At 41.6% G+C, this 119,001-nt stretch overlaps 1 protein-coding gene across 1 annotated transcript; it reads right to left on the reverse strand.

The window, feature by feature from the left end:
* Window positions 1-30,998: 30,998 nt before the first annotated feature.
* LOC124803309 (odorant receptor Or2-like) lies at window positions 30,999-88,186 on the reverse strand. The gene is made up of 6 exons (XM_047264493.1): window positions 87,836-88,186; window positions 68,878-69,359; window positions 67,819-67,918; window positions 44,529-44,633; window positions 42,478-42,639; window positions 30,999-31,201 (listed from the first exon to the last, which is right to left on the reverse strand). The coding sequence occupies exons 1-6, from the start codon at window positions 88,184-88,186 to the stop codon at window positions 31,145-31,147; spliced, it is 1,257 nt and encodes a 418-aa protein (XP_047120449.1). The 3' UTR covers window positions 30,999-31,144.
* Between the last annotated feature and the right edge of the window lie 30,815 nt (window positions 88,187-119,001).

Here is a 119,001-nt window from a genome sequence, read left to right on the forward strand (position 1 = left end):
GAGCCGTGTGTAAATGAAACGTTTCCTGTTCTGTCGCTCTAGAAGAGCTTTTTAATGAACCTGCAAGGGAATGAAGGTTTCTTGCATCCAACACGTGACCTCCATGATCCATTAACCAGTCTGCAGTGTCCTACACAGTGATTGTAATACAACAGAATTGTCATACCTTTGGATTAAAATTTCATCCTCATGGAAGTTTATTTTCAGTTCAGAAAAAATTGTTGCTACCGACAAGGAATGATGAGAAAACATGATGGGTGTTATATATATCTAACGAGATTGCAACATCTATGGTGGATATCACAACTCATTCTCAGAGGAGGTGCACACGCAACTTATTGCCACCTTAGGCATGGAGTATCCTACCGAATGTGTAGGGGCGAGAGGGACTCAGAAAGTGTGTCGTGAAGAGCAGTTACAGTTCCTTCACAGTGCAGTGTCAGGAGATCGTAGGATTGTTCGACTGTGTCTGACTACATCTAAATTTCGAGCAAAGAATGCTGGCAGCACGAACCATAGATAACAGATTGGTGGAAGCTTGATTGAAGTCGTGAGATTCTATGCGTAGCTTACCATCATACCACAGGCAACAGACACCTGTATCGTGTACAGCCACATCCAACAGGGACAATGAATGGCATTCTATGTTCAGAGACAAAGCTTGCATCTGTGTTTAGACGACCTGGTGAAAGGTCACTGGAAAATGCGATCCTCGAGTGCCTTAACGAACAGCACACTATAAGAATATTCCAGGTGAGTGACGCAAGATTCCCCTCTGCCATTCACACAGAAAACTGCCTGAGGAATGTACGCATCCTTGACAGCTCTGTCAGGTCCTCTGATCTGTCGTCTGCAGAAAACACTGGGTATGCTATGGGAAGACATACTGATTCATACAAGCCACCAGCCTGAAATCCTCATGATCTGATTCAGAACGTGTTTCAGGCTTGGAAATCAATTCTTCAGGATCATATTACGACTGGTACCGAGTGGTATAGCCGTATAATGCTTTCCATTATCTTCACTGTTGCGTATTGAACTGGGGACCTAGAAACGACAAAGGTACACAATCCCAAAACAGGCCACAGCGTTCCACCCATCCCACCGCCACCCCACACCTAACACAGGGTTATTGTGCAGTTCGGCCCCCAGTGGACCCTTCCTACCCTCCCCTCCCCCCCCCCCCCCCGTACCACAGTAACGTCCTATACCAGACGAGTGTAACCCCAAATGTTTGCGTGGTAGGGTAATTATTGTGTATGCATATGTGGAGACAGTGTTTCCACAGCAATTGCTGACATAGTGTAACTGAGGCAGAATAAAAGGGAACCAGCCTGCATTCGCCGAGTCAGATGGAAACCCGCCTTGTGAACCATCCGTAGGCTGGCTGGTACACTAGACCTCGACACTATTCTGCCATGTGAATTCGTACCGTAGACCAGCATGCCTTCCCACTTGGGAAGCAGAGCGTTAGACCACGCGGCTAGTTGGATGGGTATCTTCACTATATCATCACATACCTATGTTATTTTGCTGAAAGCGTATTTATGAGGAATGCTTAATAAGTAATGCAACACATTTTTCTGAAAGCAGGTTGGTTTTATTCAGGATATCCTACAACATATTATTCTCCACCATTTTGTTGCAATACCCTATTTTTCAACATAATTTCCGTTCAGTGCCACGGCCTTGCGCCACCTTACTGGGTGTGAAAGGGGAGGGGGGAGGGAGGGAGGTTATTTGTCCACATGCTACCACTCTACTGGTCGACATCGAAGCCAGCATCTTGCTCCATCACTAACCTCCCCACTATCTATGTAATACTTCTGGCAGAGTGCATCCTACCATGGGCCAAACAGATCGAAGTCGGAAGTTACGAGATCCGGGCTGTAGGGTGGATGATAAAAAACAGTCTCATTAAGTTTTTTAAGCTCCCCTCTGGTGCAGAGTGTTGTATGAGGTCTTTCGTTGTCATGGAGAAGGAGAATTTCTTCTGCATTTTTGTAGTGATGTAGAAGCTGAAGTCGCCCTTTCAATTTTCTAAAGGTAGCATGATATACTTCAGAGTTGATCGTTGCACCATGAGGGAGGACATCAACCAGAAGAAACTCTTCAGAGTCCCCTGACCTAGCCAGCTGAGTGTGCAGCTTTCAACTTTCTCTCCATAGGAGAAGTGGTATGGTGCCAGTCCATGGAATGTCGTTTTGCTTCCAGCTCAAAGTTGTGAACCCATGTTTCATCACCTGTGCGATGTTCGACAAAAACTATGACTATCAGTCTTGTAAGAGGCAAGCAATTCCGCACAGACGGTCCTTGTTACTCTTTATGGTCTGCTGACTCATGCGGTGAAGAGTCCTGTGGGCACACACATTTGATGATCCCAAATGGAGGAGGCAACATGAATAGAAACGTCCAGTAGTGCAGCAGTCCCACAGTAAACTCCCCCTTTTTTTCAACTGAAATTGGCTGAAAAACATGTCTTGCATTCTTTTTTTATTTTTGGACAGCTTGATGCCTTGTGTTGATTAAGTGTTCAGTTAAAATGAGAATTTAGTTAGACTTTTTACCCACTCACTTCAGAATACACGTAATTTTTAGTCACTTTGTAGGTGAGAAGAGGCACAGTTAATTGTGTATTTTGATTTGCATGACGCTCCTCTTATGTGACTGGAGCGAGCATCGGTAAAAGAAGACACATTTGGATTCCTCCAAATCATAGCAGCTGCGACAAAATATAAGTGGTACCGTTTATTTAACCTGTAATAGGTCCGAAATGCAGTATCGGTACGTTATACTTTCGCGAAATTTTCAAATTTTCACTAAAGATATATTTATTCGATAATGAAGACATGACAGAGGACAAGTTACTCTCTCACTTGTTTTTCATATACGGAAAATTATTAAAGATTTTACTACTGCTTGGCTCATCTTGAGCGAAACTCTAGAAAGATAATGGCCTGAGCAGATGTTGGTAGAGCCTGGTAGGGCGTTAAGAGCATGAGGTATTCTTGTGGTTCTTAACTCGTAGAGAAGCATGTTGTGAGTTGAAAGCAATTGGTGGTGAGCCCATCCCTCAGTAAATCTTGCCGGACAGGCCCACAGTTGTACAGGGCAGACACAGCAGCCCCTTCTAAAGACAGGTCTCCAGCAGGACAATTCCACTATACCTGCACTGCTGCCAGTGGAAGGTTGGGCTGGGGCCGCCAGACTGAAGGGACACATCTACACAGTGGAATCCTAAACTGAGCATTGTGTGTAGAGCCATGCATAACAGGAATACACAAGTTTACATGTCCTTGATACTGCAAATAGGACTGTGACCCACTTCCATCAGCCACCTCGGTTGTATAAGAAACTATGGCGTCTGAGAATCGTTTAGAGATTGAATCCTTATTACACCTCATAGGTAGGACTAACAAGCTCCAAGGCACAGGTGATTTAGGTAAAAATCTATAACATTGTATCTGATCGCTTCTTGCCATGGGAAGTGACACAACATCAGAGAAAAACATCTTCCCCCTCTGCAAAAACTTAAAAAAGCCAGTGATTGGCGGTTTGCTATTTTCCAGAGACACTGGTTTTGTAACTCTTTTCCTGGTGCAACATGAGTTTGTGCTGTCATGTGGGAGGGGAGAATCAGCGCCTCTAGAGCACTATGATTGGCTCAAGACGGCGTGCAGGCGGTATCGTCCGTGCAGTTTGTGGGAAAGTGAATTTTTTTTTTTTTTCGGAAGAGATGCAAATCAAACTCTGGTAAGATACGTCTGATCAATGCTCTGGCATGTGTGCCTGGTGCTTGGGACCTGTCCTGAGAGGCCGGCCGGAGTGGCCGAGCGGTTCTAGGTGCTACAGTCTGGAACCGCGCGACCGCCACGGTCGCAGGTTCGAATTCTGCCTCGGGCATGGATGTGTGTGATGTCCTTAGGTTAGTTAGGTTTAAGTAGTTCTAAGTTCTAGGGGACTGATGACCACAGCAGTTAAGTCCCATAGTGCTCAGAGCCGTTTGAACCAATTTGAACCTGTCCTGAGACTGACTTCACTTGCGAGTAGTTGGGACGCGGACCCTGTGGTGAAGTTCTTACTGTAGCAACAGTGTGATTTCAAACATCTCAGACTACTCATTTGCCAAGGGCACATTTATTTGTTTCTGGTTTACCAGTCTTGATATTTGGTACCCTTGTGCGCTCTGTCGGATAAGTGAGCCAAATTGTCCCCTGCTATGTTAAGTAAACAGGTGTGTCTACCCTGATTTCAGGGCTCTGGTAGAGAGTAAATAGCGATCCATCCGCCTGATTCCTGGACCGTGAGATTTTGGCATTCCTTTTGTGGCCGCGATCGGTTCACTTCCACCACACATATCTCTCCAGCTGCAAGTTACATCGCCGCATGAAGCAAAAGGGTAACGTACTGCGGCTCCGGTCTTGTCAGGGCGCACAGATCTCAATTGCCACTTGTTCTCAGCGGCACTTATATAGAGAAAATTCTGTAGGTTTGAACGACCAAAGTCTCCTCAGTGTCAGATCCATTCAGATTGCATTATCCACATTTTTAGGGCCAGAGTACTTGACGCACTTCTGGCACCCAGGATCCTTGCCCATTGTGGTCTTAAACCACCTGTGAGTTGTATACAGTATTCACCCATAGTTTCTTTAGCATAATTTATGTCTGTCTTTGTTTTGGGAAAATAAATGTTTTCAGTAAAGTAAATTTTGCTTCATTCTCAATCATTTTATATAGCCCCCAAACAGGATAACCTTTCAATGATAATTAATTGAAACCCTCATCTGCCGACAGGTGTTGTTCAAATGGTTCAAATGGCTCTGAGCACTATGGTACTTAACATCTATTGTCATCAGTCCCCTAGAACTAAGAACTACTTAAACCTAACTAACCTAAGGACAGCACACAACACCCAGTCATCACGAGGCAGAGAAAATCCCTGACCCCGCCGGGAATCGAACCCGGGAACCCGGGCGTGGGAAGCGAGAACGCTACCGCACGACCACGAGCTGCGGACAGGTGTTGTTGATATACCTCGATGGGGACACCTGAAAATATGTGCCCCGACTGGGACTCGAACCCGTGATCTCCTGCTTACATGCAGACGCTCTATCGATCTGAGCCACCGAGGACACAGATGAATAGCGGGACTGCAGGGACTTATCACTTGCACGCTTCCTGTGAGCCAACATTCCTAACCGTCCACAATCTACATACATAATGTACCTAATAGATATTTGCCCATACCCTCATTACTCACGCACACTAAGGTGACGATTCCCGTAAGAGTTCTGGAATCCTGTGTGCATTCGCACAGACGAAGGTCAATGGACGGGTAGCCTTTAACTATATATGAAGATAGTAACTGCCCTCGAAAGAACAGATACTATTGATGACCGTGCAGCTTCTCTAGAATAAATGACAATTAATTGAAACCCTCAGCTGCCGACAGGTGTTGTGCAGTCGTGCTATTTATCTGTGTCCTCGGTGGCTCAGCTGGATAGAGCGTCTGCCATGTAAGCAGGAGGTCCCGGCAGGGCATACACTTTCAGCTGTCCCCATCGAGATATATCAACAACACATGTCGACAGCTGAGTATTTCAATTAAATATCGTTTATTCTAGAGATGCTTCACGGTCATCAATAGTATCTGTTATTTTGAGAGCAGGTACTATTGTATATATATATATATATATATGGGTAACCTTACATTGTGGCAACCCTGCCGGGATCTCGGATTGATGGCACCTTCTGTGACCGTCAGATTATAGATAGAGTTGCCTAGTGAAGTTTCTGTTCCCCATGTTTAATGTGGTGCACTGGGTAGAGTAGATTCGCGTGGCTGGCGCCTAGACAAAGGAATAATACTTAATTATTGTGTGTGTGTATTTTCATGTTGTGGTTGTGATCTTCGTTTGTGAGTATAGACAAGCGTACTTTTATTTGAATTCGTTGTCAGGAACTAGGAATCAGCAGCTCATCGGAGCGTAATTTAGAGTAGAAGCTGTGTGGCACAGGAATGTGCAATTCGTTTGTGTCATAATTAGAGTGCATGCTTACAAGATGCAAGGCACGTTTGCTACAGAGTAGCAGAAGTAATTGTGTTTTGTTAACCATGGATCCACTTCAGATTATCAGCAGTGACCGGGCAGATATTACACGGGATTCTCTCGTAAACGCGGTTGTGGACAGGGCGGAAATGACAAACGTAGTACCTGCAATGTATGACGACATTCCTCAGTCAGGTGACGAAAGTGAACAGGAGACCGCAGCAGAACGAAATTTTGGCACTGCTGGTACAAGACGCACCATCAGTGAGACTGGCAGACCGAATCACGAACAAAACGTCACAGCATTATGGAAATCTCATTATCTAGTCTTGGAGCTTGGAGGTTTTAGTGGTGAATCTCAGTTTGAGGCTCTCATGCAATTCATGCAAGAGGCAGAAAGGAAGAGACGAGATGAAGAGGAGGAAAGACACAAATTAGTCAAAAGAACGGTCATAGACGGTATAGATGGAGTCAATAAAAAGATCGCGGGAATCCAAGAAAAGCTAGAGAACGTCACGATAACAACGGTATAGACGCGTGAGGTCTAGGACCAGGCGAAGTGCAATGCCAAAACAACGCGATATGTAGCGCAAGTGGTGCGAAAGGATGCATCAGTGGCCAAAGAACAAGTAAAATTGGAAAGAACTGAGGTGTGTAAGACAAAAAAGGCACTTGCAACTCTCCAGAAGCAAGGCAAAAAATACTTCATGAAGTGCAGGAAAAAATGAGTGATTCTGTGAAGCGAATTGAACAGACAGTAATCAAACAGATCGATATCTCTAAAGTGAAGTATCAGCAGACCCGAGTCGCCGCACAACAAAACGAGTTGGCTAAGGACGTTCGGCAGGCACATGAGCGGGTCGCGCAATTGTAAACGCAATCTCGTCCGGTAGAGCGCCATCGAGAGCATCACAAAAGTGAAGAAAATGTTTTGCGACTGTCTGAACCGCTATATCCCCTACACATGGACGAATGCAGCAGGAATATTCTCCTGCCGTGGCGGAACACGTAACAGAAAATGCTAATGCTCCGTCGGTAACACGCAGAATGTAAGAGACAGAGACAGAAAACAACTGTACACGTGTGCGGAGGTCAGAAACGTTATTACGTGAATCTGACAACACGTGGGGATACCATAAAACTGCACGAGGATCGTCTGGGCACGGATACATGGAATCACTCGCTGCAGACGAGAGGGAAAATTCGTACGGCGGGTACGTCGAAACTTTCGACCACAAACTTTTCTTGACCATCCAGAATTTTCAAGTCTACAAGGAGACAGACAACGCATTACATTCAAAGACCTGGGTGGCACAGTACGATCAAGTGCGAGCAGAAACTTGGCCACTGAAGTACGAGCTCCAGTTTATCTGTGGTTGCTTAGAAGGATCGATTGCTAAACATATGCGCGGAGCTGCGGAGAGTTGTCACTCCTACCAAGAATGTAAGGACGAATTCCTTAGCACATATTGGTAGCAAGACTCACAGGAGAGAAGAAAACAGGAGATAATGTTAGGAAAGGGCTTAGAAGCATCAGGATTCCGCAGTCCTGCCAAATTCTTTGAATCCCTGGTCAAAAAGAACCGATTCTTGAATCAACCGTACAGTCCCAAGGAAATTACAAGACACTGCTACGTTAAGCTACCTTTACGTTACCAGCAACTGCCTATCGGTAGATGCAGTGATTCAATCGAAGCCTTTAAGAGTGCGCTGTGCGATCTCGAGTCGTGAATGAAATTCACAATTAGCGGGAAAGAAGTAAAAATAATGACCGTAAATGGCCTGATTCATCAGAGTGGAATGACGGTGGACGAAATGGGGGAAAACATACATCTAATCAAAACCAAAATTCAAACTTCAATTGGAATAACCAGCCATCTTGGGAAAATAGAAGAAGACGAGGGAATTATAATCATAACAACAGCATCAATTACCGACGAAAAGGAAAGTGGAGAGTGTAACAGAATTGTAAGCAGGAACAATGGGTTTCTAGGGACCAACAGCAAAGCAATAGCAGGACACACAATGGTCAAGGTCAATGGAATGACCAACCTAGCGAATATATGCAATTGGAGCCACCTAACGCATCACAGAAAATTCAACCAGGAAATGATACACAGCAGCCGCGGACTCAGCTCAAAAAAGTGCTGAAGAAACTATCGGAACGACCGATATTAACCTGTTAGAGTACGAAAATACAAAAGAACTGCAACGGGAAGAGAAGATGCAGTATGTAAATAGCCTCCATGAATGAACTGTTTAACGTAATTTAATGTTGATATTGTGCTGCTTAGCGTAATTTTCCATTTCTTGTATTTCAGTGTTATTTTGTTTGTTTGTCATTCCCATTAGTTTTCAGCATGAGTCCTTATTGAACGTGGTCAAATGAGTTGCATATTTGTGACATCTTCACGCCGATATTTACTGGAAGGTGTCAGACTGAATTAAAACTCCGTTGCCAGTTACATGTAATCACCAGTTAGCACCTTTTGTGGCATACCAAACCAGGCACGTTGCAATACTGAGTACTCCAAACAACTGAGTACTGCTATTATTTCCTTCGACCTCACAATTGTTGTCCGATTTCCGCAATTGAGCATCGTACTCTTAATAGCACTCTTGTATAAGAGCCTTCAGAATTATCACCATGGTTGATGAAATTGTTTCTGTTTACTTTCCGTGGTTCCTTGTACACCGCCCAAGTGACGGATGTACGCCACTTTATGTTTCTCGTGGTTTCAAGAAGGTAAATCATGCCATAGAGTATGTGCCTCTCAATTTTCGGATGTGTTTCATATGGTGTTAGCGGTCCACGCTTTGGACGCGTGTCAACACTAAGACTCGGTGCGATATGAGCCATCTTCTGTCGTGCGATGTAGCCTGTTTCGTGGTGGAATTTCGTCGGCGCCACGTCAGCACTCTCGGCGAAATATTGTGCATGGGGAATTATCATGGACAAGTGCAAGTCACGGAAGAGTGGCGAAACCCAGACCCCGAAATAGGAAGCAGAACCGAAATGATGGGCCATGAAAGAGACTTAAATTATAAAAGTATTTATATATTTATATTTCAGTAAGCTTTTGTTTCATTTCAGCAGCAACGATCATGACAGAGGAAACAGGAGGCATCCTCGTAAGATGTAAAATTTAGTGCACATAATCATAAATGGCAATACAAAGGTTTCAGGTGAACCATCAGCAGAGTAGAAGCATGTCCTGACCACTTCAATGCCAGCTGACAACACCAGCGGACATCGAAAAATAAAAGAGGAGTGTACAAGGAATAAAATGTTTGAAAATTCGCTTCGGTAGTATTAGCAAAGGCATAGGGTAGAACAATTAGTTAGTATTTAGTATTGGGAGAAGTCCGCACATTTGGTGGAGGTATAAAGGTAGCTCCACTGTAAGATTAGAGTGCATGACAGGAATATAACTAACCAAAAACGATCAAGAACACGTGCAAACACTAACAAAGACACCACACACCACATAATTTACGTCCATACAACGCAAACAAGGCCTTGCAGTCGTTAAATTTATTTTTTTGATTTGCGTTCTTAGCAAAAAATAAATAAATCAGTAAACAAATATATTTGGTAAGGGAAAAAAATAGGGTTGTGCAGACTCTGGAACCCACATGGTAGACTGGATGTCACAGCCCACACCAGCCAGGGAGGGGCGAAGGGAGCAGGCAGACTTAATGAGTCACCTGTAGCAGCCCAGGTGGGCAGGGGACTGGACCACCTACTGTAACCGAACCAACCTGCCAGCTGACGTCACAAGCCGATTCAGACAGCAGCACGCTACCACAGGCTGGCAGCCACCCTAGCGGCCTACGACCCACCAGTTTCCTATTACAGGGACAAGAGAGTTGTATGGCACCATGGGTGAGTTGAGCCTAACCGACTCAGTGGGGCGCCGAGAGGGATGTGTCCCATCAACAACAGGTGAGCTAATCTGGTGTCCCACACCGCAGGCGCGTTCCAATGCAGAGGCAAATGGGAAGAGCCGGGCTACCCCACGTCCCACTAACGCTGAATGGATTTATTTACCAGAGGGCGGGTTGCACATCAAATGCAATGCTTTCACGCCAGTCGCTGACGGTTAACTGCTGCCTGACCAGGATGATGCCAAGGGTCCTACTGCAATCCGTAAGCTGCCCAAAGATGCCGGTTGCTGTCCAGCCGCCAAATGCTGCCTTGAGACGAGAGGGAACGCCAGAGACGTCTGCAGCCACTTCTGCCACTTCATGCACTAAGTGAGAGGCCATTCCACACTGGCGCAAACTGCTGTTCTTCAGTTCTACCGGTCACAGTTTGTGCGAGTGCATAAATGCCATGTTTTCAATTCGTATGACATTTTCAATTGTAAAAATTGTCTCCACAGGGTCCTTTGAGGACAGAGCTATTGGATACCTTTCTGTCATATCATTATGTAATATCAAGTGTTTTTTTGTATGTATTAATTGAACTGTCTTGATTTTGAGATGTATATTTGTGTGCTCATTTATTAATGTTCTGATTATGTGCATGTATTTCTTTTCGTGTCATAGAAAATAATACACGAATTTACACAACTTAGTAATAAGATAAACAGATTACAAATGTGATATCCTTCATGATTGAGATTTTGAGAATGTATGTGTTTGATGATTGAGACGAAAGGAGTGATAGAGCAGGGATAAATCTATGAGCAGAGAACAGTTCAGACTCCAGGACACTGTAAATGATTAGGGACATTAGTCATCTCTGACCTCAGTATATGGTGTGAATGGGTATATTTCTTTGCTGCAAGGCCTTTTAACCGCCAATCGAATGTTTATCAGATGTCTGTGATGTAACTATGACATAATTCATCCTACTATATGTACTCTTGCTGGGTTGCAGCTTCGTGTGAGTGAAGGACCCCTGAAGCGAATGAGGTCAAGCTAGGATGTGTTTTAACCATGGGCAATCCTGATTGGCAAAGTTACCTTTTTTCACATAAATATCGGTTATCAGGATGACATTCTCCTACTATTTTTAATGATTTCCTCTGGATCGTGTCACACTAAACAAAGTGAGACACTACCCATGCAGAAATCAACTGCAGGTAGAGGGCAGTGCGAGAGGACAAGTTACTCTCTCACCTATTTTTCGTATTTGGAAAATTATTAAAATTTCATTACAATCTGATGCACCTTGATCGAGATTTAAGAAAGTTAATGGCCTGAGCGGACGTTGATGGAGACTGGTAGGGCACTAAAAGCATGAGGCATTTTTATAGTTCTTAGCTCTTTATATGAATTCTTAGCTCTTTATATGAAGAAGATCCTGTCATCTGTATACTCTTTATTAAATGTCCCTCAGTGTATTTATTACTTGTGCTTCAGTTCCTTCTATATACAACTTTCCGATTCAAACCCCAACATTCAACAGCTCTACATAAGAAAGGGAAAAATAATGATGGCACAGATTTCTGTTGTTAAACATTGTATGCAACAAATGCATAACGAAGTAGTTACATACTTCTTTGTCAAAATTTACTGAGAGATTCATAATCACACTTTACGAATGTCACTGAAGGTGGCCTCCTTCCTGAAGTTAGAAGGTAATAATAATATCCTGTGTAAGGCGTGTACCTGATTTTTTATTTGGTAGCGGAACGTTGTAGGAAGTTCCCACATAGCTGAACTTTTGCGCGTATCAGCCTGCCGTAGTGTAATGTGAATTATCAATGTTTTATACTGACAGAAGATTTACCTCTACTGTTATAGATGTCTCTTTAGCTGTTTGTTTGAAAATGACGCAAGGTGCGGGAGAGGGAGGGGAGAACACGATGCAGAAAAAAATCAGCCCTTGGTTCACAGACTGATATGTTAGTGCAATAAAGCACAGTGGATCTCGTTTCACAAACACACAACTGAAAGCTGAGGAAGAAGGACAAAACTTTTATCTTCCTTGACGATGTGTACATTATTTTAAATTTTAAAATCGATTATGTATTACGAGTAATGAACATTTATTATTTATACTGATGAATAAGCGTTACTGAGTATAGAAATGAAACTATGTATCTGTTCGATTGTTATACGCAGGTTTTCAGTACAGAATGTAACAACTGCACATGAAGAACACAAAACTAGTTTTGTAACTGGATTTATTTTTCACATTTGGTATATCGTTTCTGTTAGTAATTTGGTTTGGAGTCTTGCCTTTCCTTCTGGTACCTGTCTTTATCTTAACAACAATTTGATCTTGTGTATACTGTCCTTGTTGTGGCACTATGACATAATAGCTGTACTGATTGGTGTAAAAGTGTGAAATTTAAGAATAGTTCTTCAGGATAACAAATGAGATTTTCCCTTATTAAAAAATCCATCTTAACAACTGAAAAAATCAAAATAGTGACTGGTTGCATATTTATTCACAAGTATATAACCAGTTCAAAGGCGGCTGAGGCAGATACCTGTCATTAAATTGCAAATTCTGTAACTATGTCGTAGGATACAGAAGGATGAAGTTCAAACGTTCCTCATCAGTCCACATACGTGACGACGTTTAAATTCTCGTATTCAGTACTATCATAATTTATTAATCTCATTGTCTTACTGTGAACATAGTACTCGTCCTTGAAAGGTGGTATTTTTAGTAAAGCTGAACAAACTACACTTCTGGGAATGAGGATAAAAATGTACCTTCTCACGGCGCGTATTCGTGGCCTCTTACAGAAGACCACTGCTTGTAAGTCTAATGTAATGCAAAGGCATAAGTGATGTTCTGAAATCTGTTCGTCTGCTCAAACGTCCAGTTCTCCATGCCATATTGTATAATGCAGTCAGATAAAGTTTTAACAGAAAGATGAGTTGTAGCCCATAAACGAGATATTTGTGATACAAATAGCGTCACTCCACGAAGCTCATGTATGTCTCCAATTGTAGAGTTAGTGCGTCTTACACTAACATTTCGGTATATCTGTTCACTTATGAAATTTACAAACTACAAGATGTAACACCATGGCTCTAATGCCCTACTGATTTATTTTGCTTTTGTTTCATTTAATGTTACATTGCTGTGCTTCAGTAAATTGTTTGGTTGAAAGATAACACAAAATTGTATACTCCTTTCTTTGTACAAGCTTTGATGTCATGATTTGATTGTATGCTGTGTAGCATATCTCTCGTTTAAATGCCTTGACCCATTTGGAGGGAACAAAACTTACTATATATGACTGTAATTTTGTGTGAATAATTTTTGGTAGAAAGGTCAATATGTGAAAATGTTCTGTTCTATTTACTGTGTTTGGTTACTGTTATGTAAATTGCTGATCCTCACTTAGGAACCTTGGTAATTTTGTGTATAAGAGGTAGTGTGGTTCCCCTCGGGAACGGAACTGTGTAGCGCGCGCAAATTGTGGTTGGCCTAGATGGAAAAGGTGGAACTGATAGTCAGTCGAGGACGAGCCAGCAATCGGGGACGAGCAGTCAGTCGGAGATGAGCTACGAGTCCATGCACTGCCATGTAACAGATGCATATTGTGATGATTCCGAGAGAGGCTTTTCCTGCCGCTTTCAAATGCCTCGGATGAATGGAGAAATAGCTGGAACTATTCTGGAGTTTGTATCTATCATCGCCACCAAGAAATGACAGAGTCCAGCAATTCTACCTACAATTCCACCTACCAACATGCAGTTGCCACCACATTGCGCAATCATTGCTACGTAATACTAAAATGATGTATAGTGAAGGATCAGCTTAATGGACGTGCTAATGTGCTGAAATATAAGGTAATTTGTACCTGAATTTATGTACCTACCTTGATTTTTCTCCTCATCATAACACCTCTCAGGTTCCTCTCCGTTTGAGCTGAAGTGATATCCGAGTGTCCTTACTAAAAGAAATTAAAGCCTAGAGTTTTGCTAATTAATGCCTCTTGAACTTGGTAAAAGGGAAGTTAAAGTTAATGTGGCAATAGAGTGAGTTAAAGTAAATGATATTTGCTCAAAATAATTTTCCTATTAAAACTGCTATTTAAAATGCTGTTGCCAAATTCAAATTAAAATTTCTCAAGACTGAGGCTTATAAAGTTTTGCTTAGTAAATGATCACATTACTACCTGTTGTTAATCGCAGAAAGCGAGTTAGTATCTTACATAAATGTTAATTTTATGTCTCATGGTAGTACAAGTGGAAAATTGCATAGTAGGAAATTATATGTTCATGATTACTAAGTGTTTGTCTCTCTTGTGTGCATATTAACAGTAGAAAGACCACTCACTTTGTGTAAGCCCTGAAAGTGATAGTGTGTTTCGGTAGCTGTTATAATTTTGCAAATAGTTTGTGCTGCTCCAGTTGTTACCTTTAATCTTAAAATATATGTGTGTCAGAGTTCATTGCACTCGCGTGTGGCCAAGTATAGGTTGTGTTTATCCGTTAAAATTACTAATAACTATTTTCTTCAACGAGAATGTTAATCATTCTTTTGCCTAATTAGGCTGGCGACCGTTTTCTTTATACGTTAAACAGTGCAGATAGACAAAATTTTGTTTATTACTATTCAAACATTTACGTAATTCTGACTATCATTTCCGATAAGCCACCTCTGTTAGGTACAACACGGTCAACATAACAAAATTCCTCTCAGAGGGTAACACTGCTCTGTTGCTTTATACCATAATTGCTATAACAAAATAATTTTGTTTTGCAAACTGCCTCCAGTTTTGAGGTTAAGGTATAGCAGTAGCAGACGGGAGTGTTATAAAGAGACAATAGCAAAAAAAGAACTTATCTTCAGAATTCGCTAAGTGAAAACGTTGGAGAATCTCTGTGTTGCGAACACATACTTAACTACTGTTTGACAAACGTTTGCAGTACTTTTTAACGCTTGTTATCTGTTTGTCGACAACGACCTCTTTTTAAAATTCCTTCAACTGGTATATTTTTTCCAGCCCAGGTGCAATAATGTAAATTCACTATGTGTGTCTCAGGTATGCAATTCAGTGCAGTGAATGGAACATAGTTCTGTTCATCCTATTGATAGTATCCGTCCTAAAGGTCTTCTTGAATTTCCTATTACATCTGCATACCACTAAATTCATTAACAAGTGTGGGAGCTGTAATATAAAGGGTATAGATTGTTTTTATATCAGAGAACATGTATAAGTTAGGCTTTCCTTGGTTTCCGCAAATAATTCCATGTGAGTGTCGAAACGTCTAGGACTTAGACGACAGATGCAGATATCTTCGCCATCTCATTTTTAAAGTAAATTATAAATTAATCGGTGCTTCTGGAATTTTATTATTGTTATTATTATTATTAGTAGTAGTAGTAATTAATATTAGTAAAACTACCAGTGTTATTTTCATTCGAAAATGCTTTTATAATTACGTTCTGTGTTTCTCTGTAACATCTTTGCATGTTGTGGTATTGTACAGAAATGGCGTTACCACACCAAAGTTGGCAACGCAAATCAATAGCACATACATTGGAGAGGACCCAGTGCAATCCTCAACAAGGTATGAGTGGCGCTACTGAGGACCAAGCCTCCCCTGTCAGCATAGCAGCGCCATTACGCTGTGGTCAATATAGTGTGGAGGTAGCAAAAGCTCTGTCCAGTTCGCGTCCTCATCTACAGCAGCCAACATCGTAGTCTAGGACCAAGGAGCAGTTAAAGTTTCAAGTAAACTTCTAGTGTTGTTAATGTCTAACATTGTACCTCAAGAGAACGTTTTGTTAATTAGTGCATCCAGTATGCTTTGCCAGTCCATGACAAATGTAAGTTATCCATTACTCCTGTGACAAAGACGAGTGTCAAAGTTAAGTTAATCCTTCATTTATTTTTGTAATGAAGAGAACTAATATTTCTGTGTCAAAGTTAAGTTAATCTTTTATTCACTTGTACAGGGTGGTCCATTGATAGTGATCGGATCAAATACCTCACGAAACAAGCGTCAAAAGAAAAAACTACAAAGAACGAAACTCGTCTAGGTTAAAGGGCGAAACCAGATGGCGATATGGTTGGCCCACTTGATGGCGCTGTCATAGGTCAAACTGATATCAACTGCGTTTTTTAAATAGGGACCCCCATTTTTATTACATATTCATGTAGTACGTAAAGAAATATGAATGTATTAGTTGGACCACATTTTTCGCTTTGTGATGGATGGCGCTATAGTAGTCACAAACATACGCCTCACTATTTTAGACGAACTGTTGGTAACACGTAGGCTTTTTAAATTAAAATACAAAACATAGGTACGTTTGAACATTTTATTTCTGTTGTTCCAATATGATACATGTACCTTTGCGAAATTATCATTTCTGAGAACGCATGCTGTTATCGTGTGATTACCTGTAAATACCACATTAATGCAATAAATGCTCAAAATGATAACATCAATGCATTTGGCAATACGTGTAACGACATTCCTCTCAACAGCGAGTAGCTCGCCTTCCGTAATGTTCGGACATGCATTGACAATGCGCTGACGCATGTTGTCAGGGGTTCTTGGTGGATCACGATAGGAAATATCCTTCAACGTTCCCCACAGAAAGAAATCCGGGGACGTCAGAACCGGTGAATGTGCGGGCTATGGTATGGTGCTTCAACGAGCAATCTACCCGTCATGAACTATGCTATTCAATACCGCTTAAACCGCACGCGAGCTACGTGCCGGACATCCATCATGTTGGAAGTACGTCGCCATTCTGTCATGCAGTGAAACATCTAGTAGTAACATCGTTAGAACATTACGTAGGAAATCAGTATACATTGCACCATTTAGATTGCCATTGATAAAATGGGGGCCAATTATCGCTCCTCCCATAGTGCCGCACCAAACATTAGCCCGCCAAGGTCACTGATTTCCACTTGTCGCAGCCATCGTGGATTTTCCGTTGCCCAATAGTGCATATTATGCCGGGTTACGTAACTGTTGTTGGTGACGCTTCGTCGCTAAATAGAACGCGTGCAAAAAATCTGTCATCGTCCCGTAAATACTCTTGCGCCCAGTGGCAGAACTGTACACGACGTTCAAAGTCGTCGCCATGCAATTCCTGGTGCATAGAAATATGGTACGGGCGCAATCGATGTTGATGTAGCATTCTCAACACCGACGTTTTTGAGATTCCCGTTTCTCGCGCAATTTGTCTGCTACTGATCTGCGGATTAGCCGCGACAGCAACTAAAACACCTACTTGGGCGTCATCATTTGTTGCTAGTCGTGGTTGACGTTTCACATGTGGCTGAACACTTCCTGTTTCCTTAAATAACGTAACTATCCGGCGAACGGTCCGGACACTTGAATGATGTCGTTCAAGATACCGAGCAGCATACATAGCACACGCCCGTTGGGCATTTTGATCACAATAGCCATATATCAACACGACATCGACCTTTTCCGCAATTGGTAATGGTCCATTTTAACACGGGTAATGTATCAAGAAGCAAATACCGTCCGCACTGGCGGAATGTTACGTGATACCACGTAGTTATACGTTTGTGACTATTATAGTGCCATCAATCACAAAGAGGAAAACGTATTTCTTTAAGTACTACACGAATATGTGTTAAAAATGGGGGTTCCTATTACAAAAAAAAAAAACCCAGTTGATATCCTTTTGACCTATTGCAGCAACATATAGCTGGCCAACATTAACGCCATCCGGTTTCTCACTTCTAGACGAGTTGCGTTCTTTATAGTTTTTTCGTTTGATGCTTATTTCGTAAGATATTTGGCCCGGCCACTGTCAATGGACCACCCTGTACAATAAAGTAACTTAATATTTCGTAATTTCTAGTTTGGTGATCTTTCTGGCAGAGCAATGAAAGAACCCAAAGCTGTGGCCAAAGTATTTTCTCCTGTGCAGGTACATATTCTGGACTATATATAACTGACACATAACCATGAGCCCACGACCTCGTCCCCATTCCCCAGCACACCCGTCCCGAATCCAACTCCACTCCTGATGTCATCCTCTCCTCCCCCAACCTCCTTGGCCACATAACGGTGGATGTCCTGGAGACCATTGGTAGAGACCATCTCCCTGTCCTCCTCACCGTTTCAGATGGTCGTCGCCCTCACCCCGACCCTTGTAATGACCCTCACCCGAAGTATGTCCATGATTATTCCTATGCCGACTGGAATGCCTACAGGGATACCCTCTCCACCCAGGTCGATAGCCACCCCTTCACCTACCACCACCCTGACGACGTTACCCATGCCGCCTCCTTTCTCCAGCAGACCTTGTCCGAGGCCGTACTACCTTACCCCCACAAGCCGTCCTCCTCCTCCGTGAATCCCGCCGTTCTACCGTGCCTTCCTGCACACGCGTCACCCGGACACACTACGATGCCACCGGCAACTCCAGCGACACATCCGAAACTTGCTCGCCCTAAGAAATGCTGGGACTGGCGACAGACATGCACCGGTTTAAATGCTACCCAACCTATAAACTCGTCTAAGTTCTGGTCAGCCTTCCGTCGCCTTACCGGAACTAAACCCTCCCCCTACTATCCTCTTCTCCATGATGATCACCACTTCCACTTAGTAAGGGGCCCTTAGTAAGGCCAATCACTTTGCCTTCTACCTCTCCGGTGTCTTTTCCATCCCCGACAATCACAGTTCGATTACTCCCTCTTCCCGGATGTCTGCGATCGAACTGACATCTCTGTCCCTCCCCTCGGACCTGGTTTCCAGGTTCGAATCCTGCCTCGGGCATGGATGTGTGTGATGTCCTTAGGTTAGTTAGGTTTAAGTAGTTCTAAGTTCTAGGGGACTGATGACCACAGCTGTTAAGTCCCATAGTGCTCAGAGCCATTTGAACCATTTGAACCTGGTTTCCAGTACTTGGACAACATTGCACACACGGAACTCAATGCCCCTATCACTACACAGGATCTCATTGCTACACTCCGCACAAAACGTAATACCACTCCTGGTCACTATCGTGTCACCTACCGCCACCTTCTTGAAGCTCCTGTCTCTTTCCTCTCCACTGTGGCCAGGCTCTACAATGTAGTCCTGTCCACTGGCTACTACCCGGACCTGCAGAAAACCTCCCGTATCCTGATGTTCCTTAAACCCAGTAAACCGCCATCTCCTCCTACCATCCCATCAGCCTTACCTCGGTCTTCAGCAAGGTCCTGGAATCCATCCTCACCCAAAGTATCCACTAGCATCTCCGCCAGCACCGCCTCCTTCCCATTATCCACTGTGGCTTTCGGCCGTCCTTCTCTTCTGATGACCTTCTCCTTCACCTCACTCATCTCCTATCTGAACAGCTTAACTCCCATCATTCCGCAATCTTCCTCTCCCTGGAACTTGAACATGCCTATGACTGCATACGGTATTCCGGTCTCCTCTTCAAGCTCCAAACCTTCGCCTTTCCCATTAACTACGTCCATCTGATCTGCTCCTTTGTCTCCCACCGTCCTTCCTATGTCACCATCCATAACACGGATTCCTACACCTTTTTTCCCTCTGCCGGTGTGCCCCAAGGCTCCGTCCTCTCCCCCCTTCTGTACCTTTTGTATACAGCGGACATGCCGCCGCCGTCACCCCCCGTCCACCTTCTCCAGTTTGCCGATGACACCACCTTCCTTGCCCTTGCCCCCACCCTGCAGTGTTCCCAACACCTTCTCCAATCCCATCTTGACCAGTTCACCGCTTGGTGCAACCAGTGGTTGCTCAAGATCAATCCCTCCAAAACCCAGGCGATCATTGTAGGCAAAACCACCCCTTCCTTCCACCTCCTCGATTTCTATTTAACCATCTATGGCCGTCTTATCGCCCTCTCCCCCACCCTTAAGTACCTTGGCGTCACCCTTGACTGTCGCCTCTCCTGGACCCTCCATCTCCGGACAATCTGAGCCAAGGCATGCTCCCGACTCCGTCTCCTCAAGCTCTCCTCCGGCTGTACGTGGGGTCTGGACCCCTCCACCATACTCCACACCTATAAATCTCTCATCCGCCTTATCCTCTGTTACGCCCATCCAGCCTGGATCTCCGCCCCCCCCCCCTACCTTTTATAAATCCCTTCAGATACTTGAACGTCATGCTCTCCACCTCGCATATCGCATCCTTTTCCCTGCCCACGTGGATCCTGTACAACTTAATTCCGTTCCCCCACCTCCTCCTTTTCCTCGAATGGATACGGATCCTCTACACTTCCCGTAAACTCGATCCTCCTCACCTGCTCATCTCACCCATCCTCTCCCACCCCTGCCCGCTGCTGCGCCTGTATTCCCACATCTCACCCAGTCTCCATCTCTCCACCCTCCATACCCTCTCCCAAGGTGGATTCCGCCAGCTCCCCCTCCCTGATGATGCCCTCCTCCCCTCCATCTACCCCTCCTATCAACTTTGATCCCTTCCTCCCACTTCCTGTGTTTTTTCCTTTGGGCACCCTCCCTCCCTTCTCTCTCCTTTCCCCACATCCCCCTTCCTCCACCCCTTTTCCCCCAGGCTTCCCCTCCTCCTTCCTCCCTCCCCCTCACCTGCCCTTGGTATCTCTGCTCTCCCCTCTCCCAACCCCCTCCTCCTCTCTTGGCAGGTCCCCGGACTTGTACACACTCAGTGGACATTCGCGCGCCGGAGATCATCGCCAACAGTGTCTCGTGTGTGTGCCTTCGTGTTTGTGTTTAGTGTTCTTCCGCCGTCACGCCACCACCCTTCACCTGTGCCGTCGCAGTTGTCCGTGTTTTGTGCGCCGTGTCAACTGGTTTTAGTGTTTTTTCTCGTCCAGCGTGAACGGCTTCGTGTATATTGTTTTCTGTGTCTACAGTTTTTTTTTTTTTTTTACCCGCCATTTGTATTGTATCATCTGTACCTCCATTATATTTTATATTGTATAACTCGCGGCTGAAGAGCAGCGTATTACGCTGCTGACATCCCACCTTTGTACAGGGTGTTCAAAGTAACAATAAAGAAAAAAACCGTGAGCCCAAAACTGTAAAACAAATAATTAAAATATCGATTAAGTTACGTGGCAAATCGTATCTTCAGAGTTATGTCTGTTCTCTGTTTCTCGTAGGATATATCAGCAAGCATGTGTTAAAATTCTGTAGCACGGACTGTCGTATATAAGTCAAAAAGTAACCCTACTGAACCCGTGAAATTTATGTACTGCTACATTAAAAGCAGAGCTACAATGAAGGTGAGAACCGAATGTCCCTTGTGGCTTACATATATGTTAAAAAACTTTCATATTTGTTCACTAATATACTCAATACAGCCGTTCCTGCTACTGTAGACATAGGTCTTTCAGTGTTTAGGAGCAAAATAAACAACTAGATGACCTGGGATAGGACGTCTCTAATATTTTCCACATTAGACAGATATGTGTTGTAAACTGCGCTGTTTTATATCTGCCAACAAGAGGAAGAGAGATGATGAGACTTATAAAATATGGAGGAAATTGAATTGATAAGATGGTCAGCGCAGGTCAGGGACGGCCAATCGAGCCAAATTTTCCAGTTAATCACAAAGCAGAAATGCTGTGATATCGAGGAACACACATAAAACAGCAGCGATCTATGCGCGGCGACTTTGCAGATACGATTTGCCACGTAACTGAATTGATATTTTAATTATTTATTTTACCTGGAAAGTTAAAATGTCGGCATGTGGTGTCTAGTCACGTGGTTTTGGTAGATTAAATTACTGCTATGTTAGGCTGACATTTTTCTGCTCCACACAGTAATCTGGAGCATTTGCTTTAAAAATACTGATTTGAGAGAATTTAGTTTAAAATTTAAATTCTGTTTTCTTTTTCACGATCGTTTTAGCTTACATTGTGGATGTACTGTACTTGTCAGAACAAAAGACCATTGATACTCTCTGTACGACTTCAAAAACCGAAAGATGCAACCCTTAGATTCCATTATTAGTAACACTACAACTTAGAGTCTTAGACTATCAAGACGGCTATCTTACTGCGGTACTGTTTTTGGAGTACAGCCTATTATTGGTCTTTATAAACTCCTCCTTCTGCTAAGCATAACGTAACCTTTTTTCTGTTGCCTATAGTGTTTTGCAGAAGGTTACATATAAAATCACGGATTTAATTCGTAAACACAGCATGGGTGCTGGTAACGACGTCGCATGGTGTTCAGCGATGAATCGCGGTTCCACACTACCATGGGCGACCATCGTTAGTCAGTGTGACTGTGACGTGGAAAGATGTTACATTCATCCAATGCTTTGTAGAGGCACAGCGGTGTTACACCTGGAATCATAGTGTTGGGAGGCATTGGGTATCAGTTCATGACACAGATGGCAGACATCGTGTGTTCTGTTACTTACCAACAGGACAGCACTCGTCCACACAAGGGACTTACCTCTGTGAACTATCTTCCTGATGTTGAGATACTCCAGTGGCCAGCAGGATTCCAAGAACTGTTCCCAATGGAAGATGTGTGGGACACGCTCAGACGTCGTCTCAGTCCCAGGATATCGAGGACCAGTTACAACAGTGGTGGGCCAGCTCGCCTCAGAAGAGGATACGATGGCTTTATGTCACCTACCCAACCGAATAAGTACATGCTTCTAGTTCAGGGCGGGTACAACGTTGTACTGGTAAGTGACCTCACACTGACAAGTTCGTCGTTAATTTGACTCCAGTCTGACTGAACTTACACCGTCTCAAACCTGAAATTTCATTTGGGTTCTTTCTCCTGTTCTGGATGCTTCCCGTGTCTTGATTTAACCCAAACACTTTAATTCACTGACAGTGTGTCGTTTTATGGCCATGGATGCATAACGATACAGTTATGACTACAAGCCATTCAGAAAATTTTGTTCGATTCGACATCCCCTAGCCTAATCTGAACATGTTGACAGATTGTTTCTCTCCAGCCTGTATATCGCACATACATTATTTTGCTACAGCACAGAAGGAAGTGTAAAACGATACGTTCCTCATAAATGGCACCGTGTGACATAACTTGCATATAGGTGTGTTCCTACTTGACTGTGTAGTGGAAAGGTATAATTAGTAATCAAAAGTAGGATGTGCAAAATTGTAAGGCAAAGTATTAAGTTATTTTGCTTAAATCAAATCAATTGTCAAGAAACTGATTTTATAAATGACGAAAATGTCAACAGTTTTATTATTCATAAGACAGGTGCTCACCCTTCTGTCCACTATTAAAATAGGAAAATATTCAGTGTCTGATTACTTTCAGAACTTTTCAGAGATGTAAAACCTCAGTTAAAACCCTGTCGATACTCATAATAGCTTCTGAAACATAGTTTTCATGACCGGGAATTTGTGCAGTCACATAGCTTCTGGAGGTAGGGAAGTGTGTCGCGTACGAAGCAGAAATTTTTCCATGCAAATTTGCGTCCCTCCTCTCTGCCTTTGCATGCGACCTATCCTGGTGGTTTTCCACTCCCTGCATGAAGATATGGGGTGCAGGTCGGAGGGGTAAAGAGGACATTCTAATCAAATCAGGGTGGAAGGAGCTGGTACGATCTCCCATGCCCATTAACAATATGAGCAATGAGATATCTTGAGAAAAAGTATTCTGTTACAATATCAGGTCATTTGCAAGCTGGACATAGAGCGTCAAGAGATGTTTTGTGCCCTATGCCATCTCAGTAGTACCATTATCTGATGCTCTACCGCCGGTCATTGTGTTGCTACATGGTGTCGCACAATGTGACGTTTCCGCAGCCAACTCCACGGTGGTAGCCTGCTTCCCGTCATAACAACCGTTCTGAAGGTAGTATCAATGCTCCCCTCTTAACTGGTAGCAGAATGACTCTGGTGTTCTGCGCACACTCCACTCAAGTCATCGGTCGAATCTAATCCAGTGTCAAAGACGAGACGTAGCCGCTGATCTACGATTTGTCGACTTCCGCTGACAGTTCCAGGCTACCATATGGATTCGCCAAGCTCAGGTCATACAGCGGCTGTCTTCGCCTGAAATGGTTCAAATGGCTCTTAGCACTATGGAACGTAACATTTGAATCTGAGGCCGGTGCGGCCGAGCGGTTCTAGGCGCTTCAGTCTGGAACCGCGAGACCGCTATGGTCGCAGGTTCGAATCCTGCCTCGGGCATGGATGTGTATGATGTCCTTAGGTTAGTTAGGTTTAAGTAGTTCTAAGTTCTAGGGGACTGATGACCTCAGATGTTAAGTCCCATAGTGCTCAGAGCCATTTGAACCTTTTTTTTTGGTCATCAGTCCCCTAGACTTAAACCTAACTAACCTAAGGACATCACACACATCCACATCCGAGGCAGGATTCGAACCTGCGACCCTAGCAGCAGCGCGGTTCTGGACTGAAGTTCCTATAACTGCTCGGTCATAGCGGTCGGCTCACCTGAAATCCTGCCGGAGGAACCTTGGCTTAACTTGGGACGTGCACGCTTACCGCCAGAGTCAGTCGATACCCCCTGCCCGGCATGGCCTCACGCCAACAAGGTCAGGAAACGGGTTTGTGCAGCTTTGTGATTTCTAACGAGAGGCAGCTTTCGTAAAAATGAGATACGAACGGTCGGGATGAAATTACATCGAAAGCAAACCTGATTCCAGGTTGAAGCCTCACAGACTAGTCATTCGAACCGGACTACTTGTTATAGTTTGCTGACTTGTTATAGTTCGCTGACTGTAGCGTCTTTAAAAAGATACTGTGTTATCAGTCCTGACACAAGATATAGAGAATGGTTGTGACAGCTGTACCCTGTGGGAGATACTTCACAGATCTCTTGTGGAACACGACCATGATACATGCAGCACCACGAAAGATGCTGATAAATTTTAGTTTTTTATTCGCCATTCTTATCGTTTCATGATAAATTTGCTTATTACTGCACATGGCGTTTCCTAGATGGATCTTCCATGTAGAAAGGGTGCCGTCCTGTTACATTTGTGTGAGAGAGACGTGATTACATTACCAAAATCTATAAAAGAAGAAAACTACAAATAATTATTTTGCGTTACTATGCGTATCAGCATGCATTAAAGGAAAAGCATGTAGTATTACCTACCATAAAATTAATGTACCATGGTGCGCAGTCAAAAATAATAAGCAAGTAGCAAACAAGATTTGTCAAACATGTAGTACATATGAGACTTTCTCTTACACATATCATGATATAATCGCTCATAATTACCGGTAGCACTTAACACTCTCGCAGACCTCTTCTTGCTGACCGACATCAAGTGCCAATCATTTACCAAAAATTGAACTATCTTGTTACAGGTACATGAGCGTCACTAGTACTATTGCTGCCATCGCGGAAACATCTGAGCGCGCATATACCAAGTCATAATAAAACCTACAAACAATCCTGCAATTGTGGTATAATGTTTGCAGCTACTGAGATTTGACAGATCATGATACTGCTATATTATCCCACATACACTACCATTAGTGACCCACGATCCAAAATGTGCCCACTGCTTACATTATAAATTATAAACTATAAGCGTTTGTGCTAAGGAGTTTAGGTTGGTGGCTGCTATTCACAGGTGGAGGCAGAAATTACTATTGCATAATTGTGTGTTTTCGTTCAACATTTTCATTCATCTCTATTTCATCTAAATTCGGTAGCAACCGGCACCATCAATAATTTTTCATGTTGTACCACGATATATAACGTAGTGTCTTTTGGTTTCAATAATCCGTGCTTGCTGCCTGCCTGTCAGTTTTAACTCTGCTTAATGCGCTATTAATTTTAAGGTACTTTATATAGTAATATAGACGTCATCCATTACATGTATGTTATTATGTTTAATAACACGAAGTAGTAGTATTATCCTTCGCCTCTTTCCAGAACCTGACAATAGGCTCATGTCGCCCGGAATCAAGATCTGTTAAATAAATCACACATTGAGACAACTGTTGCGCCATAATCTCTGTAGTGATTCGTGATACAGCTGTAGTATAGCTCAAGAGCTGCATTATTGTAATTTAAATAAGTCACTTGCAGATTATACAGGATGTTACATAAAGGTACGGCCAAACAATTTCAGGAAACATTCCTCACACACAAATAAAGGAAAGATGTATGTGGACATGTGTCCGGAAACGCTTAATTTACATGTTAGAGCTCATTTTAGTTTCGTCAGTATGTACTGTACTTCCTCGATTCACCGCCAGTTGGCCCAATTGAAGGAAGGTAATGTTGACTTCGGTGCTTGTGTTGACATGCGACTCATTGCTCTACAGTACTAGCATCAAGCACACCAGTACGTAGCATCATCAGGTTAGTGTTCATCACGAACGTGGTTTTGCAGTCAGTGCAATGTTTACAAATGCGGAGTTGACAGATGCCCACTTGATGTATGGATTAGCACGGGGCAATTGCCGTGGTTTGTATCGAGACAGATTTCCAGAACGAAGGTGACCCGACAGGAAGTCGTTCGAAGAAATCGATCGGCGTCTTAGAGAGCACGGAACATTCCAACCTATGACTCGCCACTGGGGAAGACCTAGAACGACGAGGACACCTACAATGGACGAGGCAATTCTTCGTGCAGTTGACGATAATCGTAATGCCAGCGTCAGAGAAGTTGCTGCTGTACAAGGTAACGTTGACCACGTCTCTGCACAGAGAGTGCTACGGGAGAACAAGTTGTTTCCGTACTATGTACAGCGTGTGCAGGCACTATCAGCAGATGATTGGCCTCCACGGGTACACTTCTGCGAATGGTTCATCTAACAATGTGTCAATCCTCATTTCAGTGCAAATGTTCTCTTTACGGATGAGGCTTCATTCCAACGGGATCAAATTGTAAATTTTCACAATCAACATGTGCGGGCTGACGAGAATCCGCACGCAATTGTGCAATCACGTCACCAACACAGATTTTCTGTGAACGTTTGGGCAGGCATTGGTGGTGATGTCTTGATTGGGCCCCATGTTCTTCCACCTACGCTCAATGGAGCATGTTATCATGATTTCATACGGGATACTCTACCTGTGCTGCTAGAACATGTGCCTTTACAAGTACGACACAACATGTGGTTCATGCACGATGGAGCTCCTGCACATTTCAGTCGAAGTGTTCGTACGCTTCTCAACAACAGATTCGGTGACCGATGGATTGGTAGAGGCGGACTAATTCCATGGCCTCCACGCTCTCCTGACCTTAACCCTCCTGACTTTCATTTATGGGGGTATTTGAAAGCTCTTGCCTACGCAACCCCGGTACCAAATGTAGAGACCCTTCGTGTTCGTATTGTGGACGGCTGTGATACGCCATTCTCCAGGGCTGCATCAGCGCATCAGGGATTCCATGCGACGGAGGGTGGATGCATGTATCCTCGCTAACGGAGGACATTTTGAACATTTCCTGTAACAAAGTGTTTGAAGTCACGCTTGTACGTTCTGTTGCTGTGTGTTTCCATTCCATGATTAATGCGATTTGAAGAGAAGTAATAAAATGAGCTCTAACATGGAAAGTTAGCGTTTTCTGACACATGTCCAAATAACATATTTTCTTTCTTTGTGTGTGAGGAATGTTTCCTGAAAGTTTGGCCGTACCTTTTTGTAACACCCTGTATAGAGTGCCGTCCACTTTAATCACTTACAAGGGGTCGTATAGTGCAGAAAACAGCAGGATGTCATGTGTTACCAATGCGCAGTTACTTAGGTGAATGTAATATTCTAAATGATATGTGTACAAGAAAAAGGTACTGTGACTCCTAGAAGATGTATTTATTTTTTATTTTAAGTAATACAATGTTCCTGCTACAGTGTACAACATCCAGTAATTTGATGTAAATTAAAAATAATTCCGCGGTAGGTTACACGCCATCATTACATACATTTAAGCTGACAGATAAGTACACATAAAACTACAGAAGAGAGAACGCAATTTATAACTGTTTTGTAAACTGTAAATTTCGAAAAACGAATATGAGATAGGGTAAATAGAAGGGAAATATTGTTTTAGGGTGGCATTTAAAGTTTCTTAACTGAAATAATGGTCACGTGACGTATCAGGATTAATTCTGAAGGCAAGGAAAACATACGTAAAACATCTATTGCATAGCAGCGTGCTGATCTGCAAGAATCTACGGAAGTGGTGAGCTACAAACTGAAATTAGATAGCAGATGCTGTTGGTGTAGCAAAACATCTTGTACGTTGAGCCAAATGAAATTTAAATTATTAAACATTTATCTGTGTAACTGCAATAATATTGAAATAATACTTTTTATAAGCATTTCCATAACAGTTTCAGTCGTTTTCAGAAAGTGAAACTTGAACGTCATAAAAAAATGTGATTTTAAATGGAATACATTGATAAATTCAATAATGTATCCAAAAGGGTTACAGTCATATTTCGATTTTTATTTGCCGGTTTACAGAGCACGGTGAAAGTGAACCAGAGATATTATTGTACCCTGTAGTATAACTCTTTCACATTATTAATTATTTATGCACATTATCCGTGAGTGTGCGACAAAACTGGAAACAATAAATCACGAATGTTGTCAGTGACGAAGCGGTGTGTCAAAAACCCAACATGAAACCTTATGAGTATATACCGGCTCCTTTCAGAATGTAGCCACATGTAATAGCTAATTTTAAACATATTCAAACATATTCTTCTTGTGAAGGGTAAACACCAAAAAACTAAATTCATATGAATGATATTTATACACGCAACGAGTACAAATTTACTAATTATGTATTCTGAACAACTTGGACGTTTACATTGGTACTGGGGTGAGGGGAGGCTGCTTATACCTACGTCTTGTATAACCATTGTTCCTATATCCATCTTTATTTGGTGTGATAACCACATATCAGTGATTATGTATAATCACCTTGTGTATAGTCGCACCACATATGAACGATTATAATATTTACATGACCCTAGGCTGCCAAGTGAAGGAGTGAATGTCGTATGCAGTGTACGAGATACCTGTGAACGCTAATTTCCTACTGTCCCTGTCGCTATGCACTATAGCGGATAAACTAAATTTGTTGTGAGTAAAAGGTACAGTAAATAAACATGTGTGGAACGCAACAGTTACTAGTGAAGAGGGTACATACTGTCTTATCCACTCATCTGGTATTTAATGTTAACTGGAGCCACTGAAGGAAACGTTATCATCTTATTTTGTCCGTGTTTTCAGTTTTACTATTTTATTCAAGCGTCTACCATCTCATGAATAGTTGCTCCTTTAGGTGTCATGAATGTTTTTATTGGACAGTTAAGTGTGCCATTAGTCTAATAGAGTTAGGTCTCTTTCAGTGGACCTACTGTGTATTATCATATGCAGGCCACTATTTTTTTTTTCAAATTAGTGCAGTGAAGTTATTTCTTTGGCTTCCCGTTTTAAGTGAGACTTTTACACAGATACCTTTCATAATAACAAAGAAATTTTTCAGAAAATGTGGAGGTATGAGAAAAGTGGGTACAATGATTGCAAACAATCGTTTTTCGTTGATTAGTTCGACTGTGTCGATTACTTCATTGGTATCGGTCACTTCATCTCAGTGTATCACTTGAATTAACCGAACAAAAGTGGATTGGTTGATAAGTGTCAGACTACTACCCCAGACATTCCACTTCAGAATTCATTCCTCAGTCACAACCAAGCAGTCAACGTTATATTATATGTCCCTCCATGATTGTTACCATCCGGGTTAAAGACAGTTGTACTCTTGTATCTTTTCATTTTTGTACCAATAAATGGGTTCATAGACTTGCGATGGAATATGTCTATGTTGCCTTTGAGTGTGGTACGTGTTTTTATGTTAGAAGACAGGTTAGTCGTGTTGAGAGAGACCTGGCAACAACTAGTGGATGACACATTTAGGAGATGGTCTCGCTGCTGTAATTGAACTTTGGGAATAATTGGGATATTTAGTTGCTGAAACTGAGTTTTACATTGTTACAAACGCATACTTATCTCACGCTCTGTAATACTTCGCAGATACATACTACTGATGAAACCTGATTATAAAATTATGACATAAAATATGTCAGAGAGTTTAAAAATGTAGTTGAATGCATGTGGCAAAAGGACATAGCAATCTGACGCCCTTAGGTTTACCGCGCTTGTATGTGGTGTTATAGAAACTCGTGACCTAATGTTTTTTAATAGAAACATTCATCACGAAATACGGAGCTCATTATAACGCTGTAAGCTATTTGTTCTTACAGTTGTAATATTTATTTCTATACGACGCTACGTGAGTTTGTTCGGCTGGAAAGCTTGTAGTAATAAAGTCATACGCCCGAAAATGGGCAGTTGTGTTATGATCCTTCACTAACACAACACATTTACCCATATTCACAGGTAAGTTACTTTATGCAGTACAATGGATATGCATACTGATGTAGTACTTGTTTTAATACGAAATTTTTTCTCGATATACACACACAACACACCTGAAGTTAGTACTGACTTGGTTCAAATCAAACAGAGCCATAAATGCTGCCCCCAGTTGCTTAGGACTCTGTGTTCAACTACAAGAGCTGAAACGGTCGTCTCACTCACTCACTCTCAGAATTCAATTGCATTACTCGTGATTTGTTCAGTAAGATATTATTTGTTCAAGAAATAGAGATGTTGCTGTCAATGGATTGTGTTTACTTAAAACCAGGTGTATATGTCACAGCAAATATCTTAGGTATCCCATCTGAAGCCAGTCTCATCAGTTTCAAATTAACCTAATACAAAGAAAACTACTGTACCATTCGGTTAATAATACACTTTTTTACTACGGTATCCCAGTATATAGGTAAGAAATACAACTGCAAAGGACATGGAGAATGAAGAAATTTAAATACATTTAATTAGAATCGAAAAAAGGTTTGAATGTAATTACGCGGTGCTTTAGGAGGGAAGCAAGAACATTTTTTTATGTTCATCACTTACAATACTCTGTCTGAACTGTGCCTTCATACAATGTGGTTAAATGATGTATTCATATGTGAAACTTCACACTATGTGTCATATACAGTTATGGTACAATTTTACTATCGCTTAAATGTGGGCTGCTTATGTGCTGATGCGTTGTCTTTCATGTTATGCTTCCAATTAACAGCGCTACGACATATCGTAACAAATATTGTAGAGTGTCAGTCAGAAAAGAGAAAGTGGATTCTTAGTGGCATGACCAGCTTTACAAACAGTGAATAGCTTCTAATCTTCTTTAAAATTACGAAGAATGGCGAAGAATGAATAGGAGACGTTGACAATCTGTGAAAAAAACAGGAGAAGAAGTTATAAACATCAGGTACAGTATCGTTTATTAATTACTATGACATTGTACTCATACTTTGCCTCTCCTTTTTATTAAAAAATAAGTGATTAACAATTAAATGATAATGAACTATAAAATATGAGAAAAGGTAGTCATCTAATAACAGATTCGTGGATATTTCACTGTTGATACACCTACACGCATTCGCCGTATTTAGAGCAATGGAGGTGGATTACACAAAAGTTCGTTACTTTTACGGACAGTGTTTCAGAAAGAAATGCCCTTCGTGAACTTGTACTACCATTTTTAATGTCACGCCGACGATAATGTTATGTGAAGAAAGGAAAGAATATCAGGATTCAGCGTCACACCGACGGTTGTGTCATTACAGACTGAGCACACAAACATGGAATGTGGAAGTAGGGCGAAGGAAGTAGGCCGTCCTTTTCAGAGGAACCATACCGGAATTCGCGTTAAGCGATTTCGGGAAAGCGTGGGAAACCTAAATCTGGATGGCCTGAAGAAGATTTTAATCGCCACCCTCCTGTCTAGTGTCTTCTGTCTGACCAGGAGCCCCTGCCACTTCGCTCGATACTATTAACATTCAAAACCTCGTATCACATCAGTTATACAGTGTGTTTCAAGATTTTGAGTTTAAAAGCGGTGTAATGTAATATTTCGCTGTATTTGGCTTTGTTCGTTGATGTACTTGCAGTGGCCACCCGGTTCATATACATCGTAGCGCCTACTGCAACGGCGTCCCACTTCCCGTCCAACCAACACGGGATGTCTGCATCAGAGGCCGTATGTTCACCAGGAAAACGTACGTCGTCTGTGTTGTAAACACAAGTAATTACCGGCGGGCACAACACAACACTTCACCAGGTCTCCATCAACAACCACCAGGGACCGCTATCCGATATTCGGAGCCTGCAAAACAGCTTCACCAGAGGTCCCAGCTAGCCCAAGAACTACTTTGATACGGCCGGCACGTGATCGGAAATCGTTCCGGCAGGGACCTCTGCCAACGGAAGTTATAAGGAGGTGCACTGCCGGAAAAAGGCAGTTCGACGCACCACGTGGATGGATACAGAGCAGCCACAGCCAGAGGCCTGGCCTATCTCTTGCCTGGTACAGTCGACGAATCTCTTGGCATTGTACAGTTATTGATTGTGTTGGTTCCCCGTGGAGAGTCGGGTCTTTTATATTTTATCATTATTGTTTGGTATTGTGTCGATCCGCAGTTGCAATCGAGTCTGTAGTTCTTTTGGAGACTGTATTACTGTTTCGTTTTGTTGAGTCCAATAAATTGTTTTCGGACTTGCGTTTCCCGCATTTGTATTCTGCTAGCGCAAATACTTTAGTGCTCTCTTTCCTTCTCTCTCTAAACAATCTCGTACTACGGCTACAAACAATTTTATGAACGATAGCATGTGAAGTCATAGAAGTCAGAGGTAATGAACATAATTCACAAGTAATTCTACTGAAAGTATGGATAAGCCTCGCTAGGTGTTAGTGATATTCCAAAATATTGAGTCCTGTAATCATTATATACAGAAAAAATAACTTCGCGTTTAAGGGATGTCAAGAAATACACAGTTCACGCAATGCTTGATATGTCTCATAAACGAGTTTACTTATATTCATGAACTTAGACGGTCATTAGAATGAGGAAGTCGATAATTATAACATAAACTTTCTTCTGATTTACTCATTCCTAATACGGTTTTTGGGGGAATACTTATCAAAACCTCTCTCGGTGGTCTATAAGTGTACGGCAACCCACATTTTCAGATTACACTTGGTTTCATTATTTTCCAGATCGACATTTTATATTGCTCCTGCAGAAATCAGTAGCATTCAATAAGCTCAGGCAGTACTGCAGAGTGAATACCAGGGAGTAACGTTTCGTTGGCCATATTGGCTGAGGTCGCCGCTGGACCATCTGGAGTTGCCGGTAGACGGTGGACTGAAGCGCTGAGATTAGCTAGCTGTGGCAAAGACAGTTACGGCAGCGAAACGATACGCAGTGAAACTACAGCCACCCTGGCACGAACCATTTGAATTTCCTTAATAAATATTTACTAATAACAGCTATTTTTGACTATTTCTGTTAGGTTAGGTCAACTGGTCAAAAACAGTTTCTTGCAACAACATTAAGACCCTAGAAAGTAGTCATTTCAAAAAGCAGATGAACCGTTTTTACGTTAGCGAAGCTAAAAAATGGTTCAAATGGCTCTGAGCACTATGGGACTTGACATCTGAGGTCATCAGTCCCCTAGAACTTAGAACTACTTAAATCTAACTAACCTAAGGACATCACACATCCATGCCCGAGGCAGCATTCGAACCTGCGACCGTAGCAGTCCCGCGGTTCCGGACTACGGCGCCTAGAACCGCTCGGCCACACCGGCCGGCTTAGCGAAGCAATAAGAGTGGTTAAGATCTCCCACAACTGGAAGTACGAGATCTAGAGAACGCGCCATAGTAGCCAGTTTGCGATGTGATGCCTTCCGACGTAGTTCTGTCGCAAAACCTTGGTATTAGTCACTGCTATATGAATGCGTCCCAAATAACAGACACGACGCATTCGCTTAAGTGATTCAGCTAGATGCTCAGTGGATCCACCCACATCAGTGCTGTTGCACAAGTACCTCCGACATCCTGCCGACGCTCCAGGCAAATGCCGGGATGGTTCCTTTGAAAGGGCACGGACGACTTCATTCCCCATCCTTCCCTAATCCGATGAGACCAATGACCCCGCAGTTTGGTCTCTTCCCCCAAACAACCAACCAACCAACATCCTGCCGAAATCTCAAAATAGCGACCGTGGAGGAGATGCACAGGGCTGCGGACATGTGGCACTAGGTGGGGCTGTGTGCTGAGATAGTCCGCACAGCTGCGATAACAATGTGTCCCGGGTGGCCCAGTGTTTAACGCTCCAGCCTACTAAACAGGAAACTCCGGTTACGAATCGCAGTCCCGCACCCGTTTCCACTCTTCGCCACTGATACATGTAACGTCCCGATGCAGCTATCAGTCATTATTTTACTTTCCTTTCTCCCTCTTCCAGCTTCATTTTAAATTAAAAATGGCTAGTTTGAGTCAATAAGTATTATATTGTGTCATTTATTATGAAATTACGGTGTTTCCGTAAATAAACACATCTTAAGGGTTTCCACCAACATTGTTTCAAATAAAATACCTTCCCCTCTCATCACTTAGAAATGACAGAACATGTAATTGCACTTTCGGGAGAATCAGATAACGCTAATACTGCTCCTGCGAATGACATCAATTTCTAGGGTTTTGTGGCAAAACAGGTGGGAGGAAATCTTACGCGACGACTCAGAAGGATAATCCAAAGACGGGTTGGCCTGATCTTTGTAAGTGTTCGATGGAAAAGCACAGCAAACCATACTGCACTCCTCATGCACCATATTTTACGAATTCTCTGGCTAAAGTGACTGAATCTTACATAACCAGATCTGTTTTACGCACAGGTTGGTTTGAAACAACAGGTGTCTTCCTAAATGCACCAAAGCATCGATTGTACATATAAGTTTTGCTAAATTTTGTCCATCTTCCGTTCGTCAGTCACCGCCTGCACTACAACGGCGTTGTAGTGCCTGTAAATAGAAATAATGCTCATCCACGTGCTCGAGTTTGGTAGCGTCCGCTAGTACCTTCTAGTTAAAACTTATTCCAAGCGATTTCATTTCTACATCACATTAATTAATAGAAAAGGAAGTTGATCAAAAAACTACGGGTGTAACCTACCGAAACAAAATGGTAAGTTAGATTATTAGAAATCCATGTGACTATATCGAGGTGAACAAAACTCTCCCTGACCTCTTTTAAATGAACAGTCTGACCAGCTGTTTTGCAGAACCAGATAATTTGGCGCCCTTTTACGAGATGAAAATAAAGTTCGCATTTTAACTAGTTCGTCGAAATAGGCTACTAAGATGCAGTACATTCCAGGTCCAGAACAAGCATTATTGGAGAACACCTATAAATTCCTATGCAGTGGCATTAATTAATATTTTCACTCATTTTATGCTTGTTTGTTGTATACATGCGGTTTAGATACTTTGTACTGTAAACTACGAATCTGAGTATTAGAAGCAAAAACAGAATTATAAAAGTATACTATTATTACTGTAGAACCGATTATCGTTACAGACCTATATTGACACTGGTGTGGTATGACTGGCGTCACATCCCTATACCTTCTCTGTTCTGATACAACCTTTAGGAAACCAGACACCTTCCATCATGCTGCTAATGGTCGACAGTCACACAGTGAATTGCACAAAGAAATCACGTCTTGTCTGCCTCTCCCGTAAATTTGTTAAATGCGGAACTACAATGACTTTTAACTTAACTCATTCATTTTAACATGGATCCCAAACGTACATTTTCCGAAATTTCTCCCTCAAATTAAGGCCTATTTTTGATACTAGTAGAATCCTCCTATCCCGCAATGTCCTTTTTACCAGACCTAGTTTGCTTTTGTTGTCCTTCTTGCTCCGCCTGCCATTGGTTATTTTCCTGCCTAGGTAGCATAATTTCTTAACTACAACCACTTCGTGATCTTCACGATGTTAAGTTTCTCGCTATTCTCATTTCTTCTACTCCTCATTAGTTTCGTCTTTCTTCGATTTACTCTCAGTCTGTATTCAATTCTCATTAGATTGTTCATTCCATTCAGCACATCATGTAATTCTTCTTCACTCTCCTTCAGCATAGCAATGGCATCGGCGAATCGTATCATTGATATACTTTCACCATAGATTTTAATTCCATTCCTGAACGTTTGTTTTATTTCCATCATTGCTTCTTCGATGTACAGATTGAGTAATTATGTAGATGGATGACATTAGGAGAAACCTTCTCGGTACGAGCGTCCGCGGATGATGTTATGGTATTCCTGACCACATCGAAGACGTATTGTTGCTCAAGGACATATTGGATTCCATTTGTTGTATCTCTGGCGCTCGCAATAATGAACGGAAATGTTCCTGCTACCGTTGAGGGATGTTCCGTGGGTAACGGTGGTTGCTCACCAAAAATCCTTTGGGTTACCGTGGATTGCCGTCCGATGAAAATGGCTGCACTCAATTGGCGGGAGGAGATGAAACGAATCGACTTCAAGGTGAAATTCGTGTACACGAACGCTGTACCCTTAGTATTCTTCACAAAGTAACGATCTTCATTCCTACATTTTCAGTGAAGTGCACTATGTTGCACAAATATTAACGCTTCCCACGATGATAGTTCTCAAATTGATGAAATTATTTGGTCCTTTCTTTTGGGAAAGTCTTATTTTTCGACTTCGGTACGAAGTGGTAGCGAGGTCCCGTCCCCTTGGATGGTTGGGGCTTCGACGTATCAGAGTGAAGGTTCAATATTGGTCATATGGCGTAACGTTTTATACGTGTTATTGACTGGCCAGTCTCACTCCTCCTGCCGGAGTTGGCCAGTTCAACTCTAAATTGCGGAACATACACATATGTTACATTACGTTTTCCGGCAGCCGTCGTATTATCAGTGACAAACCTTAGTACCAGTCCTTTGCTTTTTCGTTCAGAGATCTGATTGTAGTAATCAGATCTCTTCCCCGTTGAAACTGCCGCACCATTGGCATCCTGGAAAACTGTGTAGTTTCGCGTTAGCCTTCCTACATCGCGATCGAAGTCACCTCATCGTGATACAGGGTCATTCACGATCTGATCCCGACCAACGAACGCCCCCATCGCGTAGGTCTTAGTCCGACTGGCCTTCGCGACTCACGTCATCAACCTGATACGTTACCACACAGGCTTGTCTCCCGCGGACGAGAACACTAACACAGGATTCGCGACAACTGGGTTACCTTAGTCAATCAGCTGAAGCTGCTTTCTCGGTTAAACTTCGTGTCCGGTCTTTTCTGTTTTCAATCGGACGAACACTCATTCGATCGTATGGCTCCTCTGACACTACCCCGGTTATGTAGTAGGCGGAGTCAACAGTCCCCACCCCCCTGTTTTTTGCCAATATGTGCTGAACGCTAACTGAACGTGGCAGAGGATTCCAAGTTATCGTGTATTATTTGCAAATATGTTCTACCTGGACTTGCTCATGTAGGTATAGGATAGATTTTTTTTATTTGTTTGTTTACCTTTTTCAGCAGCCTCCTCTCATTGTGTTCTTCCTAGAGAAAAAGATCTGCTTTCTTTTGAAAACCCGAGATGTGGAATTTATGTCCCTTAAGTTTTACATTCATAAAAAATAAAGAAAAAATAAAAAGGCATAAAAATAAAATAAGAATTTAACCAATACCGTGTCCATATGAGGGAGCAGCTCAGAAACCGTGTACTGGGTATGAGAGAAGGGGGATGGGGGATGAGAAGCATTGTGGCCAGGCCTTCGGATTCTACTGCTGTGCATTTTGTCTCCACCAGCCTGAAGGTGACTTTGACTATTCTATAATGTAATGCAAAACAAAACAAAAGACTACCCATGTGGTCTAAAAAGAACAGTGGTTAGGTAACTTTTCTCTCTTTGCCTTTTAGAAAAAGTAGTGTGGCTGTCAAGACATGAAACTGGAAAACCGCTGGTCCACGTTAGACTCTTGATCCACAGTATTTTATTTGATATTTCGTTCGTTGTAAGAAAAAATGGGGTTTCGTCATTGATTAGTAATCAAAACGTCCGCGGTCCTGGATTCGAACATCATCATCAGTTAAATTTTGAAACACGTCATCATGGTGGCAGCCGAAGACTTCTGGTGTAAAAAGTGACCCTCACTCTGACAATGGCCTTGTAAAAGAGAGCGCAGGAGTGGACAGAGGTTCAGGGCACTCTTTTGCCGTTAGTCTGGAACCGCAAGACCGCTACGGTCGCAGGTTCGAATCCTGCCTCGGGCATGGATGTTTGTGATGTCCTTAGGTTAGTTAGGTTTAACTAGTTCTAAGTTCTAGGGGACTAATGACCTCAGCAGTTGAGTCCCATAGTACTCAGAGCCATTTGAACTCTTTTGCCGTTAGGGTGGGAAACTGCTCTTGAAGGTGGAACAACCAGCAATGATCAAAGACAATGGAAGGTGGCAGCTTGAATGAATGTCAATTTCGCACCTTACATGAGATCTTATACATCATAACAAGTAGATGGATATGTCACCTGACATACTTCAGCGATAGTGAACAGATTTCCCTATCAAAATGTACAGTATATAATGCAAAGGGATGTTGGTTTTAACACACCAAACCCAAATCCTTCACGTCAATGAGCAAAAGGTGAAAAAAGCTGCTGGAAAAAAATGCATTAGTTTGAGGGCAGATGCGAGTTGCGCCATCGCGGCCCACATACACCGAATTGCTTCTAACAGGGATTGGTTACCTGCAGCGAGACAGACCACGAACGCACCAGGCGGTATATTAAGGGGAGCAGGTAGCTGCCCAGCACTGTCTGTGAAGGAGAAATTCATTAGGAAACTGCATTGGCGAATTTCCAGATGGATACAAACTGGCGAGCGACGTAGTTGCTCACGTGAAAGACCCGTGGTACTCTTGTGATGTGTGCGTGTAACTTTTAGGCGTCATGAGTAGGCACAAAATATCAGATTGGCAGAAATAAATCAGAAGGAGTAAAAGGGGCGATATTTTGACCCAGTTTAAAGGCAGGAACTTTGCGATTGGTGGGGTAGTTTCCACAAGATGAAACGAACGCTCCCAATGGTCTGAAAATGCCGTGACGTGAAGCACGAAAGGACACAGGGGTGGGCGACAGTTTGCTACGAAAGACACAATACGAAAAACTTCGGGGACTCTCCTCAGAACCAGCGTCAAGTGTAGAACACAGCGCATCACGCAGCCATGCTTCCGACAGCACGTCGTTGTCACTGGCACAGGCGTAAAATTGTTGGATGACCAGTTTACATCCACTGTGAACATAAGCAACCTAGAGTAATCTTTTGCTCATCTCATCACAAGAACTAACCATCCTCTGTAGACTTCATTGTCATCCTAAATAGTACTGAATTTAGAACCGTAATCGGATGATTTGTCGTAATACTGACCACCTCAGACAGTACTTCACTGTCTAGGAGTGACAAAAATCTTATTGCGAACCTTTTATTTAAATTTGATATTGTGATGTTCAGTGTTATTTCTGCTAAGCAGGACTTAACACGTTATCTTGACAACTATTCTGAAATTGTCATGTCACAATCTATGTAAACCCATATGCTTCTTTGACAACATTAGAGAAATTAAACAAATTTTACAGATGAACACCGATGTAATCTGTCATAGAATAAGGGTCCACTCTGAACCTCATTAATGTTCTAGCGATGCTAACACACTCACAGGGTGTGTTTGCTGGTGTCTGACGAATGTGAAAAGGAGTGGAGTATCAGAACATGGTGATGCAGAAGTTAATGGAAACCACTACATTAAAGACACATAATGTTTATCCTCATGGCACAGCCTGTGACTGAACATCCAGTGGTAAAAGGTTCCGAACTAATCCCCCATTCGTATTGTCGGGAGAGGACTGGCAAGAGGGAGGTGACTATGAGAAAAAGACTCAATAGTCAACGAGAGGATAACTTTCTACAAGTCGGGGCTCGGAATGTCAGAAGTTTAAATATGGTAGGGAAGACAGAAAATCTGAAAGGGAAAATACAAAGGCTCAATCTAGATGTAGTGCGGGTCAGTGAAGTGATTTGGATGGAATGCAAAGTTTTCTGGTCATGTAGGTATAACGTAATATCAACAGAAGTAGAAAATGGTATAATGGGAGTAGTATTCGTTACGAATAGAAAGATAGGGCAAAGAGTGTGCTCAGTGATAGCATTGTTCCTGTCAGAATCGACAGCAAACCAACACGGACAACGATAGTTCTGGTACACATGCCGCCGTCGCAAACTAAAGATGAAGAGAGAGAGAAAGGATATGAGTATATTGAAAGGGTAATACAGTGCATAAAGGGAGATGAAAATGTAATAGAGTATGCGGTTATAGAGGAAAGAGTAGAAGATACCGTTAAGGGTGAATATGGGCTTGATATTAGGAATGAGAGAGGAGAAACACTAATTGAGTTCTGCAATAAATTTCACCCGGTAATAATGAATGCTCTGTTCAAGATTGACAAGAGGAGGAAATGTGGTTGGAAAGGCCGGCAGATACAGGAAGATTTCAGGTGGAACACGTCATAGTCAGACAGAGATTTCGAAATCAGCTGCTGGATTGCAAAGCGTAAACAGGGGAGATACAGACTCAGAACACAATTTAACAGTGATGAAGAATGGACGTTTAAGAGACTAATCAGGAAGAATCGACGTGCAAAGTAGTTGTACACTGAGGTACTAAGGGCTGAAGAGATGCGCTGGAAGTTCTCTGATCGAGCGATAAGGGATAACCAATTAGACAGTTCTGCTGAAGAGGAATGGACATTCCTAGATAGGACAATCACAAAAGTTTGGAAGAGAAACATATGTACAACGAAAGTAACATCGTGGGTAAAAGAAGAAATACTTTGGATGATAGACGAAAGAAGAAAGCACAAAAAAGTTCACCAAGCTAAGGTGAAATGGCAGCATGAAAAATATAAAGAAATTGAAGACTGCATGAGCCGAGTTGGGCGAGAGTTTTCGCACAATCACCTTAACAGCTGATGCATCCAAGTTGCTGACAAGAATAATATACAGAAGAAAAGAAAATGTTATTGAAGATGTGTTGGATTACGATCAGTTTGGCTTTAGAAAAGGTAAACGTGCCAGAGAAGCAATTCTGACGTTGCGGTTCATAATGGAAGCAGAGCCAAGAGTGAACATTAAGAGTGGAAGATCAAGAATGATGTGCTCGGATTATAACAGGGTGGAAGAGAATGATGCAGTCTTTCGCCCCATCTGTTCAGTCTATGTGTCCTAGGACCAATGACTGAAATAAATAAAAAGATACAAGTGTGGAAGTGAAGTTTAAGGTGAAAAGATATCAATAATAAGATTCTCTGATGCCATTGCTGTTCTCAATGAAAGTGAAGATGAGTTACAGGATCTGCTGAATAGAATGAACAGTCTAATGAGTACAGAGTATGGATTGAGAGTAAATCGAAGGAAGACGAAAGTAACGAGAAGTATCAGAAATGAGAACAGCGAGAAGCTGCACGTCAAGATTGGTAATAACGAAGCAGGTGAAATAAGGTATTCTGCCGCATGGGCACCATGGGCGTCACAAGGAGGACATAGAAAGCAAACTAGCACTGGCGAAAAGGTCATTTCTTACCAAAAGAAGTCTACTAGTATCAAATGCATTCCGTAATTTGAGGAAGAAATTTATGAAAATGCACGTTTGGAGCACGCTATTGTATGGCAGTGGAACATAAAGTGTGGGAATACAGGAACAGAAGAGAGCCGAAGCATTTGAGATGTGGTGCTATGGAAGAGAAATGTATGGAAAACACTGACAGGAAGAAGGGATAGGATGGTAGGACATCTTCTAAGACATCACGGAATACCTTCAGTGGTACTAGAGGAATACATGTAACAAATAATTGAGGACGTAGGTTGCAAGTGCTACTCTGAGATAAAGAGGTTGACAAAGGCTAAGGAATTCGTGGCCGGCCGCATCAAACCAGTCTGAACACTGGTTACACAAAATGGTACACTCAAAAGAAAACGAGACACATGGAGAAAATGTAAGTACACTATTCATTGTTTCAAAATTAATTAATACATTTATCTGATTTTGACACAATAATGCAAGTACCTTCCTGGAAAATATTTGTGGTTGCCTACTGAAATTTGACTGCACCCAGTCGTGCACCTTTTCCTTTGAGGCAACACGACGGCCGCGTCTTTCTTTAGAACTACACCGAGCGGACTGGCCGTGTGGTTTATGGTGCCATGTTACGGATTGCGCGGCCCCTCCCGCCGGAGGTCCTACTCCTCCCTCGGGCATGGGTGTGTCTGTAAGTTAGTTTAAGTAGTGTGTAAGACTAGGGACCGATGACCTCAGCTGTTTGGTCCCTTAGGAATTCACACACTTTTCTTTTAGAGCTCCCAAAATATGGAAATCGTATGGGGAGGAATCCGGACTGTATGGAGCATGTGTAAAGGCCATCCAGTGAAATTTCTTCAACGTAGTCGAAACAACCTTGGCAACGTGTGTGTCCCGCAGCGTAGAAAAAGAAACGCCTGCACAGTGGACATCCTCAAACAGAAAGAAATGTAGGGATGTAACGGTGAAGAGTGTATGTTAAGAAAGTGTGAATTTGCTATCCTCACCGACACGAAGGACTCCCTGGAGAGCGGGAAGAGCCCGGCAGCTGTGAGGCTGAGCGGCCGTTGAGCTCGGTGCATCAGGATCAGCAGCGACCGTTTGATGGACGTGGGACACTCCAGCAGCGATGGAACCGCGTCGTACGCTGCCTGCGCCACGTTCTCGCTCTGAAACAAGCACGGTCGCTGTCAGCTCTTAACCTTTTCCAAATAGTAGTCAATCACATACGGCGCTAATGTCTACTGTTTATAGAATACAAGCTGTGTTCTCAGCAAGAAAATCGAAATTGTTTAATTTCATCCAGAAGGATCATTCGCATCAACGTTGATCGGCGTGGTACCATAGTCATTTGAGAACTACCATTTTAAATTCCACACTCTGTTCTGGTTTCCCACCTGGCACATCCGCAGAGTCATCAAGTAGCTAGTGCTCCTTACAATTCTACTTATTACGTATAAAAACTGACTGATCCGCTCTTGCAAAACTGCTGATTGCAAGCACTTACGATGCACTTTTAGATTTCGCAAGGATGAATAGTAAGTTTTATGTTTCTTCTTATGTGTGGTCTGTGGTATCGATAGCTACGATGCCAAAACGTAGGTGGGCTCTGCTGGGTTGTTACTACGACAGACACCGGCGACAGCTCACTCTAGCAGGGGCGGGAGAGCTCTACGTGCTCCGCTCCAGATGTTCCCCATTTGATCTAGAGCAGACGGCCGGGACACTTCGCTTGCTATTGAGACTATGTACTGCTTACGACGGGTATAAGATGTCGCACCTACGTGCTCCTCAGTGCAAAGTTAGGTATTCACGTTATTATGTATTCGGTTAATATTGTGATATAGTAAAACCATTTCTAACAGCAGTACCGAGCGATTTTCACCTTTTTTCTGCTCCTACTCACTTCCTACATTCCGCCTTTCCGCCTACCCTTAAGTTTATAGGAGAAGACCCACGCGCCGCTACTTCCAGGAGGGATACAAAATGGTCTCTATACTCTTCCCGATCAGTGCAAGTGTTTGTTGTCTTAGCTTGTGAAAACGTAGTTAATTTAACTTGGGGGAAAGAATTACAACTGTGAGTAACGTGATACTTTTCAAACGTTGTTTATGCTGTTTGTGAACGAGAGTAGAGACGAATGTGAAGGAGATACAGTTTATACAGTTGTATACAGTTTATCGTCCTATGCCCGCATCTCGTGGTCGTGCGGTAGCGTTCTCGCTTCCCACGCCCGAGTTCCCGGGTTCGATTCCCGGCGGGGTAAGGGATTTTCTCTGCCTCGTGATGGCTGGGTGTTGTGTGCTGTCCTTAGGTTAGTTAGGTTTAAGTAGTTCTAAGTTCTAGGGGACTTATGACCACAGCAGTTGAGTCCCATAGTGCTCAGAGCCATTTTTTATCGTTCTAGCTTAGAGAGCCTAGTATACAAACTGCGAAAGATGTGTGGTGGAAACAATATTCCTGACATATATACATAGGTTTCTACGCTTAATCTCATTGAGATAATCATGGGTATACAGTAGCGTGGTCTTATGAAACTTTTAAAATGAGAAATTACTGAGAGAAGACGCCGCAACATGGCCAAAACGTTGATTGTTTCAGTATTTTAAATTCTATGACGCGAGAATAGCCGCTGTAACATGGCTGAAACGTAGATTATTGTAGTATTTTATAAGATAATGTGCCAGTGCGCCCGAAAGGGTTTCTAATGAGATTGGCCGGATCTGGTTTTAATTGTTCGTGTAATATTAAATTATAACGGAGGTAAGGAGGAGGATCTGTGTACCGAAACATCGAGAACATTTTCGATGAAGATTGAGAAGCACTGAGCAACGCCGACGGTTAACACAAGAGAGAACATCAGATATCTCTTGAATCTTCGCACTGATAAAATGATAAAAACCGTTATGAGAACTGTCTTGTGTTACATTAGCATATTGAATAACAGTATTAATAACAACCAAACTCTTGTCATTGGTGTTCATTGCGTTTTTATGTCAAGCGTTTCCGATTTTATAGAATTTCAAATCATGATCTTTACAGCCTCTGAGAAACTTACCTCTGAAATCAAGTCATCTGCGAACCAACAGTAGACAAAGAGCTCGGCAAACATGGTGAAAAGGTAGCTGCTGTACTTTCCGGCATCTTGGAGACTCTCTGCGTTCTAGAACATACGTATACAAACACAAAACAAGCTCACTGTCTCCACAGAACTTGTGCGTTAGGAAGAACAAAAAATTTAAAAAATGAGCAAAAATCAAAAATAAAGTTTGTGTAGGAATCAGGATAAAGTTCTGTTATCTAATAATTTTCCGAGCAACTCTGTTTTATTTGCGGCTGAGTCAGAGACGATCCCGCTAGCATTGCGTTTCATACTATCAATACGCTTTCCTCTTGGGTTTTATATTTATTATGAAATAGTCGAGCAACAGCGACTATGGTTAAAATGGCTCTGAGCACTATGGGACTTAACATCTGTCATCAGTCCCTTAGAACTTAGAATTACTTAAACCTAACTAACCTAAGGACATCACACACATCTATGCCCGAGGCAGCATTCGAACCTGCGACCGTAGCGGTCGTGCGGTTCCAGACTGAAGAGCCTAGAACCGCTCGGCTACTCCGGCCGGCCAACAGCGATTATCAGTTACATTACAGTAACTACACTAAAGGGCCAAAGAGACTGGTTGTTGTTTAGGTCTTCAGTCCAGAGACTGGTTTGATGCAGCTCTCCACGTTAATCTATCCTGTGCCAGCTCCTTCATCTCCGAGTAACTAATGTAACCTGAATCTGTTAGGTGTATTCATGCCTTGGTCTCCCTCTACGATTTTTACCCTTTGCGCTTCCCTCCAATACTAAATTGATGATTCCTTGATGCCTCAGAATGTGTTCTACCAACAGATCCCTTCTTCTAGTCAAATAGTGTCACAAATTCTTCTTCTCCCCAGTTCTGTTCAGTACCTACACATTAGTTACGTGATCCACCCATCTAATCTTCAGCATTCTTCTGTAAAACCTCATTTCGAAAGCTAAACTATTTATCGTCCGTGTTTCACTTCCATACTGCTCTACACCCCATGCGAATACTTTCAGAAATGATTTCCTCACACTTAAATCTACACTCGATGTTAACAAATTTCTCTTCTTCAGAAACGCTTTCCCTGACATTGTCTATCTACATTTCACATCCTCTCTACTTCGACCATCATCAGTTACTTTGCTCCCCAAATAGGAAAACTCATCTACTACTTTAAGTGTTTTATTTCCTATCTTATTCCCGCAGAATCACCCGGTTTAATTCAACTACATTCCATTATCCTGGTTTTGCTTTTGACGATGTTCATCTTATAACCTTTCAAGACACTGTCCATTCCGTTCAACTGCTCTTCCAGGTCCTTTGCTGTCTCTGAGACAGAATTGCAATGTCGTCAGTAAACCTCAAAGTTTTTATTTCTTCTCCATGCATTTTAATTCCTACTCCCCAATTTTGTTTTGTTTCTTTTGCTGCTAGCTCAGTATACAGACTGAATAACATCGGAGATAGGCTACAACCCTGTTTCACTCCCTTCTCATTCACTGCTTCCCTTTCGTGCCCCTCGACTCTTATAACTGCCATGTCGTTTCTGTACAAGTTGTAAATAGCCTTTCGCTCCCTGTATTTGACCCCTGCCCCCTTGCGGTGTATGCTGGTATAGACATCCGTATTCGAATACAGAGGTACGTAAACAGGAAGAATACGACGATGTTTTCGGCAACGCTTATGTAAGACAGCAAGTGTCTGGCGCAGTTGCTAAATCGGTTACTGCTGCTACAATGACAATTTATCAAGATTCAAGCGAGTGTGAACATGGTCTGATAGTCGGAGCACGAGCGATGGGAGATGTCATCTAGAAGGTAGCGAAGAAGTGGGGATTTTCCTGTACGACCATTTCACGAGGGTTTCGTGAATATCAGGAACCCGGTAAAACATCAAATCTCCGACGTCGTTGCGGCTGGAAAAATATTGTGCAATGACGGGACCAACAACGAACGACTGAAGAGGATCGTTCACCGTGACAGAAGTGCAACTCTTCCGCAAATTTCTGCAGATTTCAATGCTGGGCCATTAAAAAGTGTCAGCGTGCGAACCATTCTACGAAACATTACCGATATGGGCTTTCAGAGCCGAATGCCCCCTCGTGTATCCTTGATGACTGCACGACACAAATCTTTACGCCTCGCCTGGGCCCGTCAACACAAATATTGGACTGTTGATAACTAGAAATTTGTTGCCTGCCCGAACCACACTCGTTTCAATTTGTATCTAGCGGATGGGCGTGTAGGGCTATGGAGACACTCTCATGGATCCGTTGGGTCTGTTCAAGCCGGTTGAGGCTCCGTAACGGTGCGTGTTGTGTACAGTTGGAGTGATATGGGACCCCGGATACATCTGGACACTGCTCTGACAGGTGACACGTAAGCGTCCTGTCTGATCACCTGTTTCCATTCATGTCCATTGTGCAGTCCGACGGACTTGGGCTATTCCAGCAGGACAATGCGACATCCCACACGTCCAGAATTACTACAGAGTGACACCAGGAACACTCTCCTGAGTTTATATACTTCCATTGGCCTTCAAACTCCCCAGACATGAACGTTATTGATCACATCTTGGATGCCTTGCAACTTGCTGTCATAAAAAGATTTCCATCCCACAGTAATCTTACGGATTCATAGACAGCCCTACAAGATTCATGGTGTCAGTTCCCTCCAGCATTACTTCAAATATTATTCCAGTCCATTCTACGTTGTATTGTGACACTTTTGTGAGCTCGCTATGGGCCTACACGATGTTAGGCAAGCGTACCAGTTTCTTTTTCTCTGCAGTGTATATTCACTGCTTTATTTATCCAGATACAATGATACAACTCATCTTATTGTTCACTTTAAATGTGACATAATCGATCTGGAGACGTTCCACAAATGTACCGACAAACTGACATTGCCGCTGCTGGTCGTCTGTGAATAATTTTGCAAGATGATCTCGCCAGACGAACAGAGGGACGTAAGAAATGGGGAAAAATGTTTATATGAGCGTCAGAAAGCTGTCAAAGCTATTGCTGGACAAATTAAACAAGTTTTTGACAGTATAGGTATTACACAATATTCTCCTACAATGGAGTAGAAACCCAGAGATGATGGATGATGTTGGGTTGGGAGTTAGCCACAGACTCAGCGCGGATGAAATCCCTTGCTGGTTGCACGGGCGGCTACATACGATCGGCAACGACAGGACTCTGCAGACGGCGCGATCTGCTTTGAAAACAGAAAGGGAGCGGCATGCGTGAGGCTTGCCACACGGCGAGCGTCGGTTGTGAGCAGATAGTGGCTTGAGATGTCTGCTAACCTATAGCAGAACATAATTACTGTATCCGCTACTGGCGGCCGCGACACTGTATGTAATAGCAGGACTAGCAGAGGGAAATCAGTCAACCTTGACTATCAATACCTTGGTCACTCACCCTGCGAACCCTGGCCTCTTGGCCGATGGATGATCCAGGTGGTGTGATTTACCGCCATGGTGGGAGCTCAGCGTGCGAAAATTTGTTTCGCGGCAACAAAATGCATACGATTTAAAGCATTATTCATCAGGTTAAGCAGGTACGGCAAATTGAATTAAGAATGAGGAGGGAATATCCGTATAAAAGTCCTCTCAATAGACCAGTTACAATTTAAGCTATTTAATATTAACAATCTGTCCTAGGTTGCATAATGGTCTTTACTGATTCAAAAACCACACGTTTCACCCGGGCAGGCCCACATCAGTTTATGTGGAACTACAATGGGAAATGAGCTCAATAAATAACAAGACCTGATCCTAGTCTACTACACTCAAGTACAAAAACCAGAAACTTAAATTCATAACACGTAAAGGATAGGAAAGCACATGTAAAATATTCTAATTGCTGCCGAAAAGCATTAGTCAAATACGCCTGAAACACTTCTTCAATGAACGTGAAGAACACCGTAGAAGACGATATTAAAACCACCAAAAAATTAACCTATTGAAGAATACTTAAGAACATGTAAGTGTCGTTTTACTTCGTACGATGTGGGTCATCAGTCACAGTAGCGTGGAGAAAGACCAGGCTCGTCAACTGTAATCATGACCTGCTTGCTCGTGCACCTGCTCATAATATATTATTACGAAAGTGCTGTTATCAATTTATAAGGCCTATTTATGTTTCTGTTATGGTTTTATCTTACATAATTCTAGTTTTACAATTACATTAAATTTTATGAAATGTTTGATGTTTGCAGTATTGTCTTGTTTTATTTCAAAGATTCTTGGGCATGACAGCAAAATTCTATGCCTGTCTTAGGAGTATATACAAATTGTGTTTAGAGATATACGCTCATGGCAGTTAAAGACTCTTTAACAAAACTCAACGAACGGCACTTACAGAATCTTACAGGAGAGGTATCTTTTAGTCGTACTCAACTACTTTCATTAAAGTACTTTGAAAATTTTTTGAGGGGATGTAATGTTTTCGACGTATAAGCGAACAACGGTTTTTCGGTCCTCAGATGTTTACCACAAGCCAAAAATGGTCGAAAACCCATTTAACTCTTGTTTGGGATGCCTAACGTCGATTAAAATTATTTCCAGCTTTAGCATGCTTATTGTCCAGCAAAAGAATTATGTGCCTGCACTAACCATAATAAGATACCATAATGTTTAGCTTTTGTATTATTCATAAAGAGGCGGTCTGTAAAACAAATAAGGTCATTGAAACACAAGCATCCTGCTTTGCTTGTTGTTTTCTTTGTTGTATGAGTATGATTACAGTCTATATTCAAACATTTCAGTGCGCAGTCGTACTCTACTCCTGCTTTATTTTGCGTTTTTCACCTCCTGAACAGTTCCAGAATATTCTCAATCTTGTAGTATCTTAAAAATGATGTTCCAAAACGAGCTTACTTGCTTGATCTCTATACTTCCTGAGTGTACATCTCGGTTTTAGAGCAGGGAACTTCGGCGTGCCTACAGATTCTTGTCATCTGCAAAATCCACTATGCTGTAATTAGGCAAAGAATTTTCCATCAGTCTGTATGTGATAAAGAGTTGTATACTTACTTCGGGCTTTGAATTTTACATCAATAAGCGGTGAATCGGCTGATGTGGGAGCAGAATCGAAAAGTATTTTCATTTTGCTTTCTCGTGACATTTCGTGACACCGGTGTTGTAATTAGGCAAGAAACTAAAAACAATCATCTTTGGCCATCACCCTCAGACAGCTTGAATTCGGCATCTGGTTAGCATACTGATCACTGATGTACTACAGCAGCTACTAATCTTCTAATAAAGTAGTGGCTGTACATTAAAGAGTATTTAGCGGAATATTTTGCACTGTTGTCCAACAGACGCTTAGCAAACAGTTGGTTTATCTTACGGGATGTTGTGAAATTGTTTGACAAAAAACACAAGCGAATGTAAAAGCTATTAACTTTAACTTTTAAATCTTATGTTTTAAGTTTAAGCCATACAGTATAAAAGAAGGGTTAGTTGAGCTTCGTGGACTCTTGAAAAATTTAAATACCAAGGTTTGTGAACATTTACTTTTAGGATCATTTTACGAGGCAAATGTTTATATTTTTCGTATTTTGATTTAGCCACTGTCTTAGGATGGTGTTAAAGTACCATCATTGGTTGAAAAGAGAAGTTTGAAAAACAAAAACGATGTTCGCTGAGTTTTATTAGCACGATTCTCAATTATTGGCACACATTTAGTTCTCATTATTGTGCATAAAATCTTACATTCCCGTTTATACACCTCCTGACTCGTGCTCCAGTGCATAGTTCAGCAAAAGTTTTAGTTTATGAAGGTTTCTGTTCGCATGTACTGTGCATTTCGTTCTATTTTATCTTCTTATTGTATGTGAGCGTCACGTCTCTTTTTATTGTATTCCTACGTCTGTCGTATTTCTCTTTCTTGTTTCTAAACGTTTTCTATTTAGCATACTATGTTCGAATACTTGAAAGCTATGCCTCTGTTATTGGACAGTATTATGTAATAATATTTATAAAATTTATTTCAGTGTCATGGTCTTATTCTGCGTTGCTATGACTGATGACAAATCGCGCAAACCACGCCGACGGTTGTACATTTTTAAGGATTCCTCTTTAATGTAATTCGTGGTGGTTTTATACCATCTTCTTCGGTGTTCTTTACGTTCGTTTAGCACTTACCTATGCGTATTTGAAGAATGCTTTTTGGCAGTAATTATAATATCTCGTACGCGTTTTCTTATCCTTTACGTCTTACATGCAGAGTTTACATTTTCGGGCTTTACTTTTGAATATAGTAATTCAGGAGAGGACCACGCCCAGTTATTTTATACTTCCTGACAATTCCCTAACCGGGTGAAACGCGTCGCTTTTTAAATATTAAAGAGTATTGTGCAACTTACGACTAATGTTAATCAAAATACATGGTAGCTATACCACCACGCCACAGTGGATTGTAATAAAATTTTAGTTTTTTAAGATGCAAGATTTTCACATATCTGCGGAATTAGAATATTAACAACTCTGACACGACTTAAGCAATTTTAATAAACCAAATGTCCACAAACAGCGTTTGAGCACCTCTGTCGACTTCTATATTTCCAAACTTTTCATCCGTGTAATTTATTTTGAGCTATAAGCCATAATGTCCATTCTGAAAGTTAAAAACGTTAATTCATGTATAATAAATTGTAAGTTAGTAAAAATAGCAGAGTGAGAACTATATTGTAGTATCTACTAATAATAGTACGAATTCCATAATGCTTGATGACATTTAATAGTAAAAAAGTATAAATAAACTTCCTCACTGATATAAATGTGACTAATTCAAAACCTGTAATTGAATAATTCTAAATCTGTAAACCGCAGGCTAAATCTATTAACACCATGAGGAAGCTGGTAAAATTCTAGTCCTATTTAATACGTATTATGTATGAGAACAATAAGATACTAAAGAATTCCTATCACGGCAGATTAAAATTATTGAAGTGGGGCTACCATCTTCGCTCAAAGCATTCGCTTAGAGATTTGGCAATGTATGGATGTATGGGATTACGTGCAGCGTGTCAGTCATGGTTTGAGGTAATAAAAAATTTTTGGAGGAGACTTTATGTGGACTTTGTTACACAGCAGTTATGGGAACACAGAAATTTTTTGGTCTATAGGTCCACGGGCATATTACATTTCGTACAGGAGTCGTGCTACATTTGATAGTCACTGTTACTTTTGAGCACAAGCGTCGGATATGTACGTCACTCAGCTGGACAATTAAATTTGAGCAGAAGCACCTGGACTTTTAAAAATTTTGTCAGTTAGTTGCAGAATTTCAACATTTCGGCGTAAGTGCTTCTTTTCGACAATTTGTTCGACTTTTTCGATTATTACTCGCAAAAATTTTAGTACTGAATATTGACATGAGGTGCTGCACTTAGCGTTTCTCGTAATTGCGAAGAACTCAAACAGTCGTTGTGTTAGTAGATGAACAACATTTTATTTACTCTTAAATGTAACCCAGCTAGTTTTATTATTAATTTTCATCATTAACCAAAATCTTGCCTGCAATTTTTAAAGCACATTGAAGTTATCACCACAATGTATTGGGTGTGGCAACAGATGTGTTTCTGTCCCCTAGATAACATAGTCAATGAACAGTTTAATTAGTCATGTATCTGATAAACGCTTCACCTTATCACAGAGTGCAGGCTATCACAGGCGGTATTTGCTTCTAATATTTGATTTATAATCATAAGGCGACAGTCCAACTCATAATTCACATCTTTTTAATTTTCAATATTTTGTTGAAAAAGAGCCAGCAAGTTTATTAATTTTTTTAAAGTGTTTATTAACGTCTCTGACAACGGTTGCAGTGTTTGTATTAGGGGACTAGTTTCGAAACTTACAAGTTAATTTTCAAGCCTGGCCGACTGAGGCTACAAAAAAGCAGTACATAGCTTTCAACGAAAGAGAATGCGAAAGTGAAATTATGATTAAAAATTCAAATGTTACTGAAACTAATTACTTGAATAGAAACATACCTGCTCTGACACTGCCTGATCTTCATAATAAACATCAAAGAGGCAACATATGCGTTATAAATATTTGCAGAATGAATGAAACAGTCAACACGTGCCTCTTACCGAGTCAAAACGGCAACAGCACTCCTGTAGCTAGTGGGCATGTCGCGTTTTAAATGTGGATGCATCTAAGCATCTTTATTAAACCTGACATCGAAGCAATGAATCACAACAACAGATGTACAAGTATTACACAAATACAAATATCAGTGTCCCTCGTACGTGTCACATATCTTAACATAAGACAAAATTATCACACTTAAGTGCGCCTATAGGGCCACTGAGCGATAAAATTAAAAATAATGGACATCATAGCGCCTTTATTAACTAGTCAGATGTAATACGAAGCACAATGACACAAATCACATTTGTTGCAGCATTACAAATTTTGCGGCATACATACAGATTTCCAAAAGTAAATATACATAAATTGCTTACAAACATTAAACATTTAAAAGCAATGTGTCGTTTTTTAGCCAATAATATTTGTAAAAAACAGTTAAAAAGTCCTACTGAAACAGCGTTTCAGGGCAGAGAATCATTATTACATCTTGTCATTCTCGACTATATTGCGATCGCCTTGTCCTGTACTCAAAGTGTCTGTCTATTCATTTGAGTCCTTTTGTCGTAAATCACAGAGTACGAATACTGAAATACTAATACTCAAAATTATTGCATTATTCTAAGCAGTTTTGCCTTAGCAGTCATTCATGCTGTGTGAACAAACTTTTTCCTATAGTACCCCTATGATTGCGGAACCAGTGAGAAAGTTGCATCATGACCTGACATAATTTACTTACCAGACACACTAATGAAGTTACATACGCACATAAGTGCTCTCTTACAAAATATTGTTTCAAATTCAAACTTCATGATCTAACAAACTTATTGGCTTGACATGCATATCTAATTACGGATTACACTCAAATGATATAATGTCCACTACAAAGCGCTCCAGCACAAAACGTTGTGCAACGTGTCATACAGCGTGTAGTATAACCTACGAGTGTTGTCCAGAAAGTAATGCACCGCATTTGTTCTTCAACAGTTCTTTGTGGAGCATAATAAGAATTACTCACATGAAAGAATGGTCTTTTATGTACAAAAACTATTTTTCCACGTAATCTCCTCCACATTCTATGGCCTTCCTGCATAGCGAAACAAGGTAGTGTATGCCCTTTCAGTCCTTGCTCAGGTGGCGGATCCAGTGGTTCACAGTGTGAATCACCTCCTCATCGTCCGCAAAATGCATCCTTTAATTGCCCAAACAAGTGGAAGTCCGATGGGTCTAGGTCAGGGCTGTCTGGTGTGACAGCCGTGGATGGTCTCCCCAACCGCTGCAAATCGTGGAGCTAAGCCGAACAGTCCTCTGATGACCTCACCCTGCGTGCCCAGCTACTAATTGTACTTCCGTCGGCAGCAGATACTCCATAGACTTTGCACATGCGTTTGTGAATATTACCCACACTTTCTTTCCCTGCAGTGAGAAATTCAATGACGGAACGTTGCTTGTAACGTTCATCGCATACAGACGCCATTTTGAAACTGCCCTGTCTGTCGGAAATAACGGAAACTGGGCGCGCTCGCTCAGAGGACATCAAATAATACATACGCAACGTTTCGCATTCGTAGCATTGTTTTCGGCTGAAAAAGAAAATGCCTTGCATTACCTTGTGGGCAACCCTCGTTTTTATTCGCTGTGAGATCTTTATACACCATTCCGGATACCTATGTAAGTAAAAATTTAAAATGTCATGCTACGGTCGGAGGTTCGAATCCTGCCTCAGGCATGGATGTGGGTGATGTCGTTAGTTTACGTAAGTTTACGTATTTCCAAGTCTAGGGGACTAATGATCTCAGATGTTAAGTCCCATAGTGCTTAGAGACATTTTTTCAAAATGTCATTATGTATGGCCTGAATGCGACAACCTACATATCTTCAACTAAAAACGAAATAAAACGAAACTGAAATTAAGAAAAGAAATTAAAAAGCCAAGAAACAAAATTTTAAAAATCATGCCATTTTGTTTGGCCTCCATGTACGAGTATTTTTGCACGTCATCTGCACACACTATCTAAAAACCATTTAATCCTAAAGATCGTGTAATAGACAGCTTAGCCGCTTTTAATATACTTGCATTAGTATCTGGCAATTACCGAAAAATGGCATTAGCGTCCCAGAACGCGTGACAAAGACATTGATGACATTAAGCAGACGTTCAACGAAATGTTCATGTATAACTATGTACGTGGGCGGGCGCGGAATGCTTACAGAATAGTGATCGTGATCTTGCACACGTGCATTGAACGGCGCTGTTCTGGAAATCACAAAAACAGAAATCACAACAAGCCCTAAGCTAGTTTTTAGACGACGTCACAGCCCTACGGGGCCACATGTAGTTCGAGATAGAGGTGAACGGGGCTCGCATCATTTGATGCTCAAAGCAGCTGCTCCTTGGACTGCGCAGTCCGCGGTGTGGTGCCAGCAAAAGCGGGACCACCTCTAGTACCGGACGCACTCGGAACGTTAAACAGTAATCTCTTCCTCCTCCGGAGACGGCTTGCATCCTCCTCGTGATACAAGCTTCGGATCTTGCTCTTTTCTGTTAGGTAACGGATGCCGACTGATAATTTCTGTTGCTAACGACTTGGCGAGGACATAGGCACTTGTCCCACAGTTCAATTTTCTAGCTCGCACCGACTCCGCACGTTCAGGTTTTGTGAATTTTTACTTTGTTCTGGGGCTCCTTTATTTCAGAGTTAATAATGTTTGTGCACGATGATACACAGGAAACTTACTATCATGTGTAAAATGTAGATAATGGCATTTGTTATGAATATAAGGCGACATGTGGCACAGCGGCTTGATCGTCTGTACGATACAAATATCGTCAGCAGTTTCACTCTAAAAAAAGGCTCAAAGCTGTAGTACAGGCTTTTCAGAGGTGACTGCTTTTACCCCATACAGAAGAAAACTTACTTTTTCCCGGACAATTCTGAAATTATTCTGCGAGCTAACAATATAATTGGTTCAAATGGCTCTAATCACTGAGGTCATCACTCACCTAGACATAGAACTACTTAAACCTAACGAACCTAAGGACATCACACACATCCATGCCCGAGGCAGGATTCGAACCTGCGACCGTAGAAGTCGCGCGGTTCCAGACTGAAGCGCCTAGAACAAGTCGGCCACTGCGGCCGGCTAACAATGTAATTGCACTGTTATTTTGATTCGGAGCTATCAAAATAAATTACTAATAACGTGAGAGCTTGAAAGCGGTGCTTTAGACGTCGACTTCGAATTATTCACTTTTATGCGAATTGTTGATCGTTAAAGTAGCGCAAAGACGTTCCATATCCGGGTCTATGAACTGCTAAGCATTCTATGGTCTTTGGCTAGCAAACTGAAGGTGTATCTCTAGTCAACACCCTTGAGAGTATAATAGACTGACAAATAACGAAACTGCGTGGGAGAGTTTGGTGGAAGCAAGCAGCGCTGAGTGCTAGACAAAGGCATTCAATTATGTTATGTTTTCTGCCGGTGTTCGCACTGTATCTGGGCGCTAATCGAGAGTACCTTAAGGGTGCTCTGTGTACTCCACTGATGTTCGTTCCGAGGGTCATTCCAGAAATGTGACCTAATTATTAAATTATTCAGCTGAAGAAAATATATACTAACAGCCGTAGTTTAATGTAATAATTGTTTGATGGGGCCACCCGTTTTGGTCCCTCATTTTCACCAACTTCAGGCCCCTATTTGCGAAACTACGGGGGTGAGTCGAATGAAAACCTTAAATGTTTTTTTTTTAATATTATTTATTGTGCAGAAGTGGTACAAAGCTGTATCACTTTTCAACATAATCTCCCCCATGGTCAATGCAAGTCCTCCAATCCTTACAATGTGCATAAATTCCTTTAGAAAAAACTTCTTTTGGTAGTCCGCGCAACCAGTCATGCACCGCGTGGAGTGACTCTTCATCAGAACGGAACTTCTTTCCTCCCATTGCGTCTTTGAGTGTCCAAACATGTCGAATTCACTTGGGGAAAAGGTCTGGTGAGTATGATGGATGAGGAAGACACTCAAAATGCAGGTCTGTGATTGTTGAAACCGTTGCACCGGCAGTGTGAGGCCTTTCATTGTCATGTTGCAAAAGGACACCTGCTCACAGCAATCCACGTCGCTTTGATTTGATTGCAGGCCGCAGATAATTTCGTCCCAAAAGAGAGTGAGCATATCCTTCCCTGCTGATGGTTCTGTTCGAAACTTCTTTGGTTTTGGTCATGAGAAATGGCGCCATTCCTTGCTCGCTCTCTTCCTTTCCGGTTGGTGGAAGTGAACCTAGGTTTCGTCCCCAGTAACGATTCTAGCAAGGAAGCCATCACCTTCTTGTTCAAAGTGACGAAGAAGTTCTTCACAAGCATCAACAAGTCGTTCTCCCATTTCAGGAGTCAGCTGCCGTGCCACCCATCTTGCAGTCACTTTTTGAAACTGGACCACATCATTCACAATGTAGTGTGCTGACCCATGACTAATCTGTAAACACGCTGGAATGTCATTCAGTGTCACTCGGCGGTTGTCCTTCACTATGGCTTCAATTGCTGCAATGTTCTGTGAATTCACAATTCGTTGTGCCTGACCTGGACGAGGAGCATCTTCCACTGAAGTAACACCATTTGCGAACTTCCTACTCCATTCGTAGACTTGCTGCTGTGACAAACGTGCATCGCCGTACTGGACCTTCATTCACCCGATGAATTTCAATAGGTTTCACACCTTCACTACGCAAAAACCGAATAACTGAGCGCTGACCTTCCCTGGTGCAAGTCGCAAGTGGGGCGGCCATCTTTATACTGATACTGCTACGGTATGTGTGCATTTGCACTATGCTGCCACCTACAGGCCATTCTGCACACTCTTTGTAGCACGTTTATCAACTTACAGGATAGCAGCGCGAAATTTCGATTTTTTATTACAAATTAAAGGTTTTCATTTGGCTCACTCTCGTACATAAATCGTCTAACCGTTTGTGTTACTATAGCGACCACTACATCAACTGTTTTCCGTGGACTTTAAAAAAATTCTGGTCGATATGGAACACTTACTCCTTAGAAGTTTATGGAAACCAGGTGAATATGGTGGTTCGTATAATGAGACAAACGAATGGATAACTTACATGATTTCGTGTACAGGGGCCTCAAGATGCGTCAACGAGGCGCAGAAACTGATAGCTAAATATTGTTACTAAATAAAATCACGGCTGTTGGTCTCTATTTTCTTCAAGTTTTTGACTCCCATGTCATTTACATAAGACAGAATTACAGATGCGAGAATTACGGTGAGATCGTAGCTTTACTGTAGCACATCGGCGTAATTTTTTGTTTGCAATGATTTCAAGTCTCTGGATGTATCTTCAGACGTGTTCAGAATTCATATCACTTGTTGAAAGACAGATATATTTTTCTATGTGCACGGAACTATATCGGTATTTCAGATATCCAGCCGTGAAATTACACTACGGTGTTCATCGCGTTCCCACTATTTTGGTATTGTCATAAGTATTCAACACCACCCAGGTCTATCATAAGTCAAATGCAGTTTCATTGTTGCCACTGCTTACTGAATTAGTTATTAACAATTCGTAAATTCACTAAACTGTTTTCGGTTTACTTGTATGTCTCAGGAAGCATTCATGAAATTTCCTCTTTTTTTTAATTTTTTTTTTTTAATGATCGCATGTGCTCTTATAAGGTTACACTTTAATTCACCTGAGGACGGCTTACGTAAAAAAGATCTCTCTTAACGAAATACTTTGAAACTTTAAATGCATACTGCATCCCGTTTAGTTAGCAAGTGTTGGCGAAGCTTCGAGTCTTGTTGCTGTTTCTGACTACATTCTACGCGGCTGTTATATTCCACGCTCTTTTCATGAATGGGCGTTAGGCTTTCAAGGTGAGGGTGCAACTCTTCATGGCTCGTGAGCAGTCTATATCGGAGGTCACAATCACATTTACTGATCGTGCCAGAAAGTTACTGTGTGTAAGCATAATCTTGTGTTCATTCAGATAGTCCTTCATGCCCCATTTTCCTACTGGTGCGCAATGAAAGCATTCTCTAGTTCAGAATATTTGAATTAAACAGAGATGAGTTAACGTTAATGATTGTTACTGGGTAAAAATATTGCACAAAAGAGGAATATTTTCAGGATACTTCTCTGAAGACACATTTCTGACGTAGTCTCTTTGGTTCCAGAACAGAAGTAGGTGGCTTTCAAGCTCTCAATAGCCATAAGCCATCTGTAGCTGATTTGCAACACCCTCCTGAGAATAGTCGAAATTTTTAAGTTTCAACAAAACAACAGATAGACAATCTGCAACTATCAATGAAGTAATACCTAATAACATTTTACCAATAACATTTTCCTTCCCATATGATCTTATGACTGACAGTTTACTCATAATCACTGGATAGTAATCAAGTCACGGCATACACGGTGTATTACAACCAATTGCCTGCTTCTTCATAGTACGTCCCAACTGCCGGCCGAAGTGGCCGTGCGGTTAAAGGCGCTGCAGTCTGGAACCGCAAGACCGCTACGGTCGCAGGTTCGAATCCTGCCTCGGGCATGGATGTTTGTGATGTCCTTAGGTTAGTTAGGTTTAACTAGTTCTAAGTTCTAGGGGACTAATGACCTCAGCAGTTGAGTCCCATAGTGCTCAGAGCCATTTGAACCATACGTCCCAACTACAAACTGCTGTGTCTGCGAGAGAGCACCCTGTTTGGCCCTTTTTCTAATCTAAAATTAATCTACTCTGTGGGCGCAAGCAATAAAATTTACAGACGTAGACGCATTCTCAAGTACGATTAAGCTCACCGCAAGCACTGTTCGGTCTGGAGTGCTGCTCATCGTGCAGAACCGGTACCAGACTGTCAAGTGTCCGTCCACCATGGTAATGTGGTGTTGCATACATCTCACTCAGTTGTACGGAATTAGCGCAATAAGATGGATCGACCTGGTAATGTGATAGAAGGGAGCTATCGTGTTTGGAAGTGCCTAAGACCGCACTGCGAATTAAGTTGCACAATTTGCTGTTGTATCAGTGTAGACTGTCTACAATGTCTACAAGGAATGGTGTACCACTGACACCCATGAAAAGCATAGTAAGGAGTGTGGTCGTTATACGTTCGTAACTAATAATGATACGGTAGTAATTTATGTTGCCAGTGAATGCAAGTCTATCGCAAACAGTTAAAAAGCGAACATTTCGAAGAGAACTTCATGGAATCCCATTTAAAGTCACGTACTTCGCAAAAGGTCGTTGCTCACAGAGGAACATAAAGTTGCTTATATTCTATGGGGCAAACGACACAGAAACTCGACAGTAGCTGACTGGTGTCCTAATCGTGATTTTTCCTCTTTTCTGATAATGTAAAGCGTCGAGTGCGCCGATGCCCAATGGAGGGTTTAGTTCACGGTGTGTGGATAGTTGTGTTCACGCCTGCGATATTTACATGACGTTTATCCTACAATATGTGGCCACTCATTCAGATTACCGTGAACATGAGCCAGGATGTGTATGTTAAGATTCGCGGTGACCTATTGATGCCCTTACTTCTGTATCTGTATCACAGGGAAGACCCAGAGTCGCGACGCTCTCTGGCGTGAAACTCGTTACTTTTTCACAGGTGAAGCGGCAATAGCACTCCAAGCCGTGGGCTAGAAGACGCTGACATGTGTCTTTAGGATAATGTGCGTGTTATTTTTTCTACTTAATTAACGAAATAATTGTTACACTTCCGCGTACCAAACGTTAGTAAATTACCAAGGGACATGAATTATCACGAAATAAATGTAGAAATAGCTGAATTTCACTGGTTCAATGACATAAGCTAAAACTTACATACGAAGAAGTACTTTCGGGCCGGCCAGTGTGGCCGAGCGGTTCTAGTTGCTACAGTCTGGAACCGCACGACCGCTACGGTCGCAGGTTCGAATTCCGCCTCGGGAATGGATGCGTGTGATGTCCTTAGGTTAGTTAGGTTTAAGTAGTTCTAAGTTCTAGGGGACTGATGACCTCAGATTTTAAGTCCCATAGTGCTCAGAGCCATTTGAACCATTAAGTACTTTCGAATATGTATGTAATTGCAGCTTACCCTGCTAACAACAAGAGAATATAGATACATATTTCTTGCATTGAAGAATATACTTCTTTTGCTGTCTGTTCTTAGTATGATAGATACTTCCTCGACACGTAAAAAACATTTTACAGAGGCTAATGTTTCGCCAGTTCTTACACTTCCCTCGACTTTCTGATAAACTAATATTTTTGTAAATGTAGTTACGTTTACTTCACGACCGAATATATTGAAGATTGTTGCCGTTCATGGCTGAAATGTAACAAGAATCATCGAACAGGTTTCTCTTCTGTTGGGAAACAGTTTTATTGCTGTTTTACGTTTTATTATGACGTCTGTGCGGTATTCCCTTAAGCTACATACTAGGCGGCTTATTTGGTACCTTAAATAAGGTAGGAACTACGTTTCGTTCTCGTTTACTGCGTTCCACATTCACTGATTTGGTTGGAAGCGGAGCGAAGATAACTTCGCGTTCTTGGGCTGATAGACGACGTCTTCCTACAGAAGGTCAGGTCTTCCGCAGTTCACTAGCCATTTTCTGTTCTTAAAAGTAAACGATAGTAACTATACGTTACCAGAGATTCGCAAATAAACTGTCATGTAATCTACCGTTTCATACTTCCTAGCATCCTCAGGAAACAAATGACTGACAAATGAACTGTCTTTTTTTAGTTATCATCAATTATGGCTCAACATACACTCCATATTGTAAAAAACGTTGTTAAAAATCAATGTAAACGATAGTACTGGAAGTAATCCAATACTGCACTAAGCAGAACCACTTGCTGGCCGCTTGGCGCGTTGCTGTCACGGTGGGTAGCGAAATAGGAGACAGAGCGTCGCGACTGTTATGTTAGACTGTGTCTGTGTGCTGAATATGCCAAGGGCATTTTTTTATACAAGATGAAAACAGCCAACGAGTGACATACTCATCACTTCGCCAGAAGATGATGAGTATGTCACTCGTCGAAACGTCGCAGTTTGAAGACATCGCCACCCGGCTGGAAGCCCGAGAACTCTTCGCCAGCTGTATACGCCGGGAAAGCATACATTCACATTTACGTCCAAGCTACAAGTTTATAGGCATGTGCGTTATTTTCCCTCTCTTCTGTACCATTTCTTTCCATCTACTTTCATGATTCTTAACCCAACTGAGAGTAATGATTAAATTATGCTCTGTGTAAAATTCTACCATGCAGCTTCCTCTTTCATTTTATTTCCCAAGTCCATTTTCACCTACTATTTCCATTTTTTTTTCCTTTTCCTGCTATCGAATTCCAGTCTGCGACGGTACCTAACGGTTGCTGCAGAGTAGTTGCTCTACCTAAAATCATCCCATATGAGAAAAATCTGCTGCGTCTTTACCTGTTGTTTCTCGTATCTTAGGTACTCGAGCCACGCACGGCCATTTTTAAAAAGGAGAGCTTGGTGTAGTCTTACCGTCCAGCCACGTGCATCTGCTTTCATGTCCCGCAGTTAATTCTACGTGAATAGAAAGCTGCAGCTGTGACCCTGCAGTCAAATAGCCTGTGCATTGGCTAGAATTGCGAATTAATAAAATACACAAAAATACAAAATAAAATGAACAATTTAATAACAAGAGTTCTCTTTTAATGTCTGTAATTGATGTAGATGACAATACTTATATTGAGTAACGTCCATTCAAGAAAGGACATGTAAAATAAACGGAAAGTGGTCCTACCACATTCATTTAAAAACAGACAAAAGTTCCCTTATCAAATGCAGTGAAGTTACGTTTAGAGCGATACGAGAATGGTAGCAAAATCCCCAAATTAGTCATTGAAGACTTGCGAAAACTAAGTCCGTTTCGTGACCACAGTACACGAAAGATTCATCAGCTTCAAACAGTTCAGAGTTCAATATGATGATTTACTAACTAATACACATTATGCGAAGAATAGTGACTCATACGGTGTTTATTCTCAGTTTTGTAAATCAAGCTCCGAAAGTTCAGAGTCCCAATCTGAAGCACATTCAGACCTTTCGAAATGTAAGGTGCTTTGGGAGTTCAAGTATTGTAACGGCCTTTCAGCGTCGAGAATCAATCACCTAGACGGCTGAAACACGCACATAGGTCTGTCTTCTTCCAGAACTCACCACATGCAGTCCAGAATCGCTAGGTTGAGCTCTTCTTTCGCTCCAGTAGTGTCCGGCAAGTGTCTTCTCTTCCGTTGGCTAAAGGACATGACCACCAAAAATTCATCGTCCTTAAGCTCTACAGACACGATTTGATTAATGTTGACCATTTCTCAGACTAAACTTATATGTTACAACAATATTTAAATAAAGAAATGTCATAAACTTTCTGTTACCCTCAGATCATTTACTACAAATGTAAGTCGTAGTTGATTCATAAATAAATACACCACCATTCTTGCGCATGTGTGCTCATGATAAATGACAACACATTGTCCCTATTTATCGTTAAAACAGGTATTTATGCCTTCTTGACGGAAGCATCTATTGGTTCTCTTTTCTGTCGTGGTGTCCGCTAAAACATGCGATTGCTCACTTACAAATTAGCACAGGTTTTTAACAGCACTTGAAATCAATATTTGAAGGAAGTTACAGGTAAAATAGTAAATTGTTCATTAAATAACTACACATGTACAACAAAGTGAGATATTGATGCTGTCTTCATTTACTGTGTTTGTGACGAACGCGAAGTTCTGATAAACATTTGCGTAATGAAACAGATACAAAAACGTCATAAATCCATAATAAAGTCGATACAGTTACATAGCTATCAGGGATCATAGCTATAGTCGAATGCTATCATCTGAGATACATGCGAGTCTTCAGTTTCTCCTGGCGTATTTCTTGCTCGAACAGTCCACGGGTATACTGCCGGTCCATAGTGTCCAACGGGCACAGTATTTCGGAGATCAGACATGTCGCCATCGTCAGGTGCGCTGACGAACTGTTCCTGAGGGCGGCCATGGAGCAGAGGAAATTTAAGACGGCCGCCCGCCCTCAGGAGCTCAGTTCGTCAGTCAACCTAACGATGGCGACATGTCTGATCTCCGAATTATTCTGGCAGTTGGACACTATGGGCCGGCAGTACACCCGTGGACTGTTCGGTCTGAGATACAGTCTGTTGATATCACATGTTGTTGTTGTTGTTGTGGCCTTCAGTCCTGAGACTGGTTTGATGCAGCTCTCCATGCTACTCTATCCTGTGCAAGCTTCTTCATCTCCCAGTACGTACTGCAACCTACATCCTTCTGAATCTGCTTAGTGTATTCATCTCTTGGTCTCCCCCTACGATTTTTACCCTCCACGCTGCCCTCCAATACTAAATTGGTGATCCCTTGACGCCTCAGAACATGTCCTACCAACCGATCCCTTCTTCTAGTCAAGTTGTGCCACAAACTTCTCTTCTCCCCAATCCTATTCAATACTTCCTCATTGGTTATGTGATCTACCCATCTAATCTTCAGCATTCTTCTGTAGCACCACATTTCGAAAGCTTCTATTCTCTTCTTGTCCAAACTATTTATCGTCCATGTTTCACTTCCATACATGGCTACACTCCATACAAATACTTTCAGAAATGACTTCCTAACACTTAAATCTATACTCGATGTTAACAAATTTCTCTTCTTCAGAAACGCTTTCCTTGCCATTGCCAGTCTACCTTTTATGTCCTCTCTACTTCGACCATCAGAAATTATTTTGCTCCCCAAATAGCAAACCTCCTTTACCATTCCAAGTGTCTCATCTCCCTCAGCATCACCCGACTTAACTCGGCCACATTCCATTATCCTCGTTTTGCTTTTGTTGATGTTCATCTTATATCCTCATTTCAAGACACTGTCCATTCCATTCAGCTGCTCTTCCAAGTCCTTTGCTGTCTCTGACAGAATTACAATGTCATCGGCGAACCTCAAACTTTTTATTTCTTCTCCGTGGATTTTAATACCTACTCCGAATTTTTCTTTTGTTTCCTTTACTGTTTGCTCAATATAGAGATTGAATAACATCGGGGAGAGGCTACAACCCTGTCTTACTCCCTTCCCAACCACTGCTTCCCTTTCATGTCCCTCGACTCTTATAACTGCCATCTGGTTTCTGTACAAATTGTAAATAGCCTTTCGCTCCCTGTATTTTACCCCTGCCACCTTTAGAATTTGAAAGAGAGTATTCCAGTCAACATTGTCAAAAGCTTTCTCTAAGTCTACAAATGCTAGAAACGTAATCACATACAGTGATTAAAAGTTATTAATTCGGAGGTTCATCGTGTAAATGTTTATTCACTGTGAAATATTAACCTCTGAGGTTTTAATGATATTGAAATATTGTTGTGTCACTGGATGCGCCTCATTTTTCTGAGATGGGAGATGTATTCAGATTTGCACTAATATTTGACTGTGTGAGTTATTGACGAATCTCAAAGAGTTGTAACTTAGACATGTTTAAGACTGTCTGCCACTCCGCCATTTTTGAAGCGTCTCCTGTACAAAGGGGTTGCGAGTGACAGCTGTACAAATTCCCAGCTTCGGGACTCCTCATTTCTAGCGACGTTGCTAGTCTTTGTACCTGAACTCGTTCATACCGTTCACTTGGCAGGAAGCCGGTATTGGCGCGGTGCCCCTTGAGATCTGGGCCACTAGTCTTCACCTGTGCAACAAATTCATCTTACCTCGTACCAACAGTGGGTAGCCGATTATCTCGTCTAAATAGCCACAATGTTAAAAGTCTCTCATCGCAATTAAATTTCCATCTGCTTTAAATATCTGTTCAATTCCCTTTACACCATCACACATATCTTCAATTCCTTCATCTGCGGAGCTAGTTGGCATGCGAGGTGCGACAACAATGTAATGAGACTGACGTGAAAAAAAAAGTTGCTTACCATTTTAGCCAAGCTTAGTGTTGTCTCCTTCAAAGTAGTTCCCTTCTAATTGCACACACTTTTTCCATCGCTTCTGCCATTGATGGCAACATTTCTGCAACTCATCTTCTGTAATATCATCCAATACACTCGTCACAGCTTTTTGGACATCTTGTGTTGTTTGAAAATGGTGTCCCTTGATCGCCGTTTTGACTCTTGGAAATAGAAAAAAGTCGCAAGGAGCGATGTCTGGTGAATAAGGTGGCTCTGGTAGTACTGAAATTTGTTTTCAGGTTAAAAATTGCTGTACTGACAGAACAGTATGGGATGGCTCATTATCGTGATTTTTCTCATACCAAGATCTTCAGTTATTATTACATGAACGGTTTCTCGATTGGTGTTCAGTTCTTCTGCAATCATTTTCGCGGATAATCTTCGATCAGATCGTAGGAGTTCACGCACCCTGGCCAAGTTGACAACCGTCCGTGAAGTTGATGATCGTCCACTGCGGTCTTCATATTCAACATTCGTTCTGCCTTCACTAAAAATTTTATGCCAATCAAAAACTTGAGCTCTTGACATAACCTCCTCTCCAAAAGCCTCTGAAGTTGTCGTCGTGTTTTCACCCAATTTAACGCAAAAGCAATCACATACAGTTGCGCAATATTACGCGGTTCCATTTCCGTGATGAGAGACACAAAAACGTGTTAACATATTACAGTACAACTCACGACTGAGCAGTTACATCGATGTGCCACTGGGACTAGAAGCAGCTTATAGACCAAAGTCAAAGATATTGTGCCTACTCAAATCTTCAGGGTTGCCACATCTTGCAAAGAAAATCAGTCTCATTACCTTATTGTCGCACCTCGTATATATGTGTGGTGGGTGTGGGTTTCGTGTCTGTCTTGGCTACGATAGTACTTTCACTATGCTGTTCATAGTAGTTTACCTGTGTACCTATATTCTTATTCATTATTAGACCTACTCCTGCATTACTGCTATTTGATTATGTGTTTACAAACATGCACTCATGGACCAGAAGTCCGACTCCACTTATCATCGAATTTCACCTACCTCCCATCACATCCAGCTTCAATCTATCCATTTCCATTTTAAATTTTCTAACTTACCAGCCCAGTTAAGGGATCTAACATTCCACGCTCCACTCCATAGAATGCCAATGTTCTTTCTCCTGATAACGAAATACTTCTGAGTGGTTCCCACCCATAATTGGAACTGAGGAATATTTTAGCTCACGAATATTTTAGCAAAGAGGATGCCATCATTACTTAACTGTACAGTAGAAAAGCACGTCCTCAGGGAATATAAGGCTGTAGTTTCCCCTTGCTTTCAGCTGTTCACAGTACCAGCACAGCAAGGTCATGGTGGCTCATGTTACAAGGCTACAGGAGTCAGTCGTTCTGACTGTTGCTCCCACAACCACTGAGAAGGCTGCTGCCCCGCTTCAGGAACCACGCATTTGTCATGCGCCTCAACTGATATCCTTCCGTTGTAGTTGGACCTAACGCACGACTATGTGTATAATCGAGGTACAGTATCCTCCTCACCACAGCAAGGGCATGGTTCACACGGGTGCTTAAGACCATCAACTCTCGCAATTTATGTAAATGACGTAATGGGTAACGATGGAAGTTATGCGGGGATTTTCTCAGGTGATGCTGTTATATACAGAAAAATTGCAAGTTCTTCAGAAGATAGATAGTTGATGTAGGTGTTAACAGTTAACCCTCAACATAAACGTATATAACATATTGCGTATAAATATAAGGAAGAATAGTCATTAAGAAATTATAAGGTGGCAGAAGAGTCATTGAAAGCAGTCAAGTCCATTAAACAACAGGTATTACGTGTACGGAAGTATTCCAAATACAACGATCATTCAAAACTAGTCGAGGTAAGGAAGATGTCACACTAAGATTCATTGAAAGAATCCTCGGGAAGCACAGTTCACCGACGAAGAAGTTAGCTACAAAACCCTCGTTCGAAGTTGGGTGTCCATCTTTCAGCTATGTCCCAAACAAACGTCTTTCATTGTAATTTTATATTTGGAGTCAATGGAGCATATTCAACACAGGATACATACAGTAGCTCAGGATTAAAGGTCGGCTGTATATGATTTGTTGTTTTTGGGTAATTCCACAGTTTGAACTGAACTGCGCGGAAATATTTTCAGTCAAAAACATTGCAGGCGTTAGACTAAAAGTACTCACCTTGGCGACCTGGTAGAGTTGGAAGCAAACAGAAATACCGATGGAGAGACTCTGTCCCAGCAGAATGCTGCCCAGACATCTTTGAAGCAGCTCAACATTCCTGCACAAACCACGTTAAAGCCACATTACTCACCGATGAGCGCTACAAGGAAACAAAGTAAATGTCACAAACTCATATGAACTATTATGTGTATGATAAAACTCTAGTACTTATCGTCTTTGATGGAGAACTGAATCCTTCTTAGTCTGCCATATACAAAGATTTATGAACGTTTGTAGAACTTCTAAAAAGTCATCAAAATTAAGTTAATCTTTCAGGATCAACTGACTGTGTATAAGCCGTAAGAGGTGAAGACTGCTGTAATGAATGCTAAAAGAAACGCCATTTTGTTCATTAAATTTAGAAAAAAGCCTTCCTGCGAGATCAGACAATGAAGAATCGTGCAACACAGTGCAAACGTGAGAGGAAGTGCTAGAATTCACTGGAGCGAAAGAGGGCAATATAAGCACGCGGGTGAGTTAGAAGGAAAGAGAATTAAAAAGTTTCGGAAAATATGTTTCATTTATTGTGAAATTTCGTCTCTTGCAGGGAATGCTTCTACTCTCATGAGTGATACACGGAAGTAGGTTGAAGCGAACTGGAAGGCTCCACAAACACGCTTCTATCTGTGTACTCTTCTGCTACGATTCTCCCACGTGAGGAGCAATAGGACAATACATTCCCCAGTCAACTGTAAATTTTTGACAGTCGGGTGCTAGTACCCATTCAAGTAGCTTGTTCTCATCACGTGTCAATAGACTACGTTTGATTGCCTCTGTCAACTACCAAAAAGATACGGTGGGGGCACAAGCCATCTGGCAGTAGTTGCACGCCATTTCAATGGCACTCCTTCAGTGTGACTGAATGCAACCCTTTGATAAGGCGTGTCCATAGTAAGGGCACACCAGAGACACGTAAATGCAGAGGAATTTGTATACACCAGCAGATGGTGGCAGAGTGATTACAAAGGAAATTTACAATACGTATAATTTATCTGCACTGCATTGTTCTAGTCGTACCTGATAATGGCTTGATGATGAAGTATGTTCTTCTGCAGTCGGTAGTAGATATCACTGGTACTGAAAGGGTGACACGGCCGCACACCGTCCACCGACTCTGCTTTGTCTAGCAACGAGTATGGCTTCTCGGAAACATTGTTACAGTTGATAATATTTCTGCTCAGCAGGGTCAGTTGCATTCGCAACTGGACTATAAGGCTGGCGTTGAACGCGTCGGCGGCGAAGTTGGCCATAATGGTGTGTAGGGTGATGAAACAGCAGTAGACGGCAGTAGCGACGTACGCGACTGGCCGGGTGACGTCATAGGGCAGCGCCAGGACGAAGGGTAGGCCGGTCTCGCTGGCGGGCGCCGTTAGCCACACGCAGCACTCGGCCAGCCCGAAGGCCAGGTAGAGCAGCATCACAACGCGCATGCGCCGGCTGCCGGCCCGCAGAAAAGCCACGTCCTCCGCGCTGGCGAACTGCCCGAAGTCGCGGCCCACCTGCAAACGACAAGTAGCTAAGGCCGGGGTTACACTATCAAATTTCTTTGTCCAATATCTTTGTCAAAGATATTTGATGATGTAATAGGGAACTTTTTCAAATGTCGTCCAATGCTTGATCAAATCTAGGGCCTCGCTGTAGATCTGATCAAAGAAGTCGTATGTCTTCTGTTCACTGCAATGTGACATGTTACCACATGAAACGTTAGCATCGCTGCAGCATTCTGTCGTCTGTAGTGTTTTAATAAACATTGCCGGTAAATACAATTGGTGTGTGCCAACAACTACAAAATTGATAGAGATGTATGAAGCTGATGAGGTGCTTTACAACGTGAGGCACGCTGAATAAAAAAATAGATTAAGAAGATTGGATACCTGACCGGACCTAACCTAACCTAACCTAACCTGACCTAACCTAACCTAACCTAACCTAACCCTCTCCTGTAGCAAGGAATCGGAGTGTTACAGTGAGCCTGTCTTCTGCAGATGCAGCAGTTCTTAAGTGAATATTGTGCTTTGTGATATGAGGATACACTTCATTGAGCACATACAGAAATGTATGCTCATCCATTCTTAAGTAATTGATGTACGACTTGACGTCCTCCACTATAAGCTCACGTAACAAGTTTTGTTGAATGCTTTTATCGTGTGTGACGTAGCATGTGAAAGTTGCTGGATTTGGACGGGTTACTCCTGTAACTGAAATATCAGATCTGAAGATGGTTCTGAATGAACTAAAACCAGTCAAATGAATAAATAAAATTGCAATCAAGACAGATCATAAGTAAGATATAAACAGGCGCCGTTTTCTAATGAGATTCATTCAAGTGTGGCAGTTCTCCTGGATGGTGAGGCATGTCACACCACCAGCTATACACAGCAGCAGATGGGGTGCCAGCAGTCCAGTTCACGGTGGGTCATTGTTTCGATCTCCTGAGGCTGTCACAGGGTCTATAGCCAGCCAGCCAGCGGTGGGCCACTCCACAGCTCACTACCGTGGGCAGTCATCCTGGCTTCCAACAAACGCCAGAGGCATCCCCAGGTGAGGGCCGCAGATTCGGACGCCAGATCGCAGGCGCTTGTTGTAGCTGCGACTCGGGCTATGCAGGCGAGGACTTGTGGCGCAGGCATCTAGCGGTTGTCAGCTGCCTGCGCAGCAGCTCCAGGGAAGCAGCACTGAGGCAACGGGAGCAGAGACTGCTGAGTTGGCAGCCGGCATATCCTGATGTAATCACATGCCAGAGGCATCCCGAGGTGATGGCCACAGCTTCAGATGCCAGATCACGGGCGCTTGTTGCCAGGGAGGACATGTGGTGCGGGCATCTTGCGGATGTCAGCTGGCTGCGGAGCAGCTCCTGGGAAGCAGCGCTGAGGCAATGGGGCCGGAGACTGCTGAGTCGGCAGCTGGCACATCCTGATGTAATCACAACTCTGCTGGCGTATAAGGCTGGCTCGACACAGTATTATATTACACGGGCCACTGTGGCGATTCCTCAGCATTGCGGGTCCCTGTGATGCAGACCAAGAGGGACAAGGGTACTGTAGCTAAAAACAATCACTTGGAAAGTTCTCGCCGAGTTTTAATACGGCCTCTCATGGCAACCACCCACTACAATGCTGACTGCTTTTCATCGGCAATGAAGACTCAAATTTGCACATCAGTACGGAAACTGGACACCCACTGAGGAGCGACAGGTGGCCTTTCGACATGAATCACTCCTTATGCTCCATCAGACAGATGGCCATTGATATGTACGGTTTGAAATATCCGAAAGCAAAAAATCTGAAACAATCATCAGAAGAGCCCAGGCCAGAGAAGGGAGCCTTAAAGTCTGGGGTATGTAATCGAGGTATTCTCTGGGTGATTCCATCATTCTGGGGGCACAATGGCTCAATAAAAGCGTGCACCTATCGTTCAGTACCATGTCCACCCCTAAATGCTGTCTCTATTTCTGTGGTACGATCACATCCACTAGAATGACAATACAATGCATGAAGTTTGCAGTTGGAGGAGTATAACGTTATATGTTTATTATTCAATTAAATTTTTATATTTTCTTTTTTTTTTTGCTTCAAAATTTTCAATTTTTGGTAGTATATTTTCTGTAGATGTAAAGTAAAGTATGCTATGCTGGAGATTCAACATCTTTGCTTTGTATGTGAGTAATGTATGTAAAATGCTATGTAAATTCTTTATTAGGTTAAATAATTTTCTGATGATATTTTATATTTAAAAATATTTGTGTGTATAAATTGTTCATGTTAATGTAAATTTGACAATTTAAGAAATGGTCATGCTTAGAAACAATGTGAGAAATAGGTGTTATGTAAAAGTCAGTGTCCTTTTGCTTGAAACGAAAGTGGCTCTGGGGAGAGGAAAAGGTGGCAAGGGCGAACTGGCGTGCTACATAGAGCCAGTGAGGGAAGTAAGTCACACAGTCCGTAAGTAGTAGTGTTTGAGGTAACACCTTTGTGGAGCAGGAGAAGCTTTGCCTACAAATGTGCACAAAAATGCCTCTGATCAAGACTGCAAATGGCTTATCGGCATACTTGCGAGCTGTTGGGCTACTGTATGTAAAATTGAACGACGAAAAGAAGAGAAGTTGAGCCCATACATCAAGATAGTTGCAGGCCGTTCTGTGGGTAGTGTGCTGTCATAATTGTTGTTCACCTCATCCAAGCCTACAGCCACCAGATAAGACTTTTTTATTTTTACTTTCGTACAGCGTCAACCATTAATTTAAATTCTGTTTTAATCATCATTCTTCAACTTTAAAGAAACTGGTTTACCCTGTTATTCATTCTAATCATACACCTATATAGGGTTGCTTAATAGTATATGATTAATCCGAGTATCCTGTTTTACAGACTTATTAACTGCCAAGTTAATATAAAGAGGCACCATTTAAATTGTTTTTGTGTTTTCATAACTATTGCAAAGTCCTATAGTAAAAGTTTGCTTACATAAAATGCAACCAGAGTGAAGCCAATTTACTAGAACCTGTTAAATGACTATACAGAATTAGTTCAAAGAGTAATAGCTTCTAAAAGTAAGTTCCAGTAAGAAAGGGGTTTTCTTGAAGTGTATGTTCAGTATGAAAAGTGTGTGCTTTAGTATCTAAGTATTTTAGTATTAAAAGTGTTGATTATGGAAAGTGCTTCTCCAAAAGTCCCCCCTGGCCATATTTTTATAGCTTCCTTGAAATTATTCCCTGGGGTTTTTCTCGTTTAAAAGCTTGTTTAAGTGCAGTAATATTTATTTGAAGAACGAAATTGAACAGTAGCAAGAAAGTAGGTAAAATTCATACTTCTGCTTTTCAAGTACTTCACCGTTTCATTGCCTGGATAGGCTGGCGATCTTTAGTACCTGTTTTAAACCACTAAAAGAACTTGTAAATGAATTGTCTTAGCTTTAGTATAATGTTATTCATACTGCGTTTCTGTCTAGCCACAGGGTAAGATCTTAGGAAACGAAGTGAGTAGTCTGATTCACTTATCTATTAGACACAAAACATGGTCAAATCCTGTAAAAATGGTAACTCTGTTGATTAGCTTTTCCCATGAGCAGCACTATCCCCCCATAGTGTACTTTATTTGGAAAGAAAACTAAATTATAGTAAGTGGCTTTTCACTTGACAGGACTACTTTTTCTGTTGGGGTATGGGATACGTGGCAACACAGAGACAGTGTTTTCTGTTATCCAGGTAAAACCATACTAAATTACAATAGCAGTGGTAGGATTGTAAGAGGACCGGGATGAGTATAACGTACGCCCCTGGCCACCAGACATCCCGGATTTAAATCGAATCGAGAATCTGTGGGATCACTTCATTTAATCTGTTCCTACACCTCTCACAGTGGTCCGCAGCAAAAATAAGATGGTCACTCAGGCGTCTGACAGATGATCATGTTAATATGACTGGACAGTATAAAGGAAATTATGGGAGGCATTCAATTCAAAGAATTGAGGGAAGGTGTCAGGAGCTGTTGCTCCCCTACAACACTCCATTTCATTGTGTACAGGGCATAGTTATACATGCTGCTTCTTTCGGCTATAGAATTTTAAACCACTCTACTCCTGAAGTGGTACATAGTGGCTTCCACTTTTCTGAGGTTCAGAAACTATTGCGTAGCACGGATTTCCAGAATGGGAAGGAATTGGATCGTTTTATGAACAGAAACAATGCGAACTTCATCAAACAGAGTCTGTCACCTACTTATCAATCTTTGCGAAATATGTGTAACGTTGAAGGAGAAGGCTTAAGAACTCATCTAGCTTCACAATCCAAGTTTGATGTTTTTAAGGTGATAATTAAAAATTAATAACTACTCCTAGTAAAAAAAGAGCTATATTTCGAAAGTTTTCTTCTATCACCATTTATTCCACTTGCAGTCTTTATTCTTGCTAAGCGAAACTAGTATGGACAATCAAAATTTTCATATCATCTGATGACAGTGCAACATGATTTTCGACAAATATTTGCAACCTTTGAGCCCTCTTTCCGGAAAACTGCCTTATGTAATTTATTGTAAGACTGGTCTCTTAGTGCCCTCTGTACGTCATATGTTATGTTAAGAATTTCATCGCTTCTTACCTTGTGATGACTTTGTAAGGAGATCTAGATGAAAGGCAGGCAGGCAGATAATAACACAATTGAGTGGAACGCTGCAGATGTGTTCTTTGTCAGACAACAACGATGACTTACGTAATAAATATATCACCTAAAGGATAAATTCCTGTTGTGAACGGGTAGCCGACTAATCACGCAAGTAGGAATCGTCCTATTTATGAAAAGTATTTCTACGAGATTACGACCCAAAGAGCCAGGGTATCAAACAACGAATTCCGCGATTATTATAGGAAGCAAAATACGTAACATTTATTAATGCACCACTGAATAAATTTATAGGATTGTGAGCAACTTGTAAGGGAGAGTATAAATTTCTTGGCCAGGCACTTAAGAAACTGTACCTCTGAGATCCAAAATGAATTTAATTTAAAATGCAGTTCATATTAGATCAATATCTTTTATCAAACTTTGTTCGCATGAATAAACTCAATTCCCGAAGTGCGATTCTGACAGTATTTACAAGATACCTATCTATGATCGTTATTACATCTTCATTCGACTGCAAAAGCATCTTAGCAGTAAATATCTTTATATGTGAACGTAGCTGGGGATGAATGGGTGTCAAATGTAATACAGACGACGAATGTCTCACTATTCCTACTTCAATTTGTAACAAGGCTTTCGTATACACTATTTCATCAAAGGTATCTGGGCACACCTATGTAATGAGGAGTTGATCGCTAGATGAAACTAGAGGTGTAGCCGCCTGTATAAATGGGGACGAACGGTACTGTGCAGTCAGTGGAGAACCGTTAACAGCAGAATGGTTGGGTCAGGAGAGTTCACTGACTTCGAACGTGGACGAATCATTGAATGTCATTTGTGTAACAAATCCGTCAGGAACTTTTCGACCCTCATGAAGTTATCCAAGATCATTTCTTGTAGTGATTGTGAAGTGGAAAGGCGAAGCAACAACTAAAGCTAAGCAAGACAATGGAGACGTCATGTACTGAGGAACTAGAACCGCCAATCATTGCAAAGGGTAGGTGTACAAAAGTATATGAAATCAGAGGAAGGGATCAGGAACTCCAAATTGGTAGCAGCAGTCTACCTACCAAAATGTCTGTGCATAGAGAGTCTAAAAGAATGCGGTCCTGATAACACACAATTTTGTCTCGTCAATGCTAAACAACGTGCAAACAACGACGCCATCGAACAGTAAATGAGTGGAAGCTAGTGATCTGGAGTGATGAATTGTTTTATACCCTGTAGCTATCCGTGGAAGGCTTTTGGTTTGAGGAAAGCATGGAGAACATTACCTTCCATTATGTGCAGTTCCAATAGTGAAGTAAATAGGAGCTGGTATTACGCTATGGGGGATCCTTGTTAGGATCTGGTCACAGACGGGTATGCATACATTTTATAGCACTATATACTGCACCACGAACACTTCGGTGGTGATGATTGTTTGAGTGAGCGTGAGAATGTACGATGTCGTAGAGCTGCGTCTGTGATTCAGTGGTTTGTAGACAGCAAAATTACTGAAGTGGACTGGCCTGCCCACTCTCCCGACGTGAAACTAATGGAACACTTTCGGAATGATTTACAATGCCTACTTCTCTCCCGATTCCAACATCTAACATTGCAACATCCTCGGTTTTCATCTCTTGAGCAAGAACGTCCACAGACGTTCAGACACCTCGCTGAAAGTGTCCGCAGCAGATTTCAGGAGGTCACAAAGGCGAGGATTGAAAACACGACTTATTAATTTCCACTAATAAGAGTAGGCTGCATCGTATACAGTCTTATGTCAGGCTTAATAGGTTCCCTTGTTAGTTGGCTCATGCTTTCCTAGAGATCCTATCTTGAAAAATGCTAAAAGAAAATAACAAAGCAAAAGATTTAGTTACGGATGTAATGGAGAACAGGGTAAAGTGGCCGCTGAGGTCCTCGGTGTTATAGGGTGCTGTCATGGCGCGGAAAATATTTCAATATATTCTCCCTAAATGGCTCGTCACGCAATCAAGTCCATCCTCTTAACTGTGTCAGTTAGTGCGTTTATTGTGGAGAGGGAATGTTATTTGTGTCTTTTTAATGAAACTCTTCATATCTTGACACCATAATCCTACTTTAGTTATTGAAACTTGCGTCATGCTATTAGAGAATACACAGATTTTGTGTAAAGGGGTCATTACGGGTAAAGTAGCCACCTCTGCGGTCTCATCTGGCCACGGGAAAACGTAAAGGCGTCGGCCGATAGAAAGGGTTCCAGGCAATATTTATAACGAATCCTTATAGCATTGAGCTAGAAATGGCAATTAAAGAAAGAGAAGAAAAAGAAATTAGAATCAAGGAAGAATGAAAAGCAGCCGAAGAGAAGGCAGTGAAAGAAGAGTGTGAAGCGCAAGGACCCCAAAGACCACTTATTGAGAACATCGTTGAAGATCGAGAGTGCATGAACTGAGAAGAAAAACTGTCAAATTGAAGGCCCGAAGAGCGGTGGACATACTGGCAGTTGTGCTTCATCTAGGACGACGAATTCTATCCATAAGTTGTGGCAGTTTCACTTTGAAGAGTGTAAATAATTTAATTCGAATCATATTTTACGATAATAATTGGGATGCCAAATGAAACTGACGAGATAACCCAATATTACCTGGCAAAAGTGTTAGCTAAGATGTGGGTGAACACTGTAAAACGTACAGTAAACATCAAAAAAATTATTCTTTTTTGATAGTTACAGCTTGCAACAAATTTTTGTTAGCTTTAATTTTCTTGTACTGTCGTTGCGAAGCACCTGTGGTCTAGGGGTAGCGTCTTCGATTAGTAATCAAAAAGTCTTCGGTTGCAGGTTTCAAACCAGCCACTGCTTAAATTTCGATTGATAATCAGAGTTGGTGCCGAAAGCATCCGGCATAAGAAGTCAACCTCATTCTGCCAACGGCCTTGTCAAAGAGAGCAGAGTAGCAGACAGAGACTCAGGGCACTCTCTTGTCCTTGGGGTGGGAAACTGCTCCTAAAGGCGGAAGAATCACCAATGATCAACGGCATAGGGATGCAGCAGGCAATGAAGATCACCGCATTAAGCACACATTAAGTGTACCAACAAGACATGTGACCTGTAACTGAAAAAGTGTCATGATGATCTCCCCATTGGTTAAAGATTCCGGAATAGTCCTCCATTCGGATCTTTGTGAGTGGACTGCCAAGGGGGAGGTGAACATGAGAAAAATGAATAACGAACAAGAGGATAACGTTCTACGAGTCGGGGCATGGAATGTCAGAAGCTTGAACATGGTAGGGGAAATCAGAAAAGGGAAATGCAGAAGCTCAATCTAGATATATTAAGCGTCATAAAGTGAAATGGAAAGCAGACAAGGATTTCTGGACACATGCATTTGGGGTAATATCGGTAGCAGCAGACAATGTTATAATGGAACGGGCTTAGGATTCATGTTTAATAAGAAGATAGGGCAGGGAATATGTTACTGTGAACAGTTCAGTGATAGGGTTGTTCGCATCAGAATCGACAGCAAACTAACACCGACAACGATAGACCAGGTATAGATGCCGACGTCGCAGGCAGAAGATGATGAGATAGAGAAAGCATATGAAGATATTGAAAGGCTGATATGATGCGTAAGAGGAGATAAAATTCTAATAGTCATGGGGGACTGAAACGCAGTTGTAAGGGAAGGAGCAGAAGAAATGATTACAGGAGAGCATGTGCTTGGGACAAGTAATGATAGAAGAGAAAGACTAATTGATTCTGTAATAAATTTAAGCTAGTAGTAGCGAATACTCTGTTCGAGAACCACAAGAGAATGAGGTATACATGGAAACGGCCGGGTGTTACGTGAAGCTTTCAATTAGATTACCTCATGGTCAGATAGAGTTCCCAAATTCAGACACGGGATTGTAAGACATACCCAGGAACAGATATAGAATCAGATCACAATGTAGTATTGATGAAGAGGCCAAAGTTTAAGACATTAGTCAGGAAGAATCAATGTGCAAAGAAGTGCGATACACAGAACTGGGATACAGAAGTTCTAAGGACGTTCTCTAAGGCTATAGATACAGCAATAAGGTATAGCCCAGAAGGCAGTACAGTTCAAGAGGGACGGTCATCTCTAAACAGGGTAATCACAGAATTTCAAAAGGAAAATATAGGTAAAATCAAGGTAACTTTGAAGAAATCGTGACTAACAGAAGAAATACTTCAGATGATCGATGAAAGAAGTAAGTACAAAAATGTTCAGGAAATACAGGAATACAGAAATAAAAGTCACTGAAGAAGGAAATAAATAGGAAGCGTAGGGAAGTTAAGACGACATGGCTGCATTCAAAAGCATAATAACAATCAAGGTAAATGCGAAGAAACCATGACTAACGGAAGAAATATTTCAGGTGATCGATGAAAGAAGGAAGTACAAAAGTGTTCAGAGAAATGCAGAAATAAAGAAATAAAAGTCACTGAAGAAATAAATAAATAGGAAGTGTTGGGAAGCTAAGACGAAATGGCTGCATAAAAAAGTGAAAAACTCGAAAAAGATATGATTGATATAAGAACCGACTCGGCATATAGCAAAGTCCAAAACTCCTTCGGTGACATTTAAGGCAAGGGTGGCAACATTAAAAGTGCAACGGGATTTCCCTAGCTAAATGCAGAGGAGAATGCGGAAAGTTGGAAAGAGTACATTGAGGATCTCTATGAGGAGGAAGATTTGCCTGATGTGATAAACGAAGAGACAGGAGTCGATTTAGAAGAGCTAGGGGATCCAGTATCAGAATCAGAATTTAAAAGATCTCAAAAGAGGTAGAAGGTATAGATAACATTCCATCAAAATTTCTAAAAGCTTTGAGGGAAGTGGTAACAAAACGACTGTTCACGTTGCTGTGTAGAACGTATGAGTCTATCGACATACCATCTGACTTCTGCAAAAATATCACCCACACAATTCCGATGACTGGAAGAGCAGATAAGTGCGAGAATATCGTACAATCAGCTTAATAGGTCAAGCTTACAAGTTACTGACAAGAATAATATACAGAAGAATGAAAAAGAAAATTGAGAATGTGTTAGATGACGATCAGTTTGGCTTTAAGAAAGGTAAAGGCACCGGAGAGGCAACTCTGACGTACCTATTAATAATGGAAGCACGACTAAGGAAAAATCAAGACACATTCATAGGATCTGTTGACCTGGAAAAAGTGTACGGCAGTGTAAAATGGTGCAATATGTTCTGAATTCTGAGAAAGATAGGGGCAAGCTATTGGGAGAGACGGATATTATACAGTATGTACAAGAGCCGAGCGGTAATAACAATAGTGGACAACTAAGAATAAAGTACTCGGATTGAATAGGGTGTAAAACAAGAATGTAGTCTTTCGCTTCTACCGTTCAATCTGTATATCGAAGAAGTAATGACGGAAATGAAGCAAAGATTCAGGAGTGGGAATAAAATTCAACGTGAAAGAGTATCACTGATACGATTCTCTAATAACTTTGCTATCCTGTATGAAAGTGATGAAGAATTAAATGAGCTGCTGAATAGAATGGCAGTCCAATGAGTGCAAAGTACGGATTGAGAGTAAATCGAGAAAAGACGAAAGTAATGGAAGGTATCAGAGACGAGAACAGCGAGAAACTTAACATCAGGATTGATGGTCGTGAAGTAGATGATGTTAAGGAATTCTGCTTCCTAGGCAGCTAAACAACCAATGACACATGGAGCAAGGAGGACATCAAAAGTAGACTAGCACTGGCAAAAAGAGCTTTCCTGGCCAGTATCACACATAGACCTTAATGTAAAGAGTAAATTTCTGATAATGTACGTTTGGAGTAGAGCATTGTATGGTAGTGAAACCTGCACTGTGAGAAAACCGGAACAGAAAAGAACCGAAGCATATGAGATGTGGTGCTACAGACAAATGTTGAATATTAAGTGGACTGAGGTAAGGAATGACCATTTTCTTTGCAAAATGTGGGAGGAAAGGGGATGTGTGGAAAACACTGTCAAGGTGAAGGGACAGGTTGGTAGGACATCTGTTAAGACAGCAGGGAATGTCTTCCATGGTACGAGAGGGAACTGTAGAGGGGAAAAACTGTAGAGGAAGACTGCAATATATCCAACAAATAATTGAGGACGTAAGCTGGAAGTTCTACTCTGAGATGGAGAGGTTGGTACAGAAGAGGTATTCATGGTGGGTCGCATCAAAAAAGAACTATCGTTGCATGCTGCCAACTCCAAATTACGACAATGTATAATTCTGCTTTTACGCTGTGAACCCTCCGTTTGGTTCTAGTGTTAGACGATTAATGATTCATGTGATTTAAGAATTTCTACAGAGGCGTAGCTACGTGGAACTGCCATCATCCTCTTGATAATTTTGCATATCAAAAACTAATTTGCGATACGAATGGAAGATAAAAATACGGAAGCACTCGTACGTCATGTCGGGCAGAGTGGCCATTTGCCGCTTTGCAAAAATAGAATTGTTTGAAATACGTACTCTGATCCAAGGTAAATTAACTATTCGATATTGTTCTTCAACAAAAGCAGATTATAATCAATCGTTTAAGCGAATTTCCGCCTACTGCTACTCAGCCTAAAAAATAGGAATACCTTAGCCTGGCCATCTTTCCCGCCTCTGCCCCATTAAGATATAATGGCTTCTTCGCACCTTGCTTTGCTATGGAGAAGTTACAAAGAAAAGCCATTAATACACCCAGAGAAATAACAAACAACATACATTGAAGGAAATGAATGAGACAATAATATACATGAATTGAACGATAAAGGAATTCCGTTCATACCACAACCGAAACACCACGTGTTAAATGCTTATCCACGTCTATACGTCCAGAAATCAAGAGGAGGCTGATACTGTAACTACAGTCCAATTCACGAACTTTAGCCGATAGCGCAGATCGAGGAACGGACCGGGACTGCATTGTTTCCAGTTCCAAGCGACAATTATGATATATGAACTGGCGTGCTTCGCGCTTACAGAAAACGTGTATTCGCTGGCCGGAGTGGCCGAGCGGTTCTAGGCGCTACTGTCTGGAACCGCGCCACCGCTATGGTCGCAGGTTTGAATTCTGCCTCGGGCATGGATGTGTGTGATGTCCTTAGGTTAGGCAGGTTTGGGTAGTTTTAAGTTTTAGGGGACTGATGACCTCAGAAGTTAAGTTCCATAGCGCTCAGAGCCATTTGAACCAAAACGTGTATTCTGAAAATGAAGTCGCTCACTTGATTTTGTAGAATTTTTAGGAACAAATGGAGTAAAAATTCTCCAAATGACTCGCTATGATCAGGTTCAATACTCCCACTAGCTACGATGTTCACATCAGAGAACGAAAAACTCTGCTGGATGCTCTTTGTGTGTTGTAGAATACGTGACGCAGGTGCTTGAAACAAGTCGAAACTCGACCGCGTCTTTCGTGACTCCAACTGTAATCACGTGGTGCGTCTATTACATATATAGTCTTTTCCTACTAAGCAGATCGCTTATGACGCCCTGCGTCCGGCCACCTCTTACAATTATTGCTGAGATGACGTTGAGCTTCGTTTTCAACACCGCCCGGACAATGTGCGACATATCATTATCCCCTGTGTTGTTAGCGCTGTCGATCACCTAGAAGAAAAATTATTTGAAATAGTCGCTGAGAATCGCCGAAGTTTACTCTGTAAGAAACATCAGCAGACGGTCAATCACTGGCTGCTCAATAGACTTCGGTGGAATGAAACAGCAGCCTACTCCGGGAGATAATGCTTCCGTTAAGACAACAAGTTCGTTGTGGTATGTTTGTCGAGGACGCTACAATCATGACTGGGCGCCGCTGAGGTCAGTTAGACTCTTATAATAGCACCGGTACCGAAACTGTTCCCAGCACCAAAATTCCGACTTTCGGTTACAGCAGCTGGACTTCTTGAAACTCTTAAAGCTGTGTACATATGTATTCGGTTTATGTTGAAGACGGCGTTGTCAGCTTCCTTGTGCTTCTGTAGTCCATGCTCACACTGACCTGACACAATGTCAGCTCACAGTCCTCTTCTGTATTCTCCAATTTTAATTGTCTGTACCTCCAGGTATTTAGAGGCTTCGAAAACTTAAGAATTTGCGTGATTTAAGGTGTAATTGAAATTTAACGTACTTTTTAAGTACACGTGTGGAGGACCCGCACTTTTTATTTATTTAGGATCAGTTGCTTCTTTTCGCACCATGTAGGTATCTTATCTAAATTATTTCGCCATTCATTTTGATATTACTATGTCTGTAGTAGATGGTACAAGGCGGCATTTTCTGTGAACAATCTAAGAGGACTGCGCAGGTTGAGACCTATTTTATTTGTATAGTTTATGAACAGCAGAGCGCGTATCACACCCGCCTGGGGAGCTTTAGAAATCACTTCCGTTACATTACATGAATTCCAGTCAGTTACTATGAGCTGGGACCTCTTTGACAAGAAATAACAAAACCAGTCACACAACTGCTAAGCTACATTACTGGCCATTAACATTGCTACACCAAGAAGAAATGCAGATGATAAACGGGTATTCATTGGACAAATATAATAAAAATGGTTCAAATGGCTCTGAGCACTATGGGACTTAACATCATAGGTCATCAGTCCCTTAGAACGTAGAACTACTTAAACCTACCTAACCTAAGGACATCACACACATCCATGCCCGAGGCAGGATTCGAACCTGCAACCGAAGCGACAAATATATTATACTAGAACTGACGTGTGATTACATTTTCACGTAATTTGGGTGCATAGATCCTGAGAAAGTACTACCCAGAACAACCACCTCTGGCCATAATAACGGCCTTGATACGCCTGGGCATTGAGTCAAACAGAGCTTGGATGGCGTGTACAGGTACAGCTGCCAATGCAGCTTCAAACGAGACCACAGTTCACCAAGAGTAGTGACTGGCGTATTGTGACGAGCCAGTTGCTCGGCCACCATTGACCAGACGTTTTCAATTGGTGAGAGATCTGGAGAATGTGCTGGCCAGGGCAGCAGTCGAACATTTTCTGTATCCAGAAAGGCCCGTACAGGACCTGCAACATGCGGTCGTGCATTATCCTGCTGAAATGTAGAGTTTCGCAGGGATCGATTGAGGGGAGGAGCGACGGGTCGTAACACATCTGAAATGTAACGTCCACTGTTCAAAGTGCCGTCAATGCGAACAAGAGGTGACCGAGACGTGTAACCAATGGCACCCCATACCATCACGCCGGGTGATACGCCAATATGGCGATGACGAATGCACGCTTCCAATGTGCGTTCTCCGCGATGTCGCCAAAACCGGATGCGACTGTCATGATGCTGTAAACAGAACCTGGATTTATCCGAAAAAATGATGTTTTGCCATTCGTGCACCCAGGTTCGTCGTTCAGTACACCATCGCAGGCGCTCCTGTCTGTGATGGAGCGTCAAAGGTAGCCGCAGCCACGGTCTCCGAGCTGATTGTCCATGCTGCTGCAAACGTCGTCGAACTGTTCGTGCAGGTGGTTGTTGTCTTGCAAACGTCCCCATCTACTGACTCAGGGATCGAGACGTGGCTGCACGACCCGTTACAGCCATGTGGATAAGATGCCTGTGATCTCGACTGCTAGTGATACGAGGCCGTTGGGATCCAGCACGGCGCTCCGTATTACCCTCCTGAACCCACCGATTCCATATTCTGCTAACAGTCATCGGATCTCGACCAACGCAAGCAGCAATGTCGCGATTCGATAAACCGCAATTGCGATAGGCTACAATCCGACCTTTTTTCACCAGGAAACTCCGGTCAACTGCTGTTTGTGTATGAGAAATCGGTTGGAAACTTTCCTCATGTCAGCATGTTGTAGGTGTCGCCACCGGTGCCAACTTTGTGTGAATGCTCCGAAAAGCTTATCATTCGCATATCACAGCATCTTCTTCGTGTCGGTTAAGTTTCGCGTCTGTAGCACGTCATCTACATGGTGTAGCAATTTTAATGGCCTGCAGTGTACTTCACAGGCTCGCAGTCTGGACAGAATCCGCTTGTGACCCAGAACGTCAAATGATTTGTGGAAACCTAGAAGTGTGTGATCAAACTGAAATCGCCTGCCGATATCACTCATTACTTCGTCGAAATAGAGAGAAGAATCTTAATAAGATTAGATCCAAAGTCTTAAGGGTTGTTAACTGACCAAGTTACATTAATTTAATTTAAACCACCAAACGGACGTTTATTAACAATTTCGAACCTTGGGATATCGCCTGTTTGTTTGATAGTAAAGATGTACTGCTATGGCACGCTTTCGACGTTGTGAGAACACCTTTCAGACCTGATGCGTTACCACAGTCTCCCGGGGCCGACAAATGTTCGTAGCCCATAGAGCCGTGCTGGTGTGCCACACAAATCAGCTGCGTCCGCGCGAACTAGCGGCGCAGCGCCAGCCGTTACTGTCACCAAACACGGTGCTGGCCAGTACGACTTCTGACGCCAAGCCAAGCTTCCGAACACAGGGCCATAGGCGGAAACACAGGCTGAAGCACAATAACCTCAGTGTGTGCTGTGCTTCACTCACAACAGTTCCTAACACTGTGCTCCATTCTGTCTGGCTATTTATTAGAACTCTTCCTGTGCTTATTATTTGTTGTTGTCGTTCCACATTGCGACTGATTGGGTTCTGGCTCAACTACGGCCACTGTTGCTGAATCCTTAGTTTGGTATCTTTCATGTTTACGACTTCGAGGCACTAACTAGTTTTGAGACTGTCAGTGTACGTTGTATTCCGTAAGTAGTAGTAAAACAAATCGATTTCTTATGTTACTCGTTATTGTCAGCTCTTACATATTAAGTCACTTTTGCTGCGTCGACTCTAGGAGTAGCACTACACTTTAAATTAGGGAAAAGCAATGAAAGAACGAAACATTGCAGAGAATGGCAAAGCTGGAAACGGAGATAGATGAAAATATAGTTCTATCTAATGAAAGCGTTATATTCCAAATTAATGCCCTCAGCATTTCTAAAATAATAGAAAGTTTACTCTACCTGTATGCCTGGAGCAGACCTTTATAACAAACTGAATTGCTAACAGTAGAAATAGCAAGCTATAAAAATCTTATGGACTAAAAGAATACCGTTTGTTAATGACACTCCTTTGCAAAACTTAAGGACGAGACAGATAAAGTATCGTAACATATTAACTAATCTGTGGAAATAAAGCAAAGGGCGGAAGCATGTTGCCGAAAGTCTCCCAGTCGCTCACACAAAGTTCGTAGACACATTGCGTGATGTAAGCGTTATTATAAAGCTAGATGATGTTAGCCCTGCAACACGACGGAATTCAAGAAATGCGAAAAAAGACACTGTGTCTCAATCAGTGAGTAGTTATTGTGGTGATGTTCTCACTGAAAAATGGCCGGAGACAACATTTGGCTTATTTCAAAAGGTTGGAATTATCGGTAAACTGGAAAAAGGACGAAGTGTGACGGTTCTAGACCAAGAGTTCTGTATTACTCACAGCACTGTTTCACAAGCAGGGGGTGCGTTCCGAACCACACGCACTCTAGTGCGAAGGAGAGGCGGTGGTCGGCCACGGTCGAGTACGGCAGCAGACGACCGATAGTGCAAAAGGCAAGAAGTCACCCGCATCAAAGAGCGGTTGCAATTTCAACCACATTAACAGGACTACCGGGAACGAATTTTCTAGCTCCACAGTAGCACAGCGACTGCATGGGTGTGGTCTCTTTGTCCGACGACCAGCCTGTTGAGACTCGCACGCTGATGGCAGCGTTTGCGGTGGTACCAAAAGCATACAGATAGGATCGCCGAAAAGTGGGGCCGCGTGTTCCTCTCGGGTGAGAGTTGAGTCAGTCTGAGTATGTGAATCTGGACGAGGAACATTGTCTAACATGATCATATTAAGGGTCCAGGTGTTATGCTCTGTGGAGACATATTGCTGAAAGAGCGTACTGACCTCCAAATTTTTGCACACGATACAACACTGCTGGCCGTTGTGGCCGAGCGGTTCTAGACGCTTCAGTCCAGAACCGCTAGCAGGTTCGAATCCTGCCTCGGGCGTTGATGTGTGTGATGTCCTTAGGCTAGCTAGGTTTAAGTAGTTCTAAGTTTAGGGGACTGATGATGTAGTATTAAATCCGATAGTGCTGAGAGCCGTTTGAATCATTTGATACAACACTGGTCAACGTTATCGTGAGACACTTCTCATTCCGCAAGTAATTCAGCCCAGAATTCATTTTTATGGATGACAAAGCATGACGCAATCGAAATGCGCAGGTGGAGCTGTTGGATTTTCGAGGAATGGACTGGATTGCCCGTTCCCCACTGAACTCCCATGGAGCACGTATGGGAAGCACTGGTGAGACGTACTGCAGCACGTACACATACCCCAATGAGCAATCTGCAATAATTTGTCAGAGGCACTGGTGGCAGAATCTAACATCCTCTCGCAAGAACGTCTTACGAACCTTGTTTCCAGCATGGGAACACGTTGCAGAGTTCGCGTTGCCCCTTCGTAGTGATAACACGTTAAGAACGACGTCCCACGTTTTGTAATGCCCAGCGAAATTACAAATCGCGGTTTCAGTGTTATCTTACCTGTGAACAAATGTGTCTGTTCGTCTGATTGAGTATTTCTTTCGGTTAGGCTCTGTGCTATAATGTACCAGTTCTTTCTATGCATTGTCCATTTGTCATCGAGTTACTTTATTGGCGATGACACATCATGCGTAAGTTACTTCAGTTCTTATATTTTTCACAATACTGCCTGGAAATAGTGTGGATGAAGGAGTGCTAAGAATAATAAGCAAAAGAAGGACTATTTGGGGAGCCTTTAACACATGTAGATAGAAGTTACCCGACCCTTTGGTAATGTATCTGGAAATAGAAATCTACGTGAGAAACAAATTGTGCTAAACAGAATTAAAGAGGCTATTGCAGTAGCAAACAGGAAGAGGTAAAAACATCGCCACACTGTAGATAATAGTAAAGGAGGAGATTTACGACTTAACTTGAAATACAAATGTGTCAATGGAAAAATCTATTCATATCTGTCGACCTCTTCTGATGGAACTGGATAAAGATCATTTATTATGATAAGAAATTAAGGTGTGAAGTGAGACAGACGTTATTGACAATAGTGCGTCCCCACAGCATACAAAATAATGTATGTTGTAGTGGAATGTTGTTCATTGGTTTGTTTACCAAGCGAGATGGTGCAGTGTCTACTACACTGGACTCGCACTCGGGAGGACGACGGTTCAATCTCGCGTCCGGCCACCCTGATTTAGGTTTCCCTTGATTTCCCTAAGTCGCTCCAGACAAATGCCGGGATGGTTCGTTTGAAAGGGCACGGCCGACTTCCTTCTCCGTCCTTCCCTAATCCGATGAGACCGATGACCTCGCTGTCTGGTCTTTTCCCCCAAGCAAAGCAACAAAACCCCTCATTGGTGCCGGCCGGAGTGGCCGAGCGGTTCTAGGCTCTACAGTCTGGAACCACGCTACCGCTACGGTCGCACGTTCGGATCCTGCCTCGGGCATGGATGTCCTTAGGTTACTTAGGTTTAAGTTGTTCTAATTTGTAGGGGAATGATGACCATAGTGCTCAGAGCCATTTGAACCATTTGACCCCTCATTGGTTTGTTAACAATATATTGCATAGACACGACACGCGACGGTTTGAAGGACCAAAATCAGACCCCACACACAGCTGAAAAAATGGTTCAAATGGGTCTGAGCACTACTTAACTTAACATCTGAAATCATCAGTCCCCCAAGGCAGGATTCGAACCTGCGACAGTAGCGGGCGTGCGGTTCCAGACTGAAGCGCCTAGAACCACTCAGCCGCGAGTGGCCGGCTACAAACAGTTGAGTGTGGAAAGTATAATTTACAGCAGAGACCTGGTAAGCGAGCCTGTGGAACTGAGGCTGGAGCGCGGCGATGTGCCTGATGCGCACCAGCCACGTGCCCTGTGTGTCTATGAGGCTGAGCGTGAGCGTGAAGCTGTCCAAGTCCGACGTCCCCCCGCGGAAGAGGATGACCGCCTGCGAGCACACGAAGTAGACGAAGGCCAGCGTGACGGCCGCGTTGGCCGCTCGGTAGGCGCGGGACGCCAGCGGGCCGGCGCGCGGGTGGCGCATGGTGCCCGTCCAGTGGAGGAACGTCAGCAGGTAGTCCAGGTCGCACGCCTCCTGCGCCGCCGCTGCCGCTGCCGCCGGCTGCTCCACAGGCGCGGACTGCATCGTGGTCTGGCGTCGCGTCGGCTCTAACTGTGCACATAAACCGTCAATTTACTGTAGGTGCTAGGAAATACAGCCTTTCTATTCTGCTACCAGTACGTTGGAGGCGCTTTGGGGGTATCCGCTCCTTTCGTTGTTGAAGGCAAGGAAATCTTTTTTCAGTAAAGGTGTAAGACGTGTATATTTCTATTGTCTAATGTCAAACCACAATTTTGTTAATAGGATTAAGTAGGAACAATTAATATTTGTCATTTTGAAAATAATTGTGGTAGCAGGGAATGTCTGCGACAAAGTATTGTTGACGGGAGAGACCGCACATTGATGTTGTTGTTGTTGTGGTCTTCAGTCCTGAGACTGGTTTGATGTAGCTCTCCATGCTACTCTATCCTGTGCAAGCTTCTTCATCTCCCAGTACCTACTACAACCTACATCCTTCTGAATCTGCTTAGTGTATTGATCTCTTGGTCTCCCTCTACGATTTTTACCCTCCACGCTGCCCTCCAATACTAAATTGGTGATCCCTTGATGCCTCAAAACATGTCCTACCAACCGATCCCTTCTTCTAGTCAAGTTGTGCCACAAACTTCTCTTCTCCCCAATCCTATTCAATACCTCCTCATTAGTTACGTGATCTACCCACCTTATCTTCAGCACATTGATATAATTTTAAAAAGGGCGGGAGAGACCGCGTATTGATACATTTTAAGAAAAGAGCGGGAAAGACCGCGCATTGATACATGTTGTAATGGTAGCAGGGACTGTCTGCACCAGAAAGCGTAGTTGGTGTGAGAGACCGCACTTTAGCGTTCGTAGGAATTCTGTCATACGAAATCGCGCACCAGACCGTGACACCAGGTATAGGTCCGGTGTTGTGTGACACGCAGACAGGTTGGTTCCCGGCCTTTAGCCAGCAATATTGCGAGATGTGAAGCGAGTCGGTAGCAGGTCTGAAGTGAGATGTTGAGAAGAGCGGTCTGCGTCCCAGCCACCAGCTATGATTTACAAGAGATTATAAACAAATGTACAGAGACATCAGTTAACTATTATCATAAGAGGAACTAATATTATTAAATTACTTTTTTGCGAAACTCAAGACTACTGAAGATATGTTTGCGCAATGCTAGTTGTAAGATTATTGTAAAAAGTAAGTCCCATTTGAACGTTTGTAAAATCATTTCTTTCAGAATATAATTAATTTTTGCCAGCAATATTGCGTTACTGATTATAGTTCATCTCAAAAACCATCAACGTAAAACTTTGTAAAATTTTATTGTTGTCAAAAAAAGTTTAACTATGAATTATGTAACTTCAGTTGAATTAATTAAAGAATAACGTTAGCTTTGACAGCCCACCAGCAGCTAATAGAGTATAGTAAAACAGAGTAAGTATATTCATGTCGCAGTTCGATGTAGCAGTCAGATGGCGATCCAGTAACAGTAAAAATGGTAAGGAACAGTTTTGGGTTATTGCAGGTAACGACTGAGGGCCACGACGACGACACATTCTATGTTTCGTCGAAATAATCAGAAAATCACTTTTAATAAGCAGCATTTAAATTTGTTTGCGAAGATTGAGAAAGAGAATTAATTCCAAAGGGAAGATTTCATTTCTTATAATTAAGCAAGAGATACACATCCTAAGGGATGGTTTAATAGGTTATTGGAGAAGGGAAGGTTGCGTAACACAAGAGATATAGAGGAGACGGGAAGGTTTCAAAGGTGCTCCACTGGTATAACATATTTGTACTGAAATATGCAACAAGTGGAACGTTTTCGTCTGGGACACACCATTGTATGGAACCGGAATGTAATCCAAGAGAATTCTGAAGAAGACCCTACGATCGTTTAAAATGTGTCGCTACTGAAGAAAGATGAAACTAAAACGGACAGGTACATATACGAATGCAGTTGTACCAAAAACGTAAGTTAGAAACAAGTCTATTGAAGACTCACACAAGAAGAGGCAACTCGTTAGTGGGATAATCAAGAAATGGTAACCTGACGCCAGAAGGGCCCGGTGGATGAAATTGCAGGGAAAGGTAAAATTATGTTGTATAATATGTTATGTGTAGATAGAAAAAGTAATGATCAGGTCTTAAGAGAAGTTAATGAGAACTGAACGCTGTTAAATTATATAGGAAGGAGAAAATCAAAAATGACAGGGCACATAATGAGACACAACCAGTTCCTAAAGAATGTATTTGAAGCAAAAGTTCTAGGGAAAAAACCAAGAGGCAGGCCAAGAGCAATGTATTTTAATAACATCAAAGCAGATATGGGGATAAAATCGTATGAAGAATTGAAGAATGACAATGGAGAGAGGGACGTGGCAAAATCGACAAGGCATAGCCTTTAGTTTATTATTATGTATGTTATGTATTGTAGCTGTGTAGTAATGAAAAATTTAGCACATGTCACCAAATGGCGGAGTCGACAAACAAAGTAGTCGAAAGAGTGAAGGCTAACAAAGGAAGATTTTAAATACACTGTCGGAAAAGAAACGGCTGATTCTTAGTGTAGAGTAATGAAATTTCGGCGAAAAATTTGCCTAGCTAACCTAATTAAGTGGTTATCGTGGCAAGATCACAGATTAATATAAGTCCGAGATGAGTCGTTGCAAATGTGAAAAGCTGGTACATTAATTACCGGTGTAACCGCCAGAATGTTAAACGCAATCACGCAGACTTGCATGTATTGTGTTGTATGAGTGCGGGATATCAGTATGTGGGACGGAGTTCCATGCCTGTTGCGCTTGGTCCGATATATGCTCGGCTGGAGACAGATCTCCTGATCGAGCAGGCCATTCCAACATGTGACGTTCTGTAGAGCATCTTGCTTTACGACAGCGCTATGTGGGGAGCGTTATCTCCTCGGGAAACACCCCTTGCCATGAATGGCAGCACAGCAGGTCGAATCGCCAGATTGAGGTACAGTTTTGCAGTCAAGGTGCGTGGGATATCCACGACAGTACTCCTACTGTCATACGAAATCGCGCACCAGACCTTGACACCAGGTATAGGACCGGTGTTGTGTGACACGCAGACAGGTTGGCTCCCGGCCCTTAGCCAGCTTCCTAATCAACAAACAGAAATGACACCGAAGCAGAAGCAGCTCTCATCAGAAAACACAAGAACGCAACAGACCTCCATCCTGCCCACCCGTGAGCTGTTGCTTGACACCACGTAAGTCGCAGATGTCGGAGTTTTCCTGTCAGTGAAATACACGCTACATGGAGTGTGGTTCCCAGCTGCCCTTGAAGTAATAGGCTTGTAACAGTTCGTTGTGTCACTGTGGTGCCAACTTCTGTTGAGATCGCTGCTGTAGATCCAGTACGATGCGCCAGAGCCAGTTGCTGAAAACGATAATGTTCCCTCCTGGTAGTGGCACATGACTGTCAAGAGCCCGTAAATTGGCTGTTAGCAACCATGTACAGTGACTCCAATCCTGCCAAGTCTTTCTGCATTATAGGTTGGGTGGTTGGTTGGTTTTGGGGGAAGAGACCAAACAGCGAGGTCATCGGTCTCATCGGAGTAGGGAAGGACAGGGAAGGAAGTCGGCCGTGCCCTTTCGGAAGAACCATCCCGGCATTTGCCTGGAGCGATTTAGGGAAATCACGGAAAACCTAAATCAGGATGGCCGGACGTGGGATTGAACCGTCGTCCTCCCGAATGCGAGTCCAGTGTGCTAACCACTGCGCCACCTCGCTCGGTTTCTGCATTATAGCAGAAGCCCTCGTAGCCCTATCACACGATCTCGTCAAACTCAGTGAGGTGTTTATAATGGCATCTTTGTCAATTTAAAGGCATTTTTGACATTAATTCAGCATGTCCAGTTTAAAAGGTTATCAACTCTCACGACTGTTACAGCGTGTATTTACAGCAAACCTGATCTGTACGCTACTAGCGCCATTATTATCCGACCGGTCCGAAATTTTAATAGAAATCGTCTTTCATATGTAGAAACACGCCCCACCAACTTCCCTTTAGGGTAAATCAGGGAGAGGCGCCGTTTCGGTTTAGACTGCGCACCTCTCGTAGTTTCAGCAAATTCCGATGCAGTGTCCGCCAATCGGCACTGCCGTTGCTCAGTGGATGCCAGGTCTTAATAAATCACGTTTCGATCGAGTAAGTTTTCCATAAGCTCTGGGGAGGATAACCGAAGTAAGTCTATAAATATACCTTCAAAATCCTTTCAGAGTCACGATTAGTTGTTAGTGTGTACTAAATTGTCACATACTTCTAAATGTTTCAGTAATTGTAGTAAGAGTAAGTTCTGATTCTGTTGCTGCCATCTTGGCTATCAAGGTCATGAATTTCTAAGGGACGGCGTCTCTCCCATACACATCGGGATACATGCCGCAGTAAATTGCGGTACATCTGCCGCACACTTTTTCGTTAGGGATACTTGCGCAGAGATCAAATAACAGTGTTAAATAAGTGAAAACATTTCTGTTTTGCTTGTATTTTGGTTCAATTGATTTAGCATGCATTTTTAGGATGTTCACACAGTCTCATGAAAATCAGTGCACAATATTAATCATTATTGCCAAATATGTATATCGCCCAATCACTTAAAATTTATTCGTCGAATATTGACAAAATAAGTGTATATATACAGGATTTGACTTAAAAAAAACAGCGCAGTTTTGCGGTTTTTTATGATGTGGTATATCGTCCCTAGCGTAAAGGGTAGACGCTGCAATGTAAGAATATTTTCGTGGTTAAATATTATATTATAACGTTAAATTAAAAAAAACTGAAAAATTTTTATCCGATAGACAACTGGTGTGTTCCGTTGTACAAGTTCGCCACCGGACTTCACATACGCGATTTTGAAAGTGTGCGCCATCTTTTCCGGATTTACCCTATACGACACAACACCTTGGTGTTTCGAATTTTCTCCAACTGCTTGTATTGGTTAACGCACCTGTGAAACTGTAATGAAAATAAACCAATAAAAATGGGACTTCAGTAATTAAAAGAAACTCGTTTGAGATAACCGAAATATTTTCCTAACACTTACATCTTTTCTTGAACATGAAGGTCTGCCGTTATGGTGCAGTGTTCAACATAAATTCTGCACACGCAATATATTAGCAGATTTAAAGCAACATACATTTTTGGGTAAACACGTAGTCACGAAACAATGATAGATGATATAAAACAAAACAGCTGAAACCTACAAACAATTCCAGAAACTCGCAGTTTCAATGCGTATGTCACACATTCATTTCGTGACACACTTTAAGATATCATTAATAAGGCTGTGATACTTGATCAGACATGGTAAGAATACGGATTGTAAGTTCATTCTGTATGTCTCGAAGAAGCAAATGCATGCGTGATCGTTTTCAGCAAGAGAAGCCACTGAAAAATGAAAAACTAAGTCAAGACTCGGGAACGTTTCCTTATCAACAAGGCACGTCCATATTCATAAGAAAGCGTAGCAGAGTGTTTTTTTTTTCCTCACGTTTCGTTATTTTCAAGTCATGGTACCAGGGTAAAACAGTTTCGAATGCGGACAGACGTGCCACCAATTGGCCCACTGATACACACGACTGAAACATCTGCATAAATTTAAAAAAGTCGTTGTTACAATTACACTGAAGCGAGGGAAGTTAGAAGGTACCTCCTAATATCGTATTGGACCTCATTGTTCCCGGAATAGTGCAGCAGCTCGACTTGACTAGTACTCGACATGTCTTTGAAACTCCTATTGTCTCTACAGCCTTCCATTGTTTCCAAAGTGTTGTGGTGCAATATTTTGTACACGCCTTTCCTCTCGATTATGTACCACAAATGTTTGACTGGCTTCATATCGGACGATACGGGTAGCCAAATCGTTCGCTCTAATTTTCCAGAATGTTCTTCAAATCAATCGCAAACAACTGTGGCCCGGTGAAATGGCGCATTTTCATCCATAAGAATTCCATTGTTGCTTGGGAACATGAAGTTCATGAATGGCTGGAAATGGCCTCCACGTAGCCGAACATAACCATATCCTGTCAACGATCGGTTCAGTTGTACCGATGAATCCAGTTCATTCCATGTTAGCACAGCCCACGCAGTTGTGGAGTCACCTCCAGCTCACAGTGCCTTCTTGACTTCGTGCGGTCTGCGCCACAGTCGCACCCTGACATCAGCACTTACTGACTGAAATCGAAACTCATGTGAAGAGGCCACAGTTTTTTCAGTCGTATATGGTCGAACCGATATGATCATGAACTCAGTAAAGGCGCTGCAGACGATGTCGTGCTATCAGCAAAAACACTCGTGTCGGTCGTCTGCTGCCACAGCTTATTAATGCAAAATTTTGCCGCACTGCCCTAACGGATACGTTTGTCGTAGGTCCTTTGATGATTTCTGCAGTTACTTCATGCAGTGTTGCTTGTCTGTTAGCATTGACAACTCTATGCAATTGGCACTGCTTTCCGTCGTTAAGTGAAGTCCGACAGCCACTCCGCCGGCCGGTGTGGCCGAGCAGTTCTAGGCGCTACAGTCTGGAACCCCTTTATCTCTACGGTCGCAGGTTCGAATCCTGCCTCGGGCATGCATGTGTGTGACGTCCTTAGGTTAGTTAGGTGTAAGTAGTTCTAAGTTCTACGGGACTGATGACCTCAGATGTTAAGTCCCATAGTGCTCAGAGCTATTTGAAAAGCCACTCCGCTGTCCTTGGTGAGAGATAATGCCTAAAATGTGGCGTTCTCGGCACACTTTTGACACAGTGAATCTCGAAAGAATTAATCTCTTAGTGATTTCCGAAATGAAATGTCCCCTAGCGTCGATCTCGAACAACCATTCCGTGTTCAAGGTCTGTTGATCCCAGTCGTGCGGCCAGAATCATGTCGGATACCTTTTCCTACAACCATATGATTACAAATGGCAGCTTCCCCAGTGCACCGCCCTTCTATATCTTGTATACGTGATACTATCGCCTCTATATATGTCCTTATCGTTATTCGATGAGTCGCCACCTCCTGTAAGCTCTTCACGTCATTACGTTTAGTAATCCTGCCACGTAGTGGTTTCAGCCCGAGAAAAAAATGTAGCTCAAACATGATTTTCTTCCGACACGCCTGTTCCTGTTTCTATGCGGGGTGGCGTTCCCACGGGTCGTGCTAATGTTAGTAGGTGACCGGATGCCCTTCCTTATGACACTAGTTGCCCTTCTCCGCGACAGAAACCGGTACTTAATCTGCTTGCGTCCAGAGTCAATCTCATGTTCAAGTAGTAGAGCGTTGTATAATTGTTTGCGTAGCGTATTAGGATTGACGAGGATACCAGCCAGGTATTTATGCATCTCGACGTTGGAAACCGTCTAGGAATCACGTGCAGGATAGTCAACTAACCAACCCCCGTCTTTAATTCGGGGAACGCATTCAATCCGGTGCAGGCTCGCGTCCCCGAATGTCGAAAGCGACGCGTTAACAAGCTCGGCTATACAGGCGGGCTCAGATGAAACACTATCTGTATCATGCTTTCTAGTGATATTACTCAGTATGACTCTAAGTAAGAATAACCTATTTTAAAGTATGCAAGTAAAGGAGCTGTAAAGTAACATTGGTTGACTAGAAATGAATGGCACTCTTCTCTCCATAATGACTGGCTTCTTTACGACCAGCAAGTTTACGATTTTACTATCAAATCACCAAAAATTATAACCAAGTTATTGAGGAATTTCAGCTTCTATAAGAATCATCAAACTATTTTAAAACAATTAAACTACCACAGTTCTAGGGAGCACAGCAAATCTCGTAGCAAATTACGAGAACGAATCCGTTATAAAATATTCCAGGTCACTTTGACACATACAAAAAAGAGAAGCACGTAAGACCGATGGGATTACTAGGCATTTGAGAGCGGAATTTGCACAATTATTTGCTAAATGTTTATGTAAGAGAAAGTTACCTAATATTTACATAAAACCTCATTCATACTTTAAGTTCACGAAGAATTGGAATAGAAAATTGCAAGCTAATCTTATGTTAGTGGTACAGGTAGGTTTTACCAAAAATTTTTGTTAACTGTTGCGGCAACACTCTCATGTAGAGTAAGGCAGAACATTTAGATGACCAAACGAATACAATAATAATTTCTAGAGAAAATTTAAAATTGTGCTTTTATACATAGCCTCTCCTCACAGAACCTTCATATCGTCATGTGAAACTAGTCACGAAAGTCCTGCTTTGCAATGTCCTTCAACCAGCGTGTTACACTGGCCGGAAAGTCGGTTCCGTCGTCAAAGCAACAACCGTTGAAATCAATTTCTGCGCTTTATAGTTTTTTGGTTAAGCTACATCTAGTAATTTACAAGTCGATGTTTTTATTATTTTGCTAACAAAACATTGTTATGGTGGAAGCATATTACTTTGGGAGTGGTTTAAGATACTAAATCCATGAAAATAAGCCCGGATTTCTGTGTTTCTTTAATCTTCAAGGAAGTATTTTCTACATATTCTACAAACGGGACTACAACAAAGGTATCCACAATGTATAAAACTGTTACTTTTCCAACTGATTATTTTAACACTATTTCCCAAGTTATAGAAAAACTATCAGTTTCCTTGGCGTTTCCTCTAACAATAACAATGAAAGATATGCGAAACGTGTCACACAATATCGCTATTTCTCGAGGATTGTTGAGAGGGAACTGTCGATCCGTTTCTCCCAAACTTAACACACTATTCTTTACTACTGGCAATAACTCATTAAAATTTATTAGGTTGACCTATACAACAACCAATCTGTGCACACTATTCTTTACTATTAGCTATAACTAATTAAAATTTATTAGGTTGACTTATATAACAACAAGTCTCTGCACAAATCAGCGTATAACTGATGATAATCATTTGTTATACTCGTTTTCTAAACAATGCAGAGTCCTGACTTTCCTCGACTGGTATGATATTAATATTTATGATTAATTTCGTGACACAAAATTTCAAGTTCAGCATGTAACATTTTTGTTTAAATATTCATTAGAAAATATTGCCGATGTTCTGTTACAAGAAAAAGGATTTAGTCATTTGTATTATATTTAAGAAAAACCTGTAACTATCATTTGCAAACGATATATTGGTCTGCTGGTAATATCAGCACTATTATAATCCTAGACTAGGCAGCGAAACTCTTGGTTTGCACGATGTTGTTCTAACTCTCGATCTGTCTGCAGATTGGTTTAACATAAATGGAAAATTTATGTTTGAAAAATGTCTATTGTTATATGTTATTAAAAACAGAAATTTTTTAGTAATAGAGTAACATCCATTGTAGAGAGAAAATTCTAATTAAACGGAAATAGCAAGTTTGTCTGTTGACAGATTCACAAGATATTTTTTGGCGGACTCACATTATGTTTCTAAACCTAAGTCTGTCGTGATTAAGGAAAATAGTGAGCGTGACAACCAGAACCGACACATAAAATAATACGCTGAAGTTGTGCAATTCTATAGAGGACGTAAAATTGTTTTGAAGATAATGGACATTTCTGTCAATTTTTTCCTGCACAAAGAACTTTTTATCAACCGTATAGTGCAGTCATGTGAAACAAAACTTTGATACGTGAGCCACGGCTGTGGGCTTACCTCTCCTGCTGTTGCCGCAGGAGCCACTGGCAGTCGTCTGAGGACTGTACCGCTGCACAGCCGGCTGCGGCCCCGTGCTGGGCTTTTTAAGAGCTGCACTGCGCGTGCCTTCGCTAACATAAATATTTCAGTCATCTACATCCACTAGTGGAACACCAATGCTATTTTACGACGTGGAAGAATCCTGCAGTCTCCGAAAAAAGAGAGCAGTTGGTCTCTTCGTTGTCATGAGTAATGAGCCACACAGTCGAATTTGGTTGACAATTATCGATGCCCTAAAGGCTCCAAAATTCCTTCCGTTGTTCACCCGAGACTTAATTACTCCCACCGACGCGTAGTAAATATTTCATTTCCATTATCGTGCGCCAGGCAATCAACTTATTTCAGTAAAGGTTCGGCTACCCGATGAATATTACTTAACTAAGCTAGAAAAACATTGACGTAGGAAATCAATTTCCCTTCATAATCTTCTTCTCTTCTTGCGACGTTCCGCCGAGAAAATAACACTTACCAAATGGCATGATCAAACTGTCAGTCACGCATTTGCTTTCCTAAATATCTGTGACAGACCTCCAGTTTAACTGTAGTGAGTTCAATATTCGAGACGCAGGCCATTCCGAGGTACGTCAACATCCATGACGAATGATGCGGAATGATAGCCTTATTGCAACAACTGTGTGACTGTGCTTAACACTCTATGGTTTGTCAGTCCTTCACGTGCAGAGAAGGAACAACATTACTGCACCGGAGTCAGCTGAAACGTAACTAAACGAGATGAACTGAAATTTTTTTCAACTTGTAAAAACGGTTTTTAGCAATTTATTCGTCTCACCGTGTGGCAGAAATAGACTACAAGCAGGACACCTGTGTTTATAGATTTGAAGTTGATGCATCAAAGCTGTCACTCCACGAATTACTTATCTTTCTGGGGAACAAATAACTATCGTTGACACAGATGAAGCTGCAAAATTGATGATATCTTAAACCAGTAATTTACGCACAGAATGAGATGACGCTGTGGTTAACATAACTGACTTGCTTTGGTGAGAATTGGAGTCCCTTCCCACTGCGGTCATTCAGTTCCATATTTAGCGACGTTTCCCTGAATCGCATAAGGCAAATGTGGACAGTATTCCTTTGAGAAGGACATCGTCGATTTTCTTCATATCCTTCTCCTTTTCGGACTTGAACACAGTCTCTAGTGACATAGGCGTCGATGGGACGGTGAACTATTTTGCTGAGAAAAATATTAGAAGCGGTAAGTGACTGGATGTTGTGAGGTCACAGATACTTGGCAACTTCAGTTGTCAATTATATTTTTTACTTGACTTTCCCCACGAATTCTACCACAGATGCGTTCAATACAGATATTGAACATATCTCCTCCTCCTCTTCTCTGTGTCCACCCCTTCCTCTCTCTGTCTGTCTACTTCATCCCCCCAACTCAATCTATGACCTCCTCCCCACTCTCCCTCCCTCTTCATCCTCTCATCCCCCACTCTTTGTCTACTTCCTCACTATAACTATTTCCTCCTCTCCCCATCTCCTTCCATCTACAACTCCACATACTCTTTCCACCTGCCTTACGCATCTCCCCTCCCCCCCCCCCCCCCCGTCTGTCCCTCATCCCACTTCCTGTGTCCATCTCTTCCTATATGCAATTCAACCTCTCCATCTTCATTGGCACTTGCAGATCCTGCAGTACATTTCAACAAAGCTCCCACAACACATCTGTCATGCAGGGCAGCCTACATATTAGGGCTCTCAAAAAGTGTTTCTTGCCTTGATTTGTAGGTTTCAGTGCATAGCAGGTTCATTTGGCAGGTAAATACTGTTCTTGCATAACACTCTTGTCATGCAGGCCAGCCTATACAATAGGGGATGAAAAAACATGGTTTTACAGGCAACTCCGACATTTGGAGCTGAGTGAGAAAAGCTGGGTGAGACAAGCTTCTTCTGTAGAGATATCAGTAGTGAGAAACACTATCTAACGAAAGATGAGCGGTGTATCTTACACTAAATGTCAACTGATTAATGCTGATACTTTAAATAAACGCAGGTTTAACAATGAAGAGAATGTACAATGGAAATCAGCAAACATACAACTAATTCATTACTAATTATAACAATAAATAATGCAGCTGGGTAAATATTCAAGACTCTATTTTCTTACTAACGTATAGATGAAGGATGAGAGAACGCATTAAAAACTAAGACTAATTTTTCAGATCAGAACTGAGAGTAGCAAGAAATAATACATTATAATAGCACAGGAAATTCCTATACCATAGTGGAATGTAGGGAAGGAGAGACTGGTTAACCAAATTCAAATATACACTAGGTCAGCAGAGAAAAAAGATAAGAAAAGTTATTCAGGTTAATAAGACTTAATAGTACAAGAGCATGTACTTGGGGAGTAATTTTTATCATAGATCGTTCCACATTTACAGTGTCAAAATGTGACTTTGCTGTGACTCTGTAACACAGAACCTTCCACAACTGGAACATCACAATGTGATCTTCCAGTGTCACTTCCATTAGAACAGTAGTAAATTGGAACACTGAAGCCTTCAGTAATTAGAGCAGCTACAACACGAACAGTGGCCAGACCATATGTGACACCACAACTAATGTTTTCATCGAGCATCACTGATGTCAAATTGTTGGATGGCATTCATGTCGGGCAGTCTCAGTGGCCAAGTCATTCACTCGAATTGTCCAGCTCTTCGAATCAATAGCAAAGAATTGTGCCCCAGTGACATGGCACTTTGTCATCCATAGGAATTCATTCGCTGTTTGGGAACATAAAGTCTTTCAAAGGGTGCAAATGGTCTCCACATAGCCGAACATAACTGGGATCCACTCCATTCTAGTAAGCATAGCTCACACCGTTAAGCAGCCATCACCAGCTTGAAGAGTTTGTTGTTGACTATTGGCGTCCATGGCTTTGTGAGGTCTGTGATACTCTTTTACCAACTGAAATCTGGCTTCATCTGACCAGGCCACGGTTTTATAGTCATCTGAGGACCAGCCGATATGTTGATGAACCCAGGACAGGAGCTACAGGCGATGACATGCTGCACTCGCCTCGGTCACTGCTGCCATAGCCCAGCACGCCAGATTTCAGCGCACTGTCCTAACGGCTACGTTCGTCCTACATCCCACATTGACTACTGTGGTTATTTCACGCCACGTTACTTGTCTTTTAGAAGTGACGATTTTATGCAAATGACGCTGCTCTCGGTCGGTAATTGAAGACCGTCGGCCACTACGTTGTCTATGGTGAGAGGTAATACCTGAAATTTGGTATTGTCGCCATTTTCTTGAATCTAGGAATACGATATTCCCTAACGATTTTCGAAATGGAATGTTCCATAGGCCTAGCTCCAAGTACCATTCTGCGTACAAGGTCAGCTAATTCCCATCGTGTAGTCACAATCACGGCGGAAACCATTTGGCATGAATCGTCTGAGTACAAATGACAACTCTGCTAATGACTGCCTCTTTATGCCTTGTGTACGCGTTAGTACAGCCATCTGTATATGCGTATATCGCTATCCAAAGACTTCTGTCACCTAAGAGTACATGAAGTGTGGTGTTTTGTAAGAGAAAATGCGAAGATTGTAGACTGTTTTCCAGAGCTATAATACTTACCGCAATTATCTGAAGGGGTGGCCTCCATTAAAGCTATTTCATGGCGTCCTTGAAGTTGTTCAGATATTAATACACGATGTCGGCATACTGTACAAGCTTCTTGAACTTAATCTCACTATTTTTCCCCACACTGATGATCAGGTGCTTGCCGATGAATCACTCTCCCTCACTGGGATTCAAAACGGCTTCTTGAGAGAGGAGTGCAGTTGCACTGGCATTTGTGACAGACCTCGGCTGCTAACTCAGTAAACGTGGTACATATGACCAAAAGAATTAGCTTCGTCTCTGTTGGAAGAGTGATTCATTTCATCACGAGTATGTACATAACAGTGTTGAGTAGGTTTTGTGGCATTTGGGTTTATGCTGGGGGATTTGTAGACTTGGGCTTAATATAACTTTTAATTTATTAAACATGAAATTCATATTGATAGTAACCAAATAATAATGTGACAATGAAACAGATCTTAAATTCCACCCCGAAAACTTTTTGGAAACGGGGCTCAAACGAGGGAATACAATTAAAATGCCTTCAGTCTAATAAACAGAATCAAAGTCAAAAATTTGACCCAGCAAACACAATCATGCAACAGCACTAACAATTACAGACAGGAAACGCTATACATGCATATAACACGTGCAATTAACCATAAATACTGAAACAACTATCTGACATAATTTACCTAGCCCATAACTGAATGTTGGTCTACTACTACTACTAATACTACTATCAGTACTGCCGTCACCAACTAGCTACTACGACAAGCTACGACAAACCCACTACCAAGCTTACAGCACATACATCTCAACTTACATACAGTAAAACATACTAACTTGTCATTCGCTCAGAGCAAATAATTAAAAAACTTTCTCTGCACGAACAGCATCACCAAATCAGTCATGCTCACAGATTTATAAAAACTAGATCGCTTTCTGTATAACTCTAATTTATCATGCTCACGATATTCAGTTCAGAAAAAACCAATGGCTCTCTATTTTAGAGAACATATCTGCCCACACTGCGCGTCATCGAACAAAAACCACAACTTGTCAGACAATAACCACTGCCTGCGGTTCCTAATATCGCTTGTTAATCAGCACACTCAAAGAACTTCTTGTACTCTGCCCTGCACTGTACGCTGAATTGTTTAACCACCAGAATGCAACCGTCTGCTACAGATGCATGGAGGTAATGCTCGTGCTGTCATACAGAAGCACATTTCTCCTCTTCCACTAGACTCGCCATTCTCTCGTCTCGGAAAAGACACTAGCTGCTCCATTAGGTTCTTGTGATCACACAATGTGAACATCCCGCTCTGACCATTAGTGACATCCTAGTGACAGCTGTGCAGCATACCAACTTGTAGAAGCTTATGGGGCAATGCTTCATTCCTCGCCATCCAAAACTTTTCCAACCGCCTGCCACTGCTCCTTCAGGCTCATGGCTCCAGCTGAAGGCTGCACCGCAAACCCCTATGAAACTTCGCGCTCTCCGCACCCTACTCTGATTGTTGATGATGCGCCATAGGCTATCTGACAGTGAAGTCACGGCACTGGGTTCCGGGAGTTGTACGACGTTTGACGCGGAGCACGGCACAGATCTCTCTCTCGTTGCGCTGTTCCACGAAAGCTCGTAGTGGCACCAGGAGCGCCACAAATGCCGCCCACCGCGCCTTTGCCCAAGCGCTAGCACGAAAGCAGTGCCAACGTGGCAGTCTCGGTAGATCAGGAAACTAGATGTGCCACGAATAATAAATTCATGGGAAGTCAGTTTAGTGTCCAAACCAGCTACAAAATTATTGACAGCTCTACAAACATAGCACCAAGCAAAATATCTTACTCATACAAGTCACTTCTATGTTATATCCCCATGTTCAGAGACATACGAGGTACAGTACTTTAATTTTCCAGCATATTGCCTTCTTTTTGATAAGTTTCGGGAATATATAAGTATACACCTTTCAGTATGGCTGTGGTCGGACAATGGGTTGTCCTCAACAGAAGGACTCTCAAAACAGTTTTGTTCAACAATTATTCGAAATAAAATATAATGTCCCAATACATGTTGGAGATTCTTTCCTTGCAAGCAAGCTTTACCACATGAACTGGGGTTTCATTTACTAATTCTGATGTTATTTTTTAATAAATTAGCAATGCCAAGCTGACGGTGAAGTAACGAAGGAAATTCTGGAAAGAGGTACATCTGTAATTCCATTCATGGCCTAATATTAGCATCTAGTAATACAGACTTGCTGCTATGTAAATTTTAAATTTCAGGAATTTGCATGGAATATCTTTCGGATCTATGGTGTCTGCTACTTTGGACAAGTTCGCATTGATGTAAATCAGTGGCCAATTGCAGCAAAATGTCATTAATTCCTTTGTGTCTTGAACCATGTTAGCTGATCTACCAAACGGTGCCTTTCTTTAGGACATGTCCTCAAGAACAGTCGCCACATATATAATCAAGACGATGCTGGCCAATGATACCCTGAGTGCAGATGCACACCACAATCGAACTCATGGGAATGAGTGATAATGGGCAAGGAGCACTATATTAATAGCGTGTGGGTAACTTGAGAATTTGAGTCTAACAAGATAGGTAGGTAGGTAGTTTGTGCAGTTGCGATGACCACTGTCCTGATGGCTTAGTGATCAGAGAATCTGCATAGACAGCAGGATACCCACGTTTGAATACCAGTCCAGTACAAATTTTCAACCCGCCATTGATATAAATGAAGGCCCACTAGCAGCTAAATGTCACTAATTGCTTTACGTCTTGAAGCATAATGGCTGCAGGATTAAAGTGGTGTCTTTTCTTCCGGACATGTCCAGAAGTAACTACATAACACATATAAATAAGACAAGACTGGCCAGTGATCCCTTCACTGTTGATCCACACCACATTCGAACTCGAGAAAATCGGCGAGACTGCGTGACTGATGAGGATAATGGGCACAGGCAGAACGTGGAGAGTGTGCGGAAAAGTTGAGAATTTGGGTGTGATGGGAAGCGTGGTATGGTAGTCTTTACAGCTGTGATGACCACCGTGTCCAGATGGTTTAGTGGACAGTGCATCTGCCGAGACAGAGATCTGGGTCGAATCCCATCCCAGCAAAAGCTTCCAGCTTTCCCCATTGATATAAATGAATGTCGAATAGCAGCTAAATAACATTAATTTCTTTGTGTTTTCAATTTATTAATGATTTATAGCGATTTGGAAATCGAAAAATGGCACGAACTTCAGGATATGACGTTAGAGCAACTTCGACTATTTCTATTAAAGAGGTAAGAAGTAAATCTTATTGTGATTGAAAAATTCTGCTCAACGACATTCCAACAAAATGGACGACAGCTACTATCACAGAAAACTGGATTAAACGGTTAAATAATAACTATATTGTAAACTGCGTTGAATCCGAAGCGTGGTGGGAGTAAGATTTGCCTGTTTTCGACAAAAAAAATAATGGCAGCAAATGAACAATAAGCACGCTCTGTATGGAGACTGCGAATGATGACAAGCAAACTATTAGATAATGAATATCAGACCATTCACCATAACAATGATAGCAACGATATAAATCAGCACCACTGCACAACTTACTATTAATTTTCTCTTTATTTAGTGTCGTGTACATCGTCTGTAATTGTGAACTGGAAGTTCAGAGTCGATTAGCAGAATGCTTTGGTATTTAAGTGAAAAAGTGAATATCATAGGGGTTGTACTGCCTGTGACTGTCACTCCAGAAGTAGGAACTTTTGGGTAACTGCAACCAATATACTTCAAGTTTTGTTGACATACATACGTGTCATATGCGACAGAGACAGAGGAATCTAGATAACTTGCGCAGATCAAGGATACTGCAACCAACAGCAATACATTCAGTTTAGCTACAGCCTCAAAGCTTATGGACACAACAGTGGAACTTACCTCACCCTTGTTCGCTCAAGGCAACATTCACTTTTCATATGGCATCAGTTTGCTCAAACTGAATTTCATTTATTTTGTCCTCTCTCTCTCTCTCTCTCTCTCTCTCTCTCTCTCTCTCTCTCTCGCCTTGTTTTAACTCACAGGCATTTCAGTGTTACCTCAGATATAAGGGAATAATTAATCCCATTTTTGTTTTGACTGAGTTTTTACTATCAGATCGTTAGGTAGCGAAATGTTTGGAATACTTGTCAATCTGGCACAATGGCCTACACCATTCTAAAGTTATAGTCATGATAACCAATAACTAATACTAGAAACAAGTACTTGACTATTTAAGAGAGATTGAGGTATGGTTTTTGAACTACCACTTATCGAAGCAAGTCTGATAAACTGGATGTATGTTGGGCCAAGCACTGTGTTGCTGCAACATTTCATCAATCTAAAATGACGCACAACAGCAAACATCAGAACTGTTCCCATTGAAATGAAAGGAATTAACTTTGGCTACTGTAGCATTTTTGTCCAAAGTTTCCCTGTAATTAAACAGATGAAAAGAGTAGCTACATCAAGCTGACACAATAAAAAATGTTAACAAGGGCTCACGGCATGTCTTTAGTGACCATACTGAGACAAGTGGAAAATTCATAAAAACGCTGCAAGGATTAAGGTATTAAAGATACCTGTAATCAACGTGCACACACACACACACACACACACACACACACACGCACACACACACACACATACAACTCATGTATTCGCACAGTGAAATACTAAAGTCATGCTTGCAGTCAAGTGTAAAACACTTGATACAATTAGAAATAGCACAAAATATTAATATGGCTGGCCAATCACTGGGCTAGTAAAGAATGGGCAGCCACAAAAAAGTTAAATGTGAATTATTGACTTCCGTTGTCACTGGCGTTTATCATGTTTATAAGAGACAGAAGTTAAAAAATGGTGAATTTTATGATTAAAAAACGTAACATGTAGACAATCAAATATGGAAGATTGTTAGTGACAATGTACTATCGCATGCTCCTTTTTTTCTGCATGTTTAGCTACTCTTATCGCTTCGTTAATAGAATGCTTAAGCTGATTACAAATTAAATATATGTTTCATGGGTTTCAAGAAGAGAAAAACCGTGTCATGAAATGATTTACTGCAAAATAACAGAGAATCACAACTGCTCTGATTCTAGTATGCAGCATTGAGACCCAACACAGTCTGTAAGATTTTAGATACCACAAATGACACAACACAAATATCACAAAGATAATAAGGCAAATAATACAGAGTATACAAATTCCTGCTAATAACTACTAATCTGAATTTCAGTTACTCACAAGTAGTTCTTGGGCAATTTCACTTGTATGTTGTTACATATTGTCATTTGTAAGCAATGTGTGTGTTTTATTATATCAAAATTCTATCATTTGTAAATGCTACAACATACTTTGATGCACATAGTTCCTAATTCATTCCAGTCAGTTACTCAGGATAAGGCATTGTTTTTAAGGTTGGCCCATCTCATATAGAAGACACACAGTCTCCACAATAAAAAAATAAAATGTCGGTATCACAAATCAGTGGCATGTTTTCTTGATAATTGTTTAGTATTGAATTTTCGTTGGCATATACTACCAGTCTCCCACCTCCCACCATAGCATACCTTAAAGAGCCGGCCGGCGTGGCCGTGCGGTTCTAGGCGCTTCAGTCTGGAACTGCGTGACCGCTATGGTCGATGGTTCGAATCCTGCCTCGGGCATGGATGTGTGTGTGATGTCCTTAGGTTAGTTAGGTTTAAGTAGTTCTAAGTTCTAGGGGACTGATGACCACAGAAGTTAAGTCCCATAGTTCTCAGAGCCATTTGAACCATACCTTAAAGTATAAAGGTGAAAGTTTACGTTACTTAAGGTATAGGTTTAATTTTAAAGCTTTTATTAATCTTGGAAAGCACAATAGAGTATTTATAACAAGTGAACCCTTTGTATCATGACTAAGCAGTACCATAATGCTACTCATAAGAATGATTCATTATTGAATCAGTGACCTGATAAGTATTTCACTAGCTGTGATAGTTTATACTACTCTCTAAGTAATTCCTTACTTCAGTACTATTAAATGATATTTCTCAATAACAACACCAACCATTTTACTGTATGTAATTTTAGGTTTGTTATGTAATAATCAACTTAGATTACTCCAGTTTCCATCTCTAATTCTTCTAATTCTCCCCAACCAACAATCAATTTATATAATGCAGTAAAACATTGATGTCTAGTATGATTTTTCAAAGAGCATTAGTGTTACACCATGCCATAAATATCTCTGGTCACGTTATATTCTATCAGTGTACAGCACTGTGTGGTATTCTATTACTACCATCTGTTACTACCATCAACAGCAACTACCTCATTCTGTTTAGTCTTCTAGCCAAATACGATCAGCCAAGTACTTGGCACCTAACTATACTTTTGCGAGATGTTTCTGGGTGTAGAAGTAAAATGTAAATCTTATTTTAGCATCTTTTCCTCTATTGATAAACACTCTCCTGTACAAAAGTACTTCCTGTTTCAGTACATAAGTTAATTAGTAGAATTATTAAATTTAGAAAATTTGTTACAGCTTACCTGTATTCAACTGAAGCAAACTGCTAGTTGACGTAAGAGTTTCCATTTTCATCGGAAACGATTATTCAAAATTCGCTTTTATATATCTGCAGGAAACTGTTCCCTGGCCGTAAATTGTCTACAACCAGTAGACGAAGGTTTCAGTTTAAATAGTCTATACCTAAGTTTGATGTTCATTGGTTCAACTATGATATTATATTACTCATTTACTGACAAATTTTCTAAGTCCAAAAATAATATAATTTCCCCAATTTTATAAATCTTGTGAACATGTGAACAACAGGCGATGTTCCTCCCAAGAATCACAGTTAAACCAAGACCAAACTTACTGTGTCTACCAAAAACATCCACTTCCTATAGTATCCATAACACGAGTTCACTTACTTCATCCTCCCCACCTACCTCACCACTCATTGGCTGATTGTATCACTCCCTTACTTCCAGCCACGCTATGATGAGTGAAAATAGCTACATTGTGCCAAAATTGCAATTATTCTCAAGCCAAGTGAAAAGTCCAATTTGATATGAACTAACACACTGATAAAGGTCTGGTTTATTTAATCCTAATACACTTAAATTTGTTTTTAAAGTTTGTTCTGGTTCACAAGCGAATTTTTCTTTTCACTATTGTCTTTATAAAACAACTAATGGTTTAAATCAAACTCAAGTTTCATCGTGTTTTGAATTGTTGCAGTGAAACTATACTGGTCTGCACAATTTACAATGTATTTCTTGAAGTGTTACAAGTAAAATGTATTTAGGCACTAGAAAGACAAGCAATGCTTCCCAATCATTAAATATTTAGGCAAAATGAATTCCGATTTGGGTAATCCCTGGAAATTGTGTCAGGATATAAATTTCGGCTCATCATTGTCTCTTCACACAGTCTGACCTTATCATACTAAAAAGTATTATAAATCATACAGAATATGAAAGAAAAACATCTCAAAACGTTCTTGATCGATTAACTTCAAATTTTTACACACTATTTTACACAGTAATTTGACAGAGTATTTTGACTCCAGAAGGGTGAGAGGCTATATATGTTTTAAAATAAAGATATATATGTTTTCCTATAGCACAGAGTGTGAGAAGGAAAACGTTGTGCTCTGAAAGTATTCTGTCCTATTTACTTCTTCACAGATGATTCTAATAAATACTTCTACATGAGGAAGACTGAAATTATGACTCATTTTCTTGTGCTAAGAGTACCACTATGCATTCTAAATCGTTTCTAACCTTTCAATTCAATCTGTTTCTAAATCAAAATTCTGCAAAGAAAAGTCATTGAAACCCCCATCTCCCAAAAGCAGCAGCTTGATAGGACTCTCATATTGTATATAACACTGATCGCATCTGATTTACCCATTCATTTTCAGCTATCATAATTAAAATCAACTGTGAGAAAGAAAACAAAGACAACATTTTCGTAGCACAACAAATCATTCTCTTTATTGATGAAGGTTTTAGCAGAAAACCTATACAGTTTGTTAAAAATATATAGCTTAAGCCTTAGCTTATGTACATCTGTATGTTTTTAGAGGTATGTGTAAAAATTTGAAGTATATGTACTACTAGCCATTAAAATTGCTACACCAAGAAGAAATGCAGATGATAAACGGGTATTCCTTGTACAAATATATTATACTAGAACTGACATGTGATTATATTTTCACGTGATTTGGGTGCGTAGATCCTGAGAAATCAGTACCCAGAACAACCATCTCTGGCCGTAATAACGGCCATGATACGCCTGGGCATTGAGTTAAACAGAGCTTGGATGGCGTGTACAGGTACAGCTGCCCAAGCAGCTTCAACACGATACCACAGTTCATCAAGAGTAATGACTGACGTATTGTGATGAGCCAGTTACTCGGCCACCATTGACCAGACGATTTCAATTGGTGAGAGATCTGGAGAATGTGCTGGCCAGGGCAGCAGTCGAACGTTTTCTGCATCCGGAAAGGCCCGTACAGGACCTGCAAAATGCGGTCGTGCGTTATCCTGCTGAAATTTAGGGTTTCGCAGGGATCGAATGAAGGGTAGGTAGAGCCATGGGTCGTAACATATCTGAAATATCCACTGTTCAAAGTGCCGCCAATGGGAACAAGAGGTGACCGAGATGTGTAACCAATGGCACCCCATACCATCACGCCGGGTGATACGCCAGTATGCCGATGACAGATACACGCTTCCAATGTGCGTTCACCGCGATGTCGCCAAACGCGGATGCGACCATCATGATGCTGTAAACAGAACCTTGATTCATCCGAAAAAATGACGTTTTGCCATTCATGCACCCAGATTCGTCATTGAGTACATCATAGCAGGCGCTCCTGTCTGTGATGCAGTGTCATGGGTAACCACAGCCATGGTCTCATAGGTGATAGTCCATGCTGCTGCAAACGTCGTCGAACTGTTCGTGCAGATGGTTGTTGTCTTACAAACGTCCCCATCTGTTGACTCAGGGATCGAGTCGTGGCTGGACAATCCTTACAGCCATGTGGATAAGAGCAGTAATGTCGCGATACGATAAACCGCAATCGCGATAGGCTACAATCCGACCTTTATCAAAGTCGGAAACGTGATGGTACGCATTTCTCCTCCTTACACAAGGCATCACAACAATGTTTCACCAGGCAACGTCGCTCAACTGCTGTTTGTGTACGAGAAATCGGTTGGAAACTTTCCTCATGTCAGCACGTTGTAGGCGTCGCCACCGGCGCCAAACTTGTGTGAATGGTCTGAAAAGCTAATCATTTGCATATCACAGCATCTTCTTCCTGTCGGTTAAATTTTGCGTTTGTAGCACATATTCGTGGTGTAGCAATTTATGTATGTACATGTATGTATTAAAAATGTAGCTCATATTTTTATGAATGTTTATTAAAATGGTATGTGGGAATTTGAGGTAAATTGATCAAGTACTTTTCGAGAATTTAGGAAATAATATTAATTAACTATGCTATTTCTATATTAGTGTAGTCAAATAATTTGAACACAGAAATTATTATCCTACAAAGTATGACGATCATCCATTAGTAATGCAGTTGTCCTGCCTGCAAGCTGTGGTAAGTATGTGCTATTTCGTCATTAATTAATCATGTACATTGTTTGTCAGAGACAGTGTGTTAGTATCAAAAGTTAACTATGAGTATTTGATATATAATAACACTCTGTCATGTGGCACTGCTTCGAAAGAACTCTGTTTGTTGCGTGAGCTTGAGATACTTATATTTCGAGTTGGAGTCCAGAGGAAAACGTCCTGGCATATTGATGTGTTCATGTGGCCTCATCAGCTGTAGTGTCATAGTCAGTATCCTGATGTTGGTCCTAGTTGCCCTGTAGCTCGTTTCACACATCACGGCTCTCTTCCATCTTCTCATAAACAGGACATATGCAGCATCAGGTCTTTCAGTCTGCGACCAGTGAGAAACACCCTGACTGGTGGTTTTTTAACATTGCTCGGTAATCCCTTGCATGGTTCATGTTTTTCTAGAAATTTAGTATGATACCTCTTTAGACAAAGTGTTTTAATTACCAATAGTGCATCGCATTCTGAAATGGCCTGTTGTCCTTTCCGTAAGTGGTTTATTTCTACTTGGATGGAGTGAAGCATTCCTTACTATTTACATGTGTGTGGTGTAAATGAGTCGAACATGTCCATTGTTGTATCCCATAACGGTATTGTGTAACATAAATTACGGAAAATCTGTGAAAAAATTTAATATTTTGTCATAGTACAGATGTTACCTACCCCCCCCCCCCGCCCCCCCCCCCACCGCACCCCCACATTTATTCACATTATTAATCGCAGAATAACAGGAAGGAATGCATTTACGACAACGAACGAACATCTTCCAAACATATTATTAACCACTGCAGAACAACTTTTACTTCTCATTTTTCATTTATACTTCTGCGTAGCATTCTTAATTTCAAATCAAGACTATTTTTTGGAAGGAAGGAAAAATACAATTTGCCAACAAAAATTAAAATTCAAGCAAGCTCTTTTGTCTCTCTTAGTAAAATTTCAAAACGATGAAACCAAAACCGATTTTCTGAAAAACTCAGAAGTTAAACATTTATTTATCTTATTTTTGAGTGTTCCTCGCTCGTCGTCTTGCGGTAGCGTTCTCACTTCCCGCGCACAGGGTCCCAGGTTCGACTCCCAGCGGGATCAGAGATATTCCCTGCCTCGAGATGACTGGATGTTGTGTCGTCTTCATCATCATCATTCATCCCCATTACGGTCGGTGGAAGGCAATGGCAAACCACCTCCGCTAGGACCTTGCCTAGTCAGCGGTGAGTGATTTAAGGATTTATAAACAATATGTTCCTCTTAATGTGAAGTTATGTAGGAAACCAAATAAATTCTTTTATTACTTTCGAGTGATTTGAGGGATAAAACTTATACCCACGTGAACCTGGAGACTGTCACCAAAAGAAAAAAAAATAGTCCACTTAATTTGGCGTGTGTTAAGAAATGAAAAATATACACCTCTTCAATTTGGAATGATTGAACCCAAAATTCCAGATTATAACTGGAACTCCTCGGATTCAGTAGATTTTTCGACATCACTACCTATCTAAGTAAAAACGTTTGTCTTTGTGCTTCAGAACTTTAATCATATTTATTTTTTATGACAGTGGGAAAAACCATTCATATTTAGCTCACCAGGAAGTCACTTTCTTTTCCCATCTTGCCGCAGTATTGCACTGGCAAACTATGGTTCAGTCACTGTCTTTACGCAGACAATTTTTACTAACATAGTGGAGAAATTCCTATATAGTCACTGCCTTTTCTTAATCATCTTCTCTTTAGCCTGTCTGACTGTCCTGTGTATCTGTTATGTTCTTCTTCAAGCAGTCTTGCTCTTCATTTATGCTTAGCTGCTAGAACGTTTACGTTAATCTCTGCGTTTATCTCTAAGAAGTGAATAACACTCCCTGTGCTTCAAGTGACTGTGACACAGATGAAAGGCATGAAATTGCTATTTTTAGTGTTTGGTATGAAATATCAAGTCATAAACAGAATTTTCTCACCGTCCCGTGATTTTAAGATCAGTGCATCTGTAACATCGCTCCTCGGTAATCTGTTGTAGGAATACCAAAACAGCTCTATTGAACATCATCAAACTATTACTCCTCGTCGGTGTTTAATTACACACCAAGTGCTTGAGTTGGTTTCAGTAGCTCTCGTTTTATCTGACAGATCTGTGTTTGATTAAATCCTGATATGACTTTGGATCTCGCTCACTATACACAGTATCAAAATAACTTTCAAGTTTCCTTGGTGATATTTTACTCTGTACGAATGTGAAGTCTGTCTCATTAACTGTGCAATATAACATACTGCTTGATCAATTCTTCCAATATTCGTATATTTTCCGTGGTAGTCCTTTGGTTTCCTCTTTCCGCCGATTTGCTGAAGTGTGTCCACTACTTACTTTACTTGTATCTTACAAGGAATCTCAATCTACTTTATCTTTTTATTTTCTGCCAATTAATTTCCTTCCTTAAATTCCATAGTGACAGCTATCCATTGCTATTCGTTATATTCTCTTATTCCTTCAAGACGATATCTTTTTTGCTTCGTGTCTCTATTTCCTTTTATCTCTTTCTCCATTTTTCCTCTTTCCCTCTTCCCTTTTTCCTCTTTCAATTATTTCAGTCGTTCTGCTTTTCCTCAGTATACATCTTCTCAATTCCTGATTCTAACCTACCGTATAGTTATTTAAATACTTACAAGAGACGATATCTGCTTATCATCTTTTTCATTTTATAAACATCATTTCCTAAAATACGAATGTATGGCTTCACGAAAATATGTACTGACAACATTCTCTCGAGCTTCTAGCCGCGTCAAGCTGTGTATATCACTAGATGCAACTTAAAACTCGAAAAACTTCTGTCAGTCATTTCCCTTCCTTTTTCCGTCTTTTTCTACGTTCCCAGCAAGATCATTCCCATTGTTTGAAACCATAGTTGTTATTTAATTATTTCCCAGTTAATTAACAATTTTCATCATACTTTAATTTTTTTCAGTCAAAATGTCTGTTGGTTCTTTACAACTCTTCATCCAATAATTATATACTGATTTCTGCAGACGATGAGCCAAAGTAGTGGAGTCAGCAGGACTTGCAGTAAGATTACTTACGATGCAGCTTTGTGTAGCGTAGTCGTGTTGTGATGCCGCCACGTCTTAGCTTCACATAGTTTAATCATAAAGGTGCTGTTCCTCTGCGCATCCACTAACGAGCTCTATGGCTTTGTCAGTCCACATGTAGTATTAGGTAGCAGTGTAATAAAGTACGAACGAAACTGCCATGTTAAACTGTAGTCCATCTTCCTCCCATGAACCTAACAGCATGCATCAGCAGGATACATTATTTTATCTGTTGTAGAAGTGATTAAAAAAGCAATATGAAGCTAGAACCTCGCAATGAAACTATAAGCGGGCACGTAGAACTCAGAAAGATGACATCATAACTCCATATTCCATTCAAGATTTACTTATTCGGCCTCTCACTGATGTCACTGCGTAATGGAAAGTCATACCAGACAGATGCAAACCATTCCAGTTCGATACCAGGCAATCGCAAGTCAGTTCTCTTACCAGTAAATTGATCATTTTGGAGGTATTGCACAGTCATATAGGTGAAAACTGGGCCTCTGTTACATGAATAAACAAAATGTAGCTTTCAAAAGTTATTTGCTCAACTCTTCTTGTGCCTGCAACACTTTACAAAATATAAGCACTAAAATAAAGTAACCATTAAGGTGAATATTTTTATTCGCAAAGAAGTTGTAGTTAATACAATCAAATTTTAATACAAAATTATTGTAGCTGTTTCCTGTTCGTTCATTTTTGTCGAATAGTAGTCTAGAGCAGTTTCTTACTGGAAATTTTTATAGATAACCCACAGGATTTAGCCTGGTGTTCTAATATTCTGTTTCTTTGTTTCACGTTTTGATTATTTAGCGTTAATCTGTCACTGTTAGTTTACTTTGGCTGCAAAGTTATTTATATCAGTGCATAACACTGCAAAGGCCAGTTTCTACGTAAGGACTATTTTAGCACAGATGTTCTCTATGCTAACTGAGCCGTTATTCAGAACTTTGTATAAAATTATAAACAATCGTACACTGATCTGAAACCATCACTCTGCAATGAATGAAGTGCTGACTCTTATCTCAAATACAGTACCAAACACATGTCATCTGTGAGGACATAATTGTTACCAAAGTTGTATGTCTGCTGTGTTCAGTTTTTGTTTAATTACTAATAATTTCTGTGTCTGTGTTTTAGTAACTGCTCAACCTACTCCTGTAGTACACTAGACTTGCCACATTACACCTCAAAACCTATAAGCCAGCAGCAACAGCTACTTAAACTGGTGACGTATCACAAAAATGCTAAGTACGTAAGAGGCTGTGTAGCTAAGTCCTGTTACTGTTTCTGTAACTGTCAACTTCTGGTGCTGATGCAATACAGTTTGTTAAGATTCATTACATGCATCACAGTCAAACAGAATGTTTCCTCACTTACTGTTGGACTCATACATATAATTAATAGAAACGAATGCTATAATAATAATGAGAACTATGAAATGCTAGAAGACAAGTATACACTTAGCACAATTAATTTGTTTCATGGATATGTGAAAAGACAGTCTCACTGAGATAAGAGGGAAATGAACTTATGATGATGCCATATGTCCCAATAGTAATAACTTCGCAAGTGCACACTTGTCTAATGGACATAATAAGCATACAAAAAAACCTTGTTTCGCTGTTGTTGCTGTTGCAGCATATCTATGGATCTTAATGAAATTAAGGTTTGAAACTTCCCGACAAACTGAAACATAGTCTGAGATACACAATTGGTGATATATCTTGTGCTCACTTAAAATTCTCAGTTTTCTTCGGTCTTAATGGTATGTCACTAATGTTTGTGATGGAACTTCAAAAGCATTGTGATCATTATTACTATGAAGATATGACATGCATAAACCACAGATTTTTTAAGGTTGTGAGATTGTTCGCACTTTGTATCTGCAAAGCGAGTAGACTAATGTGTGCAAACTTAGCTTACCACTTTGTGCGCAAATGCACAAATCATCTGAACTGTCTTCTTAAGCCCAGGGTGTTAAACAGACATTCTACATAAATATGAACCTGCAAGGCAGGTAATATGGCATGGAGATGGTAACAGTAATCATTAGAAATGCTGCTGTCACTTAATTAGAATGTATGGATTGATAAAAGTGAAAGTTTGGACTCTATTCTAGAAATACAAAATAGCTACTCCCTTTTTTTTCTACATATAATTTATCAACTGTGCTTTCAGGGATCAAGTGATACACAAAATCATGTTCAATTCCTTTCAACACTCAATAACAAAATATTTAACTCTTAGACATATTGAATTGGCGATTATTAAAATCGTTATCTCTACATATGAAAATATTTTTGTCACATGAAAGAATGATTAAAATCTTCATTAGGTCATTTACATATAGGATGTTGTAGCTGGTCAATGCACTTTTTAAACCAATGAAAAAACTCTCATGTACTCAATGTGAGGGCAGGTTAGTATCCTAGGTTTTGATGTTCAATAGTCAGAATGAACCATGGACCTTGCCGTTGGTGGGGAGGCTTGCGTGCCTCAGCGATACAGATAGCCGTACCGTAGGTGCAACCACAACGGAGGGGTATCTGTTGAGAGGCCAGACAAACGTGTGGTTCCTGAAGAGGGGCAGCAGCCTTTTCAGTAGTTGCAAGGGCAACAGTCTGGATGATTGACTGATCTGGCCTTGTAACAATAACCAAAACGGCCTTGCTGTGCTGGTACTGCGAACGGCTGAAAGCAAGGGGAAACTACAGCCGTAATTTTTCCCGAGGGCATGCAGCTTTACTGTATGATTACATGATGATGGCGTCCTCTTGGGTAAAATATTCCGGAGGTAAAATAGTCCCCCATTCGGATCTCCGGGCGGGGACTACTCAAGAGGATGTCGTTATCAGGAGAAAGAAAACTGGCGTTCTACGGATCGGAGCGTGGAATGTCAGGTCCCTTAATCGGGCAGGTAGGTTAGAAAATTTAAAAAGGGAAATGGATAGGTTGAAGTTAGATATAGTGGGAATTAGTGAAGTTCGGTGGCAGGAGGAACAAGACTTCTGGTCAGGTGACTACAGGGTTATAAACACAAAATCAAATAGGGGTAATGCAGGAGTAGGTTTAATAATGAATAGGAAAATAGGAATGCGGGTAAGCTACTACAAACAGCATAGTGAACGCATTATTGTGGCCAAGATAGATACGAAGCCCACACCTACTACAGTAGTACAAGTTTATATGCCAACTAGCTCTGCAGATGACGAAGAAATTGAAGAAATGTATGATGAAATAAAAGAAATTATTCAGATTGTGAAGGGAGACGAAAATTTAATAGTCTTGGGTGACTGGAATTCGAGTGTAGGAAAAGGGAGAGAAGGGAACATAGTAGGTGAATATGGATTGGGGGACAGAAATGAAAGAGGAAGCCGCCTGGTCGAATTTTGCACAGAGCACAACATAATCATAACTAACTCTTGGTTTAAGAATCATGAAAGAAGGTTGTATACATGGAAGAACCCTGGAGATACTAAAAGGTATCAAATAGATTATATAATGGTAAGACAGAGATTTAGGAACCAGGTTTTAAACTGTAAGACATTTCCAGGGGCAGATGTGGACTCTGACCACAATCTATTGGTTATGACCTGTAGATTAAAACTGAAGAAACTGCAAAAAGGTGGGAATTTAAGGAGATGGGACCTGGATAAACTAAAAGAACCAGAGGTAGTACAGAGATTCAGGGAGAGCATAAGAGAGCAATTGACAGGAATGGGGGAAATAAATACAGTAGATGAAGAATGGGTAGCTTTGAGGGATGAAGCAGTGAAGGCAGCAGAGGATCAAGTAGGTAAAAAGACGAGGGCTAGTAGAAATCCTTGGGTAACAGAAGAAATATTGAATTTAATTGATGAAAGGAGAAAATATAAAAATGCAGTAAGTGAAACAGGCAAAAAGGAATACAAACGTCTCAAAAATGAGATCGACAGGAAGTGCAAAATGGCTAAGCAGGCATGGCTAGAGGACAAATGTAAGGATGTAGAGGCCTATCTCACTAGGGGTAAGATAGATACCGCCTACAGGAAAATTAAAGAGACCTTTGGAGATAAGAGAACCACTTGTATGAATATCAAGAGCTCAGATGGAAACCCAGTTCTAAGCAAAGAAGGGAAAGCAGAAAGGTGGAAGGAGTATATAGAGGGTCTATACAAGTTCGATGAACTTGAGGACAATATTATGGAAATGGAAGAGGATGTAGATGAAGATGAAATGGGATATATGATACTGCGTGAAGAGTTTGACAGAGCACTGAAAGACCTGAGTCGAAACAAGGCCCCCGGAGTAGACAATATTCCATTGGAACTACTGACGGCCGTGGGAGAGACAGTCCTGACAAAACTCTACCATCTGGTGAGCAAGATGTATGAAACAGGCGAAATACCCTCAGACTTCAAGAAGAATATAATAATTCCAATCCCAAAGAAAGCAGGTGTTGACAGATGTGAAAATTACCGAACTATCAGCTTAATAAGTCACAGCTGCAAAATACTAACACGAATTCTTTACAGACGAATGGAAAAACTAGTAGAAGCCAACCTCGGGGAAGATCAGTTTGGATTCCGTAGAAACACTGGAACACGTGAGGCAATCCTGACCTTACGACTTATCTTAGAAGAAAGATTAAGGAAAGGCAAACCTACGTTTCTAGCATTTGTAGACTTAGAGAAAGCTTTTGACAGTGTTGACTGGAATACTCTCTTTCAAATTCTAAAGGTGGCAGGGGTAAAATACAGGGAGCGAAAGGCTATTTACAATTTGTACAGAAACCAGATGGCAGTTATAAGAGTCGAGGGACATGAAAGGGAAGCAGTGGTTGGGAAGGGAGTAAGACAGGGT

This window comes from Schistocerca piceifrons, chromosome 6 (genome assembly GCF_021461385.2).
Source record: "Schistocerca piceifrons isolate TAMUIC-IGC-003096 chromosome 6, iqSchPice1.1, whole genome shotgun sequence".
NCBI classification, from domain to species: domain Eukaryota; kingdom Metazoa; phylum Arthropoda; class Insecta; order Orthoptera; family Acrididae; genus Schistocerca; species Schistocerca piceifrons.

Coding starts and splice junctions, on each gene's coding strand:
- LOC124803309 (XM_047264493.1), bottom strand. CDS start 88,186: ATGCAGTCCGCGCCTGTGGAGCAGCCGGCGGCAGCGGCAGCGGCGGCG. Junction 67,919..68,877: donor CATCATCAAGCCATTATCAG/GTACGACTAGAA, acceptor TGGTTTGTGCAG/GAATGTTGAGCTGCTTCAAA. Junction 44,634..67,818: donor AACTCTACCAGGTCGCCAAG/GTGAGTACTTTT, acceptor CGTATGTTCTAG/AACGCAGAGAGTCTCCAAGA.